Raw genomic sequence first — 125,017 nt, forward strand, 5'->3', positions numbered from 1 at the left:
TACGTATAAACATGTAGTAATTGATAAGGATACATAAAAAGTATTTTGTTACGCCCATTTGGATTATTATTTTAGATGCAAATTATGTTTTACTGTAGCCCCCTTCAATGTTTTCCATGTTGTCAATACTTCCTGAGAAATATTTGTAGTGTTGTAAAATCATGATTTTACAATGTATATATTAATAACCATTTTAATCTTTCATTTTGCGCTACTTGTGTACAGCACTTACAATTTCGCAATAACTGTCACAAGCTCCTTAGTGCCGCAGCAGTCTAAGGCACTGCATCACAGTGCTAGAGGTGTCACTACAGACCCTGGTTCAATTCCAGGCTGTATCACAGCTGGCCGTTATTCAGAGTCCAATAGGGCGGTGCACAATTGACCTAGCGTCATTAGGGTTTTGTCGGGGTAGGCCGTCATTGTAAGAATGTTCTAAAGGGACTTAAATATAGGTTAAATACAAATACTATTTAAGCGATAACACCAGAGAAGCGGGTGTTTGGAGGATATATTGGCATGGGTGTTGTTTTGTAGAACTGTGTCAATATGTCCTCCAAATACCGGCTTCGAGGGCATTATCACTTTTATACAAGGGGTTACCAAAATATTCCAATAATGATGGACATATTTTCATAAACAAGGTTATTTTGATGAATGTATTCATACTATTTAATTCTTCCATGAGATACAGTGCATTCGGAAAGTATTCAGACCCCTTGACTTTTTCCACATTTTGTTACATTATTCTAAAATGGATAAAAACATTTTTCCTTATCAATCTACATACAATGCCCCATAATGACAAAGCAAAACATGTTTTTTTTAGACATTTTTGCAAATGTATATAAAAAAAACTGATATTTACATAAGTATTCAGACCCTTTACTAAGTACTTTCTTGAAGCACATTTGGCAGCTATTACAGTCTTCTTGGGTATGACACTACACGCTTGGCACACCTGTATTTGGAGAGTTCCTCCCATTCTTCTCTGCAGATCCTCCCAAGCTCTGTCAGGTTGGATAGGGAGCATCGCTTACAGCTATGTTTGGGTCTCTCCGGAGATGTTAGATCGGGTTCAAGTCCGGGCTCTAGCTGGGCCACTCAAGGACATACAGAGAAATGTCCCAAAGCCACTCCTGCATTGTCTTTGCTGTGTGCTTAGAGTTGTTATCCTATTGGAAGGTGAGCCTTCACCGCAGCTATGAAGCAGGTTTTCATCAATGATCTCTCTCTACTTTGTGCTGTTCACCATTCCCTCATTCGTGACTAGTTTCGCAGTCCCTGCCACTGAAAAACATCCCCACTGCATGATGCTGCCAGCACCATGCTTCACCTTGGGGATGGTGCCATGTTTCCTCCAGACGTGACTCTTGGCATTCAGGCTAAAGAGTTCAATCTTGGTTTCGTCAGACCAAAGAACCTTGTTTCTCAGGGTCAGAATCCTTTATGTGCCTTTTGGCAAACTCCAAGCTGGCTGTCATGTGCCTTTTCCTGAGGAGTGGCTTCCGTCTGATCACTCGACCAAAAAGGCCTGATTGGTGGAGTGCTTGCAGAGATGTTTGTCCTAGACGGTTCTCCCATCGCAGCAGAGGAACTCTGGAACTCTGTCAGAGTGACCATCGGGTTCTTGGTCACCTCCCTGACCAAGGCCCTTCTCCCTCGATTGCTCAGTTTGGCCGGGCAGCCAGCTCTAGGAAGAGTGTTGGTGGTTCCAAACTTCTTCCATTTAATAATCATGGAGGCCACTGTCTTCTTGGGGACCTTCAATGCTGCAGAAATGTTTTGGTGCCGTTCTCCAGATCTGTACCTTAACAAAATCATGTCTCTAGGCTCTACAGACAATTTCTTCAACCTCATGGCTTGGTTTTTGCTCTGACATGCACTGTCAACTGTGGGACCTTATACAGACAGGTGTGTGCCTTTCCAAATCATGTCCAATCAATTGAATTTACCACAGGTGGACTCCAATCCAGTTGTAGAAACATCTTAAGGATGATCAATGGAAACAGGATGCACATGAGCTCAATTTTGAGTCTCATAGCAAAGGGTCTAAATAAATACTGTACCAGTCAAACATTTGGACACACCTACTCATTCAAGGGTTTTTCTTTATTTTTACTTGTGTCTTGTTAAAGTTCATTTGTGGCATTTTTTTTACAACACAATCAGTTGTGTTGTAACAAGGTAGGGTTGTATACAGAAGATAACCCTATTTGGTAAAAGATCAAGTCCATATTATGGCAAGAACATGTCAAATAAGCAAAGATAAACGTACACCATTACTTTAAGACATGAAGGTCATTCAATATGGAACATTTCAAGAACTTTGAAAGTTTCTTAAAGTGCAGTTGCAAAAACCATCAAGCGCTATGATGAAACTGGCTCTCACGAGGACTGCCACAGGAAAGGAAAACCCTGAGTTACCTTTGCTGCAGAGGATAAGTTAATTAGATTTACCAGCCTCAGAAATTTCAGCCCAAATAAATGCTTTTCCGAATTCAAGTAACAGACACATCTCAACATATACTGTTCAGAGCAGACTGCATAAATCATGCCAACCTGGTTGAATTGTTGCAAAGAACCCACTACTAAAGGACCCCAATAATAAGAAGAGACTTGCTTTGGCCAGAAACACGAACAATGGATATTAGACCAGTGGAAATCTGTCCTTTGGTCTGATGAGTCCAAATCTGAGTTTTTTGGTTCTGACCATCATGTCTTTGTGAGATGCAGAGTAGGTTAATGGATGATCTCCGCATGTGTGGTTCCCACGTGAAGCATGGAGGAGGAAGTGTTATGGTGCTTTGCTGCTGACCCTGTCTGTGATTGATTTAGAATTCAAGACACACTTAACCAGCATGGGTACCACAGCATTCTGCAGCAATGCGCCATCCCATCTGGTTTGCATCATTTGTTTTTCAACAGGACAATGACCCAAAACACCAAGGCTGCAAAAGGGCTATTTAACCAAGAAGGAGAGTGATGGAGTGCTGCATCAGATGACCTGGCGTCCACAATCCCCCGACCTCAACCCAATTGAGAGGGTTTGGGATGAGTTGGACTACAGAGTGAAGGAAAAGCAGCCATCAAGTGCTAAGCATATGTGGGAACTCCTTCAAGACTGTTGGAAAAGTATTCCAGGTGAAGCCAGGTGAGAGAATATCAAGCATGTGCAAAGCTCTCATCAAGGCAAAGGGTGGCTACTTTAAAGAATCTAATATATGTTTAACACTTTTTTGGTTACTGCATGTTTCCATATGTGTTATTTCATAGTTTTGATGTCTTCACTATTATTCTACAATGTAGAAAATAGTCCAAATAAAGAAAAACACTTGAATGAGTAGATGTGTCCAAACTTTTGACTGGTACTGTATGTAAATAAGGTATTTCAGTTCTTTTTTTATACATTTGCAAAAACAATTAAAAACCTGTTGTAACTTTGTCATTATTGGGTACTGTGTGTAGATTGATGCGGAGGAAAAGTAAGGTAATCAATTTTAGAGTAATGCTGTAATGTAACAAAATGTGGAAAAAGTCAAGGGGTTGGGATACTTTCTGAATGCACTGTATAGTCCCGACATAAATCTAAGGTTGTTATCCAAGCCGGCTGGTCGTTCGTTCTTTCGGTTCGGTTGCCAGAGACGTGACCCAGCCCCTTAGTCTTTTTGTTCTGTTCCCAGTCGTTCGTTCTAAATGTTCCATTCCATACTGGCTGGCAACGTTCTTATCCCTTGCTTGCTACTGTAGCTAGCCAATTACGGCTAATTTACAGTCACGTCAAACAGTGCAGCCAGAATAACAGCAAAGTAGCTGCATTTGCATTTGTTTAAACTGGGTTCTAGTGACATTTATTTGCACTCATCCATAACGCTAATGAGGCGTGATTTCGCATGGCATTGAACATGTGCTCTCTCGTCATCTAGTCAACAACACAGCTAACACAATCACTTCAAACGGATGCTGGAAGGACTGCAAACTATCTGCATCTCGTTTCGTTTGACCTGTTTTCTATTTACATTTATTTTTGTATATTTTCATAAAAATCATGCCAGTTGATTCATGATTTCGACTGGCTGAGAAAAGCTGTCTGCAGCTAGGTTTATACAAATCAACGCTGTTGAAAACCAAATGTTAGTCAAAAGAAATGGGCGATAATGTCTACATGCTTTATATAGTGGAGATCAAGTTTATAAATTGTCTGCTGGGCTGATGAGACAGTTGATTGCGCAGTGAGACGCGACAGAGTAAATATGTATTTTAACGTCATAGATATAGCCAGTGGTAACTTGTGGAATAAACACCGTCTGGAATGCGATTTTAACCAATCAGCATCCAGGGTTAGACCCACCCGTTGTATAAGTAGGCCAAACAATACAGTGAATCACTAGGCAGTTTGTTTCTCAGTTATTTGAATCTCAGGGTTTGATAAATGGATTATTTTCATTTCAGTATCAGGTTGTTATCAGTGAAGTCGATCGTTTCTAATCAATACAATTTGGCCACTGGGAGGCGACATTGGCATTTACTAAAGTAGACTATTCACTCAATGTGAGAAATCAACCATTGCTAATGAGAATGAGGGCAATTTGCTGCACCAAATAAAAGTACATAAAGTTACAAATTGCCTTCATATTGAGAAAAGCTGTATCTTAATTAAAAAATATTTGTAGAATTAATACAAAATGTGTGAAATATTGCAAAACAAATTATTGTTTATTCTCTGCACACATCAGGGGTTTGAAAAAACTAAAGGTTTCACCCAGATAGGAAATACAGGAAATACAATACAAAGCCTATTGATATGAGAAATAACTATACTGTTTTTGAGTACATTGAAATCAAATGAAAAATGTGTCCAAAATCGAAATTTCCAATATTGACTCAGGATTATTAACTCAAACATTACAATAAAGATACAGTTATCATTCATTTAACCCACCAATAATAATCTGGACCAAGGAATCAGTGATTATCATAGATTTTTTTTTTTATGAACCAATTGAACCCAGGGACAGACTGGAGACAGAAATCCTCCTGGGAATTTCTAGCACACCGCCCTAATTTTGCCTCAAGGCTCCCACAATTCTCTTCCCTTGAGGCCACCATTATTAGCTAAATAATGGCAATTCTGCACTAAAACTACCACCATCTTTAGACCAGCCCTCTGGGCTAAAGATGAACCAGTCAATCTGGCATTTGCCAGAACCGCTCTATGGCCAGTCCGTTTCTGATTAAGCCCCTTGGAGAGAGGCCTGATATTGGAGAGGTAAGTCATGAGGAAAAGCCCCTTTAGACAAGAGGTGAACATCATAGGAAACGTATGTGATGACTCACACCATACCTGACTATTTGTTTGAAGTTGACTGAATGACTTATCCAAGCCGACTATACAACGTTTGTATGGTTCTGTCCGTACGATAATGACTTTTGACAAGGTTTCAAAGCCACATGGCTTAGTCACAGGGTAGGAAATACCTTGGTGTGGTTCTCATGCATTCAAACTGTGGACCCCTCTCACTGAATAATAGGCTGTTTAATTGTTACTGATACACAACGGATAGCCTATCTTTTACAGCTTAGATATAATATAATAGAACAGATCAGAATGGAATAGAGTAGAATAGATTGTGTCAGTAGTGAACTTCATTATGACACTATATCCAGAAAGCTATGACAGATATATAACCAGACACCTCTGTTCTCTTGGCCCTCCCGGGGTTCCTACAGAAGGAACATAATCCTGCAGCAACCGGAAGTGTGAATTATTATATTTGCTACAGAAGGAACATAATCCTGCAGCAATAGGAAATGTGAATTATTATGTGAATTATAATTCATGGATATTTTTTGCTTTACAGGAAAATTCTCAGCAACAAAAGAGGGATCAAATTAAGATCCTACATCTGTAAAATGTCAAACGTAAATGTAAAAATGAATGCGTTTCTCATCTGAAAATTACATCTGAAAACCTCTGTTGTATCTCGGTATCAGTTAGAAACAGGAGTCATTACAGATTCCCCATGCAGTAAACATGCTGACCCTCTCCATGAACTGATGCTAATCTTATGCTATTTGGGAGCCTATGGAGCGTTCATATCATAGGCCTACTATAGGAGAGATCAGGAATACATGTTTGAAGTTATTATAAGGGGTCTTCAAAGAGCTTTACTGGAGAGCACTGTACTGGAAAATGCACCAAATCCCTTCCACAATGGTAATGTTTTGAGAAATCTATTTTTAGATCAGAACTCTACCAGTTACTAGGTTACAGTAAATGGTGATGTCAGTCAATGTGGTGTCAGGGAATGTAATGTATGTGTCAGTCAATCAAAATGTACTTAGCAATTCTATTAATAGAAATGGTGGGTTATTGGTTATTACCATTGGTTATTTTTTAGAATGAGTATATCAGAGAGTCCTACAGCTGATATGGACTCTTCCCAGCTAGCACATTTAGTTCCTTGGAAGTTGTGAGAAAGTACATTTTTGGTTTCCCATTGGTTCTGGGAATAAAGCCATAAGTTTCCTGACCAGTAAAACAGAATGTTTTTTAAACGTTCTGAGAAGGGAACGTTTTGCTTGTTCTTGGAAAGTTCATTTTTAGGTTGCATGGAGGTTCTGAGAACATTTTACTATGGTTCCCTGAAAGTTTAATTGGAGGTTTTATTAATGTTCTGAGAATGGAAATGATAAGTTATTTGAAGGTAATTAAATAACGTTCTGAGAATAAGATTTTTAATAAAAAATGTAATAACACTGCTGTCTTAGTTTGGGTTAACTGTTTTGAACTCCAAGCACAGATAGGAAATTAATTTGCTTACCCATTAATCATTACCCATTTACTTACCCCTGGGGTGGCAGGAAGCCTAGTGGTTAGAGTGTTGGACTGGCAACCGAAAGGTTGCAAGATTGAATCCCCGAGCTGACAAAGTAAAAATCTGTTTTCTGCCCCTGAACAAGGTAGTTAACCCACTGTTCCTAGGCCGTCAATGAAACTAAGAATTGTTCTTAACTGACTTTCCTAGTTAAATAAAGTTTTAAAAAAATATTGTGTTCTGAGAAAATTATATGAAATAGAACCATGAGGAAACCTGCAGAAAATGTTATGCGGAAGTACTGAAATTCCCAAAGAAAACGTTGTTTCTTAAAATTCTGGGAACAATTTGAGAACACTACTTTAAATAGAACCAGGAGGAAACCTGTAGGAAACATTTTGTGGAAGTACTGAAATTCCCACAGAAGAAGGTTGTTTCTTAATGTTCTCGGAACAATTTGAGAACATTGCTTTAAATAAAACCATGAGGAAACCTGAAGGAAACGTTATACTGAAGTACTGAAATTCCAACCTGAGAAAAATATGGTTCTAGCACAATTCCCAGAATGTTGTGGGAAGGTTGAATGCATAATAACCATAGGACAATCACACTATCCCAAGCTTTAAGAAGCATATAAGTCTCAGAACGTTATGTGCTGGCTGGGTCACGTATCTCAAACATGTTTTCTAGTAAAGATTGGATCTCAAAATGTTACATTAACTGTTAATAATGTGCACACACAAAAGAATAATAAGAACAGAGAGAGAACATATTGAGTTCAGTTTACTTACACCCACTTACTCTATCAACACACAAATCACCTCTGACACCACGGATGGATCTCAGCCCGAATAACACCCACATTCAGTCTTATAGTGTGTGTGTGTATATGTGTGTGTGTAGAGTAGTTAGTTAGACCCACCACCACCAAATGACAATTTCTGCATACTCAGCAGTTGACTTCTCTAGCACTCCCTCACAAGAGATTTTAAAAATGATCCACAGATTCTGCAAAAGTAAACATCCGTTGCAGCTGTCAGACTAAATCTTGGAAAACAACATGGTCTTTCAACAATATAGTGGTGTAGGAATGATGACATGGTCTGTGTCTATATAGAGGCAATGTTATAAGCCACTTCTTTTGTTGTTTCACCCCTTTTTTCTCCCAAATTTCATGGTATCCAATTGGTAGTAGTTACAGTCTTGTCTCGTCGCTGCAACTCCCGTACAGACAAAGGTTGAAAGCCATGCGTCCTCCAAAACACAACCCAACCAAGCTGCACTGCTTCTTTACACAATGCCCAACCAACCTGGAAGCCAGCCACACCAATGTGTCAGAGGAAACACCGTACACCTGGCTACCGTGTCAGTGTGGTCTGCGTTCCCATAGCAACGATAAAAACATTCCCTAACCAGAAACCGTGGATTGATGGCAGCATTCGCGTGAAACTGAAAGCGCGAACCACTGCTTTTAATCAGGGCAAGGTGTCTGGCAACATGACTGAATACAAACAGTGCAGCTATTCCCTCCGTAAGGCTATCAAACAAGCTAAGCGTCAGTACAGAGACAAAGTGGAATCTCAATTCAATGGCTCAGACACAAGAGGCATGTGGCAGGGTCTACAGTCAATCACGGACTACAAGATGAAATCCAGCCCAGTCACGGATCAGGATGTCTTGCTCCCAGGCAGACTAAATAACTTTTTTACCCGCTTTGAGGACAATACAGTGCCACTGACACGGCCTGCAACGGAAACATGCGGTCTCTCCTTCACTGCAGCCGAGGTGAGTAAGACATTTAAACGTGTTAACCCTCGCAAGGCTGCAGGCCCAGACGGCATCCCCAGCCGCGCCCTCAGAGCATGCGCAGACCAGCTGGCCGGTGTGTTTACGGACATATTCAATCAATCCCTATACCAGTCTGCTGTTCCCACATGCTTCAAGAGGGCCACCATTGTTCCTGTTCCCAAGAAAGCTAAGGTAATTGAGCTAAACGACTACCGCCCCGTGGCACTCACTTCCGTCATCATGAAGTGCTTTGAGAGACTAGTCAAGGACCATATCACCTCCACCCTACCTGACACCCTAGACCCACTCCAATTTGCTTACCGCCCAAATAGGTCCACAGACGATGCAATCTCAACCACACTGCACACTGCCCTAACCCACCTGGACAAGAGGAATACCTATGTGAGAATGCTGTTCATCGACTACAGCTCGGCATTCAACACCATAGTACCCTCCAAGCTCGTCATCAAGCTCGAGACCCTGGGTCTCGACCCCGCCCTGTGCAACTGGGTACTGGACTTCCTGACGGGCCGCCCCCCAGGTGGTGAGGGTAGGCAACAACATCTCCTCCCCGCTGATCCTCAACACGGGGGCCCCACAAGGGTGCGTTCTGAGCCCTCTCCTGTACTCCCTGTTCATCCACGACTGTGTGGCCACGCACGCCTCCAACTCAATCATCAAGTTTGCGGACGACACAACAGTGGTAGGCTTGATTACCAACAACGACGAGACGGCCTACAGGGAGGAGGTGAGGGCCCTCGGAGTGTGGTGTCAGGAAAATAACCTCACACTCAATGTCAACAAAACTAAGGAGATGATTGTGGACTTCAGGAAACAGCAGAGGGAACACCCCCCTATCCACATCGATGGAACAGTAGTGGAGAGGGTAGCTAGTTTTAAGTTCCTCGGCATACACATCACAGACAAACTGAATTGGTCCACTCACACTGACAGCGTCGTGAAGAAGGCACAGACCATACAAACGCTCCACACCGCGTGGCCGCTGCCACCCTAATCTGGTGGTCCCAGCGCGCACGACCCACGTGGAGTTCCAGGTCTCCGGTAGCCTCTGGAACTGCCGATCTGCAGCCAACAAGGCAGAGTTCATCTCAGCCTATGCCTCCCTCCAATCCCTCGACTTCTTGGCACTGACAGAAACATGGATCACCACAGATAACACTGCTACTCCTACTGCTCTCTCTTCGTCCGCCCACGTGTTCTCGCACACCCCGAGAGCTTCTGGTCAGCGGGGTGGTGGCATAGGGATCCTTATCTCTCCCATGTGGTCATTCTCTCTTTCTCCCCTTACCCATCTGTCTATCGCCTCCTTTGAATTTCATGCTGTCACAGTTACCAGCCCTTTCAAGCTTAACATCCTTATCATTTATCGCCCTCCAGGTCCCCTCGGAGAGTTCATCAATGAGCTTGATGCCTTGATAAGCTCCTTTCCTGAGGACGGCTCACCTCTCACAGTTCTGGGCGACTTTAACCTCCCCACGTCTACCTTTGACTCATTCCTCTCTGCCTCCTTCTTTCCACTCCTCTCCTCTTTTGACCTCACCCTCTCACCTTCCCCCTACTCACAAGGCAGGCAATACGCTCGACCTCATCTTTACTAGATGCTGTTCTTCCACTAACCTCATTGCAACTCCCCTCCAAGTCTCCGACCACTACCTTGCATCCTTTTCCCTCTCGCTCTCATCCAACACTTCCCACACTGCCCCTACTCGGATGGTATCGCGCCGTCCCAACCTTCGCTCTCTCTCCCCCGCTACTCTCTCCTCTTCCATCCTATCATCTCTTCCCTCTGCTCAAACCTTCTCCAACCTATCTGCTGATTCTGCCTCCTCAACCCTCCTCTCCTCCCTTTCTGCATCCTTTGACTCTCTATGTCCCCTATCTTCCAGGCCGGCTCGGTCCTCCCTCCCGCTCCGTGGCTTGACGACTCAATGCGAGCTCACAGAACAGGGCTCCGGAAGGCCGAGCGGAAATGGAGGAAAACTCGCCTCCCTGCGGACCTGGCATCCTTTCACTCCCTCCTCTCTACATTTTCCTCCTCTGTCTCTGCTGCTAAAGCCACTTTCTACCACTCTAAATTCCAAGCATCTGCCTCTAACCCTAGGAAGCTCTTTGCCACATTCTCCTCCCTCCTGAATCCTCCTCCCCCCCCTCCTCCCTCTCTGCAGATGACTTCGTCAACCATTTTGAAAAGAAGATCGACGACATCCGATCCTCGTTTGCTAAGTCAAACAACACCGCTGGTTCTGCTCACACTGCCCTACCCTGTGCTCTGACCTCTTTCTCCCCTCTCTCTCCAGATGAAATCTCGCGTCTTGTGACGGCCGGCCGCCCAACAACCTGCCCGCTCGACCCTATCCCCTCCTCTCTTCTCCAGACCATTTCCGGAGACCTTCTCCCTTACCTCACCTCGCTCATCAACTTATCCCTGACCGCTGGCTACGTCCCTTCCGTCTTCAAGAGAGCGAGAGTTGCACCCCTTCTGAAAAAACCTACACTCGATCCCTCCGATGTCAACAACTACAGACCAGTATCCCTTCTTTCTTTTCTCTCCAAAACTCTTGAACGTGCCGTCCTTGGTCAGCTCTCCCGCTATCTCTCTCAGAATGACCTTGATCCAAATCAGTCAGGTTTCAAGACTAGTCATTCAACTGAGACTGCTCTTCTCTGTATCACGGAGGCGCTCCGCACCGCTAAAGCTAACTCTCTCTCCTCTGCTCTCATCCTTCTAGACCTATCGGCTGCCTTCGATACTGTGAACCATCAGATCCTCCTCTCCACCCTCTCCGAGTTGGGCATCTCCGGCGCGGCCCACGCTTGGATTGCGTCCTACCTGACAGGTCGCTCCTACCAGGTGGCGTGGCGAGAATCTGTCTCCTCACCACGCGCTCTCACCACTGGTGTCCCCCAGGGCTCTGTTCTAGGCCCTCTCCTATTCTCGCTATACACCAAGTCACTTGGCTCTGTCATAACCTCACATGGTCTCTCCTATCATTGCTATGCAGACGACACACAATTAATCTTCTCCTTTCCCCCTTCTGATGACCAGGTGGCGAATCGCATCTCTGCATGTCTGGCAGACATATCAGTGTGGATGACGGATCACCACCTCAAGCTGAACTTCGGCAAGACGGAGCTGCTCTTCCTCCCGGGGAAGGACTGCCCATTCCATGATCTCGCCATCACGGTTGACAACTCCATTGTGTCCTCCTCCCAGAGCGCTAAGAACCTTGGCGTGATCCTGGACAACAAACTGTCGTTCTCAACTAACATCAAGGCGGTGGCCCGTTCCTGTAGGTTCATGCTCTACAACATCCGCAGAGTACGACCCTGCCTCACACAGGAAGCGGCGCAGGTCCTAATCCAGGCACTTGTCATCTCCCGTCTGGATTACTGCAACTCGCTGTTGGCTGGGCTCCCTGCCTGTGCCATTAAACCCCTACAACTCATCCAGAACGCCGCAGCCCGTCTAGTGTTCAACCTTCCCAAGTTCTCTCACGTCACCCCGCTCCTCCGCTCTCTCCACTGGCTTCCAGTTGAAGCTCGCATCCGCTACAAGACCATGGTGCTTGCCTACGGAGCTGTGAGGGGAACGGCACCTCAGTACCTCCAGGCTCTGATCAGGCCCTACACCCAAATAAGGGCACTGCGTTCATCCACCTCTGGCCTGCTCGCCTCCCTACCACTGAGGAAGTACAGTTCCCGCTCAGCTCAGTCAAAACTGTTCGCTGCTCTGGCTCCCCAATGGTGGAACAAACTCCCTCACGACGCCAGGACAGCGGAGTCAATCACCACCTTCCGGAGACACCTGAAACCCCACCTCTTTAAGGAATACCTAGGATAGGATAAAGTAATCCTTCTCACCCCCCCTTAAAATATTTAGATGCACTATTGTAAAGTGGTTGTTCCACTGGATGTCATAAGGTGAATGCACCAATTTGTAAGTCGCTCTGGATAAGAGCGTCTGCTAAATGACTTAAATGTAAATGTAATGTAAATGAAGGCGCAGCAGCGCCTATTCAACCTCAGGAGGCTGAAGAAATTCGGCTTGTCACCAAAAGCACTCACAATCTTCTACAGATGCACAATCGAGAGCATCCTGGCGGGCTGTATCACCGCCTGGTACGGCAACTGCTCCGCCCTCAACCGTAAGGCTCTCCAGAGGGTAGTGAGGACTGCACAACGCATCACCGGGGGCAAACTACCTGCCCTCCAGGACACCTACACCACCCGTTGTTACAGGAAGGCCATAAAGATCATCAAGGACATCAACCACCCGAACCACTGCCTGTTCACCCCGCTATCATCCAGAAGGCGAGGTCAGTACAGGTGCATCAAAGCTGGGACCGAGAGACTGAAAAACAGCTTCTATCTCAAGGCCATCAGACTGTTAAACAGCCACCACTAACATTGAGTGGCTGCTGCCAACACACTGTCATTGACACTGACCCAACTCCAGCCATTTTAATAATGGGAATTGATGGGAAATGATGTAAATATATCACTAGCCACTTTAAACAATGCTACCTTATATAATGTTACTTACCCTACATTATTCATCTCATATGCATATGTATATACTGTACTCTACATCATCGACTGCATCCTTATGTAACATATGTATCACTAGCCACTTTAACTATGCCACTTTGTTTACTTTGTCTACACACTCATCTCATATGTATATACTGTACTCGATACCATCTACTGTATGCTGCTCTGTACCATCACTCATTCATATATCCTTATGTACATGTTCCTTATCCCCTTACACTGTGTATAAGACAGTAGTTTTGGAATTGTTAGTTAGATTACTTGTTGGTTATCACTGCATTGTTGGAACTAGAAGCACAAGCATTTCGCTACACTCGCATTAACATCTGCTAACCATGTGTATGTGACAAATAAAATTTGATTTGATTTGATTTGATTTGATTTGAGCGTGCACTGTGCCCATCCCGCCAGAGGAGTCGCTAGTGCCGGCCAAACCCTCCCCTAACCCCGACAAGGCTGAGCCAATTGTGTGCCGCCCCATGGGCCTCCCGGTCGGGGCCGGCTGCGACAGAGCCTGGACTCAAACCCAGAATCTCTAGTGGCACAGCTGCGATGCAGTGCCTTAGACCACTGCGCCACTCGGGAGGCTATAAGCCACATTTTAATCAAAAGTTGGTTTGCAACCACAGTTGGCTTATCAGATACAAAACACATTCGAAGAGCATTACAAAAACATTGTTTATTTTTTACAAGGACTATGTTTTCACCTTTCCATACTTAATTGATTGGCACTCAAGATTTATTCAATTTGAACCAAATGGACAATCAGGTATCTATTTATATTCTATTATATTTATTTCTATATTATTTATTTTCTGTTATGATTTGAGCTGATCTCTTCTGTTCTGTTCCCAGGGGTGTAAAGTAACTAAGTAAACTACTTTGAAGTACTACTTTGTATTTGTTGGGGGTATCTGTACTTTACTATTGATTTTGTTGACAACTTTTACTTTTACTTCACTCCATTCCGAAAGAATAATGTAGTTTTAACTCCATACCTTTTCCCGAGACACCCAAAAGTACTTTTCAAATGCCTAGCAGGACAGCAAAGGAGTCCAAATCACACACTTATCAAGATAACATCCCTGGTTATCCCTGCTGCCTCTGATCTGGTGGGCTAAATGAACACAAATGCTTCATTATAAATTATGTCTGTTTTTTGGAGTGTGCCCCTAGCTAGCCACAAATGAAATAAGCAAGACAATGGTGCCCTCAGGTTTGCTTAATATAATGAATTAGAATTTGTTATACTTTTACTTTTGATGCTTAAGTATATTTTACCAATTACATTTACTTTTGATACTTGAGTGTATTTAAAACTTAATACTTGGTTTTAAACTTTTACTCAAGTAGTATTTTACTGGGTGACTTTCACTTTTATGTGAGTCATTTCTATTAAGGAGCCTTTACTTTCACTCAAGTATGACATTTGGGTACTTTTTCCACCACTGTCTGTTCCGTTCCATGCTATTCCCATTCCATACGATTCCATGCCATTATAATGTGTGAAGGGAAATATCATTCCACCAAATCCCTGGCTGGTAAAAAAAAATGGCAGTTGATCATACCATACTTCATAACTAAACAGTTTTTTTATTATCATACCATACTTCCTAACTGAACAGTTTTTAAAATTATCATACCTTACTTCCTAACTGAACAGTTTTTTTTGTCATAACTTACTTCCTAACTGAACAGTTAAAAAAAATCATACCTTACTTCCTAACTGAACAGTTTTTTTTATTGTCATACCTTACTTCCTAACTGAACAGTTTTTTGTATTATCATACCTTACTTCCTAACTGAACAGTTTTTATTAGGATACATAATAATGTATCAATAACGCATTACTACTCTAACAGTTACACCCCACGCCTTTTCACCGTGCTATATTTACTTGAAACCGTTTTTCAAATCACACCCCCAGGGAGGGCTTACAATTATAAAACAGAACCTCGTTGGATGGAAGCAGAGATACACGCGCTCTCACTCTGACACCGCCTATCTTTCAATCTCACCAACCAACGCAGCAACACCACACGGAGCAGCTGTGTTTTTGTCCCAACAGTTCAAAGAGAGAGTGAGAGAAGCCACAATGAAGACCCAAATTCGTTTCGCGTTCTCCATACCACTCTTTGTAGTTTGTTTTCTGGTTGGTGCCATTTCCACAGTGAATGGTAAGTTGTTTTTGTTTTGTTTACAGTTAACCTAGTTTAAGCCGTTTATAATGCGCTGAGCACACCGTGTGTCGGTCCGAGGTGGATATTGAGCACACATTGGAAAGCGGTGTCCTTTTCTCTACGCAATTTATATATATATATATATTTTTTTACAGTGTTTGGGTATAAACTGGACATTCCAAGGCTGGCATAAATGGCACTACCAATTCAGTATCCCAAAGTAACACCCCATTCCTGTTTTGGGCATTTGGAGAGGTCCTTGAGTGAGGCATGGGAATACATTGCTGCATGGAATTTTATATATATATATATATATATATATATATATATATATATATATATATATATATATATATATATATATATATATATATATATATATATGTTTGTGTATTTACATTTGTGTTGTTTAGCATTTAACTTAACAATATACAATGGACAGTTTTGAACACAGTTGTTGTTATCTAGTACTTGGTTAAGTGTGATTGACGTGGCTAATCTAATTTCATTCACTCCCCCTGTAGCAACAGTGCTAAAAAAAGCATTTCCATATCAACCAACTTGGCTAATTGTCATTCTATAGGTATAAAGATAACATAAGCATTTCTTCAGATTAGGCATAAGTAGGTATAAAAACCTCTGCTTGAAATAACGAACACCTACCTAAGGGCATTGTGTTCAAAGTGCTCCTCACAGTAGTGCCCATTATGTTTGCCCATGTCCCATCTTTATGCCGTTGGCACTCTGCTTTCTTTGCATCCAGGGCATGTGTGGATGAATAGAAAGGATTTTGCATCCAGGACATGTGTGGATGATTAGAAAGGATTTTGCATCCAGGACATGCGTGGATGAATAGAAAATACTTTGCATCCAGGACATGCGTGGATGAATAGAAAATACTTTGCATCCAGGACATGCGTGCATGAATAGAAAGGACGTATGAGGGAAACCATTTACATGGTGGCATTTGTTTCTTCCTCAAACTACACACTGCCCCCAATTCAGATATGTATAAATCACTGAGCTATCTTTACCAGAATCCAAGTTATGAGCTTTTAAAGTGTGCTTCAGTCAAAAAGTAAGAAGTGAGAACCACATTCAAAGATTCTATTCCGTTTCATTCTAACTGCATTGAGAGGCATGAGAGAAACACCAACACTCACTGCAAATGCTGGTGTTGTTTGTATTAAATAAACATTACTATAACTAATTATTACACTGAACAATAATATACAAATATATTTAAATTGGATAATTTTACATTTCAGTGTGATTATGAACAGTAAACAACAAATCCTTCAAAATAAACACTAATAGACAACCCTGGATGGCAGGAAAGATCACAGAAATAAGGACCAAAATGATGACAATAATTGAACTTCAGCTTGCAGGAAAAGGTACTGGAATGCGTTGCCGACATCTCCATGGCCAGGTGGAACAATCTCATCTGCTGAGAGATAAGATGAAATTTGTCATACAGGAATAGTAAAAACAATACAAATACTCACAGCAATACAAGACAATCATACAAAATATGTATGTAGTGAGGCAAGTAAAATAGTAGAGTTCTAGTGTGCAAAAGACCCCAATGGCAGTGGGCAGAAAGGATTTAATTCATGTTGATATGAATTAATTTGACCGTGTCTATCTCTCTGACAAACACAAAGTGATCTCAAACGCAAACACCTTAGATCATCATTCATAAAAGTTTACTGACAACTCCATCATTTTAGTTAATTGATTGTGATCATTAGATGTCCTGTCTTTCTCTCTGTGTTTGTGTGTCTGAGGGAGAGACTGTCAATGACACACACACTTTAGCTGAGTGCTCCATGGTGAAAACCACCTCGGTTCCAAAACTGGCCACCAGATCCATGAGCCTACCCACTCTTCACCAACTTACCCCGAAGGGAAGAAAACAACATGTTTCACGTGCTTTATCAGTCTTATTTATTTTGGTACACAAGAAAGTAAATTGTCATGAAGAGCCAAATGTTTCACACACACACACGCACGCACGCACGCACGCACGCACGCACGCACGCACGCACGCACGCACGCACGCACGCACGCACGCACACACACACACACACACACACACACACACACACACACACACACACACACACACACACACACACACACACTAGATCACCTTTACTCCACACACAGAATTGCATACAAAGCTCTCCCTTGCCCTCCATTTGGGAAATCTAAATCTGACCATAACTCTATCCTGATTCCTGCCTACAGGCAAAAACTCAAAACAGGAAGTACCAGTGACGCACTCGCTCAATACAGAAGTGGTCTGATGAAGCAGATGTTAAGCTACAAGACTATTTTCGCTAGCACAGACTGGAATATGTTCCGGGATTCATCCGATGGCATGAAGAAGTTTACCACATCAGTGACCATACGTACATATCCCAACCAGAAGCCGAGAATTACAGGCAACATCCGTACTGAGCTAAAATCTAGAGCTGCTGCTTTCAAGGAGTGGGATACTACTAATCCGTCCGTTTACAAGAAATCCCACTACGACCTCCGACGAGCCATTAAACAGGCAAAGCATCAATACAGAACTAAGATGAAATCCTAATATGCCAGCGCTGACGCTCATCAGATGTGGCAGGGCTTGCAAACCGGCACAGATTACAAAGGGAAAGCCAGCCACAAGCTGCCCAGTGATGCGATCCTATCAGACTAGCTAAATGCTTTCTGTGCTTGCTTCGACGCAAGCAACACTGAACCATGCATGAGGGCACCAGCTGTTCCGGATGACTGTGTGACCACACTCGCCTTAGCCGACCTTTTTAAACAGGTTAACAGTCACAAGGCCATAGGGACAGATGGATTACCAGGACACGTAAGCAGAGCATGTGCTGAGCAGCTGGCAAGTGTCTGACATTTTCAACCTCTCCCTATTACCGTTTTGGTACACAAGGGGCTGCTAAAAAAAACCATTGGTGTCTCACCAGAATGCTAACAAAATTAGCACAAGTACTAGCAAATTTCCATAGAGGCTGCGACCTAAATAGGCCAATGTCCGCAAACAACAAACTGATTGCAGAGATAGGCAATCCAGCTTATAAAGTTATATGAGTGTAGGTAGTAACTACTTGGTGAGTTTGGAAATTAACAAGCGAATGTGAACTAAAGATATTGTGCAAATGAGCACATTGTTTATGAATGTTTGTCTGAAGGAAGAACAGCACTGGCTCTGGAGCAACATGTGTACACATTGTGTCTGTGTTAGGGCAATGGGCCTTCCTGCTCTGCTCGAAGGGCAGGCAGGTAGCCTAGCAGTTAAGCTAATGATGTTGTGTACTTAACTAGCTTGCTTACCTTGCTTGCTCCTAGTTGAAGATGATCTCTTCATGATGAGGTGACTGGACTGGATTCCTCATTTTGTTGACAATCGTTGGCACCACTTGTAAAATAATATTTAATTTGCTGGTAATTCAGAGCGTACTGGCACCATTACTCATAATAATGACAACTACTTATTAATGACAACTAATAGCCACATCGCTATTTATCTGAGTCGGCTGTTAATGATTATTGATGACTGACACAGTGGGAAGACTGTGGGCGCTAGGATATAGGATGACAGGAGCCCAATCTCAATTCTCACCCCTTCTCGCCTGTGCACTCGTTCACACCCCCTCAAAGATTTAAAAGCAATGGATTGGTGTATTGGTAGACATTTCATAGACATTTCATCGACACCTATCTGATGATTTTACGTCTTTGAGGGGAGTGAAGACAAGTGGCAGGGCGTAGCAAGAAATAGAATGCGGCTCAAAAAATGATGGAAGATGACTAAAGCTGCATCTCACTTCCAACAAGTTTACAATAGGATATCGATTGATTACTACCTAAAATCGAAATAAATCTGAACTGCGTAAATGAATGGAATACTGTTATTTTAGCCAGCTAATAACCACCAATCAAGGCAAGAAAATTGCAGCGGTGATAGAAGTGTCAATATCATTAGGGATGGACAAAACTTAGCACCATTCCTTTTGACAAAATGTCATCGACAACAACAAAAAGCATATTGGATATGGGCAATTCCATGGTAACAGAATGATTCTGAGACTCCGATACCAGAATTTGGACTTCGATTCCACGTTTATTGTCATGATACTCGATACCATCACAATACCAAAACGATACCATAGCTAAATTAAATCCAAGTCACAAAATTGAACCTTTGTACATTCTTTCAGAGAAAGCCATGTATATCACAACTCAGGATATGACCCAGATGCAAACATGGGAGTCGGATAGTACAGTTCTCCGATCATTTATTAGAAACACGGGGCAAGCAACGAGCAGGTCAAGGGCAGGCATAGGTTTGTGATCAGGTCAGAGGCAGGCAGGTACAGGACAGCAGGCAGGCTCAGGGTCAGGGCAGGCAGAATGGTCAGAACCGGGAATAATTAGGAAACAGAACTAGAGAAACAGGAAGGCGGGAAAGAACGCTGGTAAGACCTGACAAGACGAACTGGCAACAGACAAACTGAGAACACCGGTATAAATACACAGTGGATAATGGGAAGATGGGTGAGACCTGGAGGTGGGTGGAGACGAGCACAAAGACAGGTGAAACAGGTCAGCGTGTGTCGGTGTATGCATGAATTTATCAATGATGAATTGATGTAAGCTTCAGCTGTAAGCTAGCAAGGAAAGGTAGCCTACAAGGCTGGAAGCTACCGGTATCTTCAGTCTTGCACTGTAGAGTGTTCTAGCCTGTAATACAAGTTGTTTTGCAAACCAGTATTTAATAGTTGCAACATTTCTTCATGCCGTGTTGTATTATTCAAGTGTGCTCAGTGCAACATGAGTGGGGAGCTAACATGATGCAGCCCAGAATCCCAGTGAGTGCATTTTAAAAGAAAAAGTCCTTGCCCTAAAATGTAGTCTAAACTCATTTATTTTCTTCCTAGGGGCATGAGGCTAGCAGCGGTAAATACACATATCTCAAAGCCAAAGCACTGATATTGGGCCCATTTCAAGACTATGGTGTTAATGAGTTTTTAAAAATTGATATTATATATTGATTGTTAATTAGACTTTTCACATTGCACAAGTTTATGAACATGTCATTTAGTAAACCTGTAAACTATACATTCATTACATTAAGTGCATCTGGGTTGACAAATACATGTATTATATTCTAAATCTCGTTTTACTCTAAAATGAGTTCCAATACATGTCATTAACATGGCTACCATTAGGGGGCGGCAGGTAGCCTAGTGGTTAGCGCTTTGGGCCAGTAACCAAAAGGTTGCTGGGTCGAATCCCTGATCTGACAAGGTAAAAATCTGTCGTTGTGCCCCTGAACAAGGCAGTTAACCCACTTCCCCTGTAAGGCCGTCACTGTAAATAGGGATTTTTTTCAAAATAAATGTTAAGGAATCCAGTTAAGGAGGAAACCGCCAACTCTGCAGCCTGAATGGAGGATGTTTTATGTTAAATAAAGGTTAAATAAATACATTTAAAATACATTTAAAATAAATATATGAACTGGTCCACGGGGGACACGAGTGTATTGTCGCCTGGACACATTAAAGTTGGACTTAAGATCACTGCTGCACCAGTGAGAGAGACAAGGAGGCAAGGAAGAGCTACTGTTTTGGTCTGCATGCAGCCCTAGCAGTGTCATACACAATGTTTACAAAGCTAGGGAAGAGCTGAAGGTTCTGGGAACTAAGGCAGGTTTTCTGGGGTTTTGTTAGGGGTAGGTTTGATTGGGAAGGCTCAGAGTAAGATTCAATGCTGTAACTAATGTAGACTTACACTATCATAACTGTACATGGCTGGCCTGGTTATACTGTACATCCACAATAGTTGCTAGAAAGGATAATGTGAAAATTAAATATCAGAGCCAGCACAGTATGGTTTGGGTCAGTTGTATGGTTTCATTGGACCGTTGCAAGCATAGTCCAGTTTCTGGGGGTTAGAAGAATATTGCATCAACATCATGCCAAACATATACAGAAACTGCCATGTTCTCAGAATATAAGATATTCTAGACACGTTTCATGGGAACTGTTTAAAGCAGGACGTTCTGGCATAGTCCCGTGGAGGTTTTTTGTCTAGTTCCCAGCTTGTTCCGGTGATGTCCCTAAATACATTTTTCAAGTTCTGTTTGACATTAAGGGAATGTTCTCCTAACACTAACGCTTCAACATGCTCAATAGGTTCTCAGGAGGTTTTTGCTAACATGCATAGAATTTCCCCCTAACTAACGGAAAACTGGACACTCAAACATCAGGGTATCATTACAAAAACATTCTCTCTCCCTAGAATTGTTAGCTGGGTCAAGCTTTGTGCTGGGTCAAGTCACTGGTCAGTGTTGTGGTAAGGGAAGTGCAAAGCCATGATTTGTGTCATGCCGAGGCTTACTTTTTCTCACAACAAGACCACATGGGGCAGCTTGAGAGAACCAGGGCTAAATATAGTTGGATTCAGGGCCAAATGCTTGACGTGTGTGTGCACGTGTGTGTCCTATGAACCATTTCAAAAAGCTGCAGCCTGCCATAGCCTTTGCCATCTGCAGTGCCAGTAGGGTCCTGCCTTTGGGGACCCGTCTCATTTTTGTTCTGATGACTTCATTTAATGTCAACTCTTTCCGATGGCCTCGTATTCATTTTTAATAGCGACCGGCTAATCAATCTTTCTTTGCAAAAATGGAACATTCCAATTTGGGCCTCGGTGTCGTTCGTCCCACTTTCCAATCTGTTGTGTTAAATATTTTAAATGCCATCCTATGATCTGATACATGCAGCCAAACTCAATTCAAACTTCGCAGCATCGTTTTGTGGCCAGCAAAGCGACTCACTTGATTAGAACAGTTTCGGAACAGTGATTTATACACAATCTGAAGTAGAAATGGTAGGCATTCAGACTTGGCGACAAGGCTATGCCAATAACATGAAGTTCATAGAAGCTACAGTACTCTAGGCTATGAGAGTTAGCCTATGTCTGAGAATGGCTTTTTATGTGTATTTATATAAGTTGTTTATTTTTGGATTGCGGATAGATCTTCAGTTTCTTGGCATTTTCTCGCATGGAATAGCCTACATTTCTCAGAGCAAGAATAGACTGACGAGTTTCAGAAGAAAGGTCTTTGTTTCTGGCCATTTTGAGTCTGTAAATCGAACCCACAAATGCTGATGCTCCAGATACTTAACTAGTCTAAAGAAAGCCAGTTTGATTGCTTCTTTAAATCAGCACAACAGTTTTGAGCTGTGCTAACATAATTGTAAAAGTGTTTTCTAATGATCAATTAGCCTTTTAAAATGATAAACTTGGATTAGCTAACAATGGGTTGCTGATAATGGGCCTATGTAGATATTTCATACAAAATCATCTGTTTTCAGCTACAATAGTCATTTACAACACTAACAATGTCTACACTGTATGTCTGATCAATGTTATTTTATTTTAATGGCCATTTTTTTTGCTTTTCTTTCAAAAACAAGGACATTTATAAGTGACACAACTTTTGAACGGTAGTGTGTGTACACAAGATATACAACAGGACTAGTGTGCTCTTAAATCAGTGCACTTTTGGTTTTGTAATCTCATTTTCAAACAAAACAGCCTTTTTCCATATGGTCAATATGGACTGCTAAAGACTGTTCTTATTCGCGACGGAGTGCCTGGACACAGCCCTTAGCCGTGATATATTGGCCATATACCACAAACCCCTGAGGTGCCTTATTGCTATTATAAACTGGTTACCAATATAATTAGATAATTAAAAAATAAATATTTTGTCATACCTGTGGTATACGGTCTGATAGACCACGGCTGTCAGCCAAACAGCATTCAGGGCTCGAACCAGCCAGTTTATCATTTTGTTTATACCCCTGATTTAGCTTCATGTCATGCTTGATGATAACTTGAGTGTTCTCGACTCCCTTTTTATAGGAGACATGATTTTGCCCTTGGTTGCATAGCATGATGTGCTTACTAATCTACTAACTGCACATTTTGTCATTGAACGTACACGCGCAGCAAGAATAAACTTTGTCTGCAGTGGATGTTCTTGCGCATCAATTCGATTAGAAGACTGCCCACTTACGTCTAGGCGCATTCTTTTTGTAGCGAATTAATCCTGGTAATTCTATTGAAACAGCATGACAACAACCTTCTCCTGCCCTCCCCTCCTGGCCTTCTAATTGTCCTCAAATGGACCACTCCTGGGAGTTTGTAGGGAACCTGGCTCGAGTAAACAGTCCCAGGTCTTTTTGAAATGATGCCAAATGTCTCCAGTCAGTCTGTTGTTTTTGTTTTCCACCTGCCTTTCTAATGCGATCACCCCTGTTGGTGTCTGTTGGCCAAAACAGCCTGACATGCAAACCTCACGGGCCACGTTGTGTGCACGAGCATTGAAAAATAAATGTACATATACATGATATTCAATCATTTCACCTACACCGCTTGCGCATGTGAATGAGCGTCTGAGTAGCCAAGTGCTAAAATATAACTTGGTTCTATTTGAAATGTGCCACGCGCAAGTCCCCTCCTTATTGGATGCCAGGAAACTACAAACCCACGTGGATGTTTTAAAGACAAAACAAGAAGAGATTCATTTAAAGATAAAAAGGTAAACCTAGTTAGTTATCTGTGGATTAAGCGTCAGAGTATATACACACACAATTTCGTGCAGGTCAAAATTCCTCAAAGAACCAGCTAAAAATAGGGTTTTATGCATGACCGGTGAAATATGATATTTTAACCTGCATGTCATGATTTCGTCTTGCGTGGATGGTGAAAATCAAAATGCTTGCGATGGCAGATGCACACGCGTGACTGGTTTAGTTAGCATGTGAGCTTGATCCTCTCAGTAGCAGATTAATCTGGAGTGACTCTTGAACACAGACCTCAGACAGTCTATACAGCATTATATACAGGGCATTTGGAAAGTATCTAAATTCTCCACATTGTAATGTTAAAGCCGTATTCTAAAATAGATTACGTTTAAAATGTTTCTCATCAATCTACACACAATACCCCATAATGACAAAGCAAAAACGGTAAAAAAAATAATAATTTGCAAATGTATTCAAAATAAAAAAAACATACCTTAATTACATAAGTATTCAGACACTTTGCTATGAGACTTGAAATTGAGCTCAGGTGCATCCTGTTACCATTAATCATCCTTAAGATGGTTCTACAACTTGATTGGAGTCCACCTGTGGTAAATTCAATTGATTGGACATGATTTGGAAAGACACCTGTCTATATAAGGTCCCACAGTTGACAGTGCATGTCAGAGCACAAACCAAGCCATGAGGTTGAAGTAATTGTCCATTGACCTCCGAGCCAGGATTGTGTCAAGGGACAGCTCTGGGGAATGGTACCAAAAAATGTATGCAGCATTGAAGGTCCCCAAGAACACAGTGGCATCCATCATTTTTAAATGGAAGAAGTTTGGTACCACCGACTCTTTCTAGAGCTGGCCGCCCAGCCAAACTGAGCAATCGGGGGAGAAGGACCTTGATCAGGGAGGTGATCAAGAACCCGATGGTCATTCTGACAGAGCTCCAGAGTTCCTCTGTAAAGATGGGAGAACCTTCCAGAAGGACAACCATCTCTGCAGCACTCCACCAATCAGGCCTTTATGGTAGAGTGGCCAGACGGAAGCCACTCCTCAGTAAAAGCCACATGACAGCCAGCTTGGAGTTAGCCAAAAGTCACCTAAAGGACACTGACACTGATCATGAGAAACAAGATTCTCTGGTCTGATGAAACTTGCCTGAATGCCAAGTGTCACATCTGGAGGAAAACTGGCACCACCCCTATGGTGAAGTATGGAAGGGGGCAGCATCATGCTGTGGGGACACCTTTCAGCGGCAGGGACTGGGAGACTAGTCACTATCGAGGGAAAGATGAACGCTAAGTACAGAGCGATTCTGTTATGCAGGTGAATGAGGACCCAAAAGCGACTTGGCGAAAACAGAGTCTTTAATCCAGTAAAGGAAATATGCAATACTCCTAGACAAATCGGAGCGGTAAATAAAGCATAAAAAACAATTCCACTCGTAATGACGAGAACAGACTGGAGACTCGATCATAAACTGTAGGTTGCCTCGGGAAGGCACTTGACCGTAGCAGACTCAGACACCTGCTCACCACGCAGCATCTGAGGGAAACACGACACGACAGGGCGATACAAAGACACAGCACGGTGAACAATATACAAGGATCCGACAGGACAGAAACGGAAAACAAGGGGAGAAATAGGGACTCTAATCAGGGGAAAAGATAGGGAACAGGTGTGGAAGACTAAATGATTGATTAGGGGAATAGGAACAGCTGGGAGCAGGAACGGAACGATAGAGAGAAGAGAGAGAGGGAGGGAGAGAGAAAAAAGGGAACAAACCTAAAAAGACCAGCAGGGGGAAAACGAACAGAAGGAAAAGCAAAATGACAAGACAATATAAGACAAAACATGACAGATTCTTGATGAAAACTTGCTCCAGAGCACTCAGGACCTCAGAATAGTACAAAAGTTTACCTTCCAACAGGACAATTACCCGAGGCACACAGCCAATACAAAGCAGGAGTGGCTTCAAGTCTGAATGTCTTTGAGTGGCCTAGCTAGACCCCTGACTTGAACCCGATCAAACTTCTCTGGAGAGACCTGAAAATAGCTGTGCAGCGACGTTTCCCATCCAACCTGACAGAGCTTGAGAGGATCTGCAGAGAAGAATGGGATAAACTCCCCAAGTAGAGGTGGACAAGCTTGTAGCGGAGAAGCTGGGAGTCGGGAGCAAGTGCAAATGGTGAGTTTAATAATAAAGGGAACAATACAAGTAGTGTACGGACAGTATTGACTAAGGGAGTGCCAGATAAAAGAGGTAATGAGTGAGGTAATGGAGTCCAGGTGTGCTTCATGATGAAGCGCAAGTGTGTGTGATGATGGTTGCCAGGACCGGTGGTTAGTAAACCGGCGACTCCGAACGCCGGAGGAGTGGGAGTAGATGTGAGAGTACCCCCAACGCCACAGGACGTCACAGGCCATAGGGACAGCCCCAAGGACGAGGAGCGGGCCGGTCCAGGCAGTGAAGATGGAAATCACGGATAATGTTGGAATCCAGAATGTCCTCCACCGGAACCCAACATGGCTCCTCTTGGCCGTTTCCCTCCCAGTCCACCAGGTACTGGAGCCAACCCCCACAATGTCCGGGAGTCCAGTAGGGCTATCACGGCATAGGCGGAACCTCCCTCGACGTCCAAGGGGGGTGGAGGGGTATTGTCGGGGACAGCATCAGCCAGGGGACCAGAAACCACCGGCCTGAGAAGGGAGACATGAAAAGGTGCGATAAGGTAGTCACTAGGAACCCGTAACCTATACGTCACCTTGTTGACCCTCCGGAGAACCTTGAATGGCCACACAAACAAGGGACTCGGCTTCTTGCAGGGCAGGCTAAGTGGGAGATTCCTGGCAGAGAGCCAGACACGATTCCCAGGATGGAATACGGGAGTCTCACTGTGGTGGCGGTTTGCCTGCTCCTTCTGACGGACGGTGCACCGGAACCATTCGTCCACGGCAGGGGCTTCGGTCTGGCTCGGAATCCACTGAGCCAGGGCCGGCTGATAACCCAGGGCACACTGGAAGGGAGTTAGCCCGGTGGAGGAGTGACATAATGAATTCTGGGCATATTCCGCCCAGGGAAGAATCGGGTCCTCTCCCCATGCCGGTTCTGGCAGTGACTCCTCAGGAACCCAACCTAGCACCTGGTTCATCCTCTCCACCTGCTGGTTGGACTGAGACCGGTACCGGAAGTGAGACTGACCATGACTCCCAGTTTCTCCATGCAAGCCCTCCATACCCGTGACGTGAATTGAGGCCCACGGTCTGAGACAATGTCCTCCGGACGGCCATAGTGCCAGACGACCTGCTGGAACAGTGCCTCAGCGACCTGGAGAGCTGTAGGGAGACCAGAGAGCGGAATAAACCGGCATGATTTTTAAAATCTGTCCACAACCACCAGAATGATGGTGAAACCGTCAGAGAAGGGGAGATCGGTAACAAAGTCAATGGGTAGACAAGACCAGGGATGCTGATGCACGGGAAGGATCTTCCCTGCTGGACCGTGCCGGTGGGACTTAGTTTGGGCACACACAGAACAGGAGTTGACGTAACAAATAACGTCCTGTGCTTAGGTGGGCCACCAATGCTTCTCGGAGAGATTGAATAGTACGGGTGATCCCAGGATGTTCAGCGACGACAGCCATGTATGCCCAGGTCAAAAGCCTTGTGAAACAAACAAGAAATATGACAAAACTGAAAACTTGAGCGTGCTTAGCTATTCATCCCCCTAAAGTCAATGCTTTGTAGAGCCACCCTTTGCAGAAATTACAGCTGCAAGTCTCTTGGGGTATGTCTCTATAAGCTTGGCACATGTAGCCACTGGGATTTTTGCCCATTCTTTAAGGGAAAACTGCTCCAGCTCCTTCACGTTTGATGGGTTCTGCTGGTGTACAGCAATATTTAAGTCATACCACAGATGGCTTTTTTTCTGGCCACTCTTCAATAAAGCCCAGCTCTGTGGAGTGCACGGCTTAAAGTGGTCCTATGAACAGATACTCCAATCTCCGCTGTGGAGCTTTGCAGCTCCTTCAAGGTTATCTTTGGTCTCTTTGTTGCCTCTCTGATTAATGCCCTCCTTGCCTGGTCTGTGAGTTTTTGTGGGTGGCCCTCTCATGGCAGGTTTGTTGTGGTGCCATATTCTTTAAATTTTTTAAGAATGGATTTAATGGTGCTCCGTGGGATGTTCAAAGTTTCTGATATTTTTTGTAACCCAACCCTGATCTGTACTTCTCCACAACTTTGTCCCTGACCTGTTTGGAGAGCTCCTTGGTCTTCATGGTGCCACTTGCTTGGTGATGCCCTTTGCTTATTGGTGTTGCAGACTCTGGGGCCTTTGTGAACAGGTGTGTATGTGTGTGTGTGTATATATATACACTGCTCAAAAAGATAAAGGGAACACTAAAATAACACATCCTAGATCTGAATGAATGAAATATTCTTATTAAATACCTTTTTCTTTACATGGTTGAATGTGCTGACAACAAAATCACACAAAATGTATCAATGGAAATCAAATTTATCATCCCATGGAGGTCTGGATTTGGAGTCACACTCAAAATTAAAGTGGAAAACCACACTACAGGCTGATCCAACTTTGATGTAATGTCCTTAAAACAAGTCAAAATGAGGCTCAGTAGTGTGTGTGGCCTCCACGTCTCTGTATGACCTCCCTACAACGCCTGGGCAGGAGGTGGTGGATGGTCTCCTGAGGGATCTCCTCCCAGACCTGGACTAAAGCATCCTCCAACTCCTGGACAGTCTGTGGTGCAACGTGACGTTGGTGGATGGAGCGAGACATGATGTCTCAGATGTGCTCAATTGGATTCAGGTCTGGGGAACGGGCGGGCCAGTCCATAGCATCCATGCCTTCCTCTTGCAGGAACTGCTGACACACTCCAGCCACATGAGGTCTAGCATTGTCTTGCATTAGGAGGAATCCAGGGCCAACCACACCAGCATATGGTCTCACAAGGGGTACCTAATGGCAGTCATGCGACCTCTGGCGAGCACAAGGAAGGCTGTGCGGCCGCCCAAAGAAATGCCACCCCACACCATGACTGACCCACCACCAAACCGGTCATGCTGGAGGATGTTGCAGGCAGCAGAACGTTCCACACGGCGTCTCCAGACTGTCACATCTGTCACATGTGCTCAGTGTGAACCTGCTTTCATCTGTGAAGAGCACAGGTCGCCAGTGGCGAATTTGCCAATCTTGGTGTTCTCTGGCAAATGCCAAACGTCCTGCACGGTGTTGGGCTGTTAGCACAACCCCCACCTGTGGACGTCGGGCCCTCATACCACCCTCATGGAGTCTGTTTCTGACCGTTTGAGCAGACACATGCACATTTGTGGCCTGCTGGAGGTCATTTTGCAGGGCTCTGGCAGTGCTCCTCCTGCTCCTCCTTGCACAAAGGCGGAGGTAGCGGTCCTGCTGCTGGGTTGTTTCCCTCCTACGGCCTCCTCCACGTCTCCTGATGTACTGGCCTGTCTCCTGGTAGCGCCTCCATGCTCTGGACACTACGCTGACAGACACAGCAAACCTTCTTGCCACAGCTCGCATTGATGTGCCATCCTGGATGAGCTGCACTACCTGAGCCACTTGTGTGGGTTGTAGACTGCGTCTCATGCTACAACTAGAGTGAAAGCATATATATATATATATATATATATATATATATATATATATATATATATATATATATATATATATATATATATATATATATATATATTACTGACATCATGTGACATTTAGATTGCACACAGGTGGACTTTATTTAAGTAATTATGTGCCTTCTGAAGGTAATTGGTTGCACCAGATCTTATTTAGGGGCTTCATCGCAAAGGGTGAATACATATACACACACCACTATTCTTTTTAAAATTTCACTTCACCAATTTGGACAATTTTGTATATGTCCATTACATGAAATCCAAATACAAATCCATTTAAATTACAGGTTGCAATGCAACAAAATAGGAAAAACACCAATGGGGGTGAATACTTTTGCAAGACACAGTACGTCCCAGACCACAGGGAATGCGACTTGAGATTGAAGGCAGGTCATCTGGCATTCGGGTGCCCAGTCCATGATTTTCATCCTCGACCATGAGATGGTGGGGTAATGGCATTGGAGGCAGAAGATGATCTTGCGAACTGGAGCATTAATTAATAAGAAAGGAATGTTTACCTGATGTGTGGTGTGGTGATGTGTGTAATGGTTCCGGATCCTAGTGGTTGATTTTATCCAGGGCGTGAACCGGAAACTGAGAGGAGAGCGGGTATGAGGTGATGCTGAGGGACGATTCAAGGGTCTGCTCAATAAAGTTCCCTGCAGCACCAAAATCCACTAGCACTATAAAAACAGTACGAGGGACAGCCAGCTGGTGTTAGCGACACTAAAGGGTCTGGCAGAAAATGATGCAGATGAGATACACCTGCCCCAGGAGGTGGAAGATCACGAGACCGTTCCTCTGCTCTCGTGGCCCCAAGGTAGGACATACCGGACACTGCTGGACCACTCCTTAGGAAAGGAGCCCCAGCTTTTCCCGTCTATGTCGTTCAGCCGCGGGGAGTCTTGTGACCCCTACCTACATGGGTTCAGGCTCTGATACAGAGTGGTCACTGAGGGAGGAAGAGAAGCAATGAGGCTACCGACACTCTCAATGTAGGTTATCCAGATGGCCATCGCGATAAGTGCATCCAAGGAGAGGTTGTCATTTCGACATGCCAGTTCCGTCTGGACTTCCTCTCGCAGTCCTCTTCTGAATAGCGTATGGAGCGCCGGCTCATTCCATCCGTTAGAACCTGCTTCAGTCCACTGGATGCTGCTACAGTCCATGAACCCCTCTTACTAAACCAGCTCCTCTTCTACTCTCTCCCAGACGGCCGTAGCCCACTCCAATGCCCGCCCTGTCAGCAGAGAAATAACCGTGGCAACCTTGGACCTTTCAGTGGTGGGGCTCCCATCTGGTGCGCAAAAGAGAGGGAGCACTGGAGTAGGAAGCCACAGCATTTAGATGGGGTTCCATCATATTTATCCGGGAGGTATATGGTACAAATCATTCCCTAAATTCTAGATTTCAGCTGAATCTGGTAATGAATGGTGTGGCTGTTGAACAAGTTGAGGAGACTAAATTACTTGGTGTTATCTGAGATCGTAAACTGTCATGGTTAAAACATGAAAAGAGGTCTGTCCATAATAAAGAGATGCCTTGCTTTTTTGACACCACACTCCGAAGTCCTGCAGGCTCTAGTTTTGTCTTAACCACATGACTGGATAATAATCAAGATCGGTGCTGCAAAGTAAAAGACCTTGTTAAGCTGCAGCTGGCCCAGAACAGAATGTCTTGCTCTTCATTGTAATCAGAGGGATAATATAAATACTATGCGATACCAGTCTTTCTTGGCAAATAGTTGGACTGACTGCATCACTTCTTATTTTCATAAAAAAAACATTTGTGTTGAAAATCCCAAATTGTTTGCATAGTTACTTAATGCCACAGATTTGCCACCATGGATCTTTTCACAGTCCCCAAATCCATATCAAATTCAAGAAAGCGTATAGTATTATTCAGAGCCATTATTGCACAGAACTCCCTTCCATCTCATATTGCTCAAATGAACATCAAACCTGGTTTAAAAATAGCATATAAAGCAACACCTCACGGTACAGCGCCGGTACAGCGCCTCTCCCCTATTTGACCTCAATATTTTGTATGTACAGTATTGATATGTAGGCTATGGGTGGCATTTTTAAATGAGTTGTTCTGTCCTTGAGCTGTTCTTGTCTATTAATGTTCTGTATTATGTCATTTTGTGTGGACCCTAGGATGGAGTAGCAGCTGCTTTTGCAACAGCTAATTGGATCCTAATAAAATACCAAATACCTTGCCTTGCTAACTCACACTCCTCATTATAGAGTTAACGTGAGTCGGGAGAGTTTCTGCCTGCCTTATATCCCGAGCTGCTGATCCCTCAGTGAACTCAAATCCACTCTCTTTGTCTCAACCTGTGTACTTCCTGATTAGAGTCATGTGGCTGTGGCTCAGGGTATTTTTATTTGGCTTCGTACCAAGTGGCACCCTATTCTCTATATAGTGCACTACTTTTGACCAGGGTCCATAGTGCTCTAGTTGAAATAAGTGCGCTATGTTGGGAATAGGGTGCCATTTGGGGCGCCGCAGCCTTTGTCTGGTATTTGGTCCAGCGGGGACTTGGTACATGGGAAAGGTCTGGGCTATTACTCACCAAAGTTCATTATAACGCAATGTCCTGTGCTCCAACCCTGGCAGCCACACTGAGCTGAATGACTCTCTGGTTGGTTCATAATAGTGTCACATTTTGTGGCAGCCGTGGGATCCTGTTGGTGTTACGTGAACAGAGAGAGGTCAACAATTTCAAAACTGTTATAAAAATGTGAACAAAATATCTTAAAGGCATAATGTGTTTTTCTTCACTCAGATGACATAAATATGGTATCCATGAGTATGTTTGACTCTGGGTAAGTAGAAAAACAGCTTAAATTTCACCGTATCCCTTTTAAACCCCCCCACTGCAGACACTTTTATCAGGGCATGTTTATTCAACTGCTATTAACTTTTCCTCATTGGCCAATACATGTACTAAATATATATATATTTTTTTACGCTCACAGAGATTAAATATAATCAATGAGTATGATAAAAGGGCCTTTAGATTTAGTCTCCTCAAAGACTTCCTTCCTTCCCGAACTCAACACTTCAGCTGTTGAGAGAGGCTGATCAAGCAGTTCAGCTGATCAAACATGTTAATAATCCCAATGCTGCCAAGGATTCAGCAATGCCCTTCTAAACTCCACCCTATGCTCTGTCTCCATCTTCATTCAATACTGACGATAAGGGTTGGGGTCAATGCCATTTTAATTAAAGTCAATTCAGGAAGTATACTAAAATTCCAATTCCGTGACCTACCGCCAATGAGTCAGAAAAATGAAACGATGATACTTTAGCTATAATGAAAAGCCACAGGTTATCACGGAAATTTGTTGACCCCAAGTCTTATAGAAACTAATAAACCACTTCCCTATTATCATTTTATGTTGGTCAGGTGACTTTAGCTGAACAACGCAATGCATTTGAAATTGGTCTTAGGCTGTTTCACAATACAGAATCAGTTGTGTTTGTGAAGAGATGTTTACTTAGAGGAGAAAATATAATGTTGATGGCAATTAGCCAGCCGAAATGTATTTTTTTTCTTCAAAGGTTCCCATGCTTATAATTAAGTCCACCTAAGAAATATAATTTTAAAAATCCCCATCACAACCCGTCAGTTTAAGTTACAGAGATGTTTTTTTGCATGGACTGTGTCTCAATCCACCACATCCGCCAATGTCGACTATGAAGGCCTGATTTCACGTAGTCTCCTCTGAACAGTTGATGTTGAGATGTGTCTGTTACTTGAACTCTTTGAAGCATTTATTTGGGCTGCAATTTCTGAGGCTGGTAACCCTAATGAACTTATCCTCTGCAGTAGTGGTAAGTCAGGGTCTTCCTTTCCTGTGTTGGTCCTCATGAGAGCCAGTTTCATCATAGAGCTGGATGGTTTTTGCAACGGCCCTTGAAGAAACATTAAAAGTTTTTGAAATTCTCCGTATTGACTGACCTTCCACAGAATTGGTGGGTCCCCTGCGGGACGGTTAACCTAACATAGGCTAATGCTGTTAGAATGAGGTTGTATGTAACTAGAACATTTCCCAGGAGAGATTACATTCTTGTTAATCTAACTGCACTGTCCAATTTACAGTAGCTATTACAGTGAAAGAATGCCATGCTATTGTTTGAGAGTGCACAGTTTTGAACATGAACAATTATTAATTAACAAATTGGGCATATTGGGCAGTCTTGATACAACATTTTGAACAGAAATGCAATGGTGCATTGGATCAGACAAAAACGTTGCACATACACTGCTGCCATCTAGTGGCCAACATCTAAATTGCACCTTGGCTGGAATAATACATTATGGCCTTTCTCTTGCATTTCAAATATAATGGTGCAAATATATATATATATATATATATATATATATATATATATATATATATATATATTTGGTATTATCTTCTACCAGATCTAATATATTTTATTATTATACATTCCTTTAACATTTCCACAAACTTCAAAGTGTTTCCTTTCTAGTGGTACCAAGAAAATGCATATCCTTGCTTCAGGCAGTTAGATTTGGGTATGTCATTTTAAGCGAAAATTGAAAAAAAGGGGCCGATCCTTAAAGACTGTTTACTCTTTTGCTTATTTGAGCTGTTCTAGCCATAAAATGGACTTGGGCTTTTACCAATTAGGGCTATCAATTAGGGCTATACCACCCCCACCTTGTCACAGCACAACCGATTGGCTCAAACGCATTAAGAAGGAAAGAAATTTCACAAATGAACTTTTAACAAGGTACACCTGTTAACTGAAATGCATTCCAGGTAACTACCTCTTGAAGCTGGTTGAGAGAATGCCAATAGTTTGCAAAGCTGTCATCAAGGCAAAGGATGGCTACTTTGAAGAATCTCAAGTATACCCAGTTAGGTTGTTGTTCAGAAGGTCATTCTAGGCCTACATTTTGCTTAGCTATCAAGGTTTTTCTGAAAGAGCTTTTGTAGGAAAAGGGAGGTTTTTATTCCTTCCTGAAGATAAACAGACAGAAACATTTAGATAAGGTTGTGTGGGTGCTGCCAGCCAAGGCTTTGCCATGTTGCAACTCTCCAGAGACTGAGACTCAAAACACCATCAAGGCCATGACACCACTGTAACACAGATATCCCTGGGAAATGCATGTTGATGACTTGGCTTTAGGCTACATATCGAAAAAGGATGTTGGTGCAAATGTTTCACGCATTCACATCTGTCCAGTATCTATTTCTACTAGCAGGTTCTTGCCAAATAGAGAGACAGTACATTGTGAAGAAGAAGATGGATGGCATTTGTAATTCCCCTCCTAAAAATGAAGATCCGACTGAGGAAGACTTAGAAGGTCTTGGACGATGGCCCTCTTTTTGAATACTTTGAAATGCATCCTTTCCTCACATCTGAATTTGTTAGATTGTGGAAAAGCAATTAGGTGGCAGATTTTCTTTTATCTTATCAAAATCAAACACTTATGATCTGTGATTACCTCTCGAGAATGAGGAAGGATGTGTGGTTTAAAGTATTTGAACAGGGCCAATGCCTCTTCACTTAAAGGGGAGCTACTGTACTGAAACCACATTTAGTCTGTTCCCAAAACAGGATATGAAGACGTGAGCTCCACGGGCACGTCTTCGGGCCGTGTTCACCCTGGATAAACTTTGCACAGAGGTTCTGGTGTGTTTTTGATGCCAGAGAAATATAGAAGGGGAAGACTGAGACACAGGAAGTTTGGAGTCTCTCATGAACGTGTAATTTTCACCATGGCCTTGTGGGAGGCCAGGCTCTCTCGGACCGCTGAGAAGAACTATAACCTCAGCAAAATGACAGCCTACAGGAGTTTACAGTAGCTTTCCAAACACTCTACTACTCCTACGACTTTCCAACCTATGTTTGAGGTGGGCGGCTGGGAACTAAATATGAGGCAGCAGTCTGGATGAGTCTGTTTAGGGCACTCACTGTATTATTGTGAACATGAGCTTATTTTCACTTTATGTTGAACCCATAATTAGCTAATTGGATGGCCTATATACGGTCTGTCTATATGTTTTACCTCAACTTCCTTGAACATTATCCAAATGGTCGGTGTCCATTTGGGAAAGTGCCAAGTCTACAGTGTCTTAAGCAACACTTCATAGCAATCTAGTGTTCCCCACTTACTGTCAAAGTTCCTTCTGATTTATTGGAGACTGCAATTTTTTCCCCAGTTGTCTAATCTACAATTAGCATTTTTTTTAAACATACATTTCCCCTCATTGCTTTCTTTTTACCCTCGCGACACTGTATTTCCTCAATGAGAAATATGGTGGAAACTCCCTGTCGCCCATTTCTACTCCAATCCAATGGTTTTACACTTGTAGGAGAGCAGTGTACAAGTACACACTTTCAGGAGAATGTAAAGATTATTGGGACGCAGGGTCTGATTCCCTACCCTAAAGCTTGACATGCTGTGGGCTAACTGACAACAGTGGAACTAGACACTAGTGACTGGAAACATCCAGTGTCTATGTGTCTAGTATTGCCGTGTCAGCAGGCTAGGCCAGTGCAGCCAAGCCACTCATGACAGTCAGTGCTGTATCATCCCTTGGCCGAATACGGGTGGCAGGTAGGTTATCCATTAAGAGCGTTGGACCACTAACCGAAAGGTTGCTGGTTCAAATCCCCAAGCCGATTTTTAGATGAAAATTCTGATGTGCCCTTGAGTAAGGCACTTAACCCTTGTTGCTCCTGTGAGTCGTTCTGGATAAGTGTGAGTATATAGTGTGCTGTCAGTGTGATATCTCAATCACTCTGTGTCACCACAGACAGGAAATGCCAAACTATCAGACCCCCTCTCGCTCTCTTGCTCCCCCCCCCCCCCCGGGAAAGCCAACTGGCCATATTGCTATGCTAAAACATTTATGAATGTGAAATCGTCACACAGTGTAACAGGCATATGTGTATATTATATTTGTTTTCCCAATACGTTAGGCTCTTTTGACCTAATAAAGGTGAATTTATTAACTCTGTATGAATTACAAGGCTAGAAACATTGTTCCCTGTGGGAACTGTATCTGTATACATTGTTAAATAAACAATTGCCTTTTCTCCCTTGAGAAAGAGGTCTCTTGACTTCAATAATGCTCACGGTTCCTCTCTCCCCCCCAGGTGACTACTGTGAGGTAAACGTCTGCGGTAACGGAGGGATCTGTGTGACCGGGGCCGGAGCCCCCTTCATCTGTATCTGCCCCGACGGATACACCGGGGACACCTGCAACGACACAGAGGCTGGTACGGAGAAAAGAACAGTATTCATATCGGTATTATATAGCGATTTATAGGTCTCTGACTTAAGTATCAAGGATAGGTATTCAATTGTAAAGTTATATGTAAGCCAGTTATACCAACTCATATTTCCCAAGCAAAAAGTCAATTCACCACCAAGAAAACATTTTTAAAAAATACATCTAATGAGATCAAACATGACTGGACAAATACTGATCCCTGAATATAATGATTAAATGCTACCTTTCAGGTATTTCAACTGTCTCTAATGTCATTTTTTTTCGTTACGTGTCGGATCCCAGGAAGACTTGCTGTCGTTATGACGTCAGTTAATGGGAATCCTAATAAAATCCCAAGCTGTTATGAATGCTTATAGGAAGTCTTCATTGGGTGTTTTCAGTGGCTTCATAAAGGCGTTATACACCGACAGATGTTACATAGACAGTGTTAGAGGAAGATTCTGAGAGGCTGCCTCTACTACACTGTATTTCCAATCCTAATCCAATCGTTCCCTCTCCCCCTCCCTTGCTACTCTGCCCTAGGTCATTGCTGTAAAAAGAGAATTTGATCACGGTCAGCCTACCTGGTACAATAAGGGTTAATAATAAGTTATATTTACTACCCAGGGCCCTGCAACCCCAACCCCTGCAAGAACGATGCCATCTGTGAGGTGACTGGCCAGTCACGCCGAGGGGACGTCTTCAGCGAGTACATCTGCACGTGCCAAGATGGCTTTGACGGAGTCCACTGCCAGAACAGTAAGAGCCACTCCATAAATTGCCCAGTTTACATTGACATAGAATCTATTAGACAAGCTGTTTTAGTATGGAAGCACATGGCTGCCAAATGTTCATATATGAGAGCCACTCCACAACTACAAGCTGCCCAGTTTAAATTCACATAGAATCTATTTGACAAGCTGTTTTAGTATGGAAGCACATGGCTGCCAATATTAATTTGAAAATGCTAATGTGAAACGCTTGACGCCATTTACTTTGCATGAAGATGCAAATGTTGTAATGTTATCTAGGCAGAACGGTGGATTGATATCCAATTTGAATCATATCAAGGTTGATTTAAAAAAAAAAGTGGATTCAAACGGATATCTCAACACACTCCGACTGACCACCACTTTCACCACCTCATTGTGGCGCAATCACAAGAACTGAGCCCCTGGGATGGAAACAATGATGTCCAGAGGTCGGAGGTGTTGTTGTAATAGACTAGACATAGAGAAACAAGGCTGTGTTTTTAACTCTGATCTTTTTCCACCAATTGGTCTTTGACCGATCAGATCAGCTTTTTTGCCACTAATTTGACAAAAGATCAGAATTGGGCTGCCTGTGTAAATGCAGCATGTGATACAATAAAACCAGTTACTCTGACATGGGTACAGAGGCCCAGGAGACAGTGAGTGAGTTTCTCAACCCACGCAGCTGTTGTCCTTACAGGAGCGTCTCTCCGGATATGGCAAGGTTCAACTCCCAACTGGCAGAATGTGCTTGGCCCCCGAGCCGCCTCAAGCGCTGCACATAAGAGACAGATGGTGACCGTGTGCAGCGATCTCACAGAATAAGACAAATGGAGCAACCGAAAAGATGCAAAAATCTTATTTTAGTTTGAAAGGAAGTAGCCATATATACTGTACATGTACTTTCCCAAATGTAGAGCACCATTATTTTTATTTTTTACATTTCATATAAGGGCTTTTTAAATGAGTGAAATGTGCTGTGTCCTTTTTTTTGGGCCCAGGTGCTTTGCTCTACGTGTTCAACCCTTCTGCTGGCTGACACTGCCTGTGGGGGCTGGGACACACACACACACACACACACACACACACACACACACACACACACACACACACACACACACACACACACACACACACACACACACACACACACACACACACACACACACACACACACACACACACACACACACACACACACACACACACACACACAATCATACCAAACAGAGAGAGAATGGTCAGCACTTTTTTTCCTCCCTTTTATCCGCAGCAGCGGACCAGAAAGAGTCCGATCAGGTCAACAACTCTGACTCAGTTTTCCCCTCCCACATCAAAGTGAATGAACTGTGGTGGTACTGCCTATTGGGCAATACGTGGTTCAATTGGGAGGTGAATGATTTCAGCCTCTTAGCATGCTATTTCGACTCTAAAAGTTCATGCCCATATATATATACAGTGGCGCAAAAAAGTATTTAGTCAGCCACCAATTGTGCAAGTTCTCCCACTTAAAAAGATGAGAGAGACCTGTAATTTTCATCATAGGTACACTTCAACTAAAATCAGGGGGAAAAATCCAGAAAATCACATTGTAGGATTTTTAATGAATTGATTTGCAAATTATGGTGGAAAATAAGTATTTGGTCACCTACAAACAAGCAAGATTTCTGGCTCTCACAGACCTGTAACTTCTTCTTTAAGAGGCTCCTCTGTCCTCCACTCGTTACCTGTATTAATGGCACCTGTTTGAACTTGTTATCAGTATAAAAGACACCTGTCCACAACCTCAAACAGTCACATTCCAAACTCTGCTATGGCCAAGACCAAAGAGCTGTCAAAGGACACCAGAAACAAAATTGTATACCTGTACCAGGCTGGGAAGACTGAATCTGCAATAGGTAAGCAGCTTGGTTTGAAGAAATAAACTGTGGGAGCAATTATTAGGAAGACAAACCAGACCACTGATAATCTCCCTCGATCCGGGGCTCCACGCAAGATCTCCCCCCATGGGGTCAAAATGATCACAAGAACGGTGAGCAAAAATCCCAGAACCACACGGGGGGACCTAGTGAATGACCTGCAGAGAGCTGGGACCAAAGTAACACCATCAGTACCATCAGTAACACACTATGCCGCCAGGGACTCAAATCCTGCAGTGCCAGACGTGTCCCCCTGCTTAAGCCAGTACATGTCCATGCCCGTCTGCTAGAGAGCATTTGGATGATCCAGAAGAAGATTGGGAGAATGTCATATGGTCAAATGAAACCAAAATATAACTTTTTGGTAAAAACTCAACTCGTCGTGTTTGGAGGACAAAGAATGCTGAGTTGCATCCAAAGAACACCATACCTACTGTGAAGCATGGGGGTGGAAACATCATGCTTTGGGGCTGTTTTTCTGAAAAGGGACCAGGACAACTGATCTGTGTAAAGGAAAGAATGAATGGGGCCATGTATCGTGAGATTTTGAGTGAAAACCTCCTTCAATCAGCAAGGGCATTGAAGATGAAACGTGGCTGGGTCTTTCAGCATGACAATGATCCCAAACACACCGCCCGGGCAACGAAGGAGTGGCCTAGCCAGTCTCCAGATCTCAACCCCATAGAAAATCTTTGGAGGGAGTTGAAAGTCTGTGTTGCCCAGCAACAGCCCCAAAACATCACTGCTCTAGAGGAGATCTGTATGGAGGAATGGGCCAAAATACCAGCAACGATGTGTGAAAACATTGTGAAGACTTACAGAAAACGTTTGACCTCTGTCATTGACCAAATACTTATTTTCCACCATAATTTGCAAATAAATAAATTTAAAATCCTACAATGTGATTTTCTGGATTTTTTTTCTCATTTTGTCTGTCAAAGTTGAAATGTACCTATGATGAAAATTACAGGCCTCTCTCATGCTTGGCCAAGCCCTGACTCCATAGTACATCACCCACTTCCCAGAAAATAAAAGCTTAAGCACTAGCTAGCTTTTACGCTAATTTAATAATGTCGTGGGGAGGACTGTAAAGATTATTCATTTGACAGCAGAAGTATATGAGGTCCCTAAGTGCTGTTCATGTACTTGGCCTATTCTTTCTCTGTCTTCCAACTTACCTATTCGTTTAGAATTCCTGATGCCTGTTTGAAAAATTTGATTGCTCTGTACTTTGTGTGTGTGTGTGTGTGTGTGTGTGTGTGTGTGTGTGTGTGTGTGTGTGTGTGTGTGTGTGTGTGTGTGTGTGTGTGTGTGTGTGTGTGTGTGTGTGTGTGTGTGTGTGTGTGTGTGTGTGTGTGCGAAGCGCATCCTCGGCAGCTCCTGCAAACTGTGGTCAAAGTGTGTAGTGGGAGCAGGGTACAGTAGGATCAGTCAAGGTGACTCTTAGAAAGCAGCCAACGCGGAGGCGTACCCTAGTAGCTGAAGCTAGGTTGGCGTCCTCACCTGCACGCTAAAACACACTGGCACACAGATACAATTGGCGAGCTCACACACACTTAGAAAACACACATGCATACTTGGCAAACACACACACAAATCGGGCTCTCATGCTCATCCAGCCAACAGAAAGTGGTCCCGAGCGCAGCACTCCCACTCCTTGTTGCCGGGGTAAAATGGGAAGAAAAAAGTGAGTTAAGTCTGCCCCGTCAATGTCACAGCCTCCACTCACGTCTGACACCAGCACTTCTACCAGCTGTGTGAAATTGGCCTGAAAGCTTCAATGGGAAGGCAGTGTCTAATGCTGAAAGCCATGTCCAATGCTGTTTACTCACTTTAGTGTCAGCTCCTAAATAGGCTCCGACGACTGCAACTGTGAGACTGAAATGGCACTGCTGAAATGGCCTCTGAGAGCTTAAATGTTAAACTGGGGATGACCTCTGTTTTATTCTGTGTTGGTTATTTTGAGGTGTTTGTCAACAGATTAGTGTGTGTGTGTGTGTGTGTCTGTAATTAGGGTTGTGTGTAAGTGCACATTGTGTGTCTGTGTTTGTAAGCGTGTGTGTGTGTGGCAGGCAGATTTCTGGTTTTAAGAGGTGCTTCAACCACACCCAGGATGTGGCTAGTCCAAATTGGCCAGATTGAGCTCTGCACCCCCTGGGGAGTTTGTGTGTGTGTGTGTGTGTATCCATTTCTGTTTATGTGGGTGTGTGCACTTTTGTGTGTGTGTGGGTGTGTGCACTTTTGTGTGACTGTTTTTGTGACTCAACTGGTCACGCACTGCTCTGTTTACAGTAGTTTCTGGTAGCGTTTGAGGAGGGGAGGTCATTTTGACTAAATTGGTGATAGAACACCAGACCGTAATGGGCTCAGGTCCGTTGCACTAATCAACCTAATTTATGTTTCTGTTGCTATAATCTTGTAGCGTTCTGTCGCACAGTAAATAGCCAGACCACCTACAATACTACAATCATAGAATGACATATAAAAAGAAGCATATAACCCTCAATTATAGGATATCTGTGACTACAAAACTCTACTGTCAAATCTCTGCATATTCATTAAGAACCAACACATAACGCATGGTCCCACACCAAGGTCTGGCAAAGTCTGGAACCAGGGATATCCTTGGACATTTTCAGAGGATCTCTATGGACTTCTGCTAGCCCCCAAAAGGTTTTCACTGAGCAAATATCAATTTTATCATACACTTAATTTAACAGCTCTGTGGCTAAACCTGGCACTGTATTGCCGTTGGGGGCACCCCCAGTTGTACCCTTCCGAATAAATGAAATTATTTCGTACATTTTTGGGGTGTCAAATCGCTAATTGGCAGCCCATCCCTTATGGGATTGATTTACACATGAACAAATATTACATGATACAACATTACAAGGATTCACAGTTCTAATCATTCCGGTGTTTGTGGCAGTGTCCCATGCCAGGGACTTTTCTGACCTGGATTCCTTAAAGTGGAAATCTGGGTTTGGAAATTATAACAAAACTACCACCCTGTCATTTGTTTTGGTAAACAGCTAAGGGGTGGGGCTGGAGAAATGTGACCACTCTCACATTTGAACTCCGCTCATGAGGCATTTTGTAAGGTACTTTCTTCAAAAATCAATGGCTATATCATGAATGAAAGTTTTAAAAAAATCTAAAGATTGTCCCTTTTAAAGAGGGATGGAGTCACTGCTAGTTTAACCATCAGTGGGCATGAGGCGAGTGCACAAAACTGTACGGTACACTCAGGGGTGTCATGCATCCCCAACATCTGAGGGGGCATAAAGTACGTGAGGATGGCTGGGGAGTGGTCCGGAGGGGGGCTAGGCCCCTGTTGGAAAGTTGGCGAATTGTCATTTTTCAAACACCTGAAACAGCTTTATCCTGCAATCTATAGCCACAATTATTATATTTAATTATATAGAAATGTCTATTTTTCTGCATATCTCTTGAGCTGTCTTTATCCTCCTGACTGGTGGTTATTTTGTTAAAGAAACCAAATCTTCTCACCTGGGTAAAAGATTGAAAGGAATGTGAGTCAAATTAATTGCTTGCTTTTCTTAGTCTACCAACCTTGCCAGCAGGCATGCCAGCTAAGATAGTTAGACAAGCTAGCTACTCTAACTTGACTGATAGCCTGATAGGCTATTTATGAGATTGGGAACCTATTTATTTATTTTTTATTTTATTTCACCTTTATTTAACCAGGTGGGCTAGTTGAGAACAGGTTCTCATTTGCAACTGCGACCTGGCCAAGATAAAGCATAGCAGTGTGAACAGACAACACAGAGTTACACATGGAGTAAACAATTAACAAGTCAATAACACAGAGAAAAAAAGGGGGAGTCTATATACAATGTGTGCAAAAGGCATGAGGAGGTAGGCGAATAATTACAATATTGCAGATTAACACGAGTGATAAATGATCAGATGATCATGTACAGGTAGAGATATTGGTGTGCAAAAGAGCAGAAAAGTAAATAAATAAAAACTGTGGGGATGAGGTAGGTGAAAATGAGTGTGCTATTTACCAATAGATTATGTACAGCTGCAGCGATCGGTTAGCTGCTCAGCTAGCTGATGTTTGAAGTTGGTGAGGGAGATAAAAGTCTCCAACTTCAGCGATTTTTGCAATTTGTTCCAGTCACAGGCAGCAGAGTACTGGAACGAAAGGCGGCCGAATGAGGTGTTGGCTTTAGGGATGATCAATGAGATACACCTGCTGGAGCGAGTGCTACGGATGGGTGTTGCCATCGTGACCAGTGAGCTGAGATAAGGCGGAGCTTTGCCTAGCATGGCCTTGTAGATGACCTGGAGCCAGTGGGTCTGGCGACGAATATGTAGCGAGGGCCAGCCGACTAGAGCATACAAGTCGCAGTGGTGGGTAGAATAAGGTGCTTTAGTGACAAAACGGATGGCACTGTGATAAACTGCATCCAGTTTGCTGAGTAGAGTGTTGGAAGCAATTTTGTAGATGACGTCGCTGAAGTCGAGGATCGGTAGGATAGTCAGTTTTACTAGGGTAAGCTTGGCAGCGTGAGTGAAGGAGGCTTTGATGCGGAATAGAAAGCCGGTTCTTGATTTGATTTTCGATTGGAGATGTTTGATATGGGTCTGGAAGGAGAGTTTGCAGTCTAGCCAGACACCTAGGTACTTATAGGTGTCCACATATTCAAGGTCGGAGCCATCCAGTGTGGTGATGCTAGTCGGGCATGCGGGTGCAGGCAGCGATCGGTTGAAAAGCATGCATTTGGTTTTACTAGCGTTTAAGAGCAGTTGGAGGCCACGGAAGGAGTGTTGTATGGCATTGAAGCTCGATTGGAGGTTAGATAGCACAGTGTCCAATGACGGGCCGAAAGTGTATACAATGGTGTCGTCTGCGTAGAGGTGGATCAGGGAATCGCCCGCAGCAAGAGCAACATCATTGATATATACAGAGAAAAGAGTCGGCCCGAGAATTGAACCCTGTGGCACCCCCATAGAGACTGCCAGAGGACCGGACAACATGCCCTCCGATTTGACACACTGAACTCTGTCTGCAAAGTAATTGGTGAACCAGGCAAGGCAGTCATCCGAAAAACCGAGGCTACTGAGTCTGCCGATAAGAATATGGTGATTGACAGAGTCTAGTGTGTTTGGGCTAGTTAAAGCCAACTTCATAAAATTGCTTGTTGGCTGGTAGTATTACAGAGAAACAACAGCAAAAAATGAAACCAAAAAATATGATTACTATTATTTTTAACAGGACAAATCTGAGGGGTCACGTGCCCCTTATGGGCATGACGCCTCTGTGTACACCTCATGCCGCTAGCGCTGCCTACTAGCTCAGATGCTCAGGCTGTGTCGTGTACTCTGTCACATGCAACGTTGCCAGATGACCTTGCTCTGCATTGATCTATCTGGGTCACGTTACAAACAATGACAATTAGATCTGTATTGGATTTTGCTTCGTGCACAAACAAAGCCTGAGTATTGATGATCCTGTGTGCGCTCATCCACTCAATAGCCTCAATCTTTTCATATGTCTATACTGGGACCATACATCTATTTATACAATTGGCACACTACTAGCTGAAATCCATACCAGGACATGAGAGAGTTACAGTATGGTGTTTTATTGATAAAATAAGTTCTTACCATAGATTTTTGCTGTGTATCATTTTGAACTAGAGGTAAAAAAAAAAAAATTAAAAATTATGACTGAGACAAAAACAACTCGGTCCCTGTGTCCTGCTGTGACCCGTTGCTCCAGGTGGCCCTTGGCCTCCAACCTCCTTCACACACCACGTCACTTTGGAGCACTAGATGTCCCAGGGTGGGTAGTGTCCCAGGGCTATTGTCCTCCCTCCCTCCTTCCTCCTCCTCAGGCCACCTTTTCTACCTCACTCCCCCTCTCTCTAAGTATGGCAGATTACAGCGTCTGTATGGCTCTTGAGGTAACCAGCCAGGCTGCAGCATGGTCTACAGTAGTAGTATTCAAACTTTTTCATTGGGGAACCTATTATTATAATATTTTTAATTTATTTCTGGGCACCCCATTTCTTTCCCAATAATTTCTCACGGCCTCACCCCAAATCTAATGGCACAAGCTTAAAATCGTTTACGTTTAGATTTTTACATCAACAAATAACTTTCAATTCCAATGAATACATTTACTTCATAAAATTGTATTTTTCAAATGATCTTTCGTAATCTTGAGTTGACCCACAACAGCCTCAATTGATCGGGTATTGGACTCTACAAGGTGTTGAAAGCATTCCACAGGGATACTGACCCATGTTGACTTCAATGCTTCCCACTCAAGTTGGCTGGATCTCCTTTGGGTGGTGGGCCATTCTTGATACACACGGAAAACTGTTGAGCGTGAAAAACCCAGCAGCATTGCAGTTCTTGACACACTCAAACCGTTGCGCCTGGCACCTACTACCATATCCCATTAAATCTTTTGTCTTGCACATTCACCCTCTGAATGACACACATACACAATTCATGTCTCAATTGTCTCCAGGCTTAAAAATCCTTCTTTAACCTGTCTCTTCCCTTTTATCGAAACTGATTGAAGTGGCTTTAACAAGTGACATCAATAAGGGATCATAGCTTTCGCCTGGTCAGTCTGTAATGGAAAGAGCAGGTATTTCTAATGTTTTGTACACTCAGCGTATGTTGTCCAATACAATAAGCTATACTTTTTAAAATTTGAACCCCACTGCAGTTCCTCGTCGCAACCCCGACTTTGAATAGCACTGGTCTACGATGTGCCAAATCCTCTTGATGCAGAGGGGCCGTCGCTGATGCAAATAGAGAGCGTCTGTCACCTGGGGTGTCACGTAGAAAGGAAAATAGGGTGTCTGTCAATTTCTGTAGGTTTTATGTATGCATGTGTGTTATTTTTTTTATATAAAAAAAAAAAAAACATTTATCGAGGCAAGTCAGTTAAGAACAAATTCTTATTTACAATGACTGCCTACACTGGCCAAACCCGGATGACGCTGAGCCAATTGTGCGCGGCCTACGGGACTCCCAATCACAGCCGGTTGTGATGCAGCCTGGAATCAAACCAGGGTGTCTGTAGTGACGTCTCAAGCAGTGCCTTAGACCGCTGAGCCACTCGGGAGCCCATGAGTCTCTCTGTGTGTGTCCCCATGTCCTCTTGCTAAGGTGTGAAGTCTGTCAAGAGAGAATATGGTGTTGCCCTTAAATACTGCGAAGCCATATGCTCCTCCGTAACAGTATAGGAATAGGCCTACACCACACGAAAATACCTTGAGACTGTAAGAGGGCTTGAAGGAGCTTTCGGCTTTTTAGAAACAGCAGCTGTAGTTGTGCAAATCTCGGATTGAGCTTTAAGTCCAAGGTGCTTTGGCTTTTGACTCATTCCTGCTGATTTTGTGTGTGTGTGTGTGTGTGTGTGTGTGTGTGTGTGTGTGTGTGTGTGTGTGTGTGTGTGTGTGTGTGTGTGTGTGTGTGTGTGTGTGTGTGTGTGTGTGTGTGTGTGTGTGTGTGTGTGTGTGTGTGTGTGTGTCACGACCAGGGCTTTGAGTGTGTCCTGATGCGTCCTGGCTTGGAAAAACCCTAGGCCCTAGTTATGAGACTGTGTGTGTGTGTACTAGTATTCTGTATTATGAGTAATTGTTTGTGACTTTGTGAGTGTGTCTCTTGAGAAGTAACATAATCTCAGAGCAGGATGCCCTGTGGGCTTTAGGAAGAGGGTGCCGGGTTTGTATACATCATTGGTGCCTCCCTAGTGGGCGACTGACTGCCTGCCTGGCCCTGAGCACAGAATCACACTAATCACACTTTTCACTGACAACAAGTGAGATTTGGGTCATATTCTACAAAGAATATGGTAAACAGTAAACACAGTCAATCTAGGGCAGTGTTCAAAGGAAGTTTAGTCATGCCTTCAAATCTTGTGGGCGAAAGATTAAAAAGTTTGTTCTGATGCATGCTGTCCTCTGAAAGCGCTGCCAGTTGCCAAGCACCCTCTCTCAAAAAAAAAACACACCGCACGTCCAGCGTATACCATTGAAAAGTGCGCCATCTAGGGGTAGTTCAAAGTTTCAGATAATTGGGCCACACAACAGCTCATCTGAGCCATTGCGTTGCTGCTGTTTTACTAATAGCTTTATCAGAGCTCATTTGCACATAGTCAAAAGCCAAACGTAGATGAAGGCGGGGGGGGGGGGACTTTAGGAGGTAAGTCAAAAAATTACTTAATCTGAAAACCGTGAAAACGTCAGTTAATCATCCAGTTGAAATCCAGTCAGTTAATCATCCAGTTGAAGCATCCAGTCAGTTAATCATCCAGTTGAAGCATCCAGTCAGTTAATCATCCAGTTGAAGCATCCAGTCAGTTAATCATCCAGTTGAAGCATCCAGTCAGTTAATCATCCAGTTGAAGCATCCAGTCAGTTAATCATCCAGTTGAAGCATCCAGTCAGTTAATCATCCAGTTGAAGCATCCAGTCAGTTAATCATCCAGTTGAAGCATCCAGTCAGTTAATCATCCAGTTGAAGCATGTACATATTTCCTGATTCAGTTTGGGGCCTGTGCTCAAAAAAAAGCATCTCAAGAGTTGGAGGGCTGATTTTTAGGATCCGATCACCCCTGTACATATCATCTTATCAATCATTGTTCTGTTCTGTTGATTGTAGGCCAGTGACTGATAATGGCCATCATTTCCCTCAACAGATGTGAATGACTGTGTCGGCCAGCCGTGCAAGAACGGTGGCTCCTGCAGGGACCTAAATGGAGACTTCAACTGCCGCTGTCCGTCCCCCTACGTGGGCAAGCACTGCCAACTGCGTGAGCACCAGTCACACACACACACACACACACACACACACACACACACACACACACACACACACTGGCTCTCTATTAGCCTTAGTCCCCCATGATATTGTTAAGTGCAATAAAAGACATTAGGCTGAATGTGATAAAGAAAATCATAATGTAACCAAATTAAAGGCCCAGTGCAGTCAAAAATGTGTGTGTGTGTGTGTGTGTGTGTGTGTGTGTGTGTGTGTGTGTGTGTGTGTGTGTGTGTGTGTGTGTGTGTGTGTGTGTGTATATATTTACACTGAGGTTAAACTAATACTGTGAAATTGTGAAAATGGTGATAATGTCCTTTTTTAGTGTAAGAGCTGTTTGAAATTTCAGCCTGTTTTGATGGGAGGGAGTTTTCACCTTCCTGGTTTTCACCTTCCTTAGTTAATAGACCAATAAGAAAGATCCAAACCTCTGCTAATAACAGCTAGTCTTCAGTTTTCCCCTCCCCCTCAGTCCACTCACAGACAGTCCTAGCTAGGGATGCAATAGGACGGTATGTTACTGGAAACTTCTAAGTTTACCAATAAACTAACATAATTTGGTAACTTTGAAGGATTTTATGTAATCTATCATAAGACATCTAGTGACCCTTTTGGGTATGTCAGGTTATCACAGGTGTCTGTAATAATCTCTGGCCCTCAGTGTGTGGCCTTTCAAATATATGAAATAATGAATTAAGATGATTTTAAAATAAAAACTACAATTACAAAGCTGTAAAATATTATCCTAAATATAAAACCATACATTTAGTGAATACCATTGGTGTTTATTATGAGGTTTTCAGCATGAATATTCATTTTCCTTATATCTTAATGTTTTCATGTCAAACTGTTGGCAGTTGTCAAAAAAGTCAATAGATTTGTGGGGCATGTATGTGTACTAATGTGAAATAATAAACCAGACTAACTTCACCACAGATTTGACCTGCTAGATTCTTCTTCATTGGTTCACTCCCTCAACCGCTAGGTTCTGTGTCTGTCTGTCTCTGTCTGCCCTGTTTGTGTTTTTTTGTGACCTATGTCTGTCTGTCCCTCAGGCTGTATCTCTCTGTTGGGCATGGAGGGCGGAGGCATTGCAGAGTCTCAGATCTCGGCCTCGTCGGTGCACTACGGCATCCTGGGCCTGCAGCGTTGGGGGCCCGAGCTGGCCCGTCTCCACAATAAAGGCCTGGTAAATGCCTGGACCTCTGCCTCCCATGATAGGAACCCCTGGATAGAGGTCAGTACAGTATGACAGGCTGGCTCCAACACCACTGTCTGGCTCGTGTTCTCTAGGCACCAAATGGAAGAAAACTGACTGAAACCACATGGCTACATGGACTTGTCTAATGAGAAAGGCTATTTTTTAGTATAGCAAAACAATTCTGGTGTTCCTAATGACCACGAACCTAATCTACTCTAGAAAGGATATCTCCATAGTAAAGTGGCTTCCACTCCCTCGTCTGCACTGATCTAAAAACATCATCATGGGGATGGGTGAAAGCAATATATTGTGGCTACCTACAAGGCAATAACATTCCCCTGTCTGGTTATTTCATATCAGTGCAGATGAAAGACGGGCAACAAGGAGATGCTTTAATTCTGACACAATTTCAAATGTGTTTGATTCTCGGAGGCTCTGCTCATTGCATGGATGCAATGCCGTGCTTCTACACCTGCATTGCTTGCTGTTTGGGGTTTTAGGCTGGGTTTGAGCTGATGTAAGAGGGGCTTTATAAATACATTTGATTGATTGATGTTGTTGCTATGGACCTTGTAACCACATTTTTTTTTGTCATTCCCCTCCATGTGCAGCGAACGGTCCATGACTACGGGACCAAATGTCCACTATTATATGGCAATAAATTTGAAACAATGCGTTGTCGTTTGTGCAGATTAACATGCAGAGGAAGATGCGTTTCACGGGCATCGTGACGCAGGGCGCCAGCCGCATGGGTTCAGCAGAGTTCATCAAGGCCTTCAAAGTGGCGTCGAGTCTGGACGGGAAGACCTACACCGTGTACCGCCTGGATGGGCAGAAGAAGGACAATGTGAGTGAACACGCACAGGCGCGCACAACACAACCACATACACCCTCTCAGATGTACACACAGACATATTATCACTATGGCTGTTGTAGAATTTGCACCCTCTACACAGTGAAGTGTGCTTTTCTTTGTTCTATTTTGGGAATAGTGTGCCATTTCCATGGAAATGAATGAAAGGCATTGATTGGTTGGTGGTGGTGGTGAAGTATACTGTTTACTGTTTGATTCACATGTGGCCTGTTTTGTAAAGCTCAGGTGAAATTCAAGTAATGCATTTTGACATCACTCCCTCAAGTCATTATTTCGTAACATTTTTCATTCTTTTCTTCATTTCTTCTATTTCTCCAGGTGTTTGTGGGGAACGTGGACAACGACAGCACCAAGACCAACCTGTTTGACCCTCCCATCATCGGCCAGTACTTCCGCGTCATCCCCGTGGTCTGTCGCAAGGCCTGCACCCTGCGCATGGAACTGGTGGGCTGTGAGCTCAATGGTAAACACACACACACACACAAACACATGTCTACTTGCACACACACACACACACACACACACACACACACACACACACACACACACACACACACACACACACACACACACACACACACACACACACACACACACACACACACACACACACACACACACACACACACACACACACACACACACACACACACACACTGATAACAACGTCAACAAACTGCATGGGGTTTGCTTTTCAGTGTGTGTCAGATGGTTACATCATACAGAATGTTTTTGGTTTTACCAGAAGGTTTTTGGTTTAGGTCTGACTGAAAGTGTTTCAGTGTAAATATTGGCAATGAGACCTATCATGTAAATGACTCAAATGTGTTGGGATTGTAACAAAAGAATAATGTGCAAGTCACATTCATCATCACAGCCTTGTTCCCATGCCAGTATGACTAGATGGATATTTTGGAGTGCCTTTTATGTTTTCTCTGGTGTAACAACTTTCTGTTTTCTCTGGTGTAACAACTTTCTGTACAAAGTGTGTGTGTGTGTGTGTTTTTAAAAGTGATCCGCAATGTCCATCTGTGACTGTCTGTCAGAGCATGCTATGCCAGTGTATGCTTGGTTATGGTCTTTGCACCGCACATACATGCATGTTACACAAAGCATCCTGCAATACAAACTGCATGGCACACAAGTGACACGCTTGGGCACCTGACAACGCATGCTAGTGCTACTGTAGGCTCGCATGTTCACAGTACTACTCAACGATGCTCAGCCCAACTACAAGCATGCTGCGGCGTCCATCGCTCTCGCTCTTTCTCCACCGTTATCGTTAGAGCCGTAGATGAACGTACTTCGGCCAACTCCGCTTGAGTTGAGATGTATCATTTGAACGGCTGACATTTTGCCACCAAAAACCCCCAAGGCAATTGTGTTCTCATTCTGCATGCAATTGCACTCTGTTTACATACTTGGAACACACATTTTTATGTCAAGTTGTCTGATCTCTATTCTCCATGGCTGTATAGCTGAACCAGGGTTTTCATTGACCGGACATTTGAGAAATTTACCGGATCCATATGTATTGGGTGTATAACCTGATTAGAGCGTCTGCCCACAGTGTTCAGAATGACAGAAATCCCATTTCGATTATGGTAATTCATCTTAACGGAACATGCTAATTCGAGGCTGCAACAAAGTGCTCCATTGCCGAATTCCGATGCACACTGTGAAGACGTGTTAGAATAACTGTCCACGTTTGACTTTTCCTCAGTCAACAAGACGAGTAACGAACAGCAAAATCACAAGCCTATGTCAATTTACTATCTATCCCGCATTGTAGAAAATGTTACCTATTTTAATGGTCAGCTTGTCAAAAAAGAAATATCCTATTCAAAACAGACTTTCAGACAGTTGTGGGACTGGCTACATACATTTTATTTTTAAAGAATGAGTCTGATGCAACAGATCAGAACTTTTAGCTTAAAATGTTGATGAACTATATTATTTATTCACATTTATAAGCAATGCACGTAGGCCGTCATTGTAGATAAGAATTTGTTCTTAACTGACTTGCCTAGTTAAATAAAGGTTAAATTAAAAATGTGTCAAAAAGTAGGCTACTCGTGAATGTTCGTTCCATAATACAATTAGCAGGAAAACACCATTTGTCAAAAGTGCATCACACATGTGAGCAGTTTCATGTGACATGAAAATATCTATTAGAAATGTTGAAAGCGGAGAGATCTAAAGATGCAAATATGACTAGGATTGTGCCTTTGGCTACTGGACAATGAAAACGTTTATTTAAAACCAATAGAACATAAGAGAAAGAGGCTACTGGTTTCAATGGCATATGGAAGGAAGTCTATAAAGTAATTGCCTCCATGGATATGGTCGTTTTTTTTGGCTTGCTACTTTGAAGCAAGGTAAGACATGCCTCATAATATTTAGTAAAACGTTCAGGCTTCGAACAATTGAAATATGTTTTCAAAATGCATACTGCCTCCAGCTCATAGCAAAGTGGTGTGTGACGCGCTGATGAACCTGTCTTCTGTTGCATATGCATTTGAATGGCAAATGGGTAGCGCGCATCAATTACCAGTTGGGAAATAAAAATACTAGCTCTTTTTAACTGTGGCCATCAACTGTTATTGGCTATTCACATTTTTTTTACATCCAAAATCCTAACAGAAACCCTAATCTGTACCGCATGACTACAGGCTGCCACTACTCACTCCACCTCCCCACAACTCTGGTCATCATGCATGTGCTTTCCCTGTGCTGCTCACTCACTGGCTGGCTTGGGCCTTGCTTCTCTGTCTGTCCCTTGTCTATCATACTTCTCTCTCTCTTTCCCTCCCGGTGCTCGTCGTCTCACTTCAGTGTATTCAAACACGGCAGGTTGCTCTGAGCCCATGGGCATGAAGTCACGCCTGCTCTCCGACCGCCAGATCTCGGCCTCAAGTGTCCACCGCACCTGGGGAATTGAGGCGTTCACCTGGCAGTCCCACTACGCCCGGCTGGACAAGCAGGGCAAGACCAACGCCTGGACAGCGGCCACCACCAACCGCTCCGAGTGGTTGCAGGTAACTGCAGGAGGTTCAGAGGGACCTGTAGGAAGTGATGTGGTGTGGGTGTTGGACACTTGGTGGTCTGTAGCTGAGGGAGATACAGTTGAAGTCGGAAGTTTACCTACACTTAGGTTGGAGTCATGAAAACTCGTCAAACACTCCACAAATGTCTTGTTTTAAAGAATGATAGTTCTGGCAAGTCGGTTAGGACATCTACTTTGTGCATGACACAAGTCATTTTTTCAACAATTTTTTACAGATAGATTATTTCACTTATAATTCCCTGAATCACAATTCCAGTGGGTCAGAAGTTTACATACACAAAGTTGACTATGCCTTTAGACAGCTTGGAAAATTCCAGAAAATTATGTCATGGTTTTAGAAGCTTCTGATAGGCTAATTGACAACATTTGAGTCAATTGGAGGTGCACCTGTGGATGTATTTCAAGGCATACCTCAAAACTCAGCGCCTCTTTGCTTGACGTCATGGGAAAATCAAAGGAAGTCAGCCCCCAAAAATTGGAGACCTCCACAAGTGTGGTTCATCCTTGGGAGCAATTTCCAACTGCCTGAAGGTGTTATGCAGGTGAATGAGGACCCAAAAGCGACTTGGCGAAAACAGAGTCTTTATTCCAGTAAAGGAAATAGGCAATACTCCTAGACAAATCAGAGCAGAAAACAAAACATAAAAACTAATTCCACTCGTTGTGACGAGGACAGACTGGAGACTCGACCATAAACTGTAGGTTGCCTCGGGAAGGCACCGACCGTAGCAGACTCAGACACCTGCTCACACGCAGCATCTGAGGGAAACAAGACACGACAGGGCGAGACAAAGACACAGCACGGCGAACAATATACAAGGATCCGACAGGACAGAAACGGAAAACAAGGGGAGAAATAGGGACTCTAATCAGAGGACAAGATAGGGAACAGGTGTGGAAAGACTAAATGAGTGAGTAGGAGAATGAGGAACAGCTGGGAGCAGGAACGGAACGATAGAGAGAGGGATAGAAAAAGGGAACGAACCTAATAAGACCAGCAGGGGGAAACGAACAGAAGGGAAAGCATAATGACAAGACAATATAAGACAAAACATGACAGTACCCCCCCACTCACCGAGCGCCTCCTGGCGCACTCGAGGAGGAACACTGGCGGCAACGGAGGAAATCATAGATCACAAACGGTCCAGCACGTCCCGAGAAAGAACCCAACTCCTCTCCTCAGGACCGTAACGGAAAACGATAAAAAGGGAAACTAGGGTACTACTCAAAAAAAAAAAAAATGAGACACGGGTAGAGAACTGAAAGCTTTAGAGCAAACAGGACCAAACAGGCCAGGAGAGTAACAACTAGGGACAGACTGAGACACAGCAAGGGCAGGAACAAGAACAGGAGAGATGCGGTGGCAGGGAACAGACTGAGACCCAGCAAGACCAGGAGCAGAAGCAGAAAAAAATTACCAGACTTATTCTGCGCGCAGTCCGAACACGCAGCCACGAAACGGCGCGTGTCACGCTCCTGAGTAGGCCACCAAAACCGCTGGCGAATAGAAGCAAGCGTACCCCGAACGCCGGGGTGGCCAGCTAACTTGGCAGAGTGCGCCCACTGAAGAACAGCCAGACGAGTAGAGACAGGAACGAAAAGAAGGTTACTAGGACAAGCGCGGCGACGGAGTGTGAGTGAGTGCTTGCTTAACCTGTCTCTCAATACCCCAGACAGTCAACCCGACAACACGCCCAACAGGAAGGATCCCCTCGGGATCGGTAAAAGCCACAGAAGAACTAAAGAGACGGGATAAAGCATGAGGCTTGGTGTTCTTAGTACCCGGGCAATAAGAAATAACGAACTTGAAACGAGCGAAAAACAATGCCCAACGAGCATGACGCGCATTCAGTCGTTTGGCAGAACGGATGTACTCAAGGTTCCTTTGGTCAGTCCAAACGACAAAGGAACGGTCGCCCCTCCAACCACTGTCGCCATTTGCCTAGGGCTAAACGGATGGCGAGCAGTTCGCGGTTAGCCACATCATAGTTACGTTCCGACGGTGACAGGCGATGAGAAAAATACGCACAAGGGTGGACCCCATCGTCAGTATCGGAGCGCTGGGACAGAATGGCTCCCACGCCCACCCCGACGCGTCAACCTCAACAATAAACTGTTTAGTGACGTCAGGTGCAACAAGGATAGGAGCGGATGCAAAACGCTTCTTGAGGAGATCAGAACAACAATCATACGACCGGTGAGGAGGAAGGGAGTTGGCTCTGGACCGACTGAAGACCGAGCGCAGATCATGATATTCCTCCGGCACTCCTGTCAAATCACCAGGTTCCTCCTGAGAAGAGGGGACAGAAGAAACAGGAGGGATAGCAGACATTAAACACTTCACATGACAAGAAACGTTCCAGGATAGGATAGAATTACTAGACCAATCAAAAGAAGGATTATGACACACTAGCCAGGGATGACCCAAAACAACAGGTGTAAAAGGTGAACAAAAAATCAAAAAAGAAATGGTCTCACTATGGTTACAGATACAGTGAGGGTTAAAGGTAGTGTTTCACATAATATACTGGGGAGAGGACTACCATCCAAGGCAAACATGACCGTGGGCTCCCCTAACTGTCTGAGAGGAATGTCATGTTCCCGAGCCCAGGCTTCGTCCATAAAACAGCCCTCCGCCCCAGAGTCTATTAATGCACTGCAGGAAGCTGCCGATCCGGTCCAGCGTAGATGGACCGGTAAGGTAGTACAGGTACTTGACGGAGAGGACCATCTAGTAGCGCTTATCAGTCGCCCTCCGCTTACTGATGAGCTCTGGCCTTTAACTGGACATGAAATTACAAAATGACCAGCGGAACCGCAATAGAGACAGAGGCGGTTGGTGATTCTCCGTTCCCTCTCCTTAGTCGAAATGCGAATACCCCCCAGCTGCATGGGCTCAACGCCAGAGTCAGTGGGGAAAGATGGTAGTGTCGGAGAGAGGGGAGACACAGTTAACGCGAGCTCTCTTCTCTGAGCTCGGTGATGAAGATCTACCCGTCGTTCAATGCGAATAGCGAGTTCAATCAAAGAATCCACGCTGGATGGAACCTCCCGAGAGAGAATCTCATCCTTAACCTTAGCGTGGAGTCCCTCCAGAAAACGAGCAAGCAACGCCGGCTCGTTCCAGTTACTGGAGGCAGCAAGAGTGCGAAACTCTATAGAGTAATCCGTTATGGATCGATTACCTTGACATAGGGAAGACAGGGACCAGGAAGCTTCTTTCCCAAAAACTGAACGATCAAAAACCCTTATCATCTCCTCTTTAAAGTTCAGATAATCGTTAGTACACTCAGCGCTTGCCTCCCAGATAGCTGTGCCCCACTGCCGAGCCCGACCAGTAAGGAGTGATATGACGTAGGCAATCCGAGCTCTCTCTCTTGAGTATGTGTTGGGTTGGAGAGAGAACACTATATCACACTGGGTGAGAAAGGAGCGGCACTCAGTGGGCTGCCCAGAATAACATGGTGGGTTATTAACCCTAGGTTCCGGAGGCTCGGAAGACCCAGAAGTAGCTGGTGGCACGAGACGAAGACTCTGATACTGTCCTGAGAGGTCGGAGACCTGAGCGGCCAGGGTCTCAACGGCATGCCGAGCAGCAGACAATTCCTGCTCGTGTCTGCCGAGCATCGCTCCCTGGAACTCGAGAGTAGAGTAGAGAGAATCCATAGTCGCTGGGTCCATTCTTGGTCGGATCCTTCTGTTATGCAGGTGAATGAGGACCCAAAAGCGACTTGGCGAAAACAGAGTCTTTATTCCAGTAAAGGAAATAGGCAATACTCCTAGACAAATCAGAGCAGAAAACAAAACATAAAAACTAATTCCACTCGTTGTGACGAGGACAGACTGGAGACTCGACCATAAACTGTAGGTTGCCTCGGGAAGGCACCGACCGTAGCAGACTCAGACACCTGCTCACACGCAGCATCTGAGGGAAACAAGACACGACAGGGCGAGACAAAGACACAGCACGGCGAACAATATACAAGGATCCGACAGGACAGAAACGGAAAACAAGGGGAGAAATAGGGACTCTAATCAGAGGACAAGATAGGGAACAGGTGTGGAAAGACTAAATGAGTGAGTAGGAGAATGAGGAACAGCTGGGAGCAGGAACGGAACGATAGAGAGAGGAGAGAGAGGGATAGAAAAAGGGAACGAACCTAATAAGACCAGCAGGGGGAAACGAACAGAAGGGAAAGCAAAATGACAAGACAATATAAGACAAAACATGACAGTACCCCCCCACTCACCGAGCGCCTCCTGGCGCACTCGAGGAGGAACACTGGCGGCAACGGAGGAAATCATAGATCACAAACGGTCCAGCACGTCCCGAGAAAGAACCCAACTCCTCTCCTCAGGACCGTAACGGAAAATGATAAAAAGGGAAACTAGGGTACTACTCTAAAAAAAAAAAAGAGACACGGGTAGAGAACTGAAAGCTTTAGAGCAAATAGGACCAAACAGGCCAGGAGAGTAACAACTAGGGACAGACTGAGACACAGCAAGGGCAGGAACAAGAACAGGAGAGATGCGGTGGCAGGGAACAGACTGAGACCCAGCAAGACCAGGAGCAGAAGCAGAAAAAAAATTACCAGACTTATTCTGCGCGCAGTCCGAACACGCAGCCACGAAACGGCGCGTGTCACGCTCCTGAGTAGGCCACCAAAACCGCTGGCGAATAGAAGCAAGCGTACCCCGAACGCCGGGGTGGCCAGCTAACTTGGCAGAGTGCGCCCACTGAAGAACAGCCAGACGAGTAGAGACAGGAACGAAAAGAAGGTTACTAGGACAAGCGCGCGGCGACGGAGTGTGAGTGAGTGCTTGCTTAACCTGTCTCTCAATACCCCAGACAGTCAACCCGACAACACGCCCAACAGGAAGGATCCCTCGGGATCGGTAAAAGCCACAGAAGAACTAAAGAGACGGGATAAAGCATGAGGCTTGGTGTTCTTAGTACCCGGGCAATAAGAAATAACAAACTTGAAACGAGCGAAAAACAATGCCCAACGAGCATGACGCGCATTCAGTCGTTTGGCAGAACGGATGTACTCAAGGTTCCTTTGGTCAGTCCAAACGACAAAAGGAACGGTCGCCCCCTCCAACCACTGTCGCCATTTGCCTAGGGCTAAACGGATGGCGAGCAGTTCGCGGTTAGCCACATCATAGTTACGTTCCGACGGTGACAGGCGATGAGAAAAATACGCACAAGGGTGGACCCCATCGTCAGTATCGGAGCGCTGGGACAGAATGGCTCCCACGCCCACCCCCGACGCGTCAACCTCAACAATAAACTGTTTAGTGACGTCAGGTGCAACAAGGATAGGAGCGGATGCAAAACGCTTCTTGAGGAGATCAGAACAACAATCATACGACCGGTGAGGAGGAAGGGAGTTGGCTCTGGACCGACTGAAGACCGAGCGCAGATCATGATATTCCTCCGGCACTCCTGTCAAATCACCAGGTTCCTCCTGAGAAGAGGGGACAGAAGAAACAGGAGGGATAGCAGACATTAAACACTTCACATGACAAGAAACGTTCCAGGACTAACTGAGTGAGTAGGAGAATGAGGAACAGCTGGGAGCAGGAACAGAACGATAGAGAGAGGAGAGAGAGGGATAGAAAAAGGGAACGAACCTAATAAGACCAGCAGGGGGAAACGAACAGAAGGGAAAGCATAATGACAAGACAATATAAGACAAAACATGACAGAAGGTACCACGTTCATCTGTACAAACAATAGTATGCAAGTGTAAACACCATGGGACCACACAGCCGTCATACCCCTCAGGAAGGAGACGTGTTCTGTCTCCTAGAGATGCATGTGCTTTGGTGCGAAAAGTGTAAATCAATCCCAGACAGCAAAGGACCTTGTGAAGTTGCTGGAGGTAACCGGTACAAAAGTGTATATATATACACTGCTCAAGAAAATAAAGGGAACACTAAAATAACACATCCTAGATCTGAATTAATGAAATATTCTTATTAAATACTTTTTTTCTTTACATAGTTGAATATGCTGACAACAAAATCACACAAATTATCAATGGAAATCAAATGTATCAACTCGTGGAGGTCTGGATTCACACTCAAAATTAAAGTGGAAAACCACACTACAGGCTGATCCAACTTTGATGTAATGTCCTTAAAACAAGTCCAAATGAGGCTCAGTGGTGTGTGTGGCCTCCACGTGCCTGTATGACCTCCCTACAACGCCTGGGCATGCTCCCGAGGGCCAACCGCACCAGCATATGGTCTCACAAGGGGTCTGAGAATCTCATCTCGGTACCTTATGGCAGTCAGGCTACCTCTGGCGAGCACATGGAGGGCTGTGTGGCCCCCCAAAGAAATGCCACTCCACACAATGACTGACCCATCGCCAAACCGGTCATGCTGGAGGATGTTGCAGGCAGCAGAACGTTCTCCACGGCGTCTCCAGACTGTCACGTCTGTCACATGTGCTCAGTGTGAACCTGCTTTCATCTGTGAAGAGCACAGGGCGCCAGTGGCGAATTTGCCAATCTTGGTGTTCTCTGGCAAATGAAAAACGTCCTGCACGGTGTTGGGCTGTAAGCACAACCCCCACCTGTGGACGTCGGGCCCTCATACCACCCTCATGGAGTCTGTTTCTGACCGTTTGAGCAGACACATGCACATTTGTGGCCTGCTGGAGGTCATTTTGCAGGGCTCTGGCAGTGCTCCTCCTTGCACAAAGGCGGAGGTAGAGGTCCTGCTGCTGGGTTGTAGCCCTCCTACGCCCTCCTCCACGTCTCCTGATGTACTGGCCTGTCTCCTGGTAGCGCCTCCATACTCTGGACACTACGCTGACAGACACAGCAAACCTTCTTGCCACAGCTCGCATTGATGTGCCATCCTGGATGAGTTGCACTACCTGAGCCACTTGTGTGGGTTGTAGACTCCGTCTCCTGCTACCACTAGAGTGAAAGCACCGCCAGCATTCAAAAGTGACCAAAACATCAGCCAGGAAGCATAGGAACTGAGAAGTGGTCTGTGGTCACCACCTGCAGAACCACTCCTTTATTGGGGGTGTCTTGCTAATTGCCTATAATTTCCACCTATTCCATTTGCACAACAGCATGTGAAATTTATTGTAAATCAGTGTTGCTTCCTAAGTGGACAGTTTGATTTCACAGAAGTGTGATTGACTTGGAGTTGCATTGTGTTGTTTAATTGTTCCCTTTATTTTTTTGAGCAGTGTATATATACACAGTAAAACGAGTCCTATATCGAGTCCTCAAACCTGAAAGTTCTGGAAGATTCTCTCTGAAAGTTTACTTTACCGACAAATTACTGACTATTTTGTTTTGAACTCAATTTATCTGGGTAAGCCTAAGATGTTCCAATGACACTATTCTTATTTTTCATGGCAGAACAGTGTGGTGGGAGATAGTGGGGGATGCAGACAAATAAGGGCAAAGATGAGAAAGTGGTAGACACACAGTGGGCTCAAACCCCCGTTGCCAGGAGGATTTGTAGTCTGGAGTCGGCAGTGTTGCCACTAGACCAGAGTCCAGCACTGAACCATGCTTGTTCTGACAATTCCTTCTTCTGTAACAGGTGGACCTGGAGTCCCCCAAGAGGATCACAGGCATCATTACCCAGGGGGCCAAGGACTTTGGGGCAGTCCAGTTTGTTTCTGCCTTCAAGGTGGCCTACAGCGACGACGGCCAGTCCTGGAGCATAGTCAAGGACGACGTCACCAGCACAGACAAGGTAGGTGGCAAAAATCTGTCTCTCCAAAGTAGTGTGTTCTCTTAAGGTGTTCTTAAAGGGGTGTTCCAGCCAAAATACAACCTAACATGGTTTTTTACACTAACCTTAAGTGGAGTTGATTCCCCTGCCGTATGTATTTTGAGTGGAACATCCATTTAAAGGGAGCCAAGCATGAATGTGTGCCTGGCTACGAATAATAGACCGAATTGAATTACTTTGTTGATATTAAATATAGGTGTTATTGAGTCAGCGGTTGAAACGCAAAGTCAAGATGTCATAGATTTAATGATGACCTTTATATTGTATGATAGATGTTCAGTGTCTCTTGCCCTAACTAGCACCCATCAGTTCTGTGCTTGTGATTTGGCTCCCCAACTTCCAGATCTTCCCGGGTAACAGCGACAACAACGTCCACAAAAAGAATGTGTTCGAGCCTCCCTTCTATGCCCGATTGGTCCGCATCCTGCCGTGGGCGTGGCACGAGCGCATCACCTTGCGAATGGAGTTGTTGGGCTGCGATGAGTAGCCCTGTCCCCGGCCAAATCCCCTCCACTTTCCCTGCCCTTCCTCCTCTTTCTCCTCCTTTCCAAAACCTCCTGAGCCACGCCTGCACTGCCTTGCTCACACCCGTAGAGGGCAGCAAAACACCACGCCACCACCACAACCCTGCCCCAACTGGAGAAGGTACAAAATTGACCCTAACCACTGATCTAGGGTCAGATAATGGTTACCACTGATCTAGCCCACCTAATGGTTACGGGTAGGATTAGGTAGGGGTAATCTGATCCTAGGTCGGGTGCTGAAGGTCAACTTGTACGTCGAGCGCACAGACTACTGCTGTGTCAGCCGGAACTACATGGACTCTGAACCTGTCCTTCCTAGATCAGGGCCTTATTCAGAGTTTTAGAGTAGGAGTGCTGATCTAGGATCCGGTTCCCCCTCTTATTAATAATTATTATTTAGAGGCAAAACTGATCCTAGATCAGCACTGCTACTGTGAGACGCTTTATGAATCTGGGCACAGAAGACTGAACCCGAGACCCATCGCTAGTGATGTACAATACAGTAGTATCTAACTTGGCTGAGATGTTTTTCCAACTGGGAATTTTCACCTGACCATCCAGAGACACTGAAGTGCGTAGTAGTATTATCGAACACCCTCGTGTAGTCTTATCGCCTAGCCATTTCCTTGATTCTGTAGTGCTCTGGAAGAGATGTTTTTGCGGGAGTTCTTGTTTGTGTTTTATTTCGTTGGGCTTCTTAACCAGGGAAAGACCCGTCGTGTGACTATAGGATTTATAAGATTGATTTGTATTTTTTGAAAAAGAAAAGGTATACCAAATGAATTTCACTTTGTTGACAAATTGATGGTGTTGGTTGACTAGTTGTGAATGCATTATGATTTATTAGCCATGTTTTTACTAAATGCAGTTTTTCAAGTAGCAGACCTAACAAAAAAATAGAAAGCATGTATAAAAAGCTGGAGAAAGACTCTTATTCTGTAATCTTGTGACATTGAGTGATATTCAAATCCCAAAATAGTTCAATGCAATTTTAGTTTATAATTCTTTGCTAAAGGGTATGTAAAAGTGCAGTAATACTCCTACAGTATCTGGTGTTGTTCTATAACTCAATCTGCTCTGATTGTGATGTCTGTCCTTTCATTAATGCACTGTGAGTTGTGACGTCAATGTAATGCATTTATTACTAATTGACTAATATTATGAAGTGACATAGAAAATAGGGGGTTAGCAAGTTGATGATGCTGCCAGATGTCTTTTTGAGATTAAGGCAGATCAATTCTAGCCTGATCCCAGAGATGTTTGTGCTGTCTTGACAAACACGATCATAGGCGTTGGCTAGACGGCACAGCAGATCTGGAACCAGGCATATTTTCATATTATATGTGCTACTAATGTTGTTATAACCCTTATGATACACAGCTCAACTTAATATGATTTCGTTTTCCTCCCTTTTAAAAGGCACATTCAGGGTCAAATCTGTATAATTGTTTGCTGAGGTAAATATGTGGAAACTCAAAGTTTTCTCCATAAAATAAATAAATACTGATGTACAAGTAACTGCCGAAATAAAGGAAACACTTGAGTAAATGAGGGATACAAATGATATTGAAAGCAGGTGCTTGCACACAGGTGTGGTTCCTGAGTTAATTAAGCAATGAACATCCCAGCATGCTTAGGATCGTGTATAAAACTGCCCCTTTGCTTAATAATGCCAATTATGTTTTTAATTTTTAATTTTACCTTTATAGGTAAGTTAGTTAAGAACATATTCTTATTTTCAATGACGGCCTGGGAACAGTTCAGGGGCAGAACGACAGATTTGTACCTTGTCAGCTCGGGGGTTTGAACTCGCAACCTTCCGGTTACTAGTCCAACGCTCTAACCACTAGGCTACACTGCCGCCCCATGTTGCCTACCATGGCTAGAAGAAGAGATCTCAGGGACTTTGAAAGAGGGGTCTCAAAGGAGCGTAGGGTATTTAAAGGGTGCCTGTCTCAGTCACCAGATCTCAACCCAATTTAACACTTATGGGAGATTCTGGAGTGGCGCCTGAGACAGCGTTTTCCACCATCAACCAAACACCAAATGACGGAATTTCTCGTGGTGGAATGGTATCACATCCCTTTAATTCGCTCCATTATTAATTTGATTTGAGTTCCAGACACTTGAAGAATCTATGCCAAGGCACATTGAAGCTGTTCTGGTGGCTCGTAGAGGCCCAACGCCATATTAAGACACTTTATGTTGGTGTTTCCTTTATTTTGACACTTACCTGAAGATTGAGTGTTTGAGAACAAAGTGTTTTAATAGTATCTGTCATGTCACTGCATAGGAGAGCAGTTATATGGCTTCCAGAAGTTATCAAGGGGCAGTTTTAGATTTTTGACATGATAGCAACCAAAAAAAACACATTTCTGCCAGTTTTATTTTTCTGAGCTGGTTATCCTACCTAATGTAAATACTTTTTGTAAAAATGTGTTCCTTGAAGTTGTAATATGTAAATGTTTTGCAGCAGACCAATCAAATGCCATCCATTTATCACAAGAGGACCAAATTGATGCGTAGAATTCGAAGCCTGTGGCCACACTGATAAGATGGAAAAGAAAAATCTAATTTAAAAACGATTTCTATGGCTGCACTGAACGTAAGATGTGACATGGCAATCTGCATATTGCTCCTAGGTCATAGCTAGCATTGTCAAGCTCCCCCCATGAATTATGAATTACGGGTGTGTGCAATAAGAAGATAGTTTTTGATTTGAATGAATATTAATATGAACAGCTGGAAAACATCGGCGATAGATATCCTCTTTTAAATGCATGTGAATAACGATGCATTTGCAAGGCTATGGAAAGGATTGTGGTGTCAAAGACTGTAATATATTTATGATCTTTGTAGACTGTTCCAAAATAGTTATTATCTGATGTCTGCATGCATTGTATTGACTATACTTTTTATTTTATTTTATTTAGATCCAACATAGACGTTTTGATATTGTTTTCTCTGTATATTTTTCTGATTCGTTCATCAGACTCTAGTTATTCCCGTTCTTTCATTTTCCACAATGTCCTGGTTTTATATGATTCATAAAAAAAAAATATACAATTGATGTGTTTTTATGCGATATTATTAATATTGATCAGTTCTTGTTTTCTGTGTTTCTTAAAATAATTCCCTTAACTCTCAAGACATAAACAATAAAGGATTTAACATCAGACAGCTTGTATATTGTGCTGTAGCGAACCTTGTTTCAATTTCCCCATCTCCATTTCACCTGCATTGGGTTAAAGGTGCAATCTGTGATATTTGCAGGCATTTTTGGTCATTCATATGGCCTGAACAAATCCCAGATTGTATCTTTTACCCGACAGTAACATGAATCCATTAGGCTTGAATTCATTTCAGACATTTTCACTTCAAAGGGAGAGGATGTGAAAGGGCAGGAATCTTTGGGTCCATTTGCTGTTTAGCATTTTTAATGCCCTGAAGGCTAATCTATCCCTCCTATACCACGGTATTATCTAAATCATTACCTCCATCCCTTTGCACTTTCCTCCTCTGTACCATCCTCTTGTATGGATGGACACACATTAAGTCTTATGGATACAGATTTATACTGCTATCCCTATGAGGCTGGTCTCATGGCAGCAGGAATAGTTCCATAGCCACCTCTTATTCCATTGTGCTCAAATTATAGAATTTTATTTGACTGCCCTGTTTCAAGTTTGTATTTACCTGGTATTTACGAGGACATTATGTGATTACAATGGATACTTTCTTGTGCTTGGTGACTACATGTCAGTGGTTAGAGCATTGGGCCAGTAATCAGAAGTTTGCTGGACCAAATCCCAGAGCTTATAAGGTAAAAATCTGTCATTCTGCCCCTGAACAAGGCAGTTAACCCACTGTTCCCTGGGCGCCGAAGACGTGTATGTCGATTAAGGCAACCCCCCCCCCCCACACACACCGCTCTGATTCAGAGGTGTTGGGTTAAATGTGGAAGACACATTTCAGTTGAATACATTCAGTTGGACAACTGACTAGGTTTCCCCCTTTTTAATATGGTATAATAGTACTTATTTTCATGAACCCCATAGAAATGAGTAAATATTTGTTCATTAACATGTACCCGATTAATATGTGACTAAATACCAGGATAATAAAACACTTAAAGAAAAAAATATACATATGCGTAATCACCCTTACACTTTTCTCTTCGGGTACAGCTGTGAGTCTAATTACAGAGTGAATCCACACAGAAGAGAGCCTCCATACTTTCTAAACTTCAAATCAAATCAAATGTATTTATATAGCCCTTCGTACATCAGCTGATATCTCAAAGTGCTGTACAGAAACCCAGCCTAAAAACCCAAACAGCAAGCAATGCAGGTGTAGAAGCACGGTGGCTAGGAAAAACTCCCTAGAAAGGCCAAAACCTAGGAAGAAACCTAGAGAGGAACCAGGCTATGTGAGGTGGCCAGTCCTCTTCTGGCTGTGCCGGGTGGAGATTATAACAGAACATGGCCAAGATGTTCAAATGTTCATAAATGACCAGCATGGTCAAATAATAATAATCACAGGCGGACTGGGGACAGCACGGTGTCATCGTGTCAGGTAGTCCTGAGGCATGGTCCTAGGGCTCAGGTCCTCCGAGAGAGAGAAAGAAAGAGAGAATTGGAGAGAGCATACTTAAATTGACACAGGACACCAGATAGGACAGGAGAAATACTCCAGATATAACAAACTGACCCTAGCCCCCCGACACAAACTACGGCAGCATAAATACTGGAGGCTGAGACCGGAGGGGTCAGGAGACACTGTGGCCCCATCCGATGACACCCCCGGACAGGGCCAAACAGGAAGGATATCACCCCAAACACTTTGCCAAAGCACAGCCCCCACACCACTAGAGGGATATCTTCAACCACCAACTTACCATCCTGAGACAAGGCCAAGTGTAGCCCACAAAGATCTCCGCCACCGCACAACCCAAGGCGGTGCGCCAACCCAGACGTGTAAACTTCAGTTTGCACATATCACTGATTGTGCCTATGGCTGTTCCTTTGTCATTCCATTTCCCTGTTTACAGTTCGACTACAGTGGTATCACATGGATGGAGCCACCAGATAAAGGAGGACTGTGGGTGTGGTGTTTGTGCTGGTCTAAAAGTGTGCCAGTCAACATTGCCTGCACTATTTGGTGTAAAGGTTGTCATGTTGGTGTCATTGTACTCATAGTCTGTCTCAATGATCTTAAATCCATCCTCGCCTCCTCTACTTCATTGCTCTGATCTTAGAGAACTGACAAGGTGAAAGCCAGCCTAATTATAAGCTTCCCTTGTATGGTTTTCCCCCTGTCAAGTCTCTAATCATTGCAGATGAAGGGGAGGAGAGGACAGATTGTAAAAAAACAAATTGAGACAGCCCTACAGAGCACCCCAGAAGCAAGCTAGATCTACACAGGGTTTTCTAAAGCTAAACGGCTTCAGATTTCAACGTAGATTTCCTAACCGACTTGTCAAAACTATAGTTTGTTAACAAGACATTTGTGAAGTGGTTGAAAAATGAGTTAATGACTCCAACCTATGTGTATGTAAACTTCCGACTTCAACTCTAGGTATTCTTCTTGTCCAGATGGGATAGGGCAGTGCGCTGTGCAATCGCCATTACACAATCTGTGGACCTATTGGGGCAGTAAGTATATTGAAGTGGGTCTAGGGTGACCGGTAAGGTGGAGGTGATATGATCCTTGACTAGTCACAGAGCAGATTTAGCAGATGCTATTGTGGGTGTAGTGAAAGGCTTGTGCTTTAGAAGTGCCGTCTTTATAGTATTACTTACTATTAATGCCGTCTTTGGTGTGCTTTTCAATGCACACTTTGGTTACATTGTGTGAAGTTGAAAATGCATTCTGTCATTACTAAATGTGTAATGTGATCAGTGGCGATTTTAGCATGTAAATATTGGTGAGGCAAACTAAACGTTTTTTTTTTTTTAGATGCATGCCAGCAAAGCCACGGCACTGAACAATACATTAATTGCACTGTAACAGTGACAAACAGTGCCCACAAACTGTTAGGGCCTACATAAAGCTGTCCCAACAGCAGAGTCCAAACAGCAGTCCCAACACCTTACCACTGCTATACCTGACAATCAGCGGAGCCTTGTCTGGCAGCGAAACAGTTCATTCAGCCTCATTTACGGCCTTTAAAATAAATATGGATGACTTTTTATTTATTTATCCGTTATTTTACCAGGTAAGTTGACTGAGAACAATTTCTAATTTACAGCAACGACCAGGGGAATAGTTACAGGGGAGAGAAGGGGGATGAATGAGCCAATTGCTTAAACAAATGTAGTTTCTACTGACAATTAAGATTTACAAACTATGGCATAAGGGGACGACAAGCGGATAAGAGGCAATAGGTAATTTAGATTAGGATTATGGTGCTTTCAAGACAACTGGGAACTCTGGGGAGGGGGGGGGGGACAAGATCGAATCATGATGACAGCAGTGATCTTCAAGTTGGAGCTCTGGAAAGAGGCCAGAGCTCCCGACTTGCAATTCCGATTTGTATGACCACTCAAAACGTATTTTCCTAGTCAGAGCTCGTTGTTTTCAGAGTTCCCAGGTGTCTTGAACTTACTGAAGTCTGAGATTTCCCAGTTCCAGTTGTTTTGAGCGCAGCAGAAGTCATGCTGGATTGACAGCACGGCCAATGTTGAATGTTTATCCTTTTAAGCTTGGAAAAGAGACCCTTAAACCCAGACCTGGACCACCCACCCACTCCACTGAATAGCAAGCTAGGGATTGCTTTGCAATAATTGCAATTAGGCACTGATTCCTTCCAAACCACTCATTGTTGAATTTACGATTTCAAGCTTGTTATGAAATGTTTATGTCCAATAGCTGATGAGCACCAATACATTTGATCTATAATTTCTCTTCACCAGTTACACTGTTAGCACTGAGGCGGTGTGCAATAGTAGGAAGACCACTTTATGCAGCTCACCCTGCACTATCAGCTCCAATGTAAATAACATAATTAGGTCTACCTCTGATAAGTAAAGAATTAAAAGCAAACAACCCAGAAAAGTGTTAAAAATAGCCCATATTCACATATGAGCCTAAGAAACAAGGTCCATGAAGTCAATAACTTGCTTGTAACAGAGGATATTCATACAGTGCCTTGCAAAAGTATTCACCCCCCTGGAATTTTTCCTATTTTGTTTCTTTAAATTTATTTATATTTGGATTTCATGTAATGGACCCACAAAATAGTCTAAATTGGTGAAGTGAAATGAAGAAAATAACTAACTATAATATATAAAAATACAAAAACGAAAAAGTGGTGTGTGCATATGTGTCACGTTCTGACCTTTATTTCCTATGTTTTGTCATTATTTAGTATGGTCAGGGTGTGAGTTGGGTGGGCAGTCTATGTTTGTTTTTCTATGTTTTGGGGTATTTCTATGTTTCGGCCTAGTATGGTTCTCAATCAGAGGCAGGTGTCATTAGATGTCTCTGATTGAGAATAATACTTAGGTAGCCTGGGTTTCACTGTGTGTTTGTGGGTGATTGTTCCTGTCTCTGTCTTTGCACCAGATAGGACTGTTTAGGTTTTCCATGTTTATTGTTTTGTAGTGTTCATGTGTACATGACACTTACCACGCCGCATATTGGCCCTCTGATCCTTTTCGCCTCTCCTCTTCGGAAGAAGAAGAGGAAATCCCTGACAATATGAAGCCCCTAAATAAGATATGGTGCAGCCAATTATCTTCAGAAGCCACAAATAGTGTATAATAGTGTATAATAGTCATACAATAAGTTTTGTAGTGATTCATATGTTGATGATGTAAATAATACTTGCTGGTCTGTGGTGTGTAATGAGGAGCAACCAGACGCTGCACTTGAGACATTTATGAAACTACTTATTCCAGTTGCTAATAAACACGCAGCCATTAAGAAAATGACTGTAAAAACTGTTAAATCCCCTTGGATTGATGAGGAATTGTAAAATTGTATGGTTGAGATGGATGAGGCAAAATGTGTGGCAATTAAGTCTGGCAGCCCAACTGATTGGCAAATGTACTACAAAAGAAGAAATCATGTGACTAAACTAAATAAAAATAAACTACACTATGAAACAAAGATAAATTACATAAAGAATGACAGTAAAAAGCTTTGGGGCACCTTAAATTAAATGTTTGGGAAAAAAAGCCTCTTCATTCATTGAATCAGATGGCTCATTCATCAAAGCCCACTGATATTGCAAACTACTTTAATGACTTTTTTCATACTTATGTCATGCAATAAAATGCAAATGAATTACTTAAAAATCATACAATGTGATTTTCTGGATTTTTGTTTTAGATTCTGTCTCACAGTTGAAGTGTACCTATGATAAAAATGACAGACCTCTACATGCTTTGTAAGTAGGAAAACCTGCAAAATCGGCAGTGTATCAAATACTTGTTCTCCCCACTGTATGTGAAATTAAACTGATTATATCCACTCAAGGATATAAACTCAGGAAAAAAAATAAACGTCCTATCACTGTCAACTGTGTTTATTTTCAGCAAATTTAACAAGTGTAAATATTTGAATGACCATTCAACAACTGAGACATAAACTGAACACGTTTCACAGACATGTGACTAACAGAAATGGAATAATGTGTCCCTGAACAAAGGGGGTCAAAATCAAATGTAACAGTCAGTATCTGGTGTGGCCACCAGCTGCATTAAGTACTGCAGTGCATCTCTTCCTCATGGACTGCACCAGATTTGCAGACATTTCTTGGGGGGGATGACCCTAGCCCCCACCCTCTGATCCAACAGGTCCCAGACGTGCTCAATGGTATTGAGATCCGGGATCCTTGCTGGCCATGGCAGAACAATGACATTCCTGTCATGCTGGAGGGTCATATCAGGTTGAGGCTGCAGGAAGGGTACCACATGAGGGAGTAGGATGTCTTCCCTTTAATGCACAGCGTTGAGATTGCCTGCAATGACAACAAGCTCAATCCGATGATACTGTGACACACCGCCCCAGACCATGACGGACCCTCCACCTCCAAATCGATCCCGCTCCAGAGTACAGGCCTTGGTGTAACGCCCCATTACTTCGACAATAAACACGAATCTGACAATCACCCCTTGTGAGACAAAACCACAACTCGTCAGTGAAGAGCACTTTTTGCCAGTCCTGTTTGGTCCAGAGACGGTGAGTTTGTGCTCATAGGTGATGTTGTTGTCGATGATGTCTGGTGAGGGCCTGCCTTACAACAGGCCTACAAGCCCTCAGTCCAGCCTCTCTCAGCCTATTGTGGACAGTCTGAGCACTGATGGAGGGATTGTGTGTTCCTGGTGTAACTCTGGCAGTTGTTGTTGCCATCCTGTACCTATCCCGCAGGTGTGATGTTCGGATGTATCGATCCTGTGCAGGTGTTGTTATAAGTGGTCTGCCACTGCAAGGACAATCAGCCGTCCATCCTGTCTCCCTGTAGCACTGTCTTAGGTGTCTTACACATTGCAATGTATTGCCCTGGCCAAATCTGCAGTCCTCATGCCTCCTTGCACCATGCCTAATGCACATTCACGCAGATGAGCATAGACCCTGGGCATCTTTCTTTGGGTGTTTTTCAGAGTCAGTAGAAAGGCCCCTTTAGTGTCCTACATTTTCATAGCTGTGACCTTAATTGCCTATCGTCTGTAAGCTGTTAGTGTCTTAACGACCGTTCCACAGGTGCATGTTCATTAATTGTTTATGGTTCATTGAACAAGCATGGGAAACAGTGTTTAAGCCCTTTACAATGAAGATCTGTGAAGTTATTTGGATTTTTACGAGTTATCTTTGAAAGACAAGGTCCCGAAAAAGGGTCATTTCTTTTTTTTGCTGAGTTCATGTAGAGTTGCAATACGTGTACTTTCATTTAATAATCATCCATAACCATGTGCATGCATGCAAGTTGTCCTAGGAAATTTGAGAAATGCAAGGAAAGTAGGTCTCAGCTTAAGTTTCCTTTTTCCGTCATATCACGATACGTTTTTTTGAGGAAGTCATGGTGTAAAGGACTCTGAATTTCTGAGGAATCAAACTGGTGCCTCTGAAACATGTGACTGCTGAAGACGATCCTCTAAGAAATGACTCATTCTATTCTCTATACTTAGGCAAGCTGTAAGAAATCCAGCTAATTATTTTATCTTCATGTCTTTATGCTTGAGCATAGGCTTTCTCACCGTTATGTCCCGTCTCTGTCCTATAATCATCTAACTAGGTAAATACATCCCAACTCAACACTCCCACACACATCCTTTGTGACGAACCCTGCGGTCTGCGAGTGTCTCCTCTGAGTGTCAACAAACGTGGCCGCAGAGCGACTTATGTGTTATTTAGTCAAACAAACCACACATTTGGTCTCCTTTCATGTGTTTGTGTCCGTGTCTGACTCTGTGTGTTTGTGTGGAGGGAAGTGTCTCATCCAACACAAACTGGCTTCCCTGTTGACAGTAGAAATTATACCCCTGGATCCAGTCAGCCCTGCAGTTCATAGTGCCCTGGTATTCGGAGCCCCAGGCAGAGGCTTTCATCTGGGCTTTGGGAAGACCAGTGACTGGGGCTCTTCAAACGCACCAGTATAATGGCTGTGTCAGTGAGATTGGCAAAGTTAAATGGGTGTCCCCCAGGCCAGCACAGAGCCAGAGGGCTGTGGGTATTAAGCAGAGCGAGGAAGATGGGTGGTTGTGGTGAGGGTGTAGGATGGGTTGTACGTGGCTACATGCCTCTCTGTGTGTGTGTGCGCGCGTGTGATTGCATGTTTGTGGTGGAGTCTAGGATGAGAATGGGCTGGGGGCTCTGTCCATGGGGAGAGAGGGGGAGTTGATTGTAGTCTGGCTTTTCCCTCCTTCCCCCGGTAGCTGTCTTTAGTGTTTCTATTATGTGTGTGCATGTGACTATAACGTGTGACTAAATACATTATGTGACATCACTACTGAGGCACTTGAAGAACAGGCACCAGTGACACTAAAATATCAGCTGGATGTAGACAGGGCTCCTCCCATAGGAAGCATGAGGGGGGGGGACCATAGCGTGTGTCGGGGTCTCGCTCTTGAACTTGAGGTGGGGTGACAGAGGGGTGTGTGGGCGCGTGTGCATATGTTTTATGTGTGTATGTGCATGTGTAGAGGTAGTATACACCCTCTAGCTCCCTATGGGCTTAGCATGTGTAAGAAAGTAGGAAAACATCTCACATCTGCGCTATGATAACTTCTATACTTCGCTCAGCTATTTACAGTAGAAAACACATTTCAGAGGTTTCTGAGGAGAACTGGAATTGTCTCTGTTTTCCACCACTGCTGGTATTATTTCAGCCTTCCACAGAAATATGAGCCCACGTGACAATATTGACAGTGCCATTCAAGGTCGAGTCAAAGAATATGCTTCACATACAGGATTTAGCTAACTACTTCATTTTCAGAGAGAATACCCATAAACCAAAGCCTCATTGAGAATCTTGAACATGTGAATACAGATCGCTCATTCATATTCGTCAGGATTTGCATAGGCCTAAAATCTATTTATTCTACTCTGGAAGTTGAGTTAATTCATTTAGGAAATTATTTGTGGCATAGGCATATTGTTTCAAACTGATAAAACAAACTTGGTTAATTTCAAGGGATTTACATATTTCATATCAATATGAACATTCAAGTATGTGGCTCAGTCATGAGAAACATATCCTCATTGAGGTTGCCCGGGTGTTTAAAAAGAATACGGGAAAACCATAAACTATTGGATGCGTGTCTGCTCTTTGGGGTTTTAGGCTGGATATCTGTAAAACACTTTGACAACTGCTGATGTAAAAAGGCCACGTAAAATACATTTGATTGATTTATTAATTATTGGATTAAAAATGGAATAAAATGCACCTGTAAATGATGGTGGGCTAGTAAAGGGAATATTGAAAATATCAATAAGTACATTGTTGTGATATATGCCTATGTAATGCAATAGTGAACGTAATGCAGCTTTTATGCCCGTTTTTGTTGTTGTTGTTGTGATCGATGAGGTCACTTTCCTCTCAATGCGTCGCACCTCGTGTTCTCCCTTAAAATCGCAATGGGATGAATTGCCCCGGCAGACAGCGTAACTGTCTCACAAAGTAACATCAGGGGAACATTAATTGACACGACGTTGTCCATTTTCTGGCCGGAGAACAACGTACATCTTTACAATCTGTAAGTAAGTCTTCTTTTTTCGACCTTAATTCGAGTTACATATTTTGAGTGATGCCAAATAGATACTTGAATAATGTGTAGCTTTAAATTAGCCTACTTTGCCACCACAACTTGAAAGTGATAACCAATAAAATCAGATGGACAATTAGACAAGAAATACTTGTTCGAGAGAATAAGACAACTAAGCTACGGGAAAGTACATTTTTGATTTCCCATTGGTTCTGGCAAAGAAACCATACGCTTCCTGACTGGTAAAACTGATTTTTTTTTAAAGTAACACAAGGAAAAATATTGTCTGTTCTGTGAACATACATTTTTGGGGGATTGCAGAGAGGTTCTGAGAAAGGTTTCTTGAAAGTTTTCCTGGGATGATTTTATTTTTTAGAACTTCCTTAACTTTCACTTAATGTTTCAATTATACTTTTAATAACACTACTCGCTTATTACATATTTTGAACTCCAAACACAGATAGGACACATGGAAATACATATTCTTCGGGTTTAATAATGCAAACATTTTTAAATTTTTTATTGTGGCAAGGTGTCAATGAGATTCAAACCCATTATCTTCTGTTGTCTATTCATTGAATTATTCCACTGCGCTACCATGGTGTAGCTAGCATGCCATGTGTTTTTTTACTCATACAAAGCGGCTAATTTTAGTCTATTCAAACAGACCCCATTTCAAAGGAAACAAGCACTCATTAAGATTAGGTGTGGCCAATAATTGGGCACGGCCAACACACTTGAACACACTTACCAAGATAGGTGCTCGAGAGAGCTTGGTTGACACTGAGACTGGATTGCGGATGTTTTTAAATAACATTCACAGAATGTTCTTTAAACATTACTCTTTTCTTGTGGTTTTATGGAAAGTTTTCTTAATGTTCTGAGAAGATGACTTTAAATAGAACCATGAGGAAACCTGCAGAAAACGTTATGCTGAAGTACTGAAATTCCCATAGGACTGGTGTTTCTTAATGTTCTCAACTTAAACTATTTCAGAACATTTCCAATATCAAACCAGTTGGAGAACATTCCTCGACCATTACCAACACTTTTAGCAAACGTTTGAGATACCAAGGAAATAAAACTTTTTTTGTCAAGTTCCTTAAAATGTTCTGAGAACGTTCCAAAGCCAAGCAACTATCCTGCACCATTCCCAGAAAGTTGTGGGAAGGTTGTATGCAAAATAACCAAAGGAAAACCATGCTCTCACCAGGCTCTAAAAAACATATGGTTCTCAGAACGTTATGTGCTGGCTGGGTTGCAATCAGAAAACTGTGTGTATAATACTGAAAATAAGTATGAAAATATATTCACATTTGTGTGCCAAAATGAATCCACATGAAAAATGGTTTGGATCAGAGTGCGAATTATGGGGTTCCAGAAGAGTCAATGCAGAAATGAAAAAAAATAAGCTTATTCCATATTAAATTAACACCCACACCTCTGTGTCAGGGTTAAAAAAAAATATATCCCATGTATATCCCAGGACTGTCAGCCCTGGACAGTCCTGCATGTATCTCAGCCCCCTTTCAGGTGTCCTAACTTTTCTTGTCACGTTCGTTGTATGGAGGAGACCAAGGCACAGCATGGTATGCGTATATTCTCTTTTATTAGACAAATGAACACTAAACAAACTAAGAAAAATGAACCGTGACGCTATATAAACAAGTGCTGACAGGTAACTACACATAAACAAGAACCCACAAATACCTCAGGAAAATGGCTACCTAAATATGGTCCCCAATTAGAGACAACGATAAACAGCTGCCTCTGATTGGGAACCATATCAGGCCACCATAGACCGAAATATACCTAGACTTACAAAAACCCTACATATACAAAAAACCCTAGACATTACAAAAAACCCTAGACAATACAAAAACTAACATACCCACCCTAGTCACACCCTGACTTAACCAAAATAATAAAAGAAAACAAATATCGCTAAGGTCAAGGCGTGATATTTCTACAAAAAAGGTTGTTTTGTCAGCAAGACAAAATCAATTAATTCAGGCAATAAGCCAAATTTCATTACACTTTTTTGGTGTCTCTTTCCATTCATCAAATGGCGTGAGTGCACAGTGCACTTTTGGATGCTGGAATTATTTGGGGGTGGATGAACATGCACAGGAAGTGATTTGTTTGACAAGAATAAGATGAAAACATCATGATTGGTTATGTTCATGCAACATTATGTCTTTACATGTCTTTACAAAAATAGAAACCCCGGAATGTCACGGTAGGCCCTGGAACTTGGGCAGAAAAAGTTAACACCAATCCACTGAGGCAAAAACGGCATTGTCAGAGTTGAATTCAATAAGAGAAAAGATGTGAAATGGTTGAAAATAAATAGGAGGGCCAGGACAGTAGCCTAATGCTTGGGAGGTAAAAATAGGATAATAGCCGTGCTGGCTATGTTATGTGTGAAGATTGTGAGATGTTATACAGATTCTACAGTCACAATACTGACTTAAAAATAGCAAGCCTACTATTCAGATGGGTTAAGTTGAATAGTAGCCTGAAATCTGAACACTTACTGTAAGTCTATAACCTCTCACATAGCCAGTGGCGATTTTAGCATGTAAATCTTGGTGGGCCAAACTTAAAAAAATAAAATAAGATGCATGTCAGCAAAGCCACTACACAACACTAAACAATACACAGATTGCACTATAATGGTGACAAACAGTGCTTTCTTTTCAGAACCATGGAGTGAATCTTTACCACTGCTACACCTGGCTATTAGTAGAGCCTTGTCTGGCAGCGAAACAGTTCATTCAGCTGCATTTACTACATTTAAAAAAATCAGAGCTGATATGGCTGACTTGCTTAAACAAATGTGGTTTCTACTGACAATTGAGATGTACAAACTATGGCATAAGGGGACAACGAGCGGATAAGAGGCCATCTGTAATTTCGAATGAGACATTAATGAGAGAGCTAGGACGTACTTAAGGGGACAACGAGCGGATAAGAGGCCATCTGTAATTTCGAATGAGACATTAATGAGCGAGCTAGGACGGACGTAGTAAATATAACTATTTGTTCAGTACTTTTGAAATGTACAGAGCAGAATTCAGAACATGGGCCATTCTTACAGCATTCTCCCTGTACACCAAGTCAGAACCGTGGGATAAATAAAGGGGGCATATATGCAGACAATGAAAGGTCTTCCAATATTTGATGATTACATTTATCTAAAACAGGCTACAGGTTACATGTGCACCACCAAGTCAGAACAGTAGGCCAAATTATGAGGGGGAAAGGGACAAAATTATTAGGGTGAAGCACATGGGCTACTATCAGCTTACTACACAACATACACTTAGTATTACCTTCTTAGCTACAATATACATATCTCCCTTACATCATGTATGTAGCAGCATACAATACATTTTTTGGACTCAACTTGTTGTGCTATGCTCACTTGGACAGGAAGGTGGGGCGGCGGTCCTTCATGGGCAAATTTTGTCATCAAACTTTGTCATCAAAGTCTGGCAGTCTCCGGGTTTATGGTGCTTTCATGACAACTGGGACTTTGAAAAAAAAACAAGGTTGAATCATGACGTCAGTGATCTTCAGATCAGAGCTAGAAAGAGGCCTAAATTCCCGACTTGTTATTCCGAGTTTGATGACCGTTCAAAACATATTTTCCCAGTCAGAGCTCGGTTTATTCCGAGTTCCCAGTTGTCTTGAACTCACTGAAGTCTGAGATTTCCTAGTTCCGAGTTTCCAGTTGTTTTGAATGTGGCAGAAGTCATGCTGAATTCACAGCATTGCCAATGTATTCAACATTTTATGGTGTTGAATGTTTATCCTTTTAAGCTTGGAAAAGAGACCCTTAAACCCAGACTTGGACCACACACCCACTCCACTGAATAGCAGGCTAGTGATTGCTGTGCAATGCTTGCAGTTGGCCACCGATTCATTTCAAACCACTCATTCTTGAATTTGCGGTTTCCAACTTGTTGTGTAATGTTTATGTCCAAAGGCCGACTGATAAGTTTTATCTATCATTTCCATTCCTATAACAAGGATTGAAAAGGATTTGCCAGTAGGTTGTAGACTTGATTCATGATGATGACTGCTAGCTTGCTAGCTAAGATTTTGAAATGATGATGTTGACATGATCAGTCCAATCAAAGCTACGGTAGATATAACGTGATTTGACATAATTTTATCTGTTGCCAATGACCTTGAGCCTTCTTGGATGGGCACTTCTAATGTAACTCTATGGCAGCACCCTAGGGGCTTGAATTTTTCAACCTCTACATGTCGATTTTGCAGTGACGTAGTGTCCCCATGAGTGACAGAACACTGAGCCACTCACGGCGCAAAGCAAGACCATGAGACCCTCCATGTTTGTATGCGGCTTTATTAACTCAATAAATTAAATGTTTTACATTGTTTTTAAACAGAATTTTAAAATTTATTTAACCAGGTAGGCTAGTTGAGAACAAGTTCTCATTTACAACTGCGACCTGGCCAAGATAAAGCAAAGTGTGACACAAACAACAACACATAATTACACATGGAATAAACAAACATACAGTCAATAACACAAGAGATAGAAGAAAATGAGTTAATGCCAAAATAACATGCAAAACAGGCAAAAAGAATTGTGGGAAATATACAGTACCCGTCAAAAGTTTGGACACACCTACTCATTCAAGGGTTTCTTTATTTTTACTATTTTATATTGTAGAATAATAGTGAAGACATCAGAACTATGAAATAACACATGGAATCATGTAGTAACAAAAAAAGTGTTAAACAAATCAAAATATATTTTAGATTCTTCAAAGTAGCCACCATTTGCCATGATGACATCTTTTCACACTCTTGGCATTCTCTCAACCAGTTTCATGAGGTAGTCACCTAGAATGCCATTTTCTTGTGTTCTCTAAACCCTTTAAGTCATTATTGGGCCTTATGTACCAATTATTTATGGAGATATGGCCATGTGAATCCTGTCCAATATGGCCCCATGGAGATGGTTGGCAACCAGTTCGGGGTAATATTCAAATCAAATCACATTTTATTTGTCACATGCGCTGAATACAACGTGAAGTCCTTAACCGACAATGCAGAAGGGCAGTGCAGTTCAAATGTGATTTACATTTTGATGAGATTTCCACAATATAAAGTTGAAATAACACTGAAATTGTGAAAATGATGATAATACCCTTTTTATATAAGAGCTGTTTGAAAGAAATGCCTTGAATGACAATAGATCTGTTATTTGCATTTATAAACCGGGTTGTTCAAGCCCTGAATGCTGATTGGCTGGAAGAGACCGTATATAATGGGTATGACGGTTTGTATTTATGTCTTTCTGTTAGTAATCAGTTGATAATAGCAATACGGAAACTCAGAGGTTTGTGGTATATGGCCAATATACCACGGCTAAGAGCTGTGTCCAGGCACATTGCGTTGCGTAGTGCATAAGAACAGCCCTTAGCCATGGTATATTGGCCATGTACCATACCTCCTCGGGCCTTATTGCTTAAATATCCTCCTACATTGCTGCTGCCCCCTCATTGTTTACAGCATGCAGAGTTAAGATACCAAAGACCAAACATTTCTCACTTTAAAGCAATGAGAAAAAGCAAGATCAATTGTGCAGTAGCTGGCTGCAAGGCAGCAAATGTTTCTTTGCACTGTTTTCCATCCAACAATAACGTTGTCTGATTTGGTCAGAGAAATTCAATCCATGGGCATATGAGCACACTTCGCATTGGACTGCATTGCAAATCAGGCTATGTATAGATACACATGTGGATTTACCAGCAGCTTGATCCCCCATCCACCCATCTTTCACCCGGCAGTGGCAGTAACCATTCAAGAAGTGTCTTAAGCAGTGTTTTCCCAAACTCGGCCCTAGGGGCCCCAAGTGTTGCACGTTTTGGTTTTTGCCCTAACACTACACAGCTGATTCAAATGATCAAAGCTTGATGATTAGTTGATTACTTGAATCAGCTGTCCAGTGCTAGGGCAAAGACCAATGCTAGGGCAAAGACTGATGCCCGACTAAAAGTTCTACTCTACTCAATGCAAACTGTGGCTTGGAAACAAGCCAGGTGAAATGTCACATCATTAGCTGATTCTTATGTATGTATAACAAAAATAAAATGTCAATAGAAAACAGCTTAAACAAACGCAAATGCGGCTACTTTGCTCTTATTTTGGCTGCAGTGTTTGATGTGACTGTGTTAGCCAAAGTTGACTAGCTAGCAAGCTAGAGATGAGAACTTTGCCAGCCATCATGGCAACGGAATATTTAGAACGAACGACTGGGCTGTGTCCATATATTTCGGAGAAAAAGACTTCACAACTGGGTCGCGTCTCTGGCAACCTAATCTACAGAATGAACGACCAGCCACCTTGGGTAGCAACCCTAGATTTGTGTTTGGACTATATCTCGTGGAAGGATGAAATAGTATGAGTAAATTCATCAAAATAAAGTTTTTACTGAAATTTTCAATCATTATTTGAATCTGTTGGTAACCCGTTGTATAAAATAGATAATGCCCTTGAAGCCGGTGTTTGGGGGATATATTGGCTTCGAGGGCATTATCATTTAAGAAAACAACTATGCCATCATTATGTCAAATTTATTTTAGAAAGATGACTGTTGCTATTAGCTAGCCAAGTTCGTCCAAATAGCTAGCAATGCTAATGTTAACTAGCTAAAATTGCAGAGGCCTATAGTATGCCCTGTAGATAATCATGGTTTACTGCAATGAATAGACAGTGGACAGGGTATAGGCCAGAATGATCCACCCTGCAAACAGGCGGTTCTGGGACCTGTCTGCATCTTCTGGTGACCTATTGAAAACAATATTATAGCAAATTAGGATGCATGATGTATTTTGATGACAAAACAGAGTAACCTGTGGAAGTTCGCTGCTTTCAGGGTTCAACTCCAGCTCCAACTGACATGTTGAAAACCATGTGACTTTGTTTATTTCCTAAGGGGTAAGGTGGTGGGTTTTAGACTTCAATCAGCCAATCAGTGCTGTATATGTAAATATAAAATCTAATTTGTATCCCCACGCCCACACTGTCGGACTGAGCAAGGAGGCCCAGGGATATCAATTATTAAAAATATATTTTGGGGTTCAATTCAATAAATAAACACACACAATGATTGATTAGACGTTCAAGGATATATTACAAATAAAAAGACTGCATGAGTTTTAAAACTCTGCGATGGCACTGTTGCTAAAAACACTTCTAAGGATTTGTACTAGCTGTGTGTACAATTTGGTACCTCATAAAGTCCACAGTTCCCCTCAAATTTGACATGCTGCGTTCACGTGCTTCTCGGAGCTTCCTACTTCTTATTTTGGATGTTGGAAATACAACTTTGTTTCATTCATGTGCTTTTTGGTCGGAACAATATTCAACCAATAAGATTTGAACTAGTTTGATAAGCTAACTAACGTTGCTTATAGTAAAGTTAGCTAGCTTGCTTAACATTGACAATATGGTCAAACTAGCTACATTACCCATATTGTATTTGTCAAAAACCGACTTGTTGTCATCTGTTGGTTAAAAGGGTTTAAGGTCAGTGGTGAAACTCGGCAACTAAGACAACAACATTTTCTCAGTGACCCCTTGTAATTGCGGTCCGACATAGGAAATGACCGATAACTCTGATAGCACGTGAACACAGCATTAGCTGCTGGACGAAACACTGACTGAAAAATTATAGCCTGTATTTCGGTTTATTTGTATTCATTGCACGTTATTTGTCCTTAGTACAACTGTGCAAAAAAAACTGAAATGTAATAAAGTTATTTTTTAAGCAAATGTTCTGCTATTCCACACATTTGGCCATGGTTTATGCCTTTGGGTTTTGGTTGGAGGCAATGTTCCCTTTACGTTGCGCCACAGTAGCCCGAGACTGCCGCGCGGAAATATCATCCCCCAGAGAGAAACACAAGATTGAACTTCATCCAACTTTCTAGCGCAGTGGGCACCAACCGGTTGATCATGTTTACAGCATGAGCGGTCGTGAATAGATGCGCTTGTTTTGAGAACAAAGCGAGAGCTGCATGTAGCCACATGTGCACATTTTGTTCATATCCTTTGCTAGTTGGTGAGTTAGTAGCCCAGTTATAGATCATTTGTAGTCAGCAATAGAAGTGATTGCTTCAAGAGGACATAACATACGTTTGTAGACATCTTTGAAAAGTGAGTCAGATAAAGAGCTTTTTTGTCTTAAAGGGGCAGTGTTGTATTTTGAGATAATGTCAAGCCCTGCATGTTTTTTTCTCCAAAAGTCTCATGGAATGTAGGCCTACATTTAACACCACACATTGGCTGCTACTGTTTGCTGGATGATAGAACAGCTATTTCCATGTTGTAATGTTATGGGATGCATTTTCTCCATTGTTTTTTACGGTAGGCCACTCTGGTAGGCCTACATTATGATCAAATAGCCACAGTAGCCTACATGGCCACTGTTAAAGCTGTAACTTAAAGCGGATACAGCCTCAGTGTTCACAGTAAAACTGTAACTTAAAGCGGATACAGCCTCAGTGTTCACAGTAAAACTGTCACTTAAAGCGGATACAGCCTCAGTGTTCACAGTAAACACGTGCTGGAAGTTGCACAGAATTTTCACAACGTTCAAGTTTACGCTCAGCAGACCTGAAATTTGCTCAGTGCCCAATTTTTGGGGAGGGAACATTGGTTGTGGGTCCCCTGGAGGTCAATAATAAGCACTGACTAGCACTGGTGTGCAGAGTGAGACAGGCATGTGTAAAGGCTATTTTCATATTGATGGAGAAAATAGGATTGTCATTGGGGGTGGATAGGAAAGAAAGGAAGATTGATCAAGATTGAACCAAACACGTGTTCTGTAGAATAGCCTAATTCTAGCGGGCTAATTGATTTTGTCGATTGTAGGCTTAAATAATTCCTTTGGTGTATGGCTTTTATTTCAATACATGTGTCGGATTTATCTGGCATAGTTTGAATTCACAGTCAGCTGTTTTATGATCCGCTTACTTTCACATTGATGTCGGTATTTCACATTGATGTCGGTATTTCACATTGATGTCGGTATTTCACATTGATGTCGGTATTTCACATTGATGTCGGTATTTCACATTGATGTCGGTATTTCACATTGATGTCGGTATTTCACATTGATGTCGGTATTTCACATTGATGTCGGTATTTCACATTGATGTCGGTATTTCACATTGATGTCGGTATTTCACATTGATGTCGGTATTTCACATTGATGTCGGTATTTCACATTGATGTCGGTATTTCACATTGATGTCGGTATTTCACATTGATGTCGGTATTTCACATTGATGTCGGTATTTCACATTGATGTCGGTATTTCACATTGATGTCGGTATTTCACATTGATGTCGGTATTTCACATTGATGTCGGTATTTCACATTGATGTCGGTATTTCACATTGATGTCGGTATTTCACATTGATGTCGGTATTTCACATTGATGTCGGTATTTCACATTGATGTCGGTATTTCACATTGATGTCGGTATTTCACATTGATGTCGGTATTTCACATTGATGTCGGTATTTCACATTGATGTCGGTATTTCACATTGATGTCGGTATTTCACATTGATGTCGGTATTTCACATTGATTTCATTGATGTCGGTATTTCACATTGATGTCGGTATTTCACATTGATGTCGGTATTTCACATTGATGTCGGTATTTCACATTGATGTCGGTATTTCACATTGATGTCGGTATTTCACATTGATGTCGGTATTTCACATTGATGTCGGTATTTCACATTGATGTCGGTATTTGGCGTCGGCCTTGATAGTGTGTTTTATGCGTCTATTTCATGTTGCACTGTTCCCACAAATAGGCTAAATTAGTCAATGTAACCTATGTCTGATGAGGTTGGGTAGTACATCATACACACACCATTCCACAAACCTTTAAACCTAATATTGAGATGATAAAGTCCGGGGGACATGTATGTTTTTTCTGTTCTCCAAACAGCATTTGAACGTTTTGAAATGGTGTAGACGTACAGTAAAATGAGCTTCATCTGGTGGGTGTATCTCCACACACCCCACTTTGCCACATCCTATGTTTAGCTGAACTGATGCCGCAGCAGCCCCCCCCCCCCAAACTACTTCCCACGGCTATGGATTTGATAAGATAGGGGACAATTGAGTGGAATGTACCATGTTGGACCATCTAGTCCAGGTTGAGTCATTTCACCATTAAAACATGTACTGACATGAATCCTTTGCAGAGGAAGTCAGATCCCAGTGTTCCGCTGTAAGGATGTTGATCCCCCTACACCCCCTATTGGTCGTCTGGATGTACCTCCTGGTCTCCAACCACGCCTTCCCCGTATACAACAACGGCTTCTTCTACCATGACGTTATGGACGGCGATGGCAACGGAGAGAGTATGTAATACAGTATTTTCATAAATACACAAATAACCTGTTCACACTAATCTGAGCCAAGCTGTACTGGGCTGACCTGACGATATATCCACCAACGTTTTCTGAAACTGCTGGAAAAGAGAATGAGAAAAGAAAATACCAGTTTTAGCAGAGTTTGGTTTGGATTGGCACGATAATGTTAAAAGGGGATAATGATCTTAAGTGGAGCCTCTTCATATATAGGATCAAAGACCATTCCATTGCGTGTGACAAGCCTGACCATGCCTAAGTTGTAGCAGACAACACACCATCTAGAGTGGTATTCATTTATACGATATGTGCTACACAGTATGTTTTGTCAGTACACATGCAAAACTAAGAGCAGGTTAGATTTTATAGACGCACCATTCAAGAGTTCCCAAAAGGGTCTGATTACCTGGGAAGACCCAAATACAGTAGCTTGCGAAAGTATTCACCCCTCTTTGCATTTTTCCTATTTTATTGCCTTACAACCTGGAATTAAAATAGATGTTTTGGGGGGGTTTGTATGATTTGATTTACACAACATGTCTACCACTTTGAAGATGCAAAAAACATTTTGTGGGGTGAAACAAACAAGAAATAAGACAACTTGAGCGTGCATAACTATTCACCCCCCCATGTCAATACTTTGTAGAGCCACCTTTTGCAGCAATTACAGCTGTAAGTCTCTTGGGGTATGTCTTTATAAGCTTGGCACATCGAGACACTGGGATTTTTGCCCATTCTTCAAGGCAAAACTGCTCCAGCTCCTTCAAGTTGGATGGGTTCTGCTGGTGTACAGCAATCTTTAAGTCTTACCACATATTCTCAGTTGGGATTGAGGTCTGGGCTTTGACTAGGCCATTCCAAGACATTTAAATGTTTTCCCTTAAACCACTCAAGCGTTGCTTTAGCAGTATGCTTAGGGTCATTGTCCTGCTGGAAGGTGAACCTCCATCCCAGTCTCAAATCTCTGGAAGACTGAAACAGGTTTCCCTCAATAATTTCCCTGTATTTAGAGCCATCCATCATTCATTCAATTCTGACCAGTTTCCCATTATGTTCTTGGGGTGATGAGAGGTGTTGGGTTTGCGCCAGACATAGCGTTTTCCTTGATGGCCAAAAAGCTACATTTTAGTCTCATCTATCCAGAGTACCTTCTTCCATATGTTTGGGTTAGTCCCCCTCATGCCTTTTGTCGAACACCAAACGTGTTTGCATATTATTTTCTTAAGCAATGCCTTTTTTCTTGCCACTCTTCAGTAAAGCCCAGCTCTGTGGAGTGTACAGCATAAAGTGGTCCTATGGACAGATACACCAATCTCCGCTGTGGAGCTTTGCAGCTCCTTCAAGGTTATCTTTGGTCTTTTTGTTGCATCTCTGATTAATGCCCTCCTTGCCTGGTCCGTGAGTCTTGGTGGGCGGCCCTCTCTTGGCAGGTTTGTTGTGGTGCCATATTCTTTCCATTTTTAAAATAATGGATTTAATGTTGCTCCGTGGGATGTTCAAAGTTTGGGATATGTTTTTATAATCCAACCCTGATCTGTACTTCTCCACAACTTTGTCCCTGACCTGTTTGGAGAGCTCCTTGGTCTTCATGGTGCCACTTGCTTGGTGGTGCCCCTTGCTTAGTGGTGTTGCAGACTCTGGGGCTTTTCAGAACAGGTGTGTGTATATATATATATATATATACTGAGATCATGTGACAGATCATGTGACAGATCATGTGACATTTAGATTGCACACAGACAGACTTTATTTAACTAATTATGTGACTTCTGAAGGTAATTGGTTGCACCAGATCTTATTTAGGGGGTGAATACATATGCAAAGGGGGTGAATACATATGCACGCACCACATTTTTAATAATTTTTGTTATTTTTATTTTTCAAACTTTTTTCTTCACTTCACCCATTTGAACTTTTTTTGAACTATTTTGAGTATGTCCATTACATGAAATCCAAATAAAAATCCATTTAAATTACAGGAAAAATGCCAAGGGGAGGTGAATACTTTTGCAAGGCACTGTACACTGAAGGCGGCAGACCCAGGTTCTTACTTACTACAGGCTCTGGTTTGATCACATGGTCAGGAAAAGTTCCGGGCTCCTATCCAGTATCTACTCTACTGCATAACTCTTATCTATCCTGTGTCCTGTCCTTGTCTGTTTCTTCTCCAGTCTACATTAAGAGGGTGCGTCTCCACGTGGAGTCCCCCCAGCCCTCGGTGTCAGCAGCCAGGGGCAGTAACATCACCCTGCCCTGTCACTACCGCTACGAGCCTGAGATCAATGGCCCCCGCCGGACCCGGGTCAAATGGTCTTGGCTACCCGCCAACGGCGCGGGTATGACCGCCCACGAAACAGATGTGATAGTCGCCATGGGCAACCGTCACCGTAGCTACGGCAGCTTCCAGGGGCGTGTGCGCCTGCATCGGGCGGCACCAGGGGACATGTCTTTGGTGATCAACGAGCTGCACCAGAACGACACGGGCCGCTACCGCTGTGAGATCATCGACGGGCTAGAAGACGAGAGCGTGACGGTGGAGCTGGAGCTGCGAGGTGTGTGTTTCTGTCTGTCTGTCAGCTCTCTCAGCTGTGTACTTGCAGAACAATCATGGTACAATTTCTCCATCCGGGCCGTCAATGTTTTTCAACATGGCATCTATATGCCATCGGGGCATTGAAGTGGACATCCTCTACCATTGACAATGGCTGCATATCAACTGCATTAATTTCTGTAATCAGCGCTGTGACTTTTTCACTCCATCCTTTATTGCACTTCTTTCGCCGTGAAGAGCATTTCTAAGGTCTGTTGTTGGGGGCAGCAGTGACTTGGGTCTCACGGTGCCTCCCTTTTCAGATGGTTCAGCATTGCACCTGAACTTCCACTGTAGCTCAAATCCACCTCACAACGTTTGCGTTTCGCCAGCTTCTCATTGGACTTCTCAAAGTATTGCCACGCAGGACTTCGCTGCTGTCGCGTCCCTGTCTCACTCTCTGCCATTTTCCCAACTGTTAACAATGACGGGAGTGCGGAGCTCTTTATATCCGTGGCAAATCATTTGAAATATGCATATCTCTTACTAACCTTACGGCATTGCTGCATTAGGTATTCGTTGAATTGAAATGTTTCCCTTTAAGATGATGATCGGAACCTTTTTCGTGGTAGTTTTGTGATAACTGCACTGTGTTTAAAAATTAAATAATAGGTTAGTTAGTTTCTCTAAACGGTAACGATCCCAATTTTGTTGAAACGTTTAAACGTTCACATCCTTAGTTCCAGCTATGGTCTATTTATTAAATGACCTTCAACCTATTGTCCTTACGAGTGTCATGAATGGCATTTATCACTGAAAAGGACAGTTGCTGGATCCTATTGCACTTTAACCCCTCCAGCAAATGTCTCACTTTATCCCTGTTATAGGAGTGGTATTTCCCTACCAATCCAAGATGGGACGCTACCATTTCAACTTCCTGGGGGCCCAGCATGCGTGTGAGGAGCAGGACTCAACCCTGGCCACCTTTGAGCAGCTCTTCGCCGCCTGGGATGAGGGGCTGGACTGGTGCAACGCCGGCTGGTTAGCTGACGGGACGGCTCAGTACCCAATCACCACGCCGCGGGAGGCCTGTGGGGGCGTGGACTTAGCCTCCGGTCTCCGTAGTTATGGACAACGCCACCGCCACCTCCACCACTTTGACGCCTTCTGTTTCTCAGCCGCCCCCAAGGGTCAGTGTGCGTGTCGCTCTGCATAAAACGTCTCGCCTCGGGAAACAAAACGCATGCAAAACACTTCCGCAAACAATAAGTGTAACAGGAAAAATGTAAATGATTGGAATGGTCAAACTTGCTTTAATCTGTCTTCTCCTTCGACGTGCTCAGAACTTACTAGAATCTCCTGTCTCTCTTTTCCGTCATAGGGACTGTTTACTTCCTGAAAGGTCCCCGTAAGCTCAACTTCACCGAAGCGGTGGCGGCGTGCACCACAGACGGCGGTCTCATCGCAAAGGTGGGCCAGCTCTATGCCGCCTGGCGGTTCATGGGATTGGACCGCTGCGACGCAGGCTGGTTGGCTGATGGGAGCATCCGTTACCCGATTGCAAAGGCCCGCCCTAACTGCGGCCCTTCAGAACCGGGGGTGCGGAATTTGGGATTCCCCCCTCTGCATCAGAAATACAGTGTCTACTGCAATCGGTAAACCTCCCCTCAACTTCCACTCAAGAATAACCAGAGGACAATAATAGTAACGAGCACAACTACAGTACAACAGGAAGCACATACAACTTCCCCATTCATCACAAACGGTGCACTGTTACACAACCCTTGCCTGGATGCTAGTTAGCATTAGCCAGTTCTGCCCTCAAAGTGTCCACTTTATAGTTCTTGTGAACTGTCGACATCTCCTCATACTGTACATAATATCAGTCATACCGCCACTCCCCACTGAGACGCCAACCAGAACGGATACACAAACTGACTATTTAGTGTTGTATTGCCAGGTTTGTGTCACAGTAAAGGGTCGTTACATTTCAGACTCAGGGAAGGTGTTCAACCACTGCAAGGCCCGCCGCCCTCATAATGCTTTGCCAGTGATTTTGTTGTCCAACCAAGCTCTTTCCCTTGGTGTTTTGTTGAACTGTATGCAGCTATCTCATTGTTCCTGCAGCACTTTCAGTTCAATGTATGTAATTCATAGTTTTAGGCACATTTCTGGATTATCCTTATATGTTAAAATGTTTTTCCATGTCTTATTTTGTATAAGGATTGAAATGGAATGATGCATTTGATGACGATGGGGGATGGTATATAAGTATGTCATGATGGAAGGTGTTTTGACAGTGTCTTATGACTACCCCTTGTAGAGAGCACGGCGTTGAAGTGTTCCATCCATATTATGCGACTTTAATCAAGTTATGTGACATGAAAAACTTTTCTAACGAATGAATGATGTCCTCCCTCCTTAGACGTTATCACTTGCGTCGGCAGGATTGTGGGTTCAGTACTTGGGGCCACCCATATGCAAAATGTATTCACGCATGACTGTAAGGCTCTTGAGATAAAAGCGTCGACTAAATGGCATATATATTAAATGGAATAAAATCATGTTTGAGTTTACACCCCAATATTGCACTTTATATACATAACAGAAGAATGAAATATAACAAACACCAGATTTTCTGCAAGGTTTCCCCCCCAAAAATGCTTATATCGGGTATGAAGGTAAGACCCAGAGGCAGACAACGTTGAGTTAACAACGGTTTAATAATCCTACAGGGGCAATAGAAGGGTCAGGGGCAGGCAAAAGACAGGTCAGGGGCAGGCAATAGACAGGTCAGGGGCAGGCAATAGACAGGTCAGGGGCAGGCAATAGACAGGTCAGGGGCAGGCAATAGATAGGTCAGGGGCAGGCAATAGACAGGTCAGGGGCAGGCAATAGACAGGTCAAGGCAGGCAGGGGTCAGTAAATCAGAGGTGGGGCAACAGTACCGGACGGCAGGCAGGGTCAGGGGCAGGCAATAGACAGGTCAAGGCAGGCAGGTGTCAGTAAATCAGAGGTGGGGCAACAGTACCGGACGGCAGGCAGGGTCAGGGGCAGGCAATAGACAGGTCAGGGGCAGGCAATAGACAGGTCAAGGCAGGCAGGGGTCAGTAAATCAGAGGTGGGGCAACAGTACCGGATGGCAGGCAGGGTCAGGGGCAGGCAGATTGGTCAGACAGGCGGCCTCAGAGTCAGGACATGCAACGGTCAAAACCAGGTGGGCGAGAAAAAGAGCGACTGGGAAAAGCAGGGGCTGAGAAAAAACGCTGGTTGACTTGGCAAGCAAGACGAACTGGCAACAGGCAAACAGAGAACACAGGTATAAGTACCCTGGGGATAATGGGGAAGATGGGCGACACCTGGAAGGGGGTGGAGACGATCACAAAGAGAGGTGAAACCAATCAGTGTGTGACAGTTTATTAATTATGAATAACATTTCACCCATGAGGCCACTGGAGGGTGATTTGGTCATTTGACTACAGGAATTAAAATATAATAGCATTTATATCATGTGTGCCTACCAATGGTGCCTGGGTCTTGTTCAATGGAAATGGAAAAGGTGGTCTTTCCCTGTTTCAGTTGGTTTTCTTTCGTTTTGTGCCTAATGAACATGACCCTGCTGATTGCGAAAGAAATCCTCATGCAGTGTAATTCATTAAATCACCACCAGGGAGCGCTGCTGTCACAGGTGCGTTGTTGGGCGCACGGTAGGGTACTACAACCTGATGGGGCAAAGACGTAAAAGGGGTCACACTGACCCATACAAACGGGGCACTGTGTGTTGGTATGTGTGTGTTTGCATGTGTGTGCTTGTATGTGTGTGTGTACTTGCACTCCACACTCTACAGAACCTCCTCAGCACGCGCCACTCAGTCTGGGCATAGCACTTTAGATGGAGGGGGCCCGAGTTGGAGAGGGAGTCAAAGGGAGTAGGTAGTACTACACCAGCACACTCCCTCCCTCTCTTGAGGAGCAAACAGAGGTCCCTGTAATTTTATGATTCCCGGGGCCTCCAAAAAAGCACGTCCTGCTGCCTTAACACGGGCGGAGTGCAAACACACACCCAGACCTCCCCCTCCCCACACACACGTGAATGCAAACACATACGCATGCTTGCCCTCATGTACACACACAGGGCAGGCTTGTTTGGGTCAGCCTGTCGGCAATGAAGGTATTCACTTTAGAGACCTAAGAGAGATAATTATTTGGTTCTTTTTTCACTTTTGCGATTCCAGGAGGGGGTCAAAATATAGTAAAAAAGGGAGTCTGTGCTCACAGCGACGGTAAGGGATGTGCCACTGGTTTATATAAAGGTGTGGATTTATATGAATGGCACCCTTGTTCGGAATCAGAGAATATCTTGATGGATACAGTACTTGGCAAGACAAGCTTGATAGGCTTTTTGATCTCTTTGATAGACCGGTTTACTTGCTGAATGCTCTAATACGGGGGTTCTCAAAGTGGGGTCTGACTGCAGGGGGTCCGTGACCAGATATATATAGTTGAAGTCAGAAGTTTACATACACTTAGGTTGGAGTCATTAAAACTCGTTTTTCAACCACTCGACACATTTCTTGTTAACAAACTATAGTTTTGGCAAGTCGGTTAGGTCTTGTGCATGACTTTGTGCACGACACAAGTTATTTTTCCAACAATTGTTTACAGACAGATTATTTCACTTATAATTCACTGTATCACAATTCCAGTGGGTCAGAAGTTTACATACACTAATTGACAGTGCCTTTAAACAGCTTGGAAAATTCCAGAAAATTATGTAATGGTTTTAGAAGCTTCTGATAGGCTAATTGACATAATTTGAGTCAATTGGAAGTGTACCTGTGGATGTATTTCAAGGCCTACCTTCAAACTCAGTGCCTCTTTGCTTGACATCATGGGAACATCAAAAGAAATCAGCCAAGATCTCAGATTTCTTTTTTTTTGCCCTGCACAAGTCTGGTTCATCCTTGGGAGCAACTTCCAAATGCATGAAGGTACCACGTTCACCTGTACAAACAATAGTACGCAAGTATAAACACCATGGGACCACGCAGCCATCATACCGCTCAGGAAGGAGGCGCGTTCTGCCTGCTAGAGATGAATGTACTTTGGTGCGAAAAGTGCAAATCAATCCCAGAACAACAGCAAAATACCTTGTGAAGATGCTGGAGGTAACAGGTACAAAAGTATCTATATCCACAGTACAAACGAGTCCTATATCGACATAACCTGAAAGGCCGCTCAGCAAGGAAGAAGCCACTGCTGTTTGGCCATAATGACCATTGTTATGTTTGGAGGAAAAAGGGGGAGGCTTGCAAGCCGATGAACACCATCCCAACCTTGAAGCACGGGAGTGGCAGCATCATGTTGTGGGGGTGCTTTGCTGCAGGAGGGTCTGGTGCACTTCACAAAATAGATGGCTTCATGAGTGGGGCAAATTATGAGGATATATTGAAGAAACATTTGTGAATTTAAGTATGCTCTCTCTAATTCTCTTTCTCTCTTTCTTTCTTTCTCTCTCGGAGGACCTGAGTCCTGGACCATGCCTCAGTACTACCTGGCAAAATCGGCAGTGAATCAAATACTTGTTCTCCCCACTGTATTTATATATATATTTATATATATACATTTCTGTCTTGCAGGAAATCACACACAGAACGAACAGTATGGCTGGTGGCATTGTCATGCTCGAGGGTCATGTCAGGATGAGCCTGCAGGAAGGGTACCACATGAGGGAAGAGGATGTCTTCCCTGTAACGCACAACGTTGAGATTGCCTTCAATAACAACAAGCTCAGTCCGATGATGCTGTGACACCCCGCCCCAGACCATGACGGATCCTCCACCTTCAAATCGATCCCACTCCAGAGTACAGGCCTTGGTGTAACGCTCATTCCTTTGACCAATAAACGCGAATCCGACCATCACCTCTGGTGAGACAAAACTGTGACTCAGTGAAGAGCACTTTTTCCAGTCCTGTCTGGTCCATTGATGGTGAGTTTGTGCCCATAGGTGAAGTTGTTACCTGTGATGTCTGGTGAGGACCTGCCTTACAACAGGCCTAAAAGCCCTCAGTCCAGCCTCTCTCAGCCTATTGCAGACAGTCTGAGCACTGATGGAGGTATAGTGCGTTCCTGGTGTAACTTGGGCAGTTGTTGTTGCCATCCTGTACCTGTCCCGCAGGCGTGATGTTCGGATGTATCGATCCTGTGCAGGTGTTTTTACACGTGGTCTGCCACTGCAAGGACAAACAGCTGTCTGTCCTGTCTCCCTGTAGCGCTGTCTTAGGCGTCTCACAGTACGGACATTGTAATTTATTGCCCTGGCCACATCTGCAGTACTCATACATCCTTGCAGCATGCCTAAGGCACGTTCACGCAGATGTGCAGGGACCCTGGGCATCTATCTTTTGGTGTTTTTCAGTCAGTAGAAAGGCCTCTTTAGTGTCCTGAGTTTTCATAACTATGACCATAATTGCATACCATCTGTAAGCTGGTAGTGTCTTAACGACCGTTCCACAGGTGCATGTTCATTAATTGTTTATGGATCATTGAACAAGCATGGGAAACCGTGTTTTTTTTCATTTTTTCATGAATCTTACTAACAACAACATGTTAAACTAATTTTGGCTAAGGGATCTGTGTAATAAGTTTAGAGTGTGTTATACAATAACATGTAATATTGTTAATCTACACCTTATGTTCTTAACTCTGGGCAACATGGATATCACAGGAATATTGGCATCCACACTACCATTTATACATTTTTCAACTCAAATGTCTTGTATTACCCCAATTAGTTTTTACATAAATGCACTGTTTTAGTTTTAAAGCTGCAAATGTTTTTCTCTGCCCGTTGACAATATCTGTAGATACGGTTTTCTCTCCGATGCAAAAGACTCAGGCCTTTGAAATGTTCCTTCCCAGGTTCTGAGACTTGGTTCGTTCGGCCATGCACTGCCGAAGTCATAGTTAAACTCCTTGTATGCTATTTCTTATTTCACTGGAGTTGTCTTCTGACTATGAATGATGAATTTGCTGTCACAAAAGGGGTACTGGCCCCCAGATTGAGAACACCTGCTCTAGTATACTGCATGCTCAGACCCTCACAGTACTTCACTTTTTATAATTTCTTAATACTGTAGCTACATATTGCAACGAATTTGGGAGGATAGCCCTGATCTGGACTGGAAGCTGGGTCCATCGACTGGGTCCACCAATTCAATACCTTACCTGTTATGCCAAAATCTCTTTTGCAGGTTGCTAGGTGTTGGATTAAGGTTTTTACAATATTGCCATATGATATTCATAATATACAATGTATAATATGATATATATGTATATATGTGTATATATATATATATACACAATACCTAAATCAAAGATAACTTGGACACATTACTGAACAGAAACAGACGATTTCAGATTTTATTTGATAGTCACATCCAAATCCCTTATTAGAATGTCACACACTGAATAAACATTATCACATGTATCTATGTTCTTTGTGCTGAAACACTCATTCAACACACACACACACTTTATACTCACATGCATGGGCACACACCCATACGTTCTCTCTTGTGTGTTTGTTTGTGTCTGTGTGTGTGTGTGTGTGGGGGGGTCTGTGTCTGTGTGTGTGGGGGGGTCTGTGTCTGTGTGTGTGTGGGGGGGTGTGTGTCTGTGTGTGCACGTGTGTGTGACCTCCCTCTGCACTGACACACCCATCAACCATTCATCAAATGTTGACATCACTTCCGACGTGTGAGAGTATTGTGTTGTGTTGAGTGAGTTTGTTGAACGTGCGTGAGTCGGGTGGGAGGGAAGCTTGAGTATGAACCCCTGCTTCCCAAACGTTAAACATGATTCGACCCAAAAGGATCCTCGTCAACTTAACATATCCTCTAACTCCTCCTCCTCTATCCTTGTGCCATCACAGCTTGTTATGCTACTGGTGTCAATTCATTTTGAAGTGCTTCAGTACCAATTCAACCCCTCATAATTCCCTTCCTGCACACAGGGAGACTTGGGGTCATGAATAAGATGAATGGAAAACAAAGGCCCTGTTTATTCATTAATCAGAATGCTTGATATCTGATATCAAAAGTGTCGTTTGAGAGAATTCACAGTGAGAAATAAACTGACAAACGTGTGTATGAGCGTATGGATTGTAGGGTCACATGGATTGTTGGACGCTAGCCTGTTCCCATAGTGCTACAGTCGCATCGATGGCATTTTCACCAGATGGTTCTGAAGCGTAGAGATAAAAAAGAGAGCACACGTCCTATCTTTGCCATCGATCACTTCTGTGACAGCGTGGGCATCGCCATTGAGGACTATCCCCATTTCTGAAGTTGTCCATTTTCTCTTCTTCATGCTAAAAACAGGCTTTGTGGCAAGTGCGCCCTCTACTCGTCTCTGTGTTCTGAATTATTTGGTGCCCGAAAATAGCCCAAAGGTCCAGGATGAGAGCACAATACTATGCCAGAGTTGGAGGTACTCTGTTCGACATTCCGAAACAGACAAACATTGCTCTGTCTCTTTTCTTCACATATAGGAGTTGTTCCCTATTTGGTCCTAAGGTCCAACACTAGAAAAAAAAGCAAATGATCAAACATAAACTAAAAGGGGGTAAAAATGTGCTTGACTTCAGAGTATCCAGCTGCGATCCTAAACACTTTCTTTACTTTGTTCTTGACCTTCAGTGTCACTCTAGTGCCTTGGGGAGGGATGTTTCGTTCCCACTCCATTCAGATGGGACTCCCCAAATAAATAATACTATCTATTTTTATTGAGTCGCACCTCCCACCCTAGTCAGAGTATAATACATGAGGGACCAAATATTCTCTCTACCACCCAATCAAAAGACTCCAATGGCTGAACACAGCCATAAACTAATGAACCTTTCAAACGATTCTGACACAAGATGAACCTCCCCCATATTCCCCTGTATCAGTGGTTCTCAACCTTTTTTTGGTCAACTGTACCCCTTAGACTCCGATTCCCTTTTTTGATGCACTTTTCTCTCTATGCGTATTCTGACCTTGAATTTAAGCATGAGACTCGTTGTTTTAGATGGTTTTTCCTTATGATCTCTGAAAATCCCCCCCAAAAGGTTCTATCTAGAACCTAAAAGGGTTCTTCGGCTGTCCCCAAACGAGAACATTTTTGGTTCCAGGTAGAACCCTTTGACACCCAAGTTATAGGCTTCTGTATGGCTGAACCTGCAGATGTTGATGTATGCACTTTAGAATTGTTTAATTATATGCCCAGGCTTTTCTGTTTCATACAAAACATGTATCATGTTAAATATTAGCCGCTCTCGGGGGCCACGGTCAGTACTTAGTGTTAGTTCTCTTTCACGTCCGTGTAAACTGTTCCTGAGGGTAGTGGCGGATTTAGGTATAGGCGACATGGGCAGCCCGGGGCGCCCGCGTAAAAAATTCAGAATGGTGACATTTGCGCAATCGGTTTTCTATCGCTCATTTGCACGTCACGTCATTGATATCATGTCACGGTGGGTTCGCCCAGGGAGCCATACAAGCTAGAACCTTCCACTGCCTGAGTGTCGCTAGCATTAGTCTAACATTGTGCAATCATTTCGGACATGTAGCCTATTTGAATCATTATGGAACTCAGACCACATTTAGCAGGTTAAACCTGGAGCTCGGCGAACGGTTCATAACGACTGGACCGTTGTCATACAGTTCGATGTTTAGTAAGGCTTATGGTAGATTTATAGTACTATTGTTCAAATCCTATTCTACACTTTTTTTTCCCACCTTCCCAATTTTTCATGGATTGAACTTGAATGTGACTACTTTCCGGATGAAACAAACCAATATATTTCTTTGCGCGTAAGGAAACCACGTCTGCAAACCCATTACGCACCTTCATAAGGTAAGTCTGAGTACCAACTACTGAGAAGTGCATAGGAAAGGCGTGCACAAGAAAGGCATCGTTTATTAGGGAGAAATCAGGTCCATAATGCTCAGCACAAAGTAACCTCTCAATTATACAGTACCCCCTGTGGATAGGCCAGGGTTGCTGGTACCCCAGGTTGAGAACCACTGCCCAAATATCCCCCACAAAGGCAGAGAGTGACACTCAGAGATCAACATTGTCAGTCGGACTATCAAAATCATGTCTAATGTGCTTTGGTGTTTATATGTATATATATACACACGATGGGAACCAGGGGTGGAAATGAGGGAATTCAATCATTTTGACATGTAAAAATTAGCTACAGGTGAATTCAAGGATTATTTCATTGGTGGGTTCCCAAAGTAACTTTTCCCTATTTCCACCCCTGGTGGGAACTTTATCTCTTTAGGTCAGGCAAAATGGCATTGAATATCAATGTTTCTTTACAAGAGCGGTCCATTTGGTTCTCTTTTAGTGTGTCCCTTCAGTCCTGCTTAGAGAAGCTCCCGCCATGACCGACTGTTGGTTGCTTTAGACCGTCTCCTGATGGACCTCTTATGTAGTCGGTTGCTGGGGGTGGCACCAGCTGAGGGAGAGAGAGGCGCATGTTGATGACATCCTTAAAACATTTCTGAATAACCATCAAAGATGCAGGGGTATTCAAAACTGAGCCTGGCGGTCCGGAGAACTGCTGGGTTTCTCTTCTACCTGATAATTAATTGCACCCACCTCTAAATCAGCCCTTGATTAGAAGGGAAAGAATGAAAATCAGCAGTGGAACTTGCTGCGAGACACTCATATCTCGCCTAACTTACTTTAATGAGCTTTTGAATCTGAGTTGATGGGAGTGGATGAGACATGATGGATTAAACAAGGAAGGTTAGACTCACGTCCTATACACTCCACTTGTGGCTCCTCCCACCGCCCGTCGGGAAGGCAGCGTGCAACAGGCGGGTGGCGCCGTGTGAAACCTGCATCACACTGGTAGAGGACGATAGAGTTGACGGGGTAGCGGTCTCTTCTGCTGTCCATCGGCCTGGCGTTGTCCACCTCAGGAGGGGAGTGGCACACGACTGGGAAGAAAGGGGAAACCAGAGGAATTGGTGAAGGAAATTATCTCATGAGATCTGTCTGTTTGTTTCCAGCGATGTCGATAAAGTCAGAGTTTGAATGACACATTGACTCTTCGTTGTTCCCTACAAATAGCGAGCTGCACCAACAACAATAATGTTTTTTTGGGGGTACCAATTTGTTTTAAGACTCACAGTTTCATCTCACTTCAATTAACACCTGATTAACCCTTATTTGTGCATAGTCACCACCGGACATCCCTATTTTTCAAAAAGCAGGCCAAATGTCTTGTTGGCTCAGTCACTGACAGCTGACCCAATTAATGTTCTGTGCCCCCTGACCCTCAACCACTTAACCCCTGCTCCCTACCAGGTTCACTCTTGCAGGTGAAGGGCAGGTGGTAGTTGCAGGGAACATCGTTCCACTGGCCGTTCTCATGCCAGATCATCACTACACAGTCCTCTCCAGAGTTAAAGTAGTTATCCGGCTGGTTGGGCCTCCAGTTCTCAAATCCCTGCATGCGAAGACGTCAACACAGGACCATTTGATTAGAAAGGAGGATAAAATGGAGTGAAGAAGTCAAATGGTAATTTAATATTAATATCAATAATAATAGTGTTATTCATATTGCGTACGCAACTGAAAGTAAAGTCAGATCTAATTGTAGGGGACCAGAGTAGGGGATACCTGAACTGGCCGAGAGGGGGAAAAAAACTCACCAATGGACTCCCATCTGTCCAGCGGAACTTATTCTGCACGTCCTTGTCATTGAGTCCAATCCACTGATAGTCCTGAGCGTTAGCTATATGGAAAATAGAACATTGAGCTGTCATGTACAGTGTGTATCAGATATGATCTATATTTGTGCAAAAAATGTATAACACACACGTGTGCATGCACACACATACACACACACACTTCACAACTAAGACAATAAAGAGTACTTACAAACACAAGCTTGCAAAACACACACACACACACATTTGCACACATCCTATATCTATACTCACAGTTGACAAACTCCTGCTCCTGTTGGGAGGTGATGCTGACCAGGTGGGAGTTGAGCTCTTGGCAGCGCTGCTCGGCGTCGGGCCAGGTGTCTCTATCTAGAAAGTGCATGTAGCAGCTCCCCATGAACTCCACCCAGCCTTCGGCACAGCCCTGCAGTGCTGCACACAAACCGATAGATAGACACATTAACACATTACTGTAGAATGTTGGCTATTTATTTCATTTATACAACCATCCACCTCCCCTCTAACCGTAGGCGGCGCTAACATAAGGCTAGCTGTAACCATAGGCGGCGCTACCATAAGGCTAGCTGTAATCATAGGCGGCTCTACCATAAGGCTAGCTGTAACCATAGGTGGCGCTACCATAAGGCTAGCTGTAACCATAGGCAGCGCTACCATTGTGTTTTGTCACACAACACAATGCCACAGATGTCTGAAGTTTTGAGGGAGCGTGCAATTTGCATGCTGACTGCACGAATGTCCACCAGAGCTGTAACCAAATAGTTGAATGTTAATTTCTCTCTCGTTTTAGAGAATTTGTCAGTATATCCAACCTGCCTCACAACCGCAGACCACGTGTAACCACGCAGGCTCAGGACCTTCACATCCGGCTTCTTCACCTGCGGGATCACCTGAGACCAGTCACCTGGACAGCTGATGCAACTGAGGAGTTTTTCTGTTTGTAATAAAGTCCCTTTGTGTGGAAAAACTAAGTCTGATTGGCTGGGCCTGGCTCCCAAGTGGGTGGGCCTATACAGTGCCTTGCGAAAGTATTCGGCCCCCTTGAACTTTGCGAACTTTTGCCACATTTCAGGCTTCAAACATAAAGATATAAAACTGTCAACGACAAGTGGGACACAATCATGAAGTGGAACGACATTTATTGGATATTTCAAACTTTAACAAATCAAAAACTGAAAAATTGGGCGTGCAAAATTATTCATCCCCCTTAAGTTAATACTTTGTAGCGCCACCTTTTGCTGCGATTACAGCTGTAAGTTGCTTGGGGTATGTCTCTATCAGTTTTGCACATCGAGAGACTGAAATGTTTTCCCATTCCTCCTTGCAAAACAGCTCGAGCTCAGTGAGGTTGGATGTAGAGCATTTGTGAACAGCAGTTTTCAGTTCTTTCCACAGATTCTCGATTGGATTCAGGTCTGGACTTTGACTTGGCCATTCTAATATGTTTATTTTTGAACCATTCCATTGTAGATTTTGCTTTATGTTTTGGATCATTGTCTTGTTGGAAGACAAATCTCCGTCCCAGTCTCAGGTCTTTTGTAGACTCCATCAGGTTTTCTTCCAGAATGGTCCTGTATTTAGCTCCTTCCATCTTCCCATCAATTTTAACCATCTTCCCTGTCCCTGCTGAAGAAAAGCAGGCCCAAACCATGATGCTGCCACCACCATGTTTGACAGTGGGGATGGTGTTCAGGGTGATGAGCTGTGTTGCTTTTACGCCAAACATAATGTTTTGTATTGTTGCCAAAAAGTTCAATTTTGGTTTCATCTGACCAGAGCACCTTCTTCCACATGTTTGGTGTGTCTCCCAGGTCACTTTTGGCAAACTTTAAATGACACTTTTTATGGATATCTTTAAGAAATGTCTTTCTTCTTGCCACTCTTCCATAAAGGCCAGATTTGTGCAATATACGACTGATTGTTGTCCTATGGACAGAGTCTCCCACCTCAGCTGTAGATCTCTGCAGTTCATCCAGAGTGATCATGGGCCTCTTGGCTGCATCTCTGATCAGTTTTCTCCTTGTATGAGCTGAAAGTTTAGAGGGACGGCCAGGTCTTGGTAGATTTGCAGTGTTCTGATACTCCTTCCATTTCAATATTATCGCTTGCACAGTGCTCCTTGGGATGTTTAAAGCTTGGGAAATCTTTTTGTATCCAAATCCGGCTTTAAACTTCTTCACAACAGTATCTCGGACCTGCCTGGTGTGTTCCTTGTTCTTCATGATGCTCTCTGCGCTTTTAACGGACCTCTGAGACTATCACAGTGTAGGTGCATTTATACAGAGACTTGATTACACACAGGTGGATTGTATTTATCATCATTAGTCATTTAGGTCAACATTGGATCATTCAGAGATCCTCAATGAACTTCTGGAGAGAGTTTGCTGCACTGAAAGTAAAGGGGCTGAATAATTTTGCACGCCCAATTTTTCAGTTTTGATTTGTTAAAAAAGTTTTAAATATCTAATAAATGTCGTTCCACTTCATGTTTGTGTCCCACTTGTTGTTGATTCTTCAGAAAAAAATACAGTTTTATATCTTTATGTTTGAAGCCTGAAATGTGGCAAAAGGTCGCAAAGTTCAAGGGGGCCGAATACTTTCGCAAGGCACTGTACCCGTTGGACTACCCATGGCTGTGCCCCTGCCAAGTAATTTGAAATAGGGCCTAATTAATTTATTGCAATTGACCGATTGCCTTATATGAACTGTAACTCAGTAAAATCGTTGAAATGTTTGCATGTTGCTTTGACTGATTCGTTAATGTTATGCTACTCAAATATACAGAAATAACATACATTTTTCTAAACTATTCCAATCTGTTACTTGCACTTGGTTGTTACGAAATGGTTGTTCCAGGTTGTTCCAGTTTAGATGTTTAGGGTAATCTTAGTTTTCCCAACCCTGGCAGTCATTCTGAATGCAGGTTGCAGGTGATTTCGTCACTCTGGCTGGATGCCAATACGAATTATGCATCACTTTGCAAGCCAGCATAACATGATTTGCAGAACTCATGTGGACTCTAAACTATGAGTTTCAGGCCACTGTATTTAGTTAACTTGGCCCTCAAAATAAGGCCTTATGAAATATGTATTGTCTTGAATAATAACATTTGAATGGCAACAAATTCACTTAGTTTCTCAGTTGGGGAAGACTGTAACAAAATGAATGCAACAATTATATCTCTCATCACTAGCAAACAAAGTCATGGGTGGTACTGGTAACTTAAATGAAAGGTACCCTGGGAAATGTGCAAATAAGGCTTAAAACCCTACAGCAGGGCTATTCAATTCCATTCCTGGAGGGGCCAAAACATTTCTGGTTTTGTATTTTTGTATGGTTTTTCAAAGAACCACACCATGTATGGTTCTTCAGAGACCCTAAAATGGTTCCCCTATGGTATCACTCTCAATAACAGGGTAGCCTAGTGGTTAGAGCGTTGGTCTAGTAACTGGAAGTTTGCAAGTTCAAACTCCCGAGCTGACAAAGTACAAATCTGTCGTTGTGCCCCTGAACAGGCAGTTAACCCAGTGTTCCTAGGCCGTCATTGAAAATAAGCATTTGTTCTTAACTGACTTGCCTAGTTAAATAAAATAACATTGCCTTTGTTTTTAAAAGTGTAGATGATCGTTGAGTTGCGAATGTCAGTGAAAGGTCCTGACAGCCATATCACAATTTTTCCAAATATAATCAGGATATAGTTTGAGACTCACGCACCGCCTATGCCTGTAATGGTATACATTGCAGGACAGGGCAACTTTCATTTGCATGTAAACACAAAAATAACAACAGATTGATAACAGAGACACCGGGAATGTTGAGTGAAATGTCTATGATAGATATGCCGGCTTGTAATCATGTGAATACATCTTGTAACACATAGTGTTGTCACTGACACTCACATGTGCTGCAGTCCTCTCCAGTGAATCCATGTGGGCATTGGCACAAAGCAATGCCATCCTGCACAGAACAGGTGCCTGTGCCACACTGATTAGGCTCACAAAGGTCACGAGTAGCTAGAAAGAGGCAGGGTCAGAATATAATAGGTTGATTAGACAATATGCTTACTAGGAGGCATTGTTCATTAGCTGTTAGCATGTGGTGGATGAACCAAAGAAAACAATGGCTGATCGTAGATACTATAACCAATGGCCTGTCGAACACTTCTACGACCAAATGATCAAATAAGCTTTTTACCGTCAACTACAGCAGGCTCCTCCACCACAACAGGGGTCACCATTGAGACGGCGGTTGCTGTTGTTGGGCTAGAGAAGAATGCAGCTGGTGCCGTGACATTGATTGTCTCCATGGGCCCTTCCAGTCCTTCTTGCTCCTGCCCTTTCTGCTCATGGCCCTCCAGCTCCTGGCCTTCCTCCACCAGGTCCAGGTCATCCCCTCTTCCCATGTTTCCCAGATAGGTGATATGCTCTGGGTAAGTCATGGTAGACCCAGGGGTCAGCACCACGCCTTCTGCGACCGTTGACTCCCCCAGGGAGAGCCCACTGGCTGAGGTGCTCCCCTCATGCTGGCTACTGCCATCTCCACTGACCTCTACGTAGCCCCGACCCTGCTCCGGACGCCGCCGTGTTGTCACCTCCATCATCCCGTCTTCTGTCAGAAAGATGACCTCATGGCCTGAGTGGGATCCGTCACCACTGGATGGGAATCCAGAGCCGCTGTGAAAACCGGAAGGATAACCGGAGGGGAAACCGCTTGGAAAACCGGAGGCGAAAGGCTGGTAGCCAGAGACCTCCTGCTCTCCCGAGGGATTCTCGGTCAGGTCAATGAGACCTGAATGCTCGAAAGATATGTCGGGAAGTCCGGAGCCAAAAGTGCTGGTCACATCCCCGCTGAAGAAGCCACCCGATCCAGACACTCCACTGGAGCCACTGACATCCAAACCTCCTTGTCCAAACTCCTGTCCGGTGGGCTGCTGCTTGGAGATGTCCACCATCTCTCCATCCACCATGATTATGACAGAGTCCCCGCTACCGCTCAGGTCCCCAGATACCCCACTGCCACTACCAGAGTGGGGAAGGACACCAGATGGTAGCCCACCGCTGAACTCTCCCACCCCCACCCCGGAGCCACTATTCCCAGACCCGGTGTAAGTGACAGTGCTGCTCCCCTCTACTGCCTCCTGTAGACCTCCAGAGCTAGAGCCCTGTCCTGACAAGATGTGCCCACTGCCCTCGAATGTGACTTGGAAGCCAGACCCGGAGCCCTCGCCACTGGCCCCACCAGATGTATCTCCGCTACCAGGGGTTCCACTGCCACTACCACTGGTAGAATGCTCAGCTAAGCCTGAACCGGAAACATCCACAGATACAGGTGGTACGATGGGGCTCACTGAAAAACCACAGAGAGAGAACAAAGGTAAAAGAACATGTAGTATTAAGTCACTTTGACTAGAAAACAGCTTGTGCATTTAGATTTTAACAGAGGTAAACATGCTAGTATGTAATTCTCTTTCACTTTACTGTTACGTTTGGCATGGTCGGCAGGATAAATATACAGGAAATACTAGCAGTGATACAGAAATACTCGTTGACCACTTAATATAGAGTTATGTACCCGGAGTAAATTGGTCCGTTCTGGTTGTCATGTTGATCATTTCCTCCTCGACAACTGCAGTAACGTTGAGTCTGGTTTCAGTGTGAATAATCGTAGGTTCAGCTACAAAATAAAGAAAACCAACACAATATCATTTTCATGCTTTTAACAGTGGCTGTATTTGGGCTTAAACAGTTTGAGATTTAACAGCCACCCTATTGATGACTCTGAACATATCCAATACATACCTCTGAAGCAGTATGCGTCGTATCTGGAGTGCTGGTCAGGGTGTCCCGTCTGGTTGGGGAAGGCATAGATGGTGTGTACCCCAGCCTTGCCTCCTCCACAGTGGGGCCTGGGGTTGTGGATGGGGTAGCGGATGCTCCGGTCCTGCAGCCAGCCTGGACGGCACTTGTCAAAGCCCTGTCTCCAGGCGGCATAAAGCTGCCCTGTGGTGGCTAGCGTGGTGTTGAGCTTCTGACAGTGGGCCACGGCCTCCTCGTAGGAGAAGCTGTCATAGTCGCTGGTGTAGAACAGCTCCCCTGAGAGATGAGGGAGACGAGAGAGCAGGTGGTTTTACTAGGGCGACAACATGTTGGGACAGTCCCGTGTGGGACAGTCCCGCATTTTGTGCCGCATGCTGTCCCCAAAATATCAATGCAGCCCATGCTGTCCTGGGAATGTCATGCACAATCATCAAGTTTGGGTCACCGCATTTGGGTATTTTAAATGTAGAAGAAGAAGAAGAATTCTCTCAACATCTGAAGCTAAGCTCTGAAGAAGAAGAAGAGGAAGGAGAAGAAGAAGAATAGGGTCCATGCACCATGTCACTGACCCTTGAGGCGGTCCACATAGCAGTAGACATCGTATCGCTCGGTAGCGGGTCTCAGGCCGTAGGACCTCACCCCTGGGAGATGCTCCAGATTCCCTGAGCACTTATCTCTGGGAGACAGGATGGGGTACCTGACCACAGGAGAGAGCAAACTGTCACTATGCAGGTAAGGGTTAAGGTCGCAGTTGACGGTTAACGAAGCAGTTCTACTAGGGTCCTGTTTAGGAAAAGAGACTAGAAAGTCAAATTTAGTTTTTCCGTTATTTCAATCAGAGAATTTCTGCAATCATGAGGAAATATGCAGGGAAGGGATTTCTGTAAAACCAGAATTGTGCAAACCTACTGAGAAGGCTACTGGACTACTGAAATGTAACCTATCTATCTCACCTGACGCTCTGGTCCCTGAGCCAGCCTGCATCACAGTGGTGGAGCCCTGCCTCATAGGCTGCCTGGAGCTGCTGAGAGCTGGCGATGACCGCACCCACACTCTGACAGGCCAACTGGGCCTCCACGAAGGACAGGGCATAGCGACTGGAGCCAGCACGGTAGTGGAACACTACACCTATATTGAGGGATGGAAGGAGGGAGGGAGGAGTAGGAAGAGAGGGAGGTAGAGAGGAAGAAGCGAGATAGGGGAGGGAAGAGACAAACAGAACCAAACACAGAATTTGTGTTATTACGCTTGAAAATGAAAATGGCAAAATCGAAACAATTTCCACCCTGACGTTGACCAGCACATTCTGCTAACCTGTAGGAGACATGGCAGTGTCATTGTCACGAGGGAACTCTGAGGCCACATTAGGTTTAGCTGTCACCCTGCTGATGATCTCTTCTCCCACGACCGGGGTGACCTTGGCAAACGTGTCATTCACACTGGGGAGGATGGGTAAGGGCAGTTCCATGTTGGTGGTGTCCAGGGGGGCTTGGGTCAGAACCTCCCCTTGTGCCTCAGCCTCAGGGGCGGTGGTACGCCCCAGGTAAACCATGGGGCCAGCTGTGATGGTGGCCACCTCTGGGAACGGGGTCGTCTTGACATCGCCGTCTTCTTCTGTGAAATAGACCATTGGCAGCACGGAAAGTTAAAGTCACACTCTGTGTTACTGGAAATCACTCTGGCTATAAGACACCCAAATGAAATTCACAATTACATCTTCAACACTTTTTTTTACACTTACCTTGGTAGCAGATAGCGTCGTAGCGGGAGTCTGGGTAGGGGAAGCCTGTCTGGTTAGGGAACAGGTACACGGTCCTCACTCCAAGTAGTCCTCCACCGCACTGCGGCCTGGCAATGTTGATAGGGTAGCGGACGCTTCTATCTGCCAACCAGCCCGCATTGCACACGTCCATGCCAGCCTTCCAGGCCAGGTGCAGCTGCCCTGTGGTGGCCAGCTTGGCTCCTAGTTTGGCACACTGGTCCATTGCCTGATAAAAGGTGAACTTCTCCACGGACATGGAGTAGAACACTCTGCCTGGCGATGATGTAGAGGGGAAAGCAAAGAGTGAGAAACAGAGGCAGGCAGGCAAACTGACAAACAGGAAGTTATCTGTCATGATTTCTGCTTCTTACTTCTCAAGCGAATATAACATATTAGGCTAGCTAGTTGGTTAGCTTTGTATGGCAAGTATATCAGCAATCAACATCAAGTTGTTGCCCAGCTATCGATTCCAGGGAGAGAGAACATTTTTGCAATGTTACCTGTAATGTTCCCCTAATGTTTTTGTGTCCAGTTTTCCATTAGTCATGGAAACATTATATCTATTCTAGCAAAAACCTTCTGAGAACCTTTTTAGCATGTTTTGGTGTCTGGGTATATAATGTCAAACAGAATATACCCAGAGTGTGGTTACCATGTTCTCAGAACATACAATATTCATCTTCTAGACAGGTTTTATGGGACGTTGCGAGAACATTCAGTTTCCAGTTTTCTGAGGGTTAATGGAATATTACATTAACGCCCCTCCAAACGTGCACAGAACATGGTTGCCAGGTCTCAGAATATACGATATTAATGTTCTAGACACGTTCTAGACACCCCAAAAATATTTATTTATATGCTATAAATCATTTAACTTAGATGCCTATCTACGTGCAACACAACACAGCTTGCATAATGACCATGATAACTATGACAAACTATAAAATTTGTTGTAGAGTACCTGACATCTTCTGTGCGAAGCAGTACACGTCATAGGTCTCGTTGACCTCTCTCACGCCGTAGGTTCGCACGCCCGGGAACTCATCCTTGTCTCCAAAGCAACCCTCACGAGGCTCATGGATGGGGTACCTTGAGTAGATCACGTGACATGGCAAAGAAAAAAAATGTGTATACACATGACACATCAATTAGTCTGAAATTATATATATTTAAAAAATCCCAAACGGTTATAACGTTGCTTCATTCCAAACCATGGTTTAGAACCCACATACTCAACTGGCAGACTGCGGTCCTGAACCGGACTACCCGCAACCGGAACAACACGGGGATAGTAAAATTGCAGTAAATGAGCTTCAAAACAGAAGAAAATGCTCCATGCAAAATGTGTTGAATTGTAGGAAATTAGCTTTAAAACTGCCAAATGTTGTCTCCGCCAACAAAAAGGGTGTGAACAGTTTGGGGTCGCATGGGTTGCGAGGTGGGGGTTTGTTACTACGCCAAAAAATGACAATATCCATCCGGACTTTTGCCACCTAGGAAATTTGTGTGACCGGACCTTCTCAAATAGTACTTGAGTATCCCTCGTCTAGAACAACATTTCACATCCCCACAAAACCCTTCAGGTTAGTTAATTTCTACAGTATATCCACATGAAAACATCAAAGATCGCTAACCTAAAAAGAAGTATGACTGACAATAGTGCACACTGGCTGACCTAAAACAGTCATGACAGATAACGGTTCACAGTTTAGTATGTCAGAATTACCTGACTGTTTGGTCAGATAGCCAACCGGCGTCACATTGGTGGAAGCCATCGTCAAAGGCAGCCTGTAGTTGGGCCGGGGTGGCGATGGTGGCACTGTTCTGGATACAGGCAGCCTTGGCTCTCTCAAAGTTCAGAGTGTAGCGTGTAGAGATGGCTCGGTAGTGGAACACAACACCTGGAGAGGAGAGAACAAATGAGCCCCACTGTATTATTATTGATTACTATACAATTTCAGAGGGTAGGCTAGTGTATATATGAGGAAGAGGTGCTATTGAAGGGAAATTTCACTCCAAAAATATAATATAATGTTCAAAACTCAAATGTTCTAAACCTTTTTGGGATAGGGGCATTTTCACTTTTGGATGAATAGCGTGCCCAGAGTGAACTGCCTCCTACTCTGTCCCAGATGCTAATATATGCTCTCTGAAGTTTCTAAAACTGTTTGAATAATGTCTGTGAGTATTACAGAACTCATATGGCAGGCGAAAACCTGAGATAAATCCAACCAGGAAGTGGGACATCTGAGGTTTGTAGTTTTTCAAAGCTTGGCCTACCGAATACACAATGAGATATGGATGAAGCTGCACTTCCTAGGGCTTCCACTAGATGTTAACCGTCTTTAGAAACTGGTTTGAGGATTCTACTATAAAGGAGGGGCTCATGAGACCTCTTTGAGTCAGTGGTCTGGCAGGGAGCCTTGGTCTCATGACGCACACTCCCGACAGTTACCTCTCGTTCCAGTGCTTTTCTGAAGACAAAGGAATTCTCTGGTTGGAACATTATTGATGTTTTATGTTAAAAACATCCTAATGATTGATTCCATGCATCATTTGATATGTTTCTAAAGGACTGTAATGGAACTTTTCGAGTTTTTGTCTGGATGAAGTGCCTGCGCCTCACGAAGATGGATTACTGGGCTGAACACGCTAACAACAAGTGGCTATTTGGACATAAATTATGGAACTTTATGGAACAAATCAGTCATTTATTGTCGAACTGGGATTCCTGGGAGTGCCTTCTGAAGAAGATCGTCAAAGGTAAGTGAATATTTATGGTGTTGTTTCTAACTTTGTTGATTCCAAAATGGCGGATATTCCTCTGGCTGATATGGGTTCTGAGCTCCGTTCTCAGATTCTGCTTTTTCCGTAAAGTTTTTTAAAAATCTGACACAGCGGTTGCATTAAGGAGAAGTCTATCTTTAATTCTGTGAATAACACTTGTATATTTTAGCAATGTTTATTATGAGTATTTCTGCAAAATCATTGGATGTTTTGGAATCAAAACATTACTGCACGTAAGGCGCCAATGTAAACTGAGATTTTTGGATATAAATATGCACATTATCGAACAAAACATACATGTATTGTGTAACATGATGTCCTATGTGTGTCATCTGATGAAGATCATCAAAGGTTAGTGATTAATTGTATCTATATTTCTGCTTTTTGTGACTCCTCTCTTTGGCTGGAAAAATGGCTATGTTTTCCGACTTGGCTGTGACCTAACATAATCATATGTTGTGCTTTAGCTGTAAAGCATTTTTTAAATCGGACACGATGGGTAGATTAACAAGATGTTTATCTTTCATTTGCAGTATTGGACTTGTTAATGTGTGAAAGTTACATATTTCTAAAATATATTTTGAATTTCGCACGCTGCCTTTTCAGCGGAATGTTGTCGAGGGGTTCCGCTGCGCTAGAAAGGTTCATATCAGATGAAACCATGTCCCATACCACTGGATTCAGCTATATTCCTCAATCTAGAATAATAACCAAATAATTGACTGATTTTATTTGGCACTTTCCTTTGTCAAACTTTGATTTTGGAGTGAGATGTCCATGTTAATCTTAATGTGTGTGAGAACCCCCAACACAATGTAGAGTACATCTGAACTAGAATAAAAGACAATCTAACGATATTTTATGTCAAATGAATCTTGTTCTGGATAGGGTCTAGTTTCCTGAATTTCCGCCTGACTGACATGCCCAAAGTAAACTGCCTGTTACTCAGGCCCAGAAGCCAGGATATGCATATAATTGGTAGCATTAGATAGAAAACACTTTGAAGTTTCTAAAACGGTTAAAATGATGTCTGAGACTATAACAGAATTGATATGGCAGGCGACAATCCGAAGAAAAACCAACCGGAAATCTTTTAGGTCCCAGGCTCTTATAATGGAAAGCTATTGTTCCTATGTAATTCCGTCTCCCAGATTGCAAATCCTATAGCTTCCACTAGATGTCAACAGTCTTTAGTCAAGGTTTCAAGCTTGTTTTTTGAAAAACAAGCAAGAATTTTGAGTTTTGGTGAGGAGTGCAGCGGAACAATATCACTCTTTCGGCGTGCGGGGGAGAGGGCGTGCGCTTACTAATTTTGCTTTCCTATTGAACATACTACTTTCCTTATGAAATATTTTAGTTTATTTACATTTTAGAGCACCTGAGGATTGATTAGAAACATTGTTTGACTTGTTTTGAAGAAGTTTATTGGTAGTTTTTTGGACTCCTTTGTCTGCATGTTGAACGAGTGGATTACTGAAATCGATGGCACCAACTAAACAGACTTTTTGGGATATAAAGAAGGATTTTATCTAAGAAAACGACCATTCATGTTGTATCTGGGACCGTTGGGATTGCAAACAGATGAAGATCTTCAAAAGTAAGTGACTTATTTAATTGCTATTTGTGATTTTATGAAGCCTGTGCTGGTTGAAGAATATGTTGATGTGGGGCGCCATCCTCAGACAATCGCATGGTATGCTTTCGCCGTAAAGCCTATTGTAAATCAGACAACGCAGTTAGATTAACAAGAATGTAAGCTTTTAAATTATATAAGATACTTCTTTGTTCATGAATGTTTAATATTACGATTATTTATTTGAATTGCGTGCCCTCAAATTTCACCGGATATTGTGTCCCGCTAGCTTGAGATCATACCAACAAAATGCATTGAGAGCCTGTAGTTACACTCCAAGTCATACCTTGAACCTGGATGTCCACCGAGTCATGGTTTTCCTCGATGCCGTGCATGACCTCACAGCGATAGGTGCCTGAGTCCTTGGAGCGCAGCTCCGTGATCTCCATGGTGATGTCGGTGGGCACCAGCGGGTAGTTGGCCATGGTGACCCGGTCTAGGTACTCCGTCTCTACGTGAACTTTGCCCTCCGACGCCACCAGGATGAGGGTGGCTTTGCCCTTGGTGATGTATGTCCACTTGATGCGGTGGGACAGGGGGTCGACAGTGGGTGTGCCCGGGTGGTTGATTGGGTTGTCATGGAAGTAGCAGGGCACCACCACCTTGGTGCCCATCAGAGGGCGCAGTGGCACGTCCATGGGGATGCTGACACTCAAGGTACTGTTGAGATCTTGGAAGGATAGTATGAGATTTATTTTTACGTTATATTAGTAGATCATGTAGGGAAGATGTTGCCCTACAGTAAAGTGGATTAAATTCATGTCACCTGCCTGCATTATTCCAAACCCTATCCTAAGAGACTATAAAACACTTTTGCTTTTGTATTTGGTTTCAGCAGGGGGATACACATACAGTACATAACAGAGGCCCTGTTTGAATAGCTAGAACTGCGTTCTTCCCTATTTGAACGCAATGCATCCCTCCCTATGTCCTTCCTTAATGTTGATTGGATTTGATTGCATGAAAGCAGAGGAGTGGAAAGCTTGCATACACCTATTCATGTTGGATCAGTGATTACTTCAAGGAAAGGAGGAAGGAACAATGCTTTTTCCATAGTATTTGAATAGGGCCGGTGAACAATAGTGATGCAATATAACACATACCGCTAGGGTCTTCAAATGATATTGTTGAGGTGACGAAGGGCAGAGACACACACAGTAGGAGCAAGGAGATCATGGTTTACCTGTAATGGAAGAAAAAACTGTCAGTGAAAAAAATGGATGTCTTGTCAGATTTGGTGAGGTTGTTATGCAGGTGAATGAGGACCCAAAAGCGACTTAACAGAAACAGAGTTTATTCCAGTCTTAACAAAAAACGATTAATCCTGAATACTATCACAGGTAATGTCCAAACAGGAATAACTGAAATCCTCTAGTCAGTAGAGGGGAACAACAGGAGATGCGACCACAGACTGCAGGTCGCTTCGGGTAGGCGCAGGCCGTAGCTGATAGAGACACCTGCTCACACGCAGCATCTGAAGAAGGCAAAAACACGACAGGACGGAACAAGGACACAGTACAGCAAACAAGGATCCGACAAGGACAGAAGCGGAAACAGAGGGAGAAATAGGGACTCTAATCAGAGGGCAAAATAGGGGACAGGTGTGAAAGAGTAAACGAGGTAGTTAGGAGAATGAGGAACAGCTGGGAGCAGGAACGGAACGATAGAGAGAGAGAGAGAGAGAGGGAGAGAGATAGAGAGAGGGAAAAAACCTAATAAGACCAGCAGGGGGAAACGAATAGAAGAGAAAGCACAGGGACAAGACATGACAATCTATGACAAAACATGACAGAGGTACTGTCATTTAGCCTGGTCAACCAGACTGAGCTCTCGTTTTGGTTGACCAGGCTGACTGTAAACAACACAAAGGCCTCACATTTTTTTATGGGTTCCAATGGTGTGTAAAAAACCTCATTAGACCACAAACGGTTGCTGTTCTCTGTTTAGCCAGGTGGGAGAAGCACATGGCTATACTTGTTTATATCCACTACATGATTGTGATTGGGACCAAACTTTACTTTACGGTGACCTTGCAGTGATTTCCCTCTTACCTGATTCTATTCTACATTTAAGCTTCAACAGATTATACATTCCCACATGTTGTGCCTTGTGCTGGGTTGACTTTCGCCAGGCAACATCTGTTTTAAATGATTCCAACCTGTCTGGTGTGAAAGGTTTTACCAGATAGTTTATTAGATGTATTCTTCAGTACAACACAGCTACTTTTCTCCTTAGTGGCACCGTATTCACACAGGCTAACTGCTATTATATATCAGCATGGGCTGGTTGTACTGTGCATTACCAGTGGAAACATCATGTCACAAATCACTTCCCCCCCATTCTCAAATACCACTCACATGTTCATCAATGAATAAAACCCCTCTGTCCCTGGCACAGGATATGTTCTCAGCGCAAAAAGTAGAATTTTCAAATGTATACAGCATGGGAAGTCTTTATACAGTAGCTTATAGGAAAAGGGAAAAACATGATTCAATATGTGTTTTTTTTACAGGAAGAAATGAAATACTCAGTCAGGGCAGTTTTCCAGCGGTTCTCAGATACTGGCCCTTTCAGTGTATAGTAGTCTATCTGCCTCCAGTCACTTCCTCTCTGGCTTGTGTGTGTGTGTGTGTGTGTGTGTGTGTGTGTGTGTGTGTGTGTGTGTGTGTGTGTGTGTGTGTGTGTGTGTGTGTGTGTGTGTGTGTGTGTGTGTGTGTGTGTGTGTGTGTGTGTGTGTGTGTGTGTGTGTGTGTGTGTGTGTGTGTGTGTGTGTCAAGGACAACCTTCCCCAAAATGTGAGGGATGAGAATGGAAACTATAAACATATTAACTCCTGAGCTCCTGAGTCTGTTATGCCATTTAGCTTAGGATTGTACCTATACTTTCTCATCTCCTTCAGCACACGACACAAAACAATCATCTTGATCAGTTTGGGTGACAGAAAGGGCAAGTCAAAGGCTCTAGATATCAGATAGGCATTTAGAGGTTCTGGAAGGACTGTGTGCTGTAGCTCACAGTAGGCAGAGATGGCGTCAAGACCAGAACTCTCAAGGCCCAGATCCATACCTGCATTCGAGAACGGTAAAAACCTAAAGTGTTACCAATGGTTGCGAAGTGTTACCAATAGTTGCCAAGTGTTACCAATGGTTTCCTAGTCTTGAATAGCTCTTGGAGAGAGTGAGCCACTGTGACCCAGGTTTATTTCTTCTCTGCTTTCCACCACAGCCTTACAGTACCTTCATCGGGTTACATTTTGAGGGGGCCCATGCAGTCCAGCAACCCTTTGATAGATTACAAACTAGACTCATTCCAACATCCAGACACAGATGGACTCTACCCTACAAGGAGATTACATCATATCTGTCCTTCTTCATCTCAGTCCTGGGTTGAGTTCATTAGGCACCAAACAAAAGAACACGGACTGAAATATGGAGGGACTACCGGGACTTGTCCAATCATAAATAATTTAAATATTTCATTGTTCTTCAATGTTTAAAAAAAATATTACCTGCCCTAATGAACACTACCCTGAGGCAAATGAAAGACTACAGAGGGAGGCCAGAGGAATTCAGAGGCTGGTGAAGTCAGTTTCCCAAGTTCAAAGTTCAAAAGTCATTCCACCCAAGTGTATCACAAGTAGGATTGACTCTCCTCACACCCAGTCATGTACACACAAACATAACTGGGGTCACATCCTAGAAAAGTTCACACACACACACACACACACACACACACACACACACACACACACACACACACACACACACACACACACACACACACACACACACACACACACACACACACACACACACACACACACACACACACACACACACAGCTAGACAAGTTCACACACGTGTGTGAGAGCAGGCCTGCATTCTCTAAGTTTCACAATCTCAGGAAATACAGCTCCAACATTCTGTAAGTTCCACACACTCAGGAAATAGAGCTCCAACATTCTGTAAGTTCCACACACTCAGGAAATACAGCTCCAACATTCTCTAAGTTCCACACACTCAGGAAATACAGCTCCAACATTCTCTAAGTTCCACACACTCAGGAAATACAGCTCCAACATTCTCTAAGTTCCACACACTCAGGAAATACAGCTCCAAAATTTGCTGTCAGAGATCTAACTGGGTGGATCAGTTCAGTTATATTTAGGAGGAAACACTAAATGGCACATGCACATGAAATTGCAGATCACCTCACAACTGTAGAACCTCCAGCTAAATCATAAAATTAGCTATATTCTTCAAAACTCCTCTTAGGGCTGGATTCAATCTGTATTGCATAAGTATGGCAGGTAAATCCATTTGAATTCAATCACTTTTTGATAGCATCACTTTTCATTTAAACAAAACATTCCATACAGTACATGTTTGCCCATTGAAGAAGTATTCAGAAAGGGACTTGGAACTGAATGCCAAAACATTTATGAGACAGAGGTGCTCAAAGTTGACCAAATTTTGCACACCCCACCATACCATGAGACATCCGTGCCTTCATTACTGGAAAAGATAAACGGTTGAGTTTGATATCGTTAAAAAGCATACAGTGCTGTCAAACTATTTCAGAATTTATTTTTTTTTAAAACAACTTTAATGTAAATGATCTAAAAACCTGTAAACTCTGATTTGTTTGTCATATTTGCATACTGTATGTTGTAGCTTAGACCCTACTTTACATCAGCTGAGGTTGTGTTGTTTCCGCCATCGGTTGAGACGCAGCATTCTCTTGAATGCAGGGTTGGTGTCCTTTCAATGATAGAAATATAACTAATAGAATGGACCTATCCCTTCAGACCACTGCAATTTAGCTGGTACTCCATTAAAATTCAAATTGAACTTACATTTGAACTTCTAATTACTACCACGAAGATGGCGGCCGGTCCACCCACCGTCGAATGTCAACTCAACTCGCGTTTACGGAGACTGCATTCGTCGGCTCAATCGGAAATCACCTTTACACGTGGATCTAACGTGGATCTTCCGTGATATTACTTTGAATCCAGCTCTTAGTTAGGACAGTGACTTTTTCTGGAACTCTCAAAATCTTCAATCTATTTAGAACCTTCTTTGAAAATCTAGAAGGAGAAGGGCTTTGTCTGCCTGATAAAGACGGACTTTATGAAGTGTTCGAATAATCCAATGATTTGATCCCAGCATTCCAACTGACCTAGATGTAGTTCTAAACGTTGATTTGAATGCAAGTACCACACAACTAGTAGCTAAGGCAACGTTGACCATAACGCTAAGTTCACAAAAGGGAGGCCTTTCAAGAATGGATTTGATGAAAATACCTCCCTGAAGAACTAGCTGCTCCCTAACACAGTTGCCATATATAAACACACAGCATGGCCAACCAAAACCGTATCCCTGGGTTTACTGTAGCATACTACTATATATCTCTACAGGTAGCCAATAAATCCACATGCTCTTTCAAGGCATGAATTAAAACCTTGCCATCCTCCAACCTTCACGATCTACGCTCCCATTGTAAGCCAGCCAAGTCTGGAGCGGCAGCCGTATAGGTCTTCTACCCCTTCTACAGTATGTCCATTCAGCCAGTGTGGTATGTTCCGTTCCCCATTGAGGTGGAGGCCAATAAGGCCCTGGTCTGTTCCTGCCGTGGTGGAGCCCTGTGAGTTTGGATGAATGCAGGGCCCTGGGAGGGTGGTGGAAGCCAAGATAAACACAGGTCTGTGGGGGCTGTATTCCTGAGGAGGCCCTTAAACCCGCCTGGGTCTCTGGAGACCACAGGCACCATAACAGAGTGGACATTGACAACAGAGGCCCTCAGAGGGGTAAGGGAGCAGGGGGCTGGGGAACATGCCCTTTGCCCATCATAGACCTATATATAAAATATTGTTGAAACAATTGATTTTCAGGACAAACTCTTAAAATGAATCAAGGAAAACACAACATGTATGTGAATATTCTAAGTTATTATATTTCATCACTTTTTCCAAATTCAAAATGGGGAAAATACAACATTTCCCAGAATGCCTTAGTTTAACCCTGAAGTTTACCCTGAGGCCTTCAAAAAGAAGCCAAACAAATGAATATATAGATCTATGAATATATTTGGCTATTCTAAGCACAAAAGTTAAAAGAGTATATGAACATTGTTTCCAGAGAAAGTGATATATATCAGAATCAATGAAACCTCATGTTCTATCACTGAGTGGAATTTTCTTTAAATTGCACTCAATTAAATTCTACTTCCTCCCGCTCAAACTCAAATTCAATTGGAATTTCAACTCATGAGTTGGACACACACCCAATGCAGATACTGTATGTAAGTGGATGTGTACAGTACATAGGTGTGCATGTACCGTATACACACAGATGGGCACATACATGCATTTGCAAATACACACATGCACTCGTGCATGAGCAAACACACACATGCACATGCGTGTCATACACACGCCCACACTAAACATTATATAGTAGCAAATATTTTCTGACTTCATGGTTAGGAACAATTGATCATTCATGCCATGTCTTAAAAAAAGCATTACTTTTACGAATGTGTATTTATGGCGGGGATAAAGAGACTGTCCATAGTTGTCCTGATCTTTTCCCTTTCTGTGGAAATTTTCATAACCAAACTACTGTATTTATTGATTAAAACTGTTCAAACTACGGCACAGTGCATTGCTAAACTGTTATCAAATCAATCCAATGTTATATATGTGTTACAAGCCCTTAACCAGCAATACAGTCAATGTGTCAATGTACAGTCAATGTGTGGGAGCACCGGTTAGTCGAGGTAATTGAGGTAATATGAACATGTAGGTAGAGTTAAAGTGACTATGCGTAGGTAATAAACAGAGAGTAGCAGCAGCGTAAAAGAGGGGGGGCAATGCAAATAGTCTAGATAGCCATTTGATTAGCTGTTCAGGAGTCTTATGGCTTGGGGGTAGAAGCTGTTGAGAAGCCTTTTGGACCTAGACTTGGTGCGCCGGTACCGCTTGCCGTGCAGTAGCAGAGAGAACAGTTTATGACTAGGGTGGCGGGAGTCTTTTTTTAAATGGCCTTCCTCTGACACCACCTGGTATAGAGGTCCTGGATGACAGGAAGTTTGGCCCCAGTGATGTACTGGGCCGTACGCACTACCCTCTGTAGTGCCTTGCGGTCGGAGGCCAGGCAGTTGCCATACCAGGCAGTGATGCAACCAGTCAGGATGCTCTCGATGGTGCAGCTGTAGAACTTTCTGAGGACCCGTGCCAAATCTTTTCAGTCTCCTGAGGGGGTAAATGTTTTGTTGTGCACTCTTTATGACTGTCTTGGTATGTTTGGACCATGATAGTTTGTTGGTGATGTAGACACCAAGGAACTTGAAGCTCTTAACCTACTCCACTATAGACCCGTCGATGAGAATGGGGGCGTGCTCGGTCCTTCTTTTCCTGTAGTCCACAATCATCTCCTTTGTATTGATCACGTTGAGGGAGAGGTTGTTATCCTAGCACCACACGGCCTGGTCTCTGACCACCTCCCTATAGGCTGTCTCGTCGATGATCAGGCCTACCACTGTTGTGTCATCGGCAAATTGATGATGGTGTTGGAGTCGTGCCTGGCCATGCAGTCATGAGTGAACAGGGAGTACAGGAGGGGACTGAGCACGCACCCCTGAGGGGCCCTCATGTTGAGCATCAGTGTGGCGGATGTGTTGTTACCTACCCTTACCACCTGGGTGAGTTTCCCCATCAGGAAGTCCAAGATCCAATTGCAGAGGGAGGTGTTTAGTCCCAGGGTCCTTAGCTTAGTGATGAGCTTTGAGGGCACTATGGTGTTTAACTGTAGTCAAGCTCAAGCTGTAGTCAATGAATAGCATTCTCACAAAGGTGTTCATTTTGTCCAGGTGGGAAAGGGCAGTGTGGAGTGCAATAGAGATTGCATCATTTGTGGATCTGTTGGGGCGGTATGCAAATTGGAGTGGGTCTAGGGTTTCTGGTATGATGGTGTTGAGGTGAGCCATGACCAGCCTTTCAAAGCACTTCATGGCTACAGACGTGAGTGCTACTATGGCACAGTGCATTCTAAATCTGTTCAAACTACGGCACAGTGCATTCTAAAACTGTTCAAACTACGGCACAGTGCATTCTAAAACTGTTCAAACTATGGCACAGTGCATTCTAAATCTGTTCAAACTACGGTACTGTGCATTCTAAATCTGTTCAAACTACGGCACAGTGCATTCTAAAACTGTTCAAACTACGGCACAGTGCATTCTAAATCTGTTCAAACTACGGCACAGTGCATTCTAAAACTGTTCAAACTACGGCACAGTGCATTCTAAAACTGTTCAAACTACGGCACTGTGCATTCTAAATCTGTTCAAACTACGGCACAGTGCATTCTAAAACTGTTCAAACTACGGCACAGTGCATTCTAAATATGCTCAAACCACGGCACAGTGCATTCTAAGACTTCCAACAGCCAAATACTGTAACAGCCTTAGCTGATACATGCAATACATGCTGAAAACTGAAACTAACAATTCAGTTCAACCTATACATTTTCAATAAAAGCAAAATATTCTAATCAGACAGACATCTTTGGGACACATCCTCTCAAAGAAAGATCCAAATACTTTGTTGAATGTATAGTATTACTCGAACAAATCAACATTTGGCTGCCTTTTGCCTCTGTAAGAAATGGTTAGGAAAGGGAGTTCAGCCGTACAGTTACCCTCTAACCCAGGGGTGGGCAATTCCAGTCCTCGTGGGCCTGATTGGTGTCACAGTTTTGCCCCAGCCCCAGTTAACACACCTGACTCCAATAATCACCTAATCATGATCTTCAGTTTAGAATGCAATTTGATTAATCAGCTGTGTTTGCTAGCGATGGAGAAAGAGTGTGACACCAATCAGGCCCCCGAGGACTGAATAGCCCAACCCTCTTCTATCCCCAACTGATATAGTAGCCAGGAAACACACTGGCCAGTGGCATCATGCTCATGCTCACTGCCCCTGAACAAGGCAGTTAACACACTGTTCCTAGGCAGTCATTGAAAATAAGAATTTGTTCTTAACTGACTTGCCTAGTTAAACGAAGGTCAAATAAATCAAATAAAAAATTGTCATGCCATGCCCACAACATGTGCCCCCTCAGTTTTATCCATGTATACCCTGAAAAAATACAGAAGATATTGTTTCGTTTGCACACAATTAATCCAAAGAAGTCACATTTCACCAGGGGCTCTGACACTATGTGAGTGACAGCAGGGACAATCAAGTCAGCACAACAAAGCACGTTAAGCAAAAGGAAAAAACAACATAGCATGTAAACAGAATTTCACTCCATTTCCATGTTAAGAAATAGATTGAGCTGCAGGAAAACTTCTGAATTCTGATAAGCCATGTACACGTTTTTATTACACAGCTTAACAGCTTTTTAAAAAACTATTTGCATGTTTTTTTATGTTTTTTTTACTCTCTAAAAGCTTTAAAACATGAAAACAAAATGCCTTTATCTATATTTTCTAGGTGCTACTGAGGTCAAGGTACATTTTATTCGGTCCAGTACGCTCATCCCCTCTTACTAGCAGCACTGGATGCTGCCCAGTACCGATGATACTGAAAACAAAACTTTACCTTGCCACTGTCCTCCAAGCCAAGGATAAACGTCAAGTTATCAAGAGGTCAAATTGTGCCTCTTGAAAAGGATATGTTTTAGCGCAGTATTCTTGTCCCTGACTGGATTGGTACTGTATAACGCACCCCTGTAGTAACGTACCGTTGATGCGTTGTGACTCTAACCTGTGAGCCAAATCCTTATGTGTTCTGACTGTGTGCTGCTCCCAGATGTGCTGGGAGTTGAAGGAAGCTTTATTCAAACGGAGTACCAAGTTTAGCAGTGAGAGAGAGAGAGAGAGAGAGAGAGAGAGAGAGAGAGAGAGAGAGAGAGAGAGAGAGAGAGAGAGAGAGAGAGAGAGAGAGAGAGAGAGAGAGAGAGAGAGAGAGAGAGAGAGAGAGAGAGAGAGAGAGAGAGAGAGAGAGAGAGAGATGTAGTAGAGAGGTAGTGTTGAATCGTCTTGCCAATAGTGTGAGGTCATGCAAACAGTCGGAGGATTTGAAAACCAAAGCAGTACCACGGAACCACACTACTCTACTGTACTAGTGAATGGTTGCTATTTGATAGGCACAATAAAGGTGAAATTGGCATGAGGCTGATAAAACTAAATCCATAATATTTTTCTACCTCCTGTTCAGAGGATTAGAAGTATTGCTAAAATATATTTTTGTGGGGGGAGAAGCATAACTCAGAATGAACATATATTGTTTTGATGTGTTGGACTGTGCTTGCAATAATATTAAAATAATATGATAGAACTTTTTATTATACAGTATCAGTAAACATGGGACACATTTCCAGTTAACCCTTTGCAATATGAGTGCATCCCTTTGGAGAGTATAACACACACACACACACACACAGGCACACACACACACACACACACACACACACACACACACACACACACACACACACACACACACACACACACACACACACACACACACACACACACACACACACACACACACACACACACACACACACACACACACACACACACACACACACACACACACACACACACACACACACACACACACACACACACACACACACACACACACACACACACACACACACACACACACACACACACACACACACACACACACACACACACACACACACACAGGCACACAAATTGGATGTTGGATATGTGCCTTTCTCTGACGTAGGCCAGTGCATTATCCTAGCCTTACAGCATACTTGACGTGGCTAACGCTAGCTTCTGGCTCTACCTGGGCCTGCTTACTATTTAGCTATCCATGTTCATTGATGTGATTCAGGCACTACAATAATGTTTAGCTTCATGCATGTTTATCTTTGTAGTGTGCAATTGAGTACATGATTTACTGTATTTAGCTAAACTCATTATGCAGTAGTGTGCAATAAAGTATAGGCCTAATTGCCTTGTGTGTAATTTTGCATGGTTAACTCCATTTCCATTTCGCTTTCCTCCAAGAAACCACACATGAACGCATAAGTACCCGAAAGTGAACCGGAGTGTGTTGTGTGGTGACAACAAACATCCTTTGCCCTGTCGTCCTTTGGCTCTGTTCTGGCTGGGCATACCTGTGGTGCTTCACACATCCCTGGATCAGTACATAGTGTTTAGTAGAGGTCATCCAGGCACTTTCAGTTCTCTTGTGTGAACGTTCTACAGCCTAGTATTGTTTACACCTCTCAAACTCAAGCTCTGGACCTTGAAGCCAGTTCCACTACTTTTTTTTCTGTCGTTCTCTTCTAATCGGGGACTGATTTAGACCTGGAACACCAGGTGTGTGCAATTCATTGTCAGGCAGAACAGAACCAGCAGGCTCCGGACCTCGTAGGGTAAGAGCTGAGTACCCCTGGTCTGTACCACAAGACTCATTTACTGTGAGGGAACATATGTGCCGAAGATTCAAGGTGAGGAAGGCTTACATTTCCATCATACAGTACAAAGCCACTCGCTGGAAACAAAAAGCCACTCGCTGGAAACAAAAAGATACAGTAAATACAAAAAGGTACAGTAAATACAAAAAGGTACTGTAAATACAAAAAAGGTACTGTAAATACAAAAAGGTACAGTAAATACAAAAAGGTACAGTAAATACAAAAAGGTACAGTAAATACAAAAAGGTACTGTAAATACAAAAAGGTACAGTACAAAAATACAAAAAGGTACTGTAAATACAAAAAGGTAAGTAAATACAAAAAGGTACTACAAAAATACAGTAAAAAGGTACTGTAAATACACTGTAAATACAAAAAGGTACTGTAAATACAAAAGTACAGTAAATACAAAAAGGTACTGTAAATACAAAAAGGTACTGTAAATACAAAAAGGTACAGTAAATGCAAAAAGGTACTGTAAATGCAAAAAGGTACAGTAAATACAAAAAGGTACTGTAAATACAAAAAGGTACTGTAAATACAAAAAGGTACTGTAAATACAAAAAGGTACAGTAAATACAAAAAGGGCCACCAAAACATCAGGTGGAATGGTGGCAGCCCTTTCCTAACAAACACTGGATGATGGATCAGCAAAGTCTACTACTATCGGATGTATCCGCATGCCATTCGAGGAGACTGTATGCGTTTTTCGTCATGAATCTTGCCCTGGAGGAATCTCTGTGGGACGGTCACTAGCTGGCACGGCCACAAAGCCATACAATCGTGTTTTTACCCTAACCGCTATCATTACTGCTAACCCTAATGCCGAAACCTTAAATCATGAATTTTGACAATACAGACCATTTTTAACTAGGCAGCTGACCCATCTAGCGGAAATGGTTCTGTTCTGCCTCGGAATAAGACTCATCCCAATGAACCTGCTTGGAGCATGGAATTCCCCACCTTTTGCCCTCAGTCATTTGACAAACCAATTAGGTTGGATTCTTTCCAGTATTAAAGAGCGAGTTATGGCTGTCAGTCCCTACACTGCATTCAGACGGCTGAGTATGTGCAAAGTAACAACTTGCTGAGCTGTGATTCATTGCCAAGAACAGGAAACTGAAGTAGTTTTTGTCTGGGTCATATGGGTTAATAACTGTAACTGTAAATGGCCAGTAAGAATGTGGCACAATGTTATTCTAAATGAATTACCCAATAAATACCTCAGTTTGGGCATACTGAATGGGCATACTGAATGGGCATACTGAATGCCTGTTTCCAGTCAAAGAATTCAACATTACCATGTGCATGCCTCATTAAGGGGACATTCTCCATAATCGTGGGCCTCCATTTTGTTCTCTATTAATAATCATTAATACCACTCAAACCATAGACATGTTATGCTCATGTCAGACCTTATACACTTACAAGTGACTATGTTTTGTGGAGTAAGAGATGAAGTATTCTTCTTTGGGACACAGGCTGATGTCAATAATATAGTGCAGTGGCATAGTTGTACTAGGTCGTTAAAAGTGCTGAGTGCACAGATTGTCTTTGGAGGGGTCACTCCATTTTTAGGGACCCTAAGGAGTCCTCAGAACCAGACAGTAGTGTTTAGAACTGCTTTTATGGACGGGACCATGAATGGATTGTATATGAGGAAACTGTGAAGGAATGCCTCACAAAAACAACTATTAGACATGGTAAATGACTCAAATAGCCTTTTGATAACAATGTGTTGTCTGTCTGCTGTTTCCCATGTCAAAATATACTGGGACCAGACCTGCAAACATAAGCAAGCTTTTAAAGTTAAACAGGCTCTCACACACAAAATGCGTATCAGCATATTAAAAAGGTTGATTTACTTGCATGTGACAGAAAGCTAAATTGTAGCTGGTCCCATCTGATAACATGGCACACGTTAGCCCTTTGCTAACTTCACCAGATGGCAGTGAATACACCCTGGCACATCTTATACAGCCAATTAAAATCGTAGACTTAGTTGGACGTGTTCCAACACTTATTCATGGAAGCGTCCTTCGCAGTCCAACATCAAAGCAACTAGCCTATCACTTGTATTTGACTGACTGGTCAAATTGCCCTCTGTGTAAAGTGCCTAATCCATGTAACTGTCGCAGATTGTGGCAAGGGTTCGTCTCTCACATGAGCCCCATGTAGAATTTGCTTAGTGTGCTGGAAAGGGACGTAGCCAACAGCTTGAAAATGAAAAAATGAATTTCAGCCCTGCACACAAACATACTGCTATTGCCTAAGAATCATATGTGTGCAGCTAAATTTAGATGGACTTTTTATGTGCTTTTCTATAATCATCTGCATTGTCACATTATTTCACTTAAGGGCTCCCGAGTGGCGCAGCAGTCTAAGGCACTGCATCTCAGTGTTCAAAGGTGTCACTATAGACTCTGGTTCAATTCCAGGCTGTACCACAACCGGCAGTGATTGGGAGTCCCATAGGGCAGCACACTTTTGGCCCAGCATCGTTAGGGTTTGGCCGGGGTAGGCCGTCACTGCAAATAAGAATTTGTTCTTAGCTGACTTGCCTAACTAAATAAAGGTTAAAGGAGGATCCAAAGTTTACAGTAGAAACAGTTTGCACTCTCGTTATCATCCTACAGATGGCAGTATTGCAGCTTGCATCGACGGTCAAAAAGGTAGAAAGACACTGTCATTAGTATATTTATTTATTAGACATTTTTCAGGATGAAATCCCTTGATGCACCATTTTGTTTTAAAGTGTCCAAATAAAACAAGTACACAATACTTATTAAGTAGAATAA

The 125,017-nt window shown here is 43.4% G+C and overlaps 3 protein-coding genes across 8 annotated transcripts; 2 read left to right on the forward strand and 1 right to left on the reverse strand.

Moving 5' to 3' along the window:
* Positions 1-15,147: 15,147 nt before the first annotated feature.
* On the forward strand, positions 15,148-63,341 carry LOC124039679 (lactadherin-like). Of its 2 annotated transcripts, none has more exons than XM_046355904.1 (10): positions 15,148-15,355; positions 36,798-36,920; positions 37,541-37,672; positions 48,277-48,390; positions 49,454-49,635; positions 50,291-50,446; positions 50,792-50,936; positions 53,309-53,511; positions 61,116-61,271; positions 61,654-63,341. In XM_046355904.1, exons 1-10 carry the CDS (start codon positions 15,274-15,276, stop codon positions 61,795-61,797), a joined length of 1,437 nt encoding a protein of 478 aa, XP_046211860.1. In that variant the 5' UTR covers positions 15,148-15,273; the 3' UTR covers positions 61,798-63,341. The 2 variants fall into 2 exon arrangements, with proteins under 2 accessions (XP_046211860.1, XP_046211869.1); XM_046355913.1 differs by having other exon boundaries at positions 53,327-53,511.
* Positions 63,342-73,903: 10,562 nt separating this feature from the next.
* On the forward strand, positions 73,904-89,584 carry LOC124039736 (hyaluronan and proteoglycan link protein 3-like). 4 transcript variants are annotated; one of them, XM_046356028.1, is made up of 5 exons: positions 73,904-74,034; positions 84,311-84,469; positions 86,650-87,030; positions 87,896-88,204; positions 88,390-89,584. In XM_046356028.1, exons 2-5 carry the CDS (start codon positions 84,343-84,345, stop codon positions 88,665-88,667), a joined length of 1,095 nt encoding a protein of 364 aa, XP_046211984.1. In that variant the 5' UTR covers positions 73,904-74,034; positions 84,311-84,342; the 3' UTR covers positions 88,668-89,584. The 4 variants fall into 4 exon arrangements, with proteins under 4 accessions (XP_046211984.1, XP_046212012.1, XP_046212003.1 ...); XM_046356056.1 differs by having other exon boundaries at positions 87,896-88,198; XM_046356047.1 differs by having other exon boundaries at positions 73,925-74,038.
* A 6,375-nt stretch (positions 89,585-95,959) lies between these two features.
* Positions 95,960-120,586, reverse strand: LOC124039656 (aggrecan core protein-like). 2 transcript variants are annotated; one of them, XM_046355857.1, is made up of 18 exons: positions 120,501-120,586; positions 111,855-111,934; positions 111,038-111,421; positions 108,058-108,232; positions 107,293-107,420; positions 106,311-106,604; positions 105,884-106,183; positions 105,523-105,697; positions 105,139-105,266; positions 104,552-104,845; positions 104,325-104,426; positions 102,948-104,099; positions 102,653-102,766; positions 99,009-99,167; positions 98,718-98,800; positions 98,368-98,512; positions 97,818-98,000; positions 95,960-97,513 (listed from the first exon to the last, which is right to left on the reverse strand). In XM_046355857.1, the coding sequence occupies exons 2-18, from the start codon at positions 111,925-111,927 to the stop codon at positions 97,422-97,424; spliced, it is 3,981 nt and encodes a 1,326-aa protein (XP_046211813.1). In that variant the 5' UTR covers positions 111,928-111,934; positions 120,501-120,586; the 3' UTR covers positions 95,960-97,421. The 2 variants fall into 2 exon arrangements, with proteins under 2 accessions (XP_046211813.1, XP_046211820.1); XM_046355864.1 differs by lacking the exon at positions 120,501-120,586 and adding an exon at positions 120,359-120,470.
* Positions 120,587-125,017: the final 4,431 nt, after the last annotated feature.

Source organism: Oncorhynchus gorbuscha, linkage group LG01, assembly GCF_021184085.1.
Source record: "Oncorhynchus gorbuscha isolate QuinsamMale2020 ecotype Even-year linkage group LG01, OgorEven_v1.0, whole genome shotgun sequence".
NCBI lineage: Eukaryota > Metazoa > Chordata > Actinopteri > Salmoniformes > Salmonidae > Oncorhynchus > Oncorhynchus gorbuscha.

What these genes read in the sequence shown, in the direction of transcription:
- LOC124039679 (XM_046355904.1), top strand. Translation starts at nt 15,274, where the DNA reads ATGAAGACCCAAATTCGTTTCGCGTTCTCCATACCACTCTTTGTAGTT. An exon ending in CTGCAACGACACAGAGGCTG is followed by an intron (nt 36,921 to 37,540) that starts GTACGGAGAAAA and finishes TTTACTACCCAG; the next exon opens with GGCCCTGCAACCCCAACCCC. An exon ending in CGGAGTCCACTGCCAGAACA is followed by an intron (nt 37,673 to 48,276) that starts GTAAGAGCCACT and finishes TTCCCTCAACAG; the next exon opens with ATGTGAATGACTGTGTCGGC.
- LOC124039736 (XM_046356028.1), top strand. Translation starts at nt 84,343, where the DNA reads ATGTTGATCCCCCTACACCCCCTATTGGTCGTCTGGATGTACCTCCTG. An exon ending in CGGCGATGGCAACGGAGAGA is followed by an intron (nt 84,470 to 86,649) that starts GTATGTAATACA and finishes TTTCTTCTCCAG; the next exon opens with TCTACATTAAGAGGGTGCGT. An exon ending in AGCCGCCCCCAAGGGTCAGT is followed by an intron (nt 88,205 to 88,389) that starts GTGCGTGTCGCT and finishes TTTCCGTCATAG; the next exon opens with GGACTGTTTACTTCCTGAAA.
- LOC124039656 (XM_046355857.1), bottom strand. Translation starts at nt 111,927, where the DNA reads ATGATCTCCTTGCTCCTACTGTGTGTGTCTCTGCCCTTCGTCACCTCA. An exon ending in GGTGGACATCCAGGTTCAAG is followed by an intron (nt 108,233 to 111,037) that starts GTATGACTTGGA and finishes TCTCCTCTCCAG; the next exon opens with GTGTTGTGTTCCACTACCGA. An exon ending in CACTGCCATGTCTCCTACAG is followed by an intron (nt 105,698 to 105,883) that starts GTTAGCAGAATG and finishes CCCTCAATATAG; the next exon opens with GTGTAGTGTTCCACTACCGT.